At 45.4% G+C, this 142,591-nt stretch overlaps 3 protein-coding genes across 10 annotated transcripts; 1 reads left to right on the top strand and 2 right to left on the bottom strand.

Moving 5' to 3' along the window:
• The first annotated feature begins 13,811 nt into the window (after positions 1-13,811).
• On the top strand, positions 13,812-58,183 carry Kdm3a (lysine demethylase 3A). 5 transcript variants are annotated; one of them, XM_076833825.1, is made up of 26 exons: positions 13,812-13,897; positions 14,171-14,371; positions 21,520-21,675; positions 22,776-22,886; positions 26,534-26,636; positions 27,345-27,469; positions 27,847-27,919; positions 28,023-28,111; positions 34,846-35,009; positions 36,857-37,374; positions 40,535-40,739; positions 43,817-44,031; positions 46,369-46,521; positions 46,632-46,727; positions 46,966-47,093; positions 48,350-48,497; positions 49,948-50,120; positions 50,480-50,716; positions 51,962-52,133; positions 52,777-52,864; positions 53,425-53,555; positions 55,307-55,426; positions 55,509-55,648; positions 56,593-56,769; positions 56,846-56,980; positions 57,562-58,183. In XM_076833825.1, the coding sequence occupies exons 2-26, from the start codon at positions 14,195-14,197 to the stop codon at positions 57,640-57,642; spliced, it is 3,915 nt and encodes a 1,304-aa protein (XP_076689940.1). In that variant the 5' UTR covers positions 13,812-13,897; positions 14,171-14,194; the 3' UTR covers positions 57,643-58,183. The 5 variants fall into 5 exon arrangements, 3 of the variants coding, with proteins under 3 accessions (XP_076689940.1, XP_076689939.1, XP_076689941.1); XM_076833824.1 differs by having other exon boundaries at positions 48,302-48,497; XR_013088674.1 differs by lacking the exons at positions 55,509-55,648; positions 56,593-56,769; positions 56,846-56,980; positions 57,562-58,183 and adding an exon at positions 53,858-54,504 and having other exon boundaries at positions 48,302-48,497; positions 55,307-55,391.
• A 9,766-nt stretch (positions 58,184-67,949) lies between these two features.
• Chmp3 (charged multivesicular body protein 3) lies at positions 67,950-96,003 on the bottom strand. Its single transcript, XM_076833378.1, has 6 exons — positions 95,834-96,003; positions 88,377-88,437; positions 82,141-82,320; positions 74,289-74,410; positions 72,073-72,187; positions 67,950-68,542 (listed from the first exon to the last, which is right to left on the bottom strand). Exons 1-6 carry the CDS (start codon positions 95,876-95,878, stop codon positions 68,394-68,396), a joined length of 672 nt encoding a protein of 223 aa, XP_076689493.1. The 5' UTR covers positions 95,879-96,003; the 3' UTR covers positions 67,950-68,393.
• Positions 96,004-115,841: 19,838 nt separating this feature from the next.
• Rnf103 (ring finger protein 103) lies at positions 115,842-136,594 on the bottom strand. 4 transcript variants are annotated; one of them, XM_076833376.1, is made up of 5 exons: positions 136,088-136,449; positions 132,983-133,122; positions 124,975-125,090; positions 122,028-122,138; positions 117,682-117,758 (listed from the first exon to the last, which is right to left on the bottom strand). In XM_076833376.1, exons 1-4 carry the CDS (start codon positions 136,311-136,313, stop codon positions 122,051-122,053), a joined length of 570 nt encoding a protein of 189 aa, XP_076689491.1. In that variant the 5' UTR covers positions 136,314-136,449; the 3' UTR covers positions 117,682-117,758; positions 122,028-122,050. The 4 variants fall into 4 exon arrangements, with proteins under 4 accessions (XP_076689489.1, XP_076689490.1, XP_076689491.1 ...); XM_076833374.2 differs by lacking the exon at positions 122,028-122,138 and having other exon boundaries at positions 115,842-117,758; positions 136,088-136,594; XM_076833377.1 differs by lacking the exons at positions 117,682-117,758; positions 122,028-122,138 and adding an exon at positions 117,770-117,881.
• Between the last annotated feature and the right edge of the window lie 5,997 nt (positions 136,595-142,591).

Genomic DNA, 142,591 nt, shown 5'->3' with positions numbered 1-142,591 from the left:
AGGGAGCCCCACATAGGCTGCCTGCCTTCTGCCTCCACCCTTCTGATCTCCTCCCCAGCTGCAGGCTCAGCCTCCAGGGGCAGAGAAAGGAGAAGGTCAAGGGGGGGCAGGGCCGATACCAAGTAGTCTGGAAACCAGCTTCTGTGAAAACAGCTCAACCGCACAGTTAATCAGTAACTTTCCTGAGTTAAAAGAGGTTAAGTCCCAGGGCTGCTTCCTTGCCTTTTAAATTAGTCTGGGAAGTATTAGTGTGACTTCATGGAGCCCAGTTCATAAGGATTTGCAAGCTGTGTTGGAATTTGCCTTGAATCCTACTCAGAAGTCTGACCCAGGACTCATGCTTACTCACAGGCACACGACCCTCGGTCTCTGTCTCAGTGGGGTTGTTTACGTATTTGATAAGGACTGTGTTTACACCCTGCAACTATGTCCTTGATGTGGCTTATTAACTAGAAATTAATAAGTGATTAACTCCCCTTCCAATAACAACAGAACCAGAGCAAACTGTCTTTCTGGGCATGTGTTTATCTGAGGTTTCCAGCGAGAGGCTTTCCAGTAGCCTGTGAGCCCAGCATGCCGTACACCTGACATGTCCACGTTCAGCCGCAGCTGTCAGTTCTGAATGAAGTGGGAGCTGTGCACAGCTTGGGAATGGCTGACCTCAGCCAGACAGCTGGGGGTCCGAGGACCCCACGTGGGTCCATGGGCAGGCACTTAGGTGGGCGGACACTGGTGGAAGCTTATGTTGTGGTGTAAACTAATCACTAAAATCGTGAAGAGTGTCAGTTATAGGTTACAGTTGCGGACGGTTGTACTAACTTGATCATGTGGACATCAGGCTGATGGATCTCAGTAGTCAAATGATGCGAATGAGAGAACTCCAGGCACCAAATAAGTTTCCAGTACTGGGACAGCGGGAATGGGGTCACAGTGGCTGTACAGACATAGAGTGTGGCCGCAGGGCCCCCACCTCAGTGTTCTAGAGCCCTCCTAGTTCTCCTGTCACTGCTCCTGTGAAAGGGAGCTGCTTGACCCATTTCTGAGAAACAGAAACGAAAGCTGTCTTCTTTAAAAAAACTGCTTTCCTGTACTTTGTACCCCACAGAATGTACCCAGGTATGATGATGGTCGTGTGAGCTACACCCTGGGCTTAAGGACTATACAATAGATTATTGCCCCGCTCAGCTGGCACTCAGGATACGGTTGTCTAACACTTGCTGGGACTCATGACATGGTTAACTAAGTTGTAAACTAACTGCTTTTTTTAGCTTCTGTAACTTGCTTGCTTGCATGACGCTGAGGAAAGCCCCTAAGCTGTGGTTTTCATCCTTAAATTCCAAGATACAGGTCAGGAAAGGGCTGTTCTCCCACAGAGCTTCAGTTTCTGTGGGTGGGTGACAGTCTCTGGCCAGGTAAATAAAGCTCTCTTTTGTTTGAATTCGGACTTAGAGTGTTTTCTGAGGCGGCTCCCCATGACACAGGGGGCCATCCTGTGTCTCTCTGGCCTCTGAGGGGAGTTTGCCTAAACCACCAGGAAGCGTTCTCCTGGCAAAGATACCAATAAAACACGCTGTTGAACACGTAAAAAGATTCTAGCCTGCAGTATAAAGAAGTCAGACAAGCATCAGCTCCCTAACTGATCAATGCAAGAAGGTCACAGGCAACCGTGTTAGGAAAAGAGAAAGAACACTGAGCCTCAGTGGTGATCAACAAGATGCAGATTGGTAACACCACATATAAACTTGCTAGCACATCTGTAGCTCTTGACAGTAGAATGAATTGGAGCTGAACACACAACCAGGGACACTCCTCATGATATGACCACAGAATGGGAAGTTACGCTCCATGTGGGTATAAAATGCCCAAATCCAAGCTCCTGTCATCTAGACCTAAAAAGAACAAATAAAAAAATTTTGTTTTGGGGCTGGGGATGTGGCTCAAGCGGTAGCGCGCTTGCCTGGCATGCGTGCAGCCCGGGTTCGATCCTCAGCACCACATACAAAAACAAAGATGTTGCGTCTGCCAATAATTGAAAAAAAAATAAATATTAAAAAAATTTTGTTTTAAAAATCTGTAGCTGTTGCCCAGCACTCTCAAGGTGTGGGATACAGTGTGTGTGGCCGCCTGCTGGAGAGTGCTCTGGTGTGTGCACTGAGACCCCTTGGAGCGCTGCCCCCATCCCACAGAATTGTCTTCTGGGTGCCAGGCTTGCCTTCTCCTGGGTTTGCAGCCAGGCCGACGGCGGTCACCAAGACGCATACTTCTCCTCTCTGGAGTGTGAAGGTGGTTGGAGATGAAAAATAAAAAGGTAAATAAATCAACAATATAATTTCAGATAGTGATAAGTTCCAGAATAAAATAAATGTCTGGGGTGGTGCCAAGAGGATTGCTTTAGAAGGGCTTGTTGAGGATTTTGATTGAGACCTGTGTGAGGATGGGAGGCCGGTCCTGGGAAGACCTGGGTGAAGGGATTGGATGGCAGGGCCAGTGCTGTAAAGGTAAAATTTTTAAGCTGTTTCTAAGCCGCAGAGCCCGAGTTAAAGTGTAAAAGACCGGACATTGTGAAGTTTCTAACTGCAAGGCTTGGGTTAAAAAGTAAAAGATCAAGTATTGTTACAATTTCTCTGCTACCCCCAGAACCTGTAATCTCTGTAGCTGTTAGGACAATACCGGAACTGCCCAGTAAATATTCTCACTGACTCCTCTGGTTGTCTAATAACCTGGGGTTCTGTGAAGCTGGCACGTAGACATCAAAGGACCTAAAACCAATCAGTTTAAATGTGCACCCCGCTTAGAAGTGACCAATCACCCCTGTCCAATCTGTTCCCGCCAATGAATGTACTAATCAGGTCTCAGAGTTGTTGTTCAATTTTCCCGTGCCTCATGATGATTTGTTCTGATGTATGCAAAGCCCCCCCTCAAAAAAAAGTGTACTTAAGCTCTGCCTGACCTCTGCTCTGGGCTCTGGGCTGCTCTATCTTCCTGAGTGAGCCTGGAGCCTCAGCATGCTGAATCAATAAAAGCCCTTCTGCCAATTGCATGGAGCCGGTCTCTTGTGGTCTCTCCCTCCTAAGCTTTGCCGGACCCTTACAGTGCCACAGGCACCTCTCAAGACCCCTAGATTGGGGACCAGGCTTCTACACGCAGACTCTGGGGACACACTCACAGTGCGTCCTCTCCTCCAATGATCGGCCTGGGCCAGGCGCCCTCTCCCTTAGGGCGCAGTGCCTCCTGCGCCCTGGCACAGCCCCTGCGTTGGGACAGCCTGCATACAGTGGGACTCTTTCCTCCCGCCTCCTGCGCACAGTGGGACTCTCTCCTCCTGAGCTCCAGGAGGGCAAGAACCCTGTTCTGTCTTATGCCTATCATCACCAGTCCGAGCCCCAGGGCCCTGCCCAGCCAACCCTGCAGCCGAGAATAAAATAAAAAAAAAAAAAAAAAAAAAAAAACGGAAACCACAGCCACAGAAAGCCCCTCTCACCCCTGCCTCTGCTACTGCCACCCCCCCCCCCCCCCCCCGGGACCCCCAACTTCTGCTCCAGCCTCCTAACTGGACCCTGCCTCCACCGAGCCCGTGCCCCACCCCAAGCCTCTGTCCTGGCAGGGCCGCTGCCCTCACCCCGCCCCTCCCGTGCGTTCAGCCCCGCCCTGCAGTTGCGCCTCACTGGCCTCCAGACCCTCCACTTGGCTCCCCTGCCACTCGCCAGGGTCCGCCAGTCCCCTCCTCGCAACTAAGAAAACACCTGTTCCAGGGAAGTTCCGCACAGTTTCATCCTCAGGGTGCTCCAGGAGGCAGATCTGCTGAAGGCGCCTACAACCTTCCAATGGCTGCTCCGGGCCTCCCACGCCGTCGTCGTTCCTCAACGTGGTTTGAGATCCGTTTCCTCCGCAGCTTCCCTACGATGAAGGGCCTGGGGAGCACTAGCAAGGAAAGGCAAGAAGAGGGCAGGAAGGCAGCTGAACACAGAATCCAGCGCACCAAGGCCAGTCATTAGAAATCACCTAAGTGACAGACGGAGGGGCGGGGTGGGGGGTGGGGGGGCTTCGGAGTAAAAAATCAAGCAGCTTCATACCCACGAGCAGGTGGACCCACAAGAGAACAGATGCAGAGAGCATACAAGGGAGCAAGGGAGGGACGGTGGCCTAATGGTCTCGTTACATCGTATGCATGTACTAATATGTAACAACAAATCCACCTTATGTACAACTATAACGTACCAAGCAGACCATTTCAAAAAAGGAAAGAATGAATTAGAAAACATTTGAAGAGATAATGACTGAGAAATTTTCTGAAATTGAGACAGTAGCCCAGAAAGAGCTCAGAAAATCTACAGTAGGTTAAATATAGAGAAAACCACATCTAGGCATATCAGAATCACATCACTAAAAACCACCCCCCACCACAAAAGGACATATTACATGCCGGGGGATGATAATAGAATGGCATCTGACTTCACATCAAGACAGAGGCTCAAATGTAAGGTACTGAAATCTTCACAGGTGAAGGAGAAAAGGAACCCTGTCAATCTACTCATGCAAAAATGTCCTTCAGAAGTGAAGGTGAGCTGGGTGCAGTGGTACATGCTTGTAATCCCAGCTACTTCAAGGCTACAACAGGAGGATTGTGAATTTGAGGCCAGCCTCAGCAATTTAGCAAGACTCTGGGTGTAGCTCAGTAGTAGAGAACCCTTGGGTTCAATTCCCAGCACTGGGTGGGGCCGGGGGTGGGAGATGAAAATAAGACATTTTTGTTTTGAGGTTAGTCAAGTGAAGATGAAAATAAGACATTTTTGTTTTGAGGTTAGTCCTTGCTAAATTGCTGAGGTTGGTCTTGAACTTGCAGTCCTCCTGCCTCAGCCTCCTGAGTCACAGGGATTATAAACAAAATAAGACTTTTTACAAAGCCAAAAGAATTTATCTCCTGCCGAACTCAATTAGAAGATCTGCTAAAAGAAGTTCATTAGTATAAAAGAGGCAAACTTCAACTGAAAGCTACAAAAATTACTGATATCTCTATCTAAATATATAGATAGATATAGATAGATAATAAAAGGATTCAAACTTTTTCTAAAAGAATAAAACAAATATAAAAATATTTGATAACAAATATAAGATCTCATGTTCCAATTGGCCTGCCCATTAGTTCCTTCCAAATTAAGGGTTTTTTGGTTTTGTTTTTTTGGTACTGGGGACTGAACTTAGGGGCATTCAACCACTGAGCCACATCCCCAGCCCGCTATTGTGAGAGAACTCATTATGAGAAAAATATCAGTCATACTTTAAGATCTTACTTTGGAGCCTGTGGTTCAGTGGTTGAGTGCCCCTGAGTTCAATCCCTTATAAACTTTCCCCACCCCCAAAAAGAGCCTTCCTATCTGCATAGCTCTTCCTATTTGAGTGTTGTTTTCCCTTGCTCAGCTAAGTCCAAATACAAGTCAGCATTGGAGTTCATTTCCAGTACAGTGACATGTAGTGTTACTTATGAAAAGCATTGTTCATACAATTGTGCATTCACCTCAAAGTCAAGTTGATGGCTTTGATATACACTCTAAAGCACAGTGAATAACAAGGATTCATAAAATCCTCAGTTACGACTAACATTACTGCTAAATGTTACTTTGTCCTTTCCCTCTTAAGTTCTCTGCATTGCACTAACCAACCCCCAATATTATTGAGCTGCTCTTATTCAAAAAGGAAAAAAAAAAAACCCACAGCATTTTGTGTTTATTGTGTATATTTTTGTTGTTGATCAAATTGAGACCACCAGGCTGGCTCAGTTTGCAGGGCGAACAGAAGGCTAGGAGTCAAGCAGTCTTCCGGGCTACGGAGTTTAGACAGCCCCTGGAGGAGATAGGCTGGAAGGCAGTGCAACCTGCAAGACTCTGCAGTCAGCCGAGACCTTCAGCAGGCAGATGGGAGAGACCAGGTCATGAAAATCAAACTCACTGAGGCAGGACAACAGTCTGCCCTGTCCTGGAAAAAGCAGGGGGGCCTCTCCGAGGATGAGGGGCAGCTGCCAGAGGTGAGAGGCACACCCATGCTGGAACAGTCTTGTTGCCTTTTCTGCTAGCATGTTGCCTTTGCTGCTGGCATGGTAAAAATAACCACGGGTCGTGGCAGGTCGAGGAGACCTGAAGAGGCTTAGCCAGGAAGTGCCGGGTGCAGCTAGGACCCCCTCTGTATGGTGTGGCATTGGGAGACCTGGGCCCTGCCTACTCCTTGATGCCAGGAAGGCTGTGACCTGCGATTTCTGTACCCCACATGTTGCCTCCCTTGTTCTGGGGCACAAGAATGAAATCAGATTCTTCTGCTAGAGGGCACCAGAGCCCAGGGAGTCGCAACAGAATCACAGTGGATCCTGCACCCAGGGGAAGGCGGTCGAACTCGTCACTTAGTTTTACCTTGGGCAGAAATGCAAAGTGAGCAAATGGGTGCATTATTCCCTTTATTGGTCCTTCTGCCATATAAATTATGGGATAAATTATTGATTTATTTGGGAATCCAAGAGGCTGAAGGAAATTACATCTATAAAAATCTGGTTTTGTAGGAAGAGATGCAGAAAGAGTAAAAATAATGGAAAAAAGGCAGAGTAGGTCACGAAAACAAACCAAATACCGAGATAGTGGACGTACACCCAAACATATTCATAATAGTCAAGAACCAAACGGTCAGCTCTGTATTGATGGAGCTTGTTCAGACTACGGCACAGTCAGACAATGGGAACTACACAGTAATGAAAGACAACAACGCTCACAGATGTGGTCACATGGATGACTCTCAAAGCATGTGAGTAAAGGAAGCGGGACCAAAAAGAGCTCACACCCTGGGATTTCACCTAAGTCAAATTCAGGGGCTGGCGTAGCTCAGTGGTAGAGTTATGCCAAGTGTGCATGAGGCCCTGGTGTGATTCCCGTGTTGCAAAAGCAAGCAAACAAAACAAAACAATAAATTCCAGAACAGGCGAAGCTGATTAATGGTGATAGAAATCAAAACAAAGCTTACTCCGGCAGGTCTTGATTAGAATAAAGCAGAATATTCAGGAGGTTGGAAGTGTTCTGAATCTGGATTTGGCAAGTTTTTTCCTGAAAGGGGCCAAAGACCAAATATTTTAGATTTCAAGGATCATATAGGCTCTGAACTACTTACAATTACCTCTGTGGCATGAAATCAGTTGTAGATCAAACATAAATGGCTGTGTTCTAATAAAATTTTATTTGTAGACACTGAAATTAGAATTTTATATCATTAGCACAGGTCACCAAAATTATTCTTCTGGCTTTAAAAAACATTTAAAAAATGCAAAACTATGCTTCCCAGACTGTGGGAAACTAGGCAGAGGGTCATATTTGGCCTTGCTGGTTTGGCAACTCCCTTCTATATCTTAATTGGCATGTGGGTTATTTGAATATATGTATTCATAAAGCTGATAAAACTGTCTACTTAAAATCTATACTATCTGTGGATGTAAATGGTTTCTCAAAGGTTTTTGTAACAGCTGGGGGCAGGGAGCTCAGCGCTGGCTTTACTGCCAGGGGAAGGAACACTGCCGTGTCACCAGAAACAGCCTAAAGCCCTTTCATTTTCTCAGGGGACACCCTTCAGTCTCGTCCTAAGAAAAGCAGACTTAGGGCTGGGGTTGTGGCTCAGTGGTAGACCACTCGCTTCCTATGTGCAAGACCCTGGGTTTGATCCTCAGCACCACATAAAAATAAATAAGTGAAATAAAGGTGTTGTGTCCAACTACAACTAAAAAATAAAATATTAAAAAAAAAGAAAAGCAAACTTAGGCAAAAACATTGTCTATTTGTTTTGCAGTTGAAGAATCCAGGTCCAGCAGATTCAATGTTTCCCACTGTCCCTTTCCTACATGTGTGTGGAGGCTCCTGCCGTCCCTTAGAGAGAGAGTCCTCTGGCTGGTGAGCAGGGGGATGCGTGGCTGGACTTGGATGGTGACTTTTACTAACCAATAGAAGGGATTTCTGACCATAACTATACCCCAAGATACAGTTTCCGATAGTATCAATGTCCCCATCTTGACAGTGTCGCCTCCTCTGACCTCGATGAGCATCCAGGTTGAAATTCTTTCTGGTTTGTTTGCAGGATATTTTTCTCCTGGTTCTCGTCTTGCTTCTAAGATATTCCTGATTCCTTTCAAGGCCTATTGCTGGTCCCCGCCTGAATGCCCTCCTTAGCCTCCTTGATGACATTCCACACCAGGACACCCTTCCCCATGGAAATGCTCCCTGTTCGCCTGATGCTGTCCTTCCCTTGCATCAACAGCCTCTTCACCCTGTTGATGCACGGACACACCACACTGGCCGCCCCTTTGTGGCTGCCTTCACCACCCAGTGGCTCCAATATTCCATGCCGGCCAGCCTCTCTACGTGGAAATCCAACTTGTTCTGCCTGCCCATGGCCTGAGGATTGAAAGATTCAGGGAGAGGGAGGGAAAGAGAAAGAGGTGGGAGATTTTAAAGTATTTAGTTCTTTGCTCTACATGGAATTTATTTTTGTGAAAGCTGATAGAGGAATCTGGCTTTATTTCTTCCTAATGAATAACGGTTGAACCCCGATGCAAAGAGAAGACCACTGACTCCAATTTTAAATCAAATTAAAGCTTGTATTTGTGTACACAAAGAGAGCTAATCAGCGGCTGTCTCCCCTAATGTGGGCTAGAGACCAGCCTCCCAGATTTTCAGGAACAAGGTTTTATACACAAAAACTTGCCAAGTGGGGTGTCTTAAATACTTACAGATAACAGGATTTTGACAAACCTAATACATACGCAGATGGTTAATGATCTACATGGCTTAACATTTCAAGGGAGGGAGTAAATTCAGATAAGAATTTGAGGTGCCACTGAGGTTTCAGAGTGGACTGTTATCTGGTCAGGGGGAGTCAGGATTTATGAGGCACCACTAAGGTTTTAGAGAGGGTTGTTATCTGGTCAGGGAAAGCTGGGCAAGAATGAGTTCAAGGCACGGGCAGGAATTCCAAACAAGGTTAGAAATCACAGTAATTTATAGTAAAACAGAAATTAACTTATCATGACTTTTTGATGAGAAGCCTCCCAATCTTGTGATGAAATTAGGCGGGTTCATTGTAATCAAAACACCCCAAAGCATGTACTAAATAGTTTATTATTAGCACTTACTTGAAATGCTATGTTAATCATAGCATTAAATTTTAAGTTTTCACACATATATGGGTGTGTTTTTGTATATTCTTAACTCTATGTCTTCATCTTTTTTACTCCTTCCTTGTTAAATTTGGAGTGACATCTTTATCAAGTCATATAAGAAGATAACATTTTTAAGACTTTTATATGTTAGTAAAGTCTGACAATTTTGTTCACTTCATATGATGTTTATTTTTAGGTATTCTGTAGCTTGAATCATTAATCTTTTCTTTTTTTCTAACATATGCTAATTGTTAAAGAATAAAAATTCTTTTGACTTGTCTATTGATCTTTTATTGTACATCTTCTTGATTTTTGTATTAAAATTCTAACAATTATTTATAAATCATGTGGCTTTTTCTTCCATCCTAATGTTTATTTTATATTATTTTGTTGTCTTATTAGTGATTAACCTCTTTGCAACTTGACTGGAAGTGATAACACACAGAGCATTCTTATGGTGCTCCTGACTTTAGTGGGAATCCTCCTAAAATTTAAAAATCAAGTATGTTGTTTCAGTCTACTCCCAGCAGATTCTTTACCAAGCTATGGAAGTTTCTTCTATTCATTTTTATAAAAAAATGGAAGTGAATCTTTACCAAGCTATGGAAGTTTCTTCTATTCATTTTTATAAAAAATGGAAGTGAATCTTTATCAAATGGGTTTGTGCATTTACTGAGATAATTATATGTATTTTCTCTAACTTGCTAATGTAGTAGAGGACACTAATAAAAGTTAAAAATTAAATTTCAAAAAGTAAATGAACACATTAATCTTAAACAAATGAGAATAACAGGATGGGGAGAGATTGGTGAGCTATAGGTCAAAAGACACAAAAACTTCACGTGGATGGAGCAAGTCCAAGAGATTTACTGTAAATTATGGTGACTGCAATTAATAACAATAAATTATGTTTGAAAATTGCTAAGAGTATAAATAAATAAATAAAATAAAAGTATTGTGTCTAACTACCAAAAAAAAAAAAATTAAAAAAAATAAAAGGAGCTGAGGTTGTGGCTCAGCGGTAGAGCACTCACCTAGCATGTGCAAAGTGCTGGGTTCGATCCTTAGCACCACATAAAAATAAATAAGTAAAATGAAGGTATTGTGTCCAACTACAACTAAAAATTTTCTTTAAATTGCTAAAAGTAGATTTTAAGTTTCCTCACCAGAAAAAACAATAAGTATGGAGCCAAGCTCTAGCATTCCAATAAGTATCACATTCCTTATATTCATTTTATTTACTCATCCCAACTGAAGTACATTTAGATTATTTCCATTTTTTTCACAACCACAAACAATGCTGAGATGAGCAAGTTTGTAGATGTCTTCTAGATCATGTGTATGTGTGTGTTTGTGCATGTTTGTATGATAAATATCTTATACTCCTAGGTTTCTTTTTTTTTTTTTCTTAAGAGAGAGAGAGAGAGAGAATTTTTTAATATTTATTTTTCAGTTCTCAGCGGACACAACATCTTTGTTTGTATGTGGTGCTGAGGATCAAACCCGGGCCGCCGCATGCATGCCAGGCGAGCGCGCTACCGCTTGAGCCACATCTCCAGCCCCAACTCCTAGGTTTCTATGAAGTTAAAAAACTGTTTTAAGATCATGATTGAGTATTCATGTGTGTGCTTTTTACATTTCAGTTTTCTAGGTATTTTGAAGTGCTTTTCAGGTCATTTATAGGTGTTCAATGTGAGAACATGCCCTTTTTAGCATCTACTAAATGAGCATACCATTTTTCCTTTAGCCACTGCAGTGAATTATAGCTAATTTTTAAAAATCTTCAAGTAATTTTATATTCATCTGATACTCCCAAGCAATCATTGTGACTATGTAAAAGTATGCTAGGGATTGTTTATTCATATTTTATATAAGAAATTTTCATCCATGATCTCAAGTGTAGTTGAGCCATAGTTTTTCTTTCTTGTCTTCTACTTCAGATTTGGTAATGGTTTCTTGCAAGTTCTATTGAAAGCATTGAATAGCTTTCCATCTTTTATAAGCTCTGGAACCATGAATAAAACGTAGGAAATATGTTCCTTGAGGTTTGGTAGAACTCATTCCTTAGCAATTGTTTTTCAAATAGAGTTAATAATATAATCTAGGCCTTCCATACCATCACTTTTTTTTTTTTTATAATTTTTTTTTTTTTTTAAAGAGAGAGCGGGAGAGAGAGAGTGGGGGAAGGAGAGAGAGAGAGAATTTTTTAGTATCTATTTTTTAGTTATCAGCGGACACAACATCTTTGTTTGTATGTGGTGCTGAGGTTCGAACCCGGGCCGCACACATGCCAGGCGAGCACGCTACCGCTTGAGCCACACCCCCAGCCCCATCACTTCTTTTTAATGTATCTAAGATGCCTATAAGGGCTGAGGTTATAGCTCAGTCGTAGAGCACTTCCTAGCATGTGTGAGGCCCTGGGTTCTATCCTCAGCACCACATAAAAATAAATTAGTAAAATAAAGGCATTGCATCCAAGATGTCATTACAAACGGTTAAAATCTTCTCCTGGTACAACATTTTTTCATGCTGTTAGTTCAGGCTAGTCCATGTTTTCAGTCATTATAATTTCTGGAGTGCATGTTATCTTCATGGACTCCATCCTTTATTAAGACAACATCCTTTCTCTTTTGATACCTTTGCTGTATAATAGCATTACAGACAATGGTAGGTCATTTATGACCTTATCACTTGTGATATTGTAGTCATCTTAGCTTTTGTATGTACACTCTATGATGTTAGCATAATGATGAAATTAATTATGTATTTCTCAGAACTATCCCCTCATTAAGTGATTTGTGACTATATATAAATAGTATTACATTGCTTTTGTCTGATCACGTTTTGGGTTAAAAAACATTAGCCTAGCTGAGGTTGTTCTTCAGCGGTAGAGCACCTGTCTAGCACATGGAAGCACTGAATTTGATTCCCAGCACCACATAAAAATAAATCAATCAAATAAAGGTATTGTGTCCATTTACAACTAAACATGTGTGTGTGTGCATATACACACACACACATATATATCACACATAAAAATGTTAGCCTAATATATATATATATTTTTTTCAGTATCTTTATTTTACATTTTTGTGGTGCTGAGGATCGAACCCAGTGCCTCCTGCATGCTAGGTGAGTGCTCTACCACTGAGCCACAATCCAGGCCCCTTAGCCTAATATTTTCAAACTTCTTAGGTTTTAAGAATTTTCTTGTCAATTTATAGCTGGATTTTGTTCTTAATGAAAAATATCTTTTTAAATTTATGAGTAAAATTAACCCATTTATACTTATTGTACACACAGTTTAGATTTAAGGTTCTAATTTTATTTTATGTTAGCAGATTCTGGTTTCTTTTGCTTTTCTTGTTTCCATTTCTGCCTTGTTGATTGGACAGGTTTTCTTTGCTATATCCTCCCCCTTAATGGTCTACAAATTTTAAATCTCATTTAATTCTTCAGTTTTATCATTAACTTCAAAAACTCAAAAGTCACATATTTAGAACACATATATCCAAAACGAACTCGTGGAGTTAATTTGCATCTTTCAGTTCCTTAAAATAGTTCTGATTTTTTTCCTCCTGATTTCCCATTTTCACATTTGTAAAATTGGGAGCATGGATTCTTCAGTCATTATTTTAAGAATTAAGTGTGACTCCTCATCAAACATCAGCCATTATAAAGAAGTCTTCAGTTCTTCCATCCCATTTCTTCTTTAATTCGCCCAAACATCGGTGGTCCTTTCAACACAGGCATCTTTCATCTTCTTTGTCCTTCAAACCACCTTCTCTCCTGCATTTCTTCTTGCATCATCAAGGCCTTCATCTACTCTTTCAACTTCCTGGTCTCTCAACAACTTCCCAGCCCCGCCTTTATGTTAGAAAACCTCATTCCACGTTGCACTGGGCGGCCTCTCACGCTCCACAGACAAGGAACGTCCTACCCCGATGGCTCCATGCCTTTCTTCATCTCTCCTTCAAAATGGCGGACTTAGACGTTCACGATTCCACACCACGTGCGCCTGCGCCTCCCGCGGCCATTTCACCCAGCAGCCCCAGCGCCAGCGCCCGCTGCGAGGCGCCTGCGCACAAAGCGGCTCGGCAGCTCCGCCCCCGGCTGAGTACGCCTGAAACCGCACGTCCCTACCCCCGCCCCCCCGCCGGCTGTCCGCCCTCGCCCTTTCCTGTGAGATTCTTCCGCCAAGTGGAGGCCCATCTTTGGTCGACAACCTACGCACTTGTAGAACAATCCAATAGGCACTTGGAGACCCGGGTCTCCCCATTCAGTCTCATCTGTGCGCCAGGGCAGTTTCTTCTGGGGCCCCCGAAGTTGATAACGGATCTCGCGGGACTCTTTTGCGTAACGTGAGGTAACAAACGGAAAGAATGGGGCGCGGCGGAGGGATTTCGCTGGCGCGCGTCCGTCCCGAGTGGGGGTCGCCCGGGCTCCGGGAGGGGGAGGGGACGGGGAGGAGCCGCCGAGGGATTGTTGTTTTCCTCTGCCCCGCCTCCGCCGCGCCGGCCAGTGGCGACAGGCCGCTTCTCCGCGAGCCCCGCCCGCCGCCCGCGGTCTAGCCAATGAGCGGCGGCAGCGGCTCTGGGGGGCGGGCCCGGGGGCCGTGCGTGTCTTGTGAGAGCTCTTGAACCAAGTAGGAGCTGGAGTCGGCTGGGCGGCTGAGGACGGCTGCCGCCGCCGGTGACTCAGGGAGGCGGGAGGCGGGTGAGCGCGCCGCGGCCTCGGCTGCGGGAGAGGCGGGGGTTCGGGGGCGAGCCCGCGGGCCGCGCGTCGTGCAGGCCGGGCGTGGGGCTGGGGCGGGGGCGGGCCGGGCGGGTGGCCGCGGGACGGGCCTCTGCGCCGGGCCCTCTCCTTGCCGGGGCTGGGGGCGGGCGCTCAGAGTCCCCGGGCCGCCCCCGCGGCGAGCTGGCCGGGGCTCGGGAAAGCGAAACTTGGCGGGCGGGCCCGCGCCCCACACGCTCGCTTCCGTGTCTGCAGGAGGGAGCTGCCGCCGGCGGAGACATGGTGCTCACGCTCGGGGAGAGCTGGCCGGTGCTGGTGGGGAAGCGGTTCCTCAGTCTGTGCGCGGCGGACGGCGTCGACGACGGCTGGGACGTGCAGCGCGTGGCCGAGTGGCCCTGGCTGGCGGGCACGGTCCGCGCCGTGTCCCACCCCGACGTTTCCAGGAAGGACCTGAAGGTGAGCCGCCCCCGCGTTGCCGTGGGAACGCGCAGCCCCCCTGCGGGGCGGCCCCAAAGTTGGCGTCGGACCTGCGGGTGCTGCGGAGGCGACCTCGCGAATCTGCGGTGCCCGGTCGCCTGGAGTCGCCGGCCGCGGTCTGCGGGGGCTGCGCGCTGCACGGCCGGCGCCGGCACCCCTAGGGCGACGACTCCTCGGCGGGGAGGAGCGGTGCTAGTGTCAGGTTGGGCGAGCGGTGACGTCTGGAAGCGGTAGGAATGGGGCTGCTGCCTGGAGGTGCTTTCAGACTTGGGGTGGGGGGGTGTTCCTCTGGATTTGTTAACTTTTTTTGTTTTTAACTTAAGCACTGGTTAAAAATGAAGTGTGAGTGTAGAGGGAGGAGTTTAGTTCTGCTTGGCGTGTTAGGGTGGGTGTTTGTCCGTATATGGTGGGTCAGCAGGAATGGGTTCCTGGTTATCTGTGAGGAGTCTGTGGGTGGGTGTGGGATATGACCATATATGGAGCGCTGGGGGTGGAGCTGGCCCATATATGGTGCAGTGGAGGAATGGCTTCGAAATCTATATTGCACTTGGGTGTTTGGGGGCAGGGAGAGAAATGGGAGCAAGTGCAGTCAGTGATTTCTTAAACCAGAATGACACCGAGAACCTTTTTCAGTTAGATCTTTGGAAAGAGGGATGAATTCTAATTGTACTCTAATAAAAGTATTGCTGTGAAAAGATTGTCTGGGAACAACCAGTGAGGAAGCCATTATACCAACAAAGACTCCTTTGTGCAAAAATAGCTGAAAAAAGATCCCTAACAAAGACTGCAAAGTGGTGATAAGTTGGAGGAAGCTTGTCAGAACGGAAGAGATTTCCACTCTGAGTGATGTGTGTGTTTCAGGATCTTCACTTGGTCACCACTGCTTTTTCTTGAAACTCTGCTCAGGAAATAAAGGAAGCAAGTTTTAACATAAGCAATTGAATATATGTTGATTTCTGAAACACTGTTCAGTTTTGTACAGTTAATACAGTTGATAGTCTGTCCATTCCCAAACCAGTATGAGTCCACAGAGAGTGGAGGTAGGAGGATATTTGTACTTATGTGTTTTTAAAACTTCTACCAGGTCTTCATGTTGAGGCAGAGAAGTGAGCATTGAGCACTTAAGCACATGCCAAGCATTATGCTGACCTCTTACCAGCAATGATGCCCCCACTTTACCAGGTCTTTAAAAGATTGTCTTATTCAGGGGTCACATGACTGGCAACTTGCATAGCCAACTGGCATAATCTGTTCTGACCCAGGAAGTTCTACTCCAGGGCTGCCCTCTTCACCATCAGGCTGTGGAATTAAGAGCTGTGCCACAAAAATGCTCCAACCACACACTATGGGATTTGGTTTCTCTCCTCTGTTCCACTCATTCTTGTACCAAAGAGGTTTTCATGTTTATAGAGATAGTGTATTGTACAGGGATAGCCAGCCTATTTATTTTAGGCTAATAACCTTTTTACATAAAATGTAGAGCTTTGTGTATGAGATTTCATCAAGGTGGTTGTGTTTTATTTCATCTAGGTAAATTTTTCTGTAGAACTTGTGTTTTTAACTGACTTGAATAGAAGCAGTTTTTAAACTGTATAGTCTTTGGTGTTCCCTTGCCTTCCCTTCCATGGCAGTGATTGAGGATCTGTTGTAGGCAGACAATCTAGGAGGTTCTTAGTATGTATTTACTTTTATCTCTATATCCCTGCCACACCCAACTTTCAGGAGCAGTGATACCTTCATTTTCTGGATGAGGAAGGAAGTAGTTTGAGGAAAAGGACTCTTATCTAGACATGTGTAATTAGCTACTGTAAGTAAGGGAGTGAGGATTTGAATCCAGGTTGGGCAGTGTTTCTTCTCCACTGTACTAAGGTGCCTGACTGGAGACTACTGGGGATTTCAATTCAAGAGCAGTTTTGGTTAATTTGGACTTATGCCCTATCTGCAGACTTCACAACTCAGCCCTTTTTAAGATGCAAATCTATATTATTTCTTTATTCTAATCATTACTACTGCATTCCTCAGTAGCCATTGAAATAATTGGCTTAAGTATAAGAACCATGTTGTAGTTAATAAAAATGGATTTTGAAACACTGGAACCAAATAGTGCAGGTAGCACCAAGTAACTAAGACCATACTTACATCTGGGCTTAGGGACATTGAGCTTTTTTGAGTGGTGAGGTTGGGCGCTGAGGTGACTGAATAAGTAAACTTAGGTAGGTATTCTGTGATGATTTTTCTAAGTTTTAGCACACATACAAGTCAGTCTAGACTGGTAGGCTTAATTGTGAATGATATTAAAGGCCAAGGCTTATTAATTTTGTTTCAGTGCCAGAAAGACTTTGTAACAAAGTCACTTAGGTGACAAAAGCAATATATCTAGTAGTTGATTGCAGAGAAGTGGAAGACATAGTAACAGGCAATAATGATTGGTTATTATGTGGCAAGTAATAATCCTTACCAGTAGCCTGTTTGGTAAGATTTTGTGTGTGTGTTGGGGGGGGGCTGGGGAGGGTTACATTGAAGTTTAAAGAAATTACATAACTTGCCCAAGTTTGTCTACAGACTTGAAAAATTAGGCTTTCATATTCAGGTAGAATATGCACTCCTGTAATCCCAACAGGTTTGGGAGGCTGAGGCAGGAGGATTTCGAGTTCAAAGCCAGCCTCAGCAAAGACGAGGTGCTAAGCAACTCAGTGAGACCCTGTCTCTAAATAAAATACAGAATAGACCTGGGGATGTGGCTCAGTGGTCAAGTGCCCTTGAGTTCAATCCCCAGTACCTTAAAAAAAAAAAAAAAAAAAAAAAAATTGCTTCGAGCACTTTATTTTGCTAGCCTTTGAATCCTTCATACCTTGAACACTATGTTGTATGTACTTGTACTTAAATATCTGCGTGAATAAGCGAAGGAATCAAAATAATTACTATTAGGAAACAGTTTACAAATAACAGTTCAGAAATAACTGCTGGGGCAGTAGCCTTTTCTACCTCTAGAATAACAGAGATCTTAGTTAAATGTGGTTCCCAGGACTGACTTAATCTTTCATCCTTCTGCTTGAGTGTGAACTGTTTTCTTTTGTATTAGGTGTGCAGGGAATGTCCTCCTTCCCCAGCTTGCCTATCTAAGTCTTTATTTTTCTTTAACCCTATTTTTTTCTGTCTATCTATCTATCTATTTATTTATTTATGGTGCTGAGGATCGAACCCAGTTCCTCACACATGCTAGGCAAGCGCTCTACTGCTGAGCCACAATCCCACCCGTTTTTCATCTTTATGTATCTTTTCCTACTGTTGTCAGCAAATGAGTGGCCTGACCAATGCCTTTCATCCTTGTATACAGTTGGAACTTGAATATTGGTGGATTCTGCTGCCAGCCAGGCTATGTAAGATGAGAAACTCCTGGTGCAGTGTAATAGAGACTGTTTACCACTTATAATTGAATACTAGACTCGAGTTTTAGGTAAGCATTTTATTTTCATGTAAGAAGATGTAATGGAAGTGTAATGAATTAATTTCTTATTTTTTGGAATAGTGAAACTTGTATTCTGCATTGTAGAACTAGGCAGAGTCAATATATAGTCAAACATTTAACTACAAACCATGCTGTTCTGAGTATTTCTACCTTCACATTTGGTAACATTCTCCTTGGCAGTTCCCGTGGTTTTCATAATCATATGCTCAGGAGAGATGAGTTTTTGTTGAGATTAGCTATAACATTAATTCACGTATCATGTAAGATTTTCTTTTGGGAAAAATTAGCTTTGAAGTAATTGATTTGAAATATCTAACATTTGGTCAAAATATTTGATAGCCTAATCAGTTGCACATTTACAAAAGGCCCTATTACAAGGATAGTAAAATTAGAAGCTCAGGTAGGCAGTCATAACTGACCTTTGTTTGGCCTTTAGTGTCAGACAGCACAAGTAACCTCTTTGTGGGCCTAGAGAGCATGGGAAAAAGAACACAGCAGAAGCTCATTTCATTTGTCAGCCTGCATAAACTGGATGAGTCACCCTTAGTTCTTTCTGAATATGAACGTCTTCCGTCTGCCCCAAAGTATCTGCAAAAGAGACTTTAGGGGAGGTGTCCTTCAGTATTGAACCTCAAGCTTTAAGGAAAAAATGAAAGACAAACATGGGTTTTTGTTTTGTTTTGCTGCACAGGGAATGGAACTCAGTGCCTTGTGCAGGAGCTGAACTTAAAAGTACTTAAAAATTGAGATATTTGAGTTTTTTTTGTGTTATCTTAAGTTTTAAATAGTGGTCTGATAAAGATTGTTGTTTATATTTGGGAAAACCACTTAAAGTCCTAATCCTTCCTTTATTTTTTTTTTCAGTGTTGAGTAGATCTGGTTATGTTGAAGACTCTCTCCTTCACTCATAACTTCAGTGATATGGTGATATGATTTAGATTACCATGTAGGTCTTAAAACTACCTGGCTGCACTTTACATACCTTGTTGTAATGTGTGTTTTATGTTGATATGGTGTTTCATGCCTGTATTCTCAGTGATTTGGGAGGCCTAGGTAGAAGAATGCAAATTCAAGGCTAACCTGGGCAACTTGGCAAGACCCTGTCTTAAATAATAAAAAAGGCTGGGGATGTAGCTCAGTGGTAGAACACCCCTCTTTGAGTTCATTCCCCAGTACCGACCCCTCCCCCATCTACCTAACAGTTCAGTGAGAGGTAGAGGTTACTGCTTTCTTTTTGAAGTTAATAAAACCAGATTCAGAGATCTAGACTTCTAAGTAAGAATTCTCAACCTGGGATGCAGTTGGTTTCCTTTCTAATCACGTTTTGTTTTATGCAAGTAACATCAAGGAAAGTTTCAACATAGTGGGATTCAAGCCAAGGTCTCTCTGATTCTGAAATTTGTGTGCTTATTCCTTTTATATCATATATCTGAAAGATGGGAAAACTGGCATGGAAAGCTAAGTTGGGGTTGAAAGACTAAGTCTCTCTGTGGGATATGTCAGAAGACCTGGATCCTCTGGCAAGGAAGCCAGGAAAATGAGCAGTCTCAGTACACCTTGGTGTAAGGAGCATTGGTTGGTTGGTTGAAGTGGTAGAATAGATATAACCTGGGAGAAAGGCTTTGCCACATAGCTGTTCTCCATTTGCATTTATTCTGATTTGGAAAGTATAAGGTGGTTACTGCAAAAAATCCTTCCATACAAGAAGTTATGCAGCGTTCTAGCCAAATTGCCTGGGAAGTTAAGGATGTGTGTTTATTGTTGCTAGAAGGGTAGAGTGGGTCTTAATTTTATCTTTTTTTTAAAGATATCCTGTAGATTGGAAAAGGTTCAGGATTGGTTAACAGTGTATCAGCTGAAATTTACAGCTTTTTAGGTGAAATAAGAGAAATGGAATGTAGGAGCTCAGTTCAGAGAGAAATTCATTTATTTATGCTTAATAAGTCTTTGAGTAATGATAGGGACTGTATACCAGTGACAAGACAGTGAGCAAAAACAGACACAAACTTCGACCTATTTGATTCATGTGTCAGTTGACTAGCCATAAATTTAATGCCAACTGGTGGGTAAGTGCTAGGAGGGAAATGCATAGAGCTCTGAGGACAGTTAGCCAGGGGACCTCTCTCAGGAGGGGAAAGGCTCTTTTGGAAGGGGAGGCTTCTTTGAGGAAAGGATCTTAAGTTGGGTTCTGACCATGTAGTTAGTTTACTAAGACATCTGTGAAATCATAAGATTTGATAGAGATGGGTTCATTAATAATCCTTGAAACACCAAAAAAGAGGTCTCTTGTAAGATGAAGAATTTTAAATAAAAATAGTGATTTTCTCACTGAATATTAAGGGAGTTTATTCAAGTCTGCTAAAATATGTAAATATTAAAAAAAAAGTTTTAGAATAAATTACGGGGCAGCATATTCATAATAGCTAATGAAATTTGAGTGTTTTGACCAGTCACAGTGGCACATGCTTATAATCCCAGCAGCTCGGGAGGCTGAGTCAGAAGGATCTCAAGTTCAAAGCCAGTTTTAGCAACTTAGTAAGAACCTGTCTCAAAATAAAAAGGGCAGAGGCTGGGGATGTGGCTCAGTGGTACAGTGCTCTGGGTTCAATCCCAATACCAAAGAAATAAATTTGGGTGTTTTGGGTGCATCATATGACCTTTAAGGTTTTGTGAACAATTCCTACCTCTGAGCGTTGCCAGAGACAACTTTTGTCTGATTTTTACAAAAATGTCTTCGTAAATTTATGTAAGTTATAAGGATTATAGCCTTATGGTTAAAAGATATTTTGCCTATCTGAAGCCGAAAACATTACAGTTCCTTGGAAAATTATATTTCAAAGGTAGTATGACTTTTATATAAGCAACTAGACCAGCTGAGTGGGTCTTTCAGTGATTGGGTACTTGTCTATCATGAATGAGGTGCTCTGGTTTATCCCCAACAACAGGAATTAAAAAAAATTTTTTTTTTTTAGTTGTTAGACCTTTATTTATTTATATGCAGTGCTGAGAATAGAACCCAGTGCCTCACAAGTATGGCAAGTGTGCCAGGCAAGTATGCTACCTCTGATTCACAGCCCCAGCCCCCCAATACCAGGAATTAAAAAAAAAAAAAAAAGGTAGTTCTGGGGTCATTTATTATTTATTTCTTTCATTGTGTAAAATAGTTTTAGACTCCCAACCCTGAAGTAAATTTCTCCCTTTTCTCTATTGAAAGGTATATTGAAGGTGTGTCATGCATTAGGGCTTTTTGCTAAATAGTCTACCAGAGGAGTCTAAAAGCAGCTGGTGTCATGATGGGGTCTTCATAAGCCCACTGCAGTGTCAACAGAGAATTGAATTACAATGCACTTGGAAAAGTAGTAGTTCTGGGTTTCAGATTTGTCTCATCTAATTCCCAAAGTTCACACATCTAATTAACATGTAAATCCCTTCTAAGTGGGGCACTGATCCTGAAAGCCCTGAACTTTTGTATCCCAGGGTAGTTTGGGGATCAAGTTTGATACATGTGTGATTATTTTGCTGTGGCTATGAAGGAAAGGCAGGGAACTAGGAGGGAGTAACACATGCATGTGGGAGACTCAAGAATAATAATGACATGATTAAGCTTGTATGTTGATAATGTTTGTGACTTGAATCTGCTTTTCCAATTTTCATCCAGGTATGTGTCGAGTTTGATGGGGAATCTTGGAGGAAGAGAAGATGGATAGAAGTCTACAGCCTTCAGAGGAAAGCATTTTTGGTAGAACATAATTTGGTTTTGGCTGAACGAAAGTCACCTGAAATTTCTGAACGAACTATTCAGTGGCCTGCAATAGTGAGTAAAACTGAGGAAAAGAGAACATTTCATCTGTTTTGGGTAAAACAAGGAAAATATAAATGAAATGCCTGTGTTTGGCCCTTGTCACACACACGAAACGGTAGTTCATGTTTGTGACAAGGCAGAGGGTACAAAAGCACCTAGAATCTTCTGCCAGACCTTGTAGGAGCTCTGCAACTCTGGGCCTATCCCTGGGCTTTGAGGGTCTTATTTTCTTCACTTAAAAAATGGGGGAGGATGTAATGTGGGGAATGTCAAGGTCAGAGATTAGAAACTGGTAGTCATGCATACATATAGATAGATCTGTTTGGTTTGGCCCAAACAGTTAAGTGTTTTAAGAAAATTGAGTTAGCTACCTTTTTAAAAAAATGTGGAATGTGCATTTAGATTTCTAGTGTCTGTAAAATTGGTGAGACCAGCCAGCATTGGGCAGGTCTCTGTGGCAGCAGTCCATAAAAGAGGTTTCCATTCCTGGCCTCAGGGTCTCCAAGGTTCCTCCTGCTCGGGATTGTTTTTGGCTCTAAATATACTACAAGAAGGTCTGGGTTGTACCTACGTTGTAAATGTGGTGCAGTTTGAGGAAGAGAGTGACCACTGTATCTGGAGAGGACATCTGGAGCTTATGAGGAAGTCAGGTACAGGTAGTTGGAAAGGCCAGAATGGTGCTTGAAAGTTGGCCAGATCCTGGAGGGCCTCACCTGCTGCTGGCAAAGCCAGGGTTTTGCTCATGAGTGAGAAGAGCTGCTGGAGGTCACAGTTTTGGACTTTATATTTTTGTGTCCACCTGCTAAGAGTTTTCTGAAATCATAATCCAGTCTCCCCAGAAAAATGTGCATATACTTCTTTTGCATAAATTTTTGGGAAACGGAGGATCTGGGGACCTGTGTGTTAATGATTCCCAAATGCATATCTGGTTTAAATTACTGGGTTTGAATGAAAATTGTGTGATTTTTGTAGGTACCTCATTATTATGAGGTCCTTGCAGTAAACACAAGCTTACTGACTTTGTTACTTCCTGTGTGCCTAAAAATTGCCAGTTCCATTTTCAGAATAATGCTGATAGCAGTTATGATGCCAAACTTTTTTCTTCCCCCCAGGTGTACAAACCTTTGTTGGATAAAGCTGGTTTGGGATCCATAACTTCTGTTCGTTTCCTAGGAGATCAGCAAAGCGTATTTCTTTCCAAAGATCTTTTAAAGCCTATACAGGTAAATCATCCTTAAATCATTCTTAAAAACAGAGATTCAAGTTCTTTTAACATGAGAAGTAAGGTTGGTGTTGCTTGCCCATATTTAGATGCCTAATAAAGAGATGAACCCATCCCATCAAGAGTTAGTTGTGGGGGCTGGGGACACAGCTCAGTTGGTAGAGTGCTTGCCTTGTATGCACAAGGCCTGAGTTGAGTCCCCAGCACCACAAAAAAAAAAAAAAAAAAAAAGGGTTAGTTGTTGGGCCTGGGCCAGGCACGGTAGCATACGCTATGTGGCTCGGGAGGCTGAGGCAGGAGGTTCGTGAGTTCAAAGTCAGCCTCAGCAAAAAGTGAGGTGTTAAGCAACTCAGTGAGACCCTGTCTCTAAAATACAAAATAGGGTTGTGGATGTGGCTCAGTGGTCGAGTGCCTCTGGGTTCAATCCCTGATATTTCCCCCAAAAAAGGGTTGTTGGATTGCATCCTTCAGTTGTAGCCTATGGTCTGTACCATCCATTTGGTCTGAAAGGACAAGGGTATACAATTGATGGTATGTATGGTAACACCTAGGTGATATGGAAATAATGTTGGAAAGTTGACTATTGCAGTTGTGTGTATGTGCATGAGTACACACAGGCATACAATAATGCAGCTGATCCTGGTTACTCATGGATTCTATATTTGTGAATTTGCCTACCTACTAAAATATATTTGTAGCCCCTAAATCAGTACTTGTGGTGGCTTGCATTCATTCATCCATGTGCACAGAACACTTTGAGTTGCCTGATGCGGGTTCCCACTGAGGCCAGTTAAGGTGATGTTCCTTTGCCACCTTATTTCAGCTCTCCTGGTGTAAACAAGTATCTTTTTTGCAACTTATTTAGTTTCACTGTTTTGTGTTTTTGTTTTTGCTTTTTTTCTTGTTTTCCTTTTATGATTTTTTTTCTGTGTAAAGTGTCCCAGATGTAGTGCTGAAATGTTGTTTGGTGTTTATAAGTTCAAGAAAGCTGTGGTGGGGCTGGGGATGTGGCTCAAGCAGTAGTGTGCTCGCCTGGCATGCGTGCGGCCCAGGTTCAATCCTCAGCACTACATACAAACAAAGATGTTGTGTCTGCCGAAAACTAAAAAAAAGAGAAAAAAAAAAAAAGAAAGCTGTGGTGGGTCTGAAGTACATGTGTTAGAGGAGCTTTTGCCCAGCCGTCAGGTGGGGTGCTTGTGGACACGAGTTCAAGGGTGATGAATCTGCAATGTGTATTGCATAAGGTGTCTTTCACAGAAAAACATCCAGCAAGGTTATATATTGATCAGTCGATGAGAATGTGACCAGAGGTTCATAAGATCCCATGTTTCTCTTAAGACCCATGACTTGGTATTCACTAATTCTCCTTTTGGCAATCTGGTGGAACATAACTGAGGATTGGCTGTATACACATACATTCTTTTCAATTCGTTTGGAAAACTCTCACCTTTAAACATGTGGGCTTCTGGTTGTTTATATTAGTATTTGTTATGAAAATGTTAGAAGGGAGGAGATCACTGCCTTCAGAATACTATTGGTTTTGTAATGACATCTGTCTCCTTTACGCACTCTGTTTTGTGATTTCAGACCTGACTTGTTTCTGTAGTATGCATAACTGTTAAACCTGTGTGTTTGCTAATAGGCAGCCTGGGCCGGTGGCTGAGTTTCTGGGTCTGTACTGGAAAGCCACACACTGGCTTTTACAACAATTGGCTTTGCTTTTACTTCCATATCCTGGAAATGAGTGAAAACAAGGCCCATCATGTAGGCTTCATTTTATAATGTAGAAGTAGTTAGAATAAAGGAGGATGCTTCCACTTAAGTTCGCATGCAAGCTACCTTCATATGTTACTAGGCATCTTGATGGTTTTCCTGCCTTGAGAAGAATGATTTGTTTACAGGACCAGTGACACAGATGGGTGTTTGGCTCTTTTGCCTTACTGGGTGATAGAATAGTTTTTACTTGCCAGCATTGTTTCCTGAATTTACATCTTCCATATGTCCTAGTTTTTCAGTTAAGGTAGAAGTATTAGTTTTGTTTCTCGAAATTAAAAAAGGAAAAATCTAGGGCTGGGGTTGTAGCTCAGTGGTAGAGCACTTGCCTAGCTCATGTGAGGCACTGGGTTTGATCGTCAGTACCATATTATAGTTATATAGATAGATACATAGATAAATAAATAAAGGTATTAGCTATCTTCAACCAAAAAAATTTATAAAAAGGGAAAATCTAGATTAGTGTTTGTTCTCAGTGAGTTGTACCTTGGGTTCTCAGTGTGAAGATTGTTCTTAATGTAATACTAATATATAATTCATTGAGGGAAACTTCGGTGTGCATTCTTCGCTTTTACTCAGGACACTATTGTGTAGATATGGATGATCACATCAGGCTTCTGCTGTATGAATTTATAGGTTGCTTGCTCTAAATAATGCAGAGAGCACCTGAATGTCATTTGGCATATGCAGAAGTTGGTATTGAAACTTAAGGTGTGTGGTTAGATGGATTTGACTCAGTTACTTATGGGTAAGAAATAAGACAGGGTCTCTAGATGAACTATCTAGCACTTTAGATAGGCCCTAAAACTGTCCCAGGTAGACTAGAATCACTCTGCCTTTCCAGGGAGTCCCATGTGGCTCTCTATATCAATAGATTGCTTATCTTATAATAAGAATTGGAATTTTTTTTTGAAATTGTAGTACTAAATTATGAGGGGGAAAAAACCCAACCAATATATGACCCATTCTGGTAATTAGCTTTGAGCTGTTGTGGCTGCCCTGGTTTATGTAGCAATATCTGACTAAGAAAATGCACTATTCCAGCTCAGCCTTCTTCTCTAAGTGGGAGAAATGGGTGGGCTGCTCTTGCTGCTGTGGATGTATCTCACAGTAGCAGAGAAGTGGGAAGGCCCTGAGTTGTAAGGGCTGCTGTGTTTAGCACTGTTTTTCTTTGCCCTGCTAGAATTTTGGTTTGGCTGTTTGTTCCTATTGACGGTCTGTATACATTTGTCATAACTGGGTGTGCACACAAAGCCAGAGGGCGGACGAGTGCCAGGTGGGGCAGCTGCCAAGAACGGAGTGTTTCAGAACTGGTTCGCTCTGAAGCCCTGGGCTGTGCATTCAGGTTTTCTGTTTGTCATCCCCCACCACCAGCTTCCTTACCTTTTGTAAAGTAGAATGTATTTGGGATATAGTTAGGTTAAATGAATTTGTATGAAATGAGCTATTAAAACAGCAATTTTAGTGAATTGACAATGAGCATCTCTCCGGTGTGTCTTTGTTTCTTGGATTGGGCCTGGGATTTCCCAGTATTTGGTATATGGATTTGTTTTAAAGTTGGATCAACCAACTTGTTTATTCACTTATTATTTTCCCATAACCAAAGTTATGTCATGCTTAAAATCATGATTGAGTCACTTGGTATTTCTCACGCTCTTGGCATGGGTGACTTCCTCTCAGTTGGCCTTATGCCTGTGTTTGATAATTTCCAACTTCTTGACCTACTCAGTTCACTGGAGTTGAAATGGTTTGGTGCCATCAAATGGCTAGTTGACATTACCTGAACTGGTCTGGATGACCAGTTGAAATGGTCATTGGGATTTATAAATAATTCCTTTTTGTTTCCTTAAAGTGTAACAATCTTTGATTTTACAGGATGTAAACAATCTTCGGCTTTCCCTTACTGATAATCAGAGCATCAGTAAAGAATTTCAGGCTTTGATTGTGAAACATTTAGATGAAAGCCATCTTTTAAAAGGTATGTGGATGCTCTCTTATTGATAGTTCATAAGTTGACCAGTGATTGCTTTTAAGAAGCTATGGTTTAGCTCTTCTCCCTGATTCTGTCATTAAGATTTCTTATTTTTTTTCCATTGTAATTAATTTTAAAATTGAAAAATAAGAAGTTTTCCTGTGTAACATGATTGAGGAGTTTAATTTGTAAAGTTCAGAAATTATGTGAAATTATAAATGTAATGTAGGCATTTTAAAAGCTCAGTTATATTCTGACCTGGAATTTGATGTTTGGAATTTTAGTTGTATAAAATTCCTTAGTAATCCTTGCCTTCCCATTTAATGGTATTGAGTTTCTTAGTTTCACAGTCATGAAGAAAAAAAATTTTTTTTTTTTCTGAATTAAACTCACAGTTTTGTTGGCGTTCCTAAATTTGATTCCTCTAAAACTACACAGAACAGTGAGTTTCTGATGAATTGTCTGATACTTTTTGTTCTGATGGAATGTGTCAAAATAAATATATTATTCGAATTCAAATCTGTAAGAAAATGGAACATTAAAAAGCCTGCATTTTCTCTTAGCTTTGCTGAAATATCTGTTTTAAGTTTGTAGCAATTATTTTATCTTTATGTTTATAGAAATTAAAGATTTGGGGAAGAATGTCTTGGATAATGGTGCAATTGGAAGGTAGCGCAGATTCTCTAACTTTTTTTTCGTTTATTTTTTTTTAAGGTGACAAAAACTTAGTTGGTTCAGAAGTAAAAATTTATAGTTTGGACCCATCTACTCAGTGGTTTTCAGCAACTGTTGTGAATGGTAACCCAGCATCTAAAACTCTTCAAGTCAACTGTGAGGAGGTAAAGACCATGGTAACTGTGTGAAAGATGAGTTCCAGGGCCACATAACCACACAGAAAATCTGTGATCTTAAAGGACCTAATAATATTTTCTCATTTTATGAAGTGAGAATAAGAGATAGAAATTATTACAATCATTTTTAAAAGAAATTATTTCTAAGATACTCTGTTATTTTAATAGAGCCAATTTTCAATGTGTTCCTAAGCATTTAAAAAATTTTTAGTTTGTTTTTTTTTAATGGTTTTTAATTGTCAGTGTATCATTATTTTACTTATTTATATGCAGTGCTGAGAATTGAACCCAGTGCCTCACACCTGCTAGGCAAGCGCTCCACCACTGAGCTACAACCCCAGCCCCTCTTTGTTTTTGTTTTTAAGATTCCAGCATTGAAAATTGTCGATCCTTCACTGATTCATGTTGAAGTTGTACATGATAACTTCGTGACATATGGTAAGATACAGTACTATCTAATTAAAATCTTTCTTCTCCTTCCCCCTTTTCTCTGTTTTCTTTAAGTTATAAGAAACCAGCTTACCTATTTTTACAATTTTAGATAATTCTGCAAGAATTGGAGGTGTAAAACGGAAGTCTTCTGAGAATAATGGAAGCTTGGTTTCCAAACAAGCAAAATCTTGCTCTGAGGTAATCTTGGTTTGCTTTCGTCATTTGTGTAAAGTTTCTTTAGCTCTGCTGTTGCATGGCCAGACTCTGTAGTAGTTAGATAGATGTCTTTTCTGTTGGCTGTGTGCTGTCTTGTCCACTCTTTTGTGCAAGTTCCTGATCTTGGCCATGATTTCTACACTGCAGCAGATGGAGATAATATAAGTTTCTAGTTCACTATTTTTTGTGTTCAAAATAAATTTGGGGGCTGGGATTGTGGCTCAGTTGGCAGAGTGCTTGCCTGGCATAAGGAGGCACTGGGTTCGATCCTTGGCACCGCATAAAAACAAAATAAAGGCATTATATTCATCTACTATATATATGTAGTATATAGTAGATGGATATTATATATATATATATATATATATATATATATATATACACACACACACATACATATGTATGTATTTTAAGGTTTTGTTTTTGGGGATATTTGCTGGAAATTCTTAGCAGATGTGACAATTTTACCACATGCGGGAGTTTTTGAAGGTAAATTGAGTTGTATGTGTTACATTGGAAGGAGATGAGGGAAAGAATCTTAAAATTCTGAGTAGATTGGATGTTGATGAAATGGACCCCTTGATCTCTTGATAATAAGGAAGTTTCATTGGTCTTTCATGGTTGGGTATGGAAATGTACTGGTTTTTTCAAAGCAAGTACTTGATTCGCCATTATAATTCCTGCCAGAAAAGTTTTGGGCTTCCATGAATGCCATGTGGATTCAGGTGCCAAATTTAATTCTGTTCCCAAATAGTTGCTGTTTGGATCAAGAAATTTTGTTTCTCTCTAGGACCTGTTCCAGTACAAATGACTTTCTGAACTTTGGGATAAAAATGCATTTGTGTTGATGGATATTTCCTTTAGTATGATTATTTAAAATACTTCTGTGGGTGGGGACCGAAGCTCAGTAGTAGAGGGCTTGTTTAGCCTGTGTAAGACAAACCTGGGATATGCCCCCAGCACCACAAAAACAAGACACCTTTATGATGCTGTGCTCCAGGGTGAAGTTTAGATTTTTAAAACTGATCAGGATATTATTGTTAAGAGTATCCACAGGGGGCTTGTGGATCAGTGGTAGAGCATTTGCCTAGTATGTGTGAGGCCCTGGGTTCGATCCTTAGCACTATATAAAAATAAATAAATAAAATAAAGATTTTTTTTTAAAGTGTCCACAATATTTGGAAAGGAACCTTGAGGTCTCGGGAGCCAGGCAAGGAGCAACAGCATGGGTAATGGACCAGGGTCAGTGAGGGAATCAAGGTTCATGGTGGGGGCAGACTGGACCACAGTGTTGACTAGAACCAGAGCTAGCACTGTGCTGTAGCACACAGTAGTCTCTGTGGCTAGTGGCCAGAGGGCTTTCCTGATCCTACCTAGGAACTTCGATACCTCTCCAAAAGCTTTGTAAACCAAGGTATCTTGGGTGGATGCTCGGGTTGTTTAGGAAAGAAAGAAAAAGTCATTATAGAAATTAGTGTTAATTACCTTTTATTTTTGCCTTGGAGTTACAAAGTTGAACACTCACCACCGCTGGGTACTTGGTCCTAAAGACTGAAGTGTATTTGGAGTTCCTGCCTTAAAGAGCCTGTAGTCGAAGGGGGTGGGGGCATTCAGATTATAGTGTCCCACAAGCTTGGAGGGCATGCTCTGAGCAGGAGCTGTGCAGGTGCCTGCCTCACAGAGTAGTATAGGCAGACGTTCTCAGAGTGTGTCCCTTTGTTAGAGGGCATGTGGCTGGAGGAGCATAGAAGGAAGGGGAAAGGAGAGAGAGATACAGCAGACTCGTTTTATCTGGCAGTTAGGTATGAAGGGTGATTTAGGGTATTAGGGGTTTTAAGTTTTAGGTGATGGACAGCTTTACGGATGAGGGGTGAAGGAAGGGGGTTGGATAGAAACAAGGGCACAGGTGAAGTTAGTGGGATTATCGACCACAGAGGAGCATGAAGCCAGTCAGTGAACTGAGGCAATGGTGAGCTGCTTTGGAGGCAGCATTGACTTGGCCCATTGGAAGACTAGATGTGAGGACTGAGGACGAGGGTGTTTCCTAACAGTAGGTAGAAAACTGCTGAAGCTTAGAAAGTGCAAGGGACACAGTCGGTCATTCATGGGGTTGTGTGCTCCCCCAGTTTAGAAGGGCTGAGCTGGTGGGAGAAGGAAATAGAAGCAAGACTCTGGGTTGAGGACTGTGAAAGGGATGCCAAGCCAGCAAGTGAGTGTTGCATCTTAGAGTTAAACTCAGAGAGGTCATTGCCAATTAATCCCCCTGGTGAGAAGCTGGGTGGAGTTGTAGCCTGTCAGGTGTGACATTGGAATTATTAGCCATCTAGGGTAGAGACCAGTAAAGGCCAGTTTTCCAAGGCTACTGGGAGTAGGCAAGTGCTACCTGATGCAGTGGCTATCTGTGGGAACAGTCAAGGGGCATGGAAAGGAGGGTTGTGAGAGCACTAGGGGACATGGGGTAGAAATGGGAGACCTTATTTGGAGAGGAAGAATGGACAGAACTGAGGTTAGGGGCTTCCTGGGGAAAGGTGTCAGTTCTTCCAAGTGTCAGGTTTATCATCGACAGAAAGGGGGTGGAATAAATTTGTAACCTTCAAGGAGGTGCTTGTGAAATGTGGTAGTACGCACATGTGTGATGTGATCCTCTGCCCAACGCATGCTCTGGAAGGGCAGGGAGTGGGACTGTCCATATACCCAGGAGCAACAAGTGGATATATTGGGCACAACAGAAGCTGTTAAAAGTGTAAGCCTGAACTTCAGCCTGGGGATGAATTTCTTAACCTCTGCATCTGAAATGAGAAACAGAATTCCATGTTTTTAAAAAGCCTGTGTCAGCTCTTAAGCACTGAACAAGGCATCTTATTCTAATAGAAATTGGAGGTCTTAGGTGTTTGCCTGGAGTATTAGAAGTCTTAGAAGTCTGACATTGATTTTTAAAGTTATTTTAGAATTTTTGGTTTATTTAGAAAATGCAACAAAAAGAAGAAACCTCACTTGTCATTGTGCTTCTCAGAGACTCTTTGTTTTGGAATCCTTCCTTGCTCCTTTCCTTATCATATATCACGGAGGCCTGTTTTTCTTCTTTTTTTTTTTTTAATAAACTAAACACATACTTTTCTGTAGCCTCCTTGAGTATTTTTTCATATCACCGTTCTTTTTAATCCTGGGTGATTCTTAGAATGAGGCAAGTGTAGGAAACCCAGCTGGCCTCGACTCCAGGGGCTGAAGAGGTGAAGGAATGGAGGAGCTAATGTGTGGGGTGAGTGGAAGCACCGCACCACACAGCCCGGCTCTTCCTGCTCGTACCTCCCAGGTGCTCTGAGCCGTGAGGCTTGACTTGCAGGATTGTCGTGGGAAGCAGGAGTTTGGGATTAGGTAGGCACAATCCTGGGCTGCCCTGATATGAGTCCTTTTGGATGAGATAAGCCTGTGTGCCAGTGGCAGCTGGCTCCTTGAAGGTCTTCTCTGCCTAGCAGACTATTCCTCAGAGTTTGGATGCTGCCTGGTTAGTTGAGAGGTCTGCTGAGGAGTGAGCCAGCAGTGCCCTTATAAGAAACTGTCGTGCACTCAATTATATTATCTCCGTCTGCTGGCAGGGAGGAACTATTGCCATGACTGGTATAGAAGACCTTCAGGGAAGCTCTTCAGGTAAGGAGAAACTTTGACCTTTTCTGAGTCAGAGGCAGTGCAGAGGTGTACACAGGAGGAATGATGGGTTGGGAGGCAGTGTCCATCCCATGGAGCTTCACCTTAGGCAAGTCGCAGGGGTGTCCTTAAGCTGCTTCAAAGAAAGCACCCCAAGTTAAGTGAATTCTGTCACACAGTGATGCAGCTGAGAAAACTTCTGCAGAATTTTTCTGCATTAAGATAGTTGAACCCAAAATTGATTTTGCTGTGTGTCAAGCTGCTGTGGTAAAGCACAATCCTGTGAAGTATGCTTTGTTACTCTCACTGTGCGAGATTTGTGTGCCAGGAATTGTCAAGACTGAATTCAAACCAAGGTCTAACACCAGCATTCAGTGTTGGTCACTGCTGTGTTGTCCTCAGGCCTCTTAGATGCTGTCCTTGGTGAGACGGTCACCACCATCACAACAGATCTTCCTGCTCCTCTCCTTCCTGCTAACCCACCCAGCCTCCCTCCCACCTTCCTTCCTTCCAATAAACACTTTATGAATATTTGCTTATGAGAAACACTGACCATTATTACTGCCTCAGCTAACTCATAAGACTTACTTATTAAATATCTGTTTAAAAATACGAGGTGCTAATTGCATTTGTTCACTGGTACATCATTCTGTCAGTCTTGTTTTTATTGAGCATCTGCCGTATGTCTGGCTTTGAAGTGGTGTTAACAGACAGGGACAGGGCCTCTGCCCATAAGTAGTGTACATTCCCTTGTGAAACTGACAGTAACTAAGTAGAAGGTACTTTGACAGTGTGACAAATGATTGAGAAATATGTAAGCATGGTAGGAGTATGATAGTAGTAGGGTAGTGGCTCATGGGACCTATTTTGGAGTGAGTCATCGGGGATTCTGAGGAGGAGACATTTGAGCCAGTGAAGGGTGACTGCAGGAACTGGCCAGCCACTGAAGACTGCAGGCAGAGGGAGTAGCAAGGCTAGAAAGGCTTGAGCTGTTTGAAGATTGGGACCAGGGAGGAAGCCAGTGCAGCAGGAGGACGATGAGCAAGGGGGAGAGTGAAGTGGGATGGGCGATGGAGTTGACAGTCTGGAACACATGGGGTTCCTGCAGGCAGCAGAGTGCTGCCGTCTTATCGACTTCTATTTTAGAAAGATTCCTCAGTGGTAGAATAAATTTTGAGCAGGAAGCAGAAGATTAGCAGAGATGGAAGGAAGTCAGGCTAGCTACAAGATATGTAGTCCAGGGGGAGAGGTGTTGATAGCATGGCAGGGAAGGAAGTGGATAGATTGAATATTTTGGAAATAGAGGCAAGGTTTGAATCATTGATTGGATATGGGAAATGGGAGAGATGGAGAGATTTTTTGGCAGTTTGACAGACATTATAGTCAAAATTTATGCATAGATGTTTTGGTCTAGTCTTTCTAATTATGTTCTCAGTAGTGAATTCAAGCACAGGTGTGAGTGCATCAACTCTGAACATATTCAGAGTAAGATGGTAGCTATGAGGAAAGGTAAGAGTGAGCCTGAAATGAGTGTTGGTAAAGACTGGGCAATTTGGGCTGGGGATATAGCTCAGTTGGTAGGCACAAGGTCCTGGGTTCAATCCCCAGCACATAAACACACAAAGATTGGGCAATTAAACTTTGGGAGGCTGGCCTTTTAATAGGTGATTACCAGAGAATTATAAAATAATACTCAAAAGAGACTTTAGAAATACACAGCTCATTTCTTCATTTAAAAGATTAGGAAACCAGTCCAGAGAGGTATAGTTGACTATCCCAAGCTTGTACTCCACCCCTATTCCCTTAAGTCCAAGAGCAAACATGTATCTTCTGGAGAACACTAGGTTCATGTTTAAGGAGAGGAAAGTTGAACATGCAATGAGAAATAGTAGAACACACAATGAGATCACTCAGCAATTAAGTAGCTTGAAGCTCTGCCAAAACTTTGTTAGTGGTTAAGTTCTTTTCAGGTGTTTCTGTGTTGTTTTTGAGATAGTCTTGCTCTGTTGCCCAAACAGGTGTGGAACTCCTGAGCTCAAGTGATTGCTCTGCCTCAGCCTTCCAGGTAGCTGAGATTATAGGTTTATGCCACCATGCCTGGAGTATTTTCCAGGCTGCCAGAATAAATGAGGAAAAGACTCGTGTACATGACATCTAAATATATTTGGAATTGTCAGGGCTCAAGTTCTACATCAGATTTTAGAAGCTAATGACTAGAGGAAGAAACTTTGAAGGTTTGGGTTGGGTGGAAGGAGAGAGAAAGGGCACCACGACACCCACAGAGGTGATGGAGAGGTGTGACTTACACCTGGGGCCTGGGGAGCCTGTGCTACCTGGTGCAGCCATGGTAACTGTCCTGCATGCACCTCTTCCTTCTTGTGTCAGGGTGGGAAGTTTATTTTTGTGGATGAGAAACTGGAGAGAGGTGTTTCCAATGTGTTCATTTGGTGAAGGTGTAATCATCTGAGAGGGAAGGGGAGGGTGTCCTCCTGTCTTTGTCCGTAGGCCTGTCATGACTTAATATTTTTTGCAGCTTGGAATGACGTTTGTGACTTGATGAGCCACTTAAGAGCAAGAGTCGTGTCTTCAGCCACTATTGCATTGCACAGGCTTATGTTGTACCCAGTAGGCCTATAGGAGTCCTACGAGGTCAGGTCTCCCGCCAGTCTACGCAGTAAGTGCCTGGTAGGCACTCGTCATGTTGAAACAAATGCATGTGACATTGCCACCACTGAGACTGTCACCAAAAGTTCACTTCTGTGCATTGCATTTTTAAACAGTTGCTATATAACTGTGTTTTCCTGGCATACGATTGAGGTCTGAAAAAGATCAGCTTGTGATCTTTTGTAGGAATACTGAAGGTTTTTGGAAATCTGAAGTGATTTATTTACAGCCTTTAGATGTGAGTCTTTGATTTTGTGACTTATCACCTGTTTACTGTGCTGGCCTTTTATTTGGTGATGGTATTGTGCTCGTTTATTATTAAACCAAGCAAATCTTGAATTTTGCTAGCAATTCATATTTCTAGCTAGGGACTTCCCTTTTAATGTCTTTGGTTTGATATCTTTTAGGCTTCTCCCAGTATGTGTCCTGTACAGTCTGTTCCCACAACAGCTTTTAAGGAGATCCTGCTTGGCTGTACCGCAGCAACCCCTCCTAGTAAAGACCCAAGACAGCAAAGTACTCCTCAGACTGCCAACTCTCCACCCAACCTTGGAGCAAAGATTCCTCAAGGGTGAGTAGTGCTGTGTTAAAGATACTTAATCACAACCAGTTATTTTGGTCATGGTTCACTGTTGTCCATGGAAGTTTTTCATAAGTTTCTGAGAGGAGAGGTTACTCAGATTCCTTCAGTGGTGAAAAGTGTAGACAGCACACAGGACAACAGGAAGTAGTGTGGAAGGGCAGGAGTGGGCTCTGTGATGGTGTGGGGGACCTGTTGGAGTGTTGCTGACGGGTAGAGCTCGGAAGGAGAAAAGAACGGATTGGTTGAATGTGGAAGATGGAGGTCAGTGGGTATTAGGGAGGAGATGTGGGTTCAATGAGGGGCCACCTAGACGTGAGTCAACCCCAGGTACAGGTAAGAATCATTTCTCAGCCTTGTCACTGAGGTCAAGTGTAGAGATGTGGCAGAGGGGACTGAAACACAAGGGAGCAGTGAGTGATGGTGTCACTGACAGGTGGAGGTACTGAATAAGAGATGTCAAGTGTGACGAGGGTTCAAGTGAGCATGGTGCAGAGAGAGGGAAGGCCGTCTTCTGGGAGGTGTTGGCGACTTATGATCAAGACAAGATGTGGTCATTAGAGTCTGTGGTGTGGAGAGGCGGGTTGGGAAGACTGTCCCCAAACGTGGGAGAGTGGCTGAGTGCGTTGCTTGCTGGGGGAAAGACAAAGGACAAGTTCCTATGCCGATACCTGGAGAGTGGTAAGGCAGTACTCAGGCGCAAGGAAAGCAGTCTCACAACAGAGGACATCAGAAAATTATTGATGGCCAGACTGAGATTTCTACTATAAATGCTATGAATACTATGGGGTGCTCATTGCTCAGTGTTGAACACGGTCTGGCTTATGTGAAGCCCTGGGTTCAATTCCTAGTACCACCCCAAACAGAAGATTGATAGGAATGCTTGTTTATGAGAAATTGTTCTTCAGGAACGAATCCTCTGTTAGAGGCAGGAAAAATAAAGTACAAATAAAGCTGTATTATTTGATGGGGCAAGAATTCTAGAATGAATCTTGAAGAAATGAAGTCCTTCAAGGATATCTTGAGTAAGATGGGGTGGTGCAGAGTGAGTCTGTGAATCAGTCAGTCATCGCCCGCTGTAGTGTCTGCTGTGGTCCTAACCACCTCGGCTGGGTTGGGGCCGAACAGGATTTGTTCTGTTGCTGGTTAAATATTGGATGACTACCTTTTAAGGGATTTCTAGTATTTCTTTTAAAATATTTTTTTAGTTATAGATAAACACGCAGTATCTTTATTTTTATGTGGTGCTGATGATCAAACCCATTGTGAGTGCCTCACACATGTGAGGCAGGCACCTTACAACTGAGCTGCAGCCCCAGCCTGATACCTAGTATTTCTAAAACACATATTTTAAAAGTTTTTATCTTCACACATTTGCCTGCCATGAGATTGAATTTCCAAGTCTTGCCTAGCAATAAGAATACTAGTTATATCTTTAAAATTTAAATATAATCTTCATTATATAAGAAAGTTCAGAAGTTTCTCTAATATTAAAAAAAAAACTTTGATAATGGGCCCTGCAGAGACTAATTTTGACATTTTGAAAACCACTGAGATTAACTGCTGAATATAATTTTTGGTTCCATTTAAGCTTGTTTTGAGGGAAAGCTAAGGTTCACTGTGTTGTAAGTAGCACTTGTGTTTTTCTGGTTTAAGATACTTCTGTGAGTTGTTGACTGATGACTTTTAGCTTTGGCTCACAGAAACCGGTCCTGAGTTCTCTATGGAATCAGCCTTCTCATCCATGCTGGTTGCTGAAGGGAACATATAATTGGTTTTGGAATTGAGAGAGCTGAAAGAGGCCTTAATGTGCTGCTTTGCCATCCTGTGTTTTCCAGGTGTCCTAAGCAGAGTTTACCAGAAGAGCTTTCTTCCTGTCTAAACACAAAGCCTGAAGGACTGAGAACAAAACCAGATGTCTGCAGAGCAGGGCTTCCCTCCTCCCAGCCTGCTCAGGTTGGGCCTGGAGACCTGAAGATTCTAAGTGAGCGCAGAGTTGGCTGTGACCAACCCAAGACGGACACTGAGCAGGAAGGCCGACTGCAGCCTGCTCCACAGCCACCCCTTGGCCTTCTTAAGGAGGGCTCACCTACAGAAGCTTCTCCCAGGGCAGAAGCGGAAACTCTCAGTACCCCCGAGCTGCAGAAGCACCCAGAACATGCACCTTCCACCTCTGATGTCTTTTCAGAGAAGCCAGACGTGAAAGCAGGTGTTAATTGTGATAGTTTTCATAGTTGTGCAGGAAAAATGGTCGAACCTTCAGCTTTAGGTTGCCAGTCTCAGAGTGTAAAGGAGACTTCTGGAAAAGTAGACAATGAAAGCTGTTGTACAAGAAGCAACAATAAAATCCAGAACGGTGAGTTTCTAAAGTCTTCATTGCTAGAGGGTAGAGGTGGTGTCTCTTTTGTTCTCTGTGATAGAATACATGGAAGTGACTCTGTAGAGGAAGTTCAGGTGAGCCTGTGTTGAATGGATGGGTTCGTGCTGTGATTGAGGGCTGGTGTCTGTTAACCTCGCCAAGTGGAGGCATTCCATCATAGCCTTCACCATGACGTCACTGGTTCTCTCAGGTGAGAATTATCCCGACTTTTCATTTAAGAAAGTATTTTAAAAATGAAACCTAAAGTGATTTGCTAATTACTGTCTCTTCAACTCTTGCTGCGATTTTCCTGTCATGTCCAGGTTAGAGGGGAAGAGTTGATACTTCATCCTTAACACACAAGCTCAGATCTGAATTTTTAAGAACAGATTACAGAATTGCATCCTCACTCTGGAAAAGGGAGTGTTGGTTAAAGATGTTGAAAGACAGGCTGAACTGCTGTGCCACTTTACTTAGTGGAGGAACTGCACACTCACCAGTTCAAACTAAAAGGTCTTTCTGTAGGGAAAGTAGTACTGTGCTTCATACTGCAGGTTGAGCATTTCTAGTTCAAATATCGTAAATCCAAAATGTTCCAATATCTAAAACTCTTTGCATGTCAGTGTTACACTGCAGGTGGGAAATTCTTGTGTGATGTTCCCAATCAGAGGGCAGGCACCCTGAAAGTAGTGGATCTGATTACCTTCAGGGCTGTGTCTGTACAGTATATGTGGAATTGTGTGTTTAGACTTGGGTCCCATCTCAATGTCTCACTACACATACATAAATACTCTAGATTTTAAAAAAAGAGCCAGAAATCTGCAGTGCTTCTGGCCCTAAGCCTTTTGGATAAGGGGTACTGGTAGGTTTGAGGTGCATTTCAGTAATGAAGGTCATCTGACTATGTTGCTAGGATTAGAAGAATGAAGTGGCTTCAGCATGGTAAAGGTGCAGAGCCTTTATACTTTAAAGGTGCCTTAAATGATGGTCAGAATTATCACAATTTTGGTAATTATCAGAATTGGGAAAATCAGTGTAGAGTAGTTATTAAAACTTAAACCCTGTTCATTTGAGTCAGTAGAAAATCAATCTGCCCACACTATTTTTTTTAAAATTTACTGCAGGTCTCTGAAATTAGAGGGCAAAGTGGTGAGATTTGGCCTTTTATAGTATACATTTGGAGGAAGAGAAAGAACTTTCCTGGCCTAGGGGGATTCTTGTACCCCATCTTTTTCATTCTTGAGGTTTAGGTTAATATAGATGCTAATTTGCATAAGATCATACTGTTCCTCAGGAGTTATGTAACTCCCAAAATGAAGTGAATATTCGTAAGCATGTATCTGTTCTATATTCTTTTTGAGTCATCAGCCCTCAGGCAACTAGCTTTAAGCACATGATGGGTTCACAAGTGAGTGGAGTCCAGCTGTGTCTCACTTAATATGCTGTGCAGCTGTCCCCCATCTAGCATGATTGTAAGGAAAGGAAAACCCAGTCACACCTCCTGGACTAGCACGTCCTGCCGTCTGTAGCTGAGGAGTGAGCATGTTTTGGGAAACCCGCCAGGATCTCCGAGCTGTGTCCATGAGTGCGGCTGTGGCTGTTGGAAAGCTGGACAACACAGGAGTCTGCTCCCTGGCTCCATGCAGAGCGAAGAGCTGCCTTTTTCCTGTTGAGGTGCATGGGTGGCTACTTGGAACAGGGCATTGTCCTGTTCTCTTGGCTCTGTTCTGAGCGAGCATGGAAGGCGCTGACAGTTGCTCTCTTCACTGAGGGGTAGATGTAGGCAGTTCACCTTGCGTAGCTCTAGATGTTTCCTCTTTTCAGCCAGGGCAGAACAGATGAGGGAACCTGGTCCAACTTGAAGGGTGATGTCATTTGAGTAATGAAAACTCTATCCTTGAACTATTAATCTCCTTTATTTTCTCATTTTTTTACTTTTTCTTTCACTGTAACCCAGTGAGAGTGTTTAAGGGTCAAGGACCATCAGTACCAGCATTATTCAGCATGTCATGGGGTGATCAGGCCTGCTGTACGAGAGAGGCAACAGATCACCTCTAAGGGAATTATTGAGAACACTTACTTTACTTAAAACCCTCTTTGGTTTGGGGTCTGTCTTCCAGTTTTCTCCCAGCCTGGTCTCTCACCTGATTCCCTAGAAGTTGTTTTTATTTGCCCAAGAACCTACTTCCTTCCCTCTTCTCTGTACACTGCGTTCTCTGAGGAGAAGGGGCTTTTCTGTCTTGGGCTCACTGTGGATTCTCTTCTGTTGCTGGGCAGACAGTGATTGCCCTGTCCTGTGGTGGCTTCGCCTCTGCTCTCCTCTTCTGTAAGGACCTTGTTAATGTCTCTTCTCCAGTTCCTACCCATCACAGGTTAGAACTCACCTGAGCGAGCTTACCCACAGTCCTGTCTGTTGAGGGGAGCATGTGTGTGCAGGGAATTGAAGACATGTCAGGAGTTAAGTGACATCTTTAGATGTCCTCAGAAAATAGCCCTTACTTTGTAGGCCAAGGATCTATGTAGGAAAGTGATTGGTTCACTTTTGTTAAAAGAGTGCTGTAAAAAACTCATCTTAAAACTAGACTCTCTTTATTTGTCGGGGGGCTGGTACCAGGAATTGAACTCAGGGGCACTCACCCACTGAGCCACATTCCCAGCCCTATTGTATTTTATGTAGAAACAGGGTCTCACTGAGTTGCTTAGTGCCTTGCTTTTGCTGAGGCTGGCTTTGATCTCACGATCCTCCTGCCTCAGCCCCTGGGATTACAAACAGTTTGCCACTGCACCCGCCTAAAACCAGCCTCTCTTGAGTGTGAAAGGGGCAGAGTGACCTTGACTTCAGTCTTCTGGAGAGGTGTGCCCACCTGTACTGCTAGTACTCCAGTGAGCTTGCTTGAGGCCTCTGTCTCGCAGTGCTGCTCTGGCATTCCCGCTGACTAGGTTGTGAAAGGAGAGTGTGCCGACCTGGAGAGAAGAGCACCTTCCAGTTGTTCTCTGGTGTTTGCTGTCAGCCGTGTTCCTGACATTACCTCTGAACCAGGAGTGGAGAAGGAGTCCTTTCTTTGGAATATTGGCTTAATGAGTAGAATTTAACCAAATATTAATGTGATATCCAAAAACTTGAGATTCTGTTTCCTTGATTTTTTTTCTTTCCTAGTACCAGCCCGGAAGTCAGTTTTGACAGACCCTGCTAAACTCAAGAAGTTGCAGCAGAGCGGTGAGGCCTTTGTGCAGGACGACTCCTGTGTGAACATCGTGGCTCAGCTGCCCAAGTGCCGGGAGTGTCGTCTGGACAGCCTGCGTAAGGACAAAGAGCAGCAGAAGGACTCACCTGTGTTCTGCCGCTTCTTCCACTTCAGGAGGTGAGGCCTGGGAGAGAGTGCATGGCATCTGGGCCCACTTGTGCACTTTTCTTCTGTCCGTAGCAGAGCTAAAACTAAGAAGGTAGTGGTTGCATTTCTAATCTATGAGCATTAATCTAGAGCTTTCTGCATATTATTTTGTTTCTTTTTGTTTGTTTTTTTTTAGGCAGGGACTCTCATTAAATTGCCCAGGCTAGCCCCAAATTTGTGATCTACCCGCCATAGCCTTCCCAGTAGCTGGGATTATAGGCGTGCACCACCACACCTTATTTTTCAAATGAAGCTGAGAAGCTTAGAAGTACACGTTTTTATTTCTAAAAATACTGTCATCGTAGAAAAATGCTGAAGGTTCTGAAAATCCATCACAAACAAGGAATGTGCACTGGCAGTGTTCAGGCCTATCCAGTTAGTATATTGCATGGACTGTTTTGGATTTATTTTCCAATGCCCAGGAGGAACCTCTTGTTCACATTCATCTTTTTCTACAAATACTTATACATTTCTGCATAAGAACCCATTATAGCAATGCTTGATATCCCATCTCAGCAACTCCTTTAATGATATATTAAGATGATTTTTCATTTTTTGCCACTAGAAATAACATGGAGCTGATATCTTCTTGTCCGTGTCTCTGGCTATACTTTGCAATATTGTAGGAAGTGGCATTGCTAGGTTAGAGGTGTGTGTGCAATGCCTTGGCATTTGTCCTGCCAGGTTGCCCTCCTGGAACCGTCAGCTGTGTCTTTGCCCACTGGTGGGATTCAGGCCTGCTTGTTGTTTCCTTTACCAGCAGGGAGAAGGCATGTCTTATCTCAATTTAATAGACAAAGCTTTCATGTTTATATTGTATTTTTTCATGAGTCAAATTCCTTTTCTGTAAATTCTTCTGCCTGTGTGAAGCAAAGGACATCCTTCTTTTTTCTTTCATTGAGACACAAATGGTGTCTCAGTGTCTGGGTACTGATGAACTTTGGATATAATCCAGTTTTTCATAATTTAGATATTTTCAGGTCCAACAGTTATAATTGCAAACAAGTGTTGATTTTTAATTTCTTCTTTTTCTCCTGTTCTTTCATTCAAAGTTAAAATCTAACTTAAAATCTTAAGTTAAAAAGGTGGTTGATAAGCTGAATGAAGTGCACGAGTAATTTCAGTATTTAAGGATCGTGTGATTCAAAGCAGCACATGCAAGACACCAGTGAGGCGAGCTGCCAGTGCTCTCAGGTTCAGGCTGTTGTAATGAAATCCAGTTCCTGGCTACTGGCTTGCCCTTCACTGCTGAGTGAGTCACAAGTGCAGACGGTGGAGTGTGTCGCAGTGCTGTGGTGCGGACACAGGCATCCTGCATGGTGTCTGGCCCAGGCTGTTCCTAGTCAGGTCAGCTTTGTTCCACTTCCTCTCAGGAGACTTTCTGTGTACAGTAGAGGTGCTTGTGCATTTGCACTTGTGTATATTTTGGAGAAACCGCAGAATGATTGTGCTTCCTCCAGGTCTTTGTTAGCACTTTGGTGGCTCTTGCTATGAAAAGTGTAACTGGAGCAAGGGAGAGGGAAGTTGCCAAGGCTTTTTAGGGAAGGGATCACTTTGTTGTTCTATGTAATATTATCAGAGCTTTCTTTCTTTAAAAATCACTGTTCTTGAACCATCTAAAAATCATTGATGCTGTGATTTAGCTGTTTTCCTTTTTTTTAATTTAAGGGTGAGGTGCCTTTGCTTAGTGTTCTAATAAAGCCACTCTAGTTGAAACTAGAACACAGTCACTCTTTTTGTAAAAGAATGTCATAATTAACTTTCCCCTGTTGCTTGGAGAAGAGTAGATTAAAGCTGTCCTTGGCCACCTCCTTGAATATTTCCTATTCGGTTTTTCTACAGATCAAACAGAAGTAGAGGCTGGGTCTCAGTTATAAGGCTTAGTTGCCAAGTCCCGTTGTCACTACCTCCCCCCTTTGAAATGGCTTTCATACTTGTTTTAGTGTCATGACTCTCCAGTTTGGGCTGTTTTAAGTAAACCTTGCAACTCTTCTTTGGATTGCTTGAAGCAAGTTTATCTGTTATGCAGCTCCTATTGTCTTGTCCTGCTCATCCTGCACTCTTTTGGACAGGTGGTTTTTCTAGAACACACTTTATGTGTCTCCCAGGCTCAAGGAGTCTTGCTAGGTCCCCAGTGCCTAGTGGAGGAGGTCTGGGTCCCCAGCAGCATGCTTAAGGCCTGCAGTAGTTGACCCAGCATTCCTCTCTGGATTCTCGGGAGTAAACTCTGGTTTAATCTTATTGGTCTCTTGTCACCCAATTCACCTGCTTTTCTTCTTGTATGAAGCACTGTTTCCTGAACATAACCTTCTCTTACCTACTATCTACATTTTGTGGCAAGTCTAGCTCAGTTACTATTTCTATGAGGCAGGCGGCTTCACCATGAGCCCCACAGAACTCTTAGCACTTAGTGACTGTCACGACATCTATCACATCTGGTGTGTATTTTGGGTCAGTTTCTTATGTCTCCAAATAAAAAGATCAAAACTAACACATAGCTCATGAAAAAGCCAAGTATGATAGGAAATTGAGTGAGTTCTGGGCAAGTTTTCTGCCTTTTCCCTACTTCTCTGGAGCACCTGAGGCCCTCTCATGCTTCCTCTCACAACAGAGATACACAACAGGGGCTCTGGTGGGTGCGCAACCCCTCCCAGGTCCATGTGGCCTTGCTTCAGCAACTGAGTAGCCTTTTCTTGCTGAGCTGGGCATTATTCTGAAAACAGTGGAGGTATTCAAATCTGATCAGATTATCATCTTCTGGTGACTGGTGACTGTCCTTACTGTGAAGTCCTATGCCCAGCAGGCTGAGCTGCCTCTGTGGAGGGAGTGTGTCTCTGTTTTGGTTTGAATGCAGAATGCACCTCTCCCAGTCCTCTCAGGCTTTCCTTGTGGAAGAAAAAATACAAGTGTTTTATCTTTCTGTTGGCATTCACAAATAATTGGCTGTAATTAATCATGGAAATTACAGAAAACCTTGAAGGATTTTATTGATTTAAATTGTAATTACAAGTTGTGAATCAGTTTTGTGTGTTTTCTACTTTCCGTAGGTTGCAATTCAACAAACATGGTGTGTTGCGGGTAGAAGGCTTCTTAACACCAAACAAATATGACAGTGAAGCAATTGGCTTGTGGCTACCTCTGACCAGAAATGTCGTTGGGACGGATTTGGACACAGCCAAGTACATCCTGGCCAACATTGGAGACCACTTCTGTCAAATGGTGATTTCTGAAAAGGAAGCTATGTCAACTATTGAGCCACACAGTAAGAGCATCTCTTAGGGGGTAGGATTTTGAGTCCAACTTGATTTTTGTTTCTGAGGTAACACCAAAGTCTCAGTGCATGGTTTCATTTTCACTGAGAGGGTTAGGTGGCCTTTTTGCTTCCATGGCTAGCTTCTTCAGAGTCAGCCTCCTGTTCGTGCAGTGGCACTCCTGTGTGCTAGTACGACAGGTGATGGTGGGGCGGTGTCACTTGCACAGCCTCCCTAGGAGTGCAGGCTCACCAAGGGTGAGGAGGCCTCAGATGGCTATGTAATCAGGAAAAATGGACAGGCAATTCTCTAACCCTCCTGAGGACCAGGGTGAGCTGGTTCCATGCCTGAGAATGGGAACAAGCTGGGGTTAGAAGTGATTGTCAGAGCAGAATTTGGAGGGGACACTTGAAGGTTAGTGCTGGACATAACCCACCAAGCCCCAGGGGCCAGGGTGGGTGACCCAGTAGAGCCAGACCTCCTTGGTGACATCTCAAGGTAGGATGTCTAGGAGGAGAGCACACCTAGCCCTGCCCTTGTTCCTCTGTAGAAGCACCAGGGCGTCCCGTCCGTCTCGTCAGGCTATGTTATGTCTTCCACATTTTCTTTGCCGCACAGTTGAAAGTTAACAGGGAAGCCTTCCCACTCACATAACCAAGCGTGTTTGAATACAGGCATCCGCAGAAGTTAACCACCACCAAAGTTCTTAACTACTAGACGTTAACAAAGGTAGCTTAAGCACAGAAATGTTATTAGGAAATGCAGATTATTTCTCTGGAGTCCAAGGAATAGAAACCAGCAGTCAGAATCTGAAAGTGGGTGGGTCAGGGGTCTGAGCCACTGCGGAACTGGACCACACTGATGAAGAGTGGCTTTAACATCATGCCATTTTATTGGGTAGTGGAGAATCAGAAATCAAGATCTCATTCCCTGTGATGTCTTTAGGACAAGTGATTAAAACAAAAAAACCTCTTCCCTTTTCAGAAAATTTTGCTTAATACATTGGGGTAAAAGTAGTTGATTTAAAGAAATTCCTTTAGCAGCTGTGCGCAGTGGTGCAGAGACTGCAAGGAGCAGCCGTCCTTGGCACAGGCAGCCGCTTCCCTTCTCTGGCCGCAGGGCTGTTGGAGGCAGTGCTGGTTTTCTTTTCTGAGGGTGTTTTGTTGCGCACACATCTGCCTTGTATGTAAGGGCTCTTCCCCTCCGGAGGAGCCTCTCCTCCTTGCCTGTGATGGTCCTGTCTTCTTCCCTCCTCTGTGATGGGCTGGTCGATGGGAGGGGCCGCCTCCCTGAGAGGTGCTGAAAGCTGCTGCTTTAGCTGAGGGCCGTCACCGTCCTGACACGAGGAGCACATTTCCACTGTCAGACGGGAGCTCTTCTAGTTACGTCGTTTCAGTGACAGATAACCATGGGACAGGTGGCAGAGTTTTAAGAATAGTTTGTAATAAAGCAGTCTAATCCAAGTGACCAAAGTGCAGTTCAGAGATCGCATTTGTGAAGTGCTTAGAGCTCTTGCGTGGGTGAAACAGTAGAGGTTTACTCAGCAGTTGGGGTCATTTGGGCTGTGCAGTCATTCTGGAAGAAATAATGCATCCACCATAGACTGGATCAGGAAGATGTCCTCTCCACAGAAGGAGAGTGCAGCCGCGTCAGCCCAGGGCTGCTTGGGGAGGGGGCAGGCTGGTTGAGTCAGTCAGGGTAGTGGACTTTCCTGTGACTCGGAATAATGCCTGCTTTGCCTCCTACTCCTTTAGCTTTCTGTTAGTGTCAGGCTGGGCAAGCAGCCCATGCCCAGACCTAGAAGGACCCTCCTTCTGATTACCAGGGGATAGCCTCTTTGTAGGTTCCTGGGTTGCCTCCAGCTGCTAGGCATGTGGTTAGTGTGAGTTAGTCCTGGGCCTGTATCACTGACAGGACTGAGTCAAGGACCTGACCGTGGACCTAGGCCTGTTCCTTGGAGGCCCTTAGACACACTGGAGCATTTAATGGGCAGTGAGTGGATTGAAGGCAGCTGTGAGTACCCCGAGGGTTGGGTGTGTGTCTCAGCAGGTTGCTTTTCCCCTGGAGGAAGCTTGTTCCATGATGCCTCCATACAGGAGCTTGCGAACAGAAAGCTTAGGCACAGCTGCGGAGGGCACCAGTGCTGCGCTGTGGCTGGTGGAGCAGCTGCTGCTCAGCCTGGGCAGGGTTTCTGTGGAGTGCAGCTTGGCCTCAGAGGCAGAGCTGCGGTGTAGGATGCCGAGGCTTGCTGGAGCCCGCAGGGAGGACTACTGATGGCCCTTCTTGGCACTCATTGATTTCGGAACCCCTCTCCCCCACAGGACTGACTGATCTCTTGATCCTTGCAGGGCAGGTTGCCTGGAAGCGAGCCGTCAAAGGAGTCCGGGAAATGTGTGACGTGTGTGACACCACCATCTTCAATTTGCACTGGGTGTGCCCTCGCTGTGGGTTCGGGGTGTGTGTGGACTGCTACCGCATGAAAAGGAAGAACTGCCAGCAGGGTGAGAGCTGACCCGACACCCCCGCCTTGAGGAACCTTCTGCTGATGGCGCTGGGGACCCTGGGGCCTGAGGCCATGCAGACGGTCACCATAGTGCGGTATTATTTGCAGGTGCTGCCTACAAGACGTTCTCTTGGCTAAGATGTGTGAAGAGTCAGATACATGAGCCTGAGAACCTGATGCCCACGCAGATCATTCCTGGAAAAGGTACTGTGCGGTGCAGGGGCTCTTCCCCTGGGTCTTGGCTGGTGAGGGACCGGTGGTTGGTTTACTCTGTGGGCAGCGCTGCCCTGTCTGTGAATAGTTTCATAGAGGAAGACAGAGGTGCTTGGAGTTGTTGGGAGAAGGAGGGGTACTTGTGCACACTGGGTCTCTGTGCTGCTGGGTGGGCTCGAAGGCACTGGCACCCTGTTGAGATGTCACCTCTGACCTTGTGTTTTCTTAGCACTCTACGATGTTGGTGACATTGTGCATTCTGTAAGAGCCAAATGGGGGATAAAGGCAAACTGCCCCTGTTCAAACAGGCAGTTCAAACTCTTCTCAAAGCCAGCCTCAAAGGAAGACCTAAAACAGGTATTACTGCTTCTGCTAGATTCATCGTCCTTGTAATTGTTGATGGTCTATTTTCAAATAAGCCAAGCATTCCTGGCAGTGCATTTGACAGGAACACGGGCCTGCGGCTGTTCAGAGACCCACCCTTCCCATTCTTCCTGTTGCTCTTAGTCACCAGGTGGCTCTTAGTAGATTTTAGTTTTTTTCTTTTTTTTTTGAAAAAGGAAAAATTTGTGCTGTAGTCTACCCAACAAATTGCTGTCAGATTTGTTTGGGTTTCTAAAAGGTGTTCATGTTCTGCAGACTCAGATAGACTTCATGGAGTGTTAAATTACCAACTGTATTTTACCTCTGATGTAACTGAACAGTGCAAGGAGTGGTGCCCCTTCCTGCAGGCTTCCCTCGTCCGTCACTCTGTCTCTGGCTCTCCTTTCTCGCCTCGTCATCCATGTTCTTTAGGAATCCAAAATTCTTTTATACTCTCAGTTGGAGGAGTTGGGATCTTTGCCGTTTCCGCTGCTTTTACGTTGTTACATTTTTGCCCACACGGTGATTGCTCGCTAGGGTGTCAGAAATGACAACCAGTAGCAGTCACTGGGCATTGCCAGCGTGTCTCGTGTGCAGGGAGGGTGGACCAGCACAGGAACTTCTCTCCTCTCTGGGGCCAACCAGATGGTTTCTTAGGTCCCAGAGGAGTAAGTGGTAACGTCTTTGCAGCTGGCTCCTCCTCTTGATAGTCATGTGATGTTTCTCAAGAGCTGCTCATCTCCTCACCTCTTACAGCTAAACCAGAAGAGCACATTCCCTCTCAGACTCTCGTTTTCCTTTCCTGCCTACCTCACTTATTTACCCAATAGCCGTGTTTCGAGTGCCACGTCTGGCTGGATTCTCAGGGAGACAGGCACAGACCATCCTGTCAAAGCCACATGGTGCATGGGGTGGTGGAGACATGGGCGAGCCCGGCTGGATTGGAGGGTGGCGGGGAAACGCCTGTGTGTGGGGTGGTCATGAGGTCTTCCTTCCCACTGCTAGTCCTCAGAAGCTCTGCGTGCAGTCCTGCTCCTTGTTCTGTTGTGGCAGGGTTGCTGAAGCCCTAGGATAGCTGGGGCAACTCATTAGGTAGCTTTGTTCTGGAAACTTCTCTTACTAATGTCTACTGGGGAGAGGGAGAAGAAGAGGGAATTACCATTCTTCAGCCTAAACAAAACTCTCCTTTTGTACTCATACAGACTTCCTTAGTTGGCGAAAAACTGACTCTGGGTGCTATGCTCCCGCAGAGCCCCTCAGTGTTGGAGCCGGTGGCTGCAAGTGGAGAAGCAGCTTCCAGGCCAGCCTGCAGCGTGAGGCCTGCCTGTCCAGCCAGCACGGCTCCACTCAACTGGCTGGCAGACCTGACCAGCGGGAACGTCAACAAGGAGAACAAGGGTGAGTGTTCCTGAGGACTGAGTCACTCGTGGAGGGCTCTGCAGTCTCACTGAGGGGAGACAGTGGTTGGAAGTCTCATGGGAGGGGACGTGTTCCTACAACCGTCCTGAAGGTGTGTTTGCAGTCAGCTCCCAAGGCTTGGGGGTAGGGTCGGGGGCGCGAGGGGCGCAAGGTGCTGAGACTGTAGTACAGTGACAACCTGCCCCCAGCTCTTCTCCTCACCACATGGTGCTTGGTTTCTGTTGTATCTCACTGGAATATGCCATCTTCAGTTCCATTTTTGTCACCAGTGTTTCAGGATGCTGATGAAAATAAAAAGAATGTGGACATTGGGGTAAGGTAGGCTTAGGTTAGAATCTAGGTGATTCTGTCTCTGGCTAATTTCTTTAATGTTAAACATCCTTGAAAAAATGTGGTGACTCAAGTTTGACACCATAAATAAAGGGACTTGATGATATTATCATCTCTAAGCAGGGTCTTCCAGAAATACAAGGTGTGATTTAACATCCTAACATATAAGAGGAAAATTGTGTGATGAGACACAGAAAAACTCTGTGTAAAGCTTAAATCTAATTATAAATTTTTTAAAAAACATCCTTAATATTGAATTTTTTTTTTTTTTAAATGAGAGATGGGGTCTCCGCTGTGGAGCCCAGCTGGCATCAAGAGCCTGGGTATAAGTGATTCTTCTTGCCTCAGCCTCCTGAGTAGCTGGAACCACAGGCCCACACCACCATGCCTGGCTTAAATTTCAAAAAAATTGTTTTGATAGTTTCCTTTGTTTAGGGATGAGACAAAGGTGTCAGTTGTCAGTAACTTTGTTAATCAGGAAACCCTGGCCAGTGCACTAAGGCCCGAATAAGAGAAATTAAGAAAATATGAAAGGAATCAATAAACAGTCAATATTTGTTAACAGTTCATGTGAAAAGTTCAAAAGAATCTACATTTGCAATACACGTTAACGTTGCTGAATAACAGGGTGAATTAACAACAGTACATTTTATTTGCATAACAGAAACAGAAGTCAAAGTTTAAAAAATGCCATTTTCCTTAGTTTAGCCTGGGTACTAGATATTGTTTTAATATTTATTGGGAAATCTTTAATATCATTGGTATTTATCCCCTTAAATTTTTCTTGGTTCTAGAAAATGAAAACCAAGATTTTTGTTGGTTTGTGTGTTTTGGTACTGGGGACTTAACCAGGGGTGCTTTTTACCACTGAACCGTGGCATCCCCAGCCTTTTCTATTTTAAGGCAGGGCCTTGTTAAGCGGTTGAGGCTGGCCTTGAACTTATTATCCTCCTGCCTCAGCTTCCTGAGTTGCTGGGATTACAGGTGTACACCACCATACCCCTCAAAAACCCAAGTTTTAAAATAATTGTTACTAGAAGATTACTAAGAGTTGCCTTTCAGAATGCTGTTAAATCTGGATTTTTTGGTTTGGTTTTAGAAAAACAACCTACAATGCCAATTTTAAAGAATGAAATCAAATGCCTTCCACCCCTCCCACCTCTGAGCAAATCCAGCACAGTCCTTCACACCTTTAACAGCACCATCTTGACACCTGTAAGCAACAACAATTCTGGTTTCCTCCGAAATCTCCTGAATTCCTCCTCAGGAAAGGTATATGTCTGCTTTATTGTGTGCATCTGCTTTATAGAGTTGCATGGAGACAGACAGGAAGATATTGAGGGAAACCAAGTGGGTAGAAATAGAAGGACATAAATCACATACTTAACCTTTTTGGGGGACAGGAGGCTGGGTCTTTGGCAGATGGACTTCACAGGGCAGGACCACTTTCTCTGATAACATATACTTTCTCCTGTACCCAGGTGGCAACAGGGGACTTGCTTCTTTACCTGGGGGTCCTGGCTCAGGCTCTGAGCATACACTGATAGGTGCTCATCCTATCTTTAGAAAGGGAACTTTTTGATGATGGGGAATGGCACACTTAAAAGACTTGTGTTCTTTCCTAAATTCAGACAGAAAATGGACTCAAGAATACACCAAAAATCCTTGATGACATCTTTGCCTCTTTGGTGCAAAACAAGACTTCCTCTGACTTATCTAAGAGGCCTCAAGGACTGACGATCAAGCCCAGCATTCTGGGCTTTGACACTCCCCACTATTGGCTCTGCGACAACCGCTTGCTGTGCCTGCAGGACCCCAACAACAAGAGCAACTGGAACGTGTTCAGGGAGTGCTGGAAGCAAGGGCAGGTAACACCAACCAGTCACAGCCCCTCTCCTTGGCTCCCTTGGCTTTGGGGATTGAACCCAGGGGTACTTGAACATTGAGCCACATCCCCAGCACCCACCTTTAAAAAAAAAAATTTAGTTGTTGATGGGCCTTTATTTATTTGCATATAGTGGTGAGAATCAAACCCAGTGCCTCTCTCAAGCTAGGTAAGCGCTCTATCACTGAGCCACAACTCCAGTCCCCCAGCCCTTTTTTATATTTTATTTAGAGACAGGGTCTCTCTCAGTTGCTGAGGCTGGCTTGGAACCTGTGATCCTCCTGCCTCAGCTTCTGGAGCCGAGGGGAAGGCAGGCGTTTGTCACCACACCCGGCCCCATTGTTGGGTTTTGATGAGAGCAGCCAGGCCTTGTGAGCCTCAGCAAGGGAAGGTGGGCTGTCAAGTTTGGAGGAGTGACAGGACAGGACAGCATAAAACTGAGCCACCTCTTCCACGGAGGGAAGCTGACGGCTGTCCTAGGGTGGGCGCCTAGCATCAGCAGCAGTAGCAACAGCATCTTATCCCTGGTGCGAGTCCCCCCAGGTGTGGTTGCTGGATCTGCAGCTGGAGTGTGCAGGTGGTGCCTGGCCTTGGGCCCAGGCTGTGCTTACGTCATTTTGGTTCCATTTTCTGTATCTTTGGCTTTTCTTTTGGGCCAAACTGGAGTGTTCACCAAAGGAACATTTGCTCTTGGGCAAGAATTTGTGGGAAATGCCAAGTACCAAAATGTGGCTTGCCCAGTCTCACAGTGCTTTTCCACCCTGTGTGTCCCACCTCCCAGGTCTGCTCACTCATCCGCCCAGAGGCTGGGGGTGGCAGGCAGGTGCCGTAGGCAGCGGCAGGTTTTGTTTGGCTTATATATATGCGTCATGGTTTTACATTAACATCAGGACTGCACAGAAAGCTCAGGATTCTGGCTTGTCTCCAAAAACCAGGACTTGGCAGCCTCAGGTCTGTGTCCAGTTTGGTGAGGACAGGCTAGAGCCTAGGCTGGCGCCCACAGGCTTTATCTCCTTCACATCCCATGCTGCCCCCGGCCTTGGCATGGGGTGTTCTCGGAGTGCGAGGGGGCCCTTTCTCCTGGAGCTTCCTGTTGTGGTTGGAAGGCAGGGCTGTCACTTAGGAGCTGCTGTGGCTTCCCCGAGACCAGGACCAGCAGCAGCGGGGGAGAGACTGCTGTGGGCTGGGGACAGCTGGGGGGTGCGCTAAACCTCCTCCCTCTCCGTAGCCGGTGATGGTCTCGGGAGTGCACCACAGACTGAACGCCGAACTCTGGAAACCCGAGTCCTTCAGGAAAGAGTTTGGGGAGCAGGAAGTGGATCTCGTGAACTGCAGGACCAACGAAATCATCACGGGAGCCACAGTAGGAGACTTCTGGGACGGCTTTGAGGATGTCCCAAGTACGTACTAAAGGCACGTCAGGGATGTGGAAGGAGACAGGAGCAGCAGGGAGTCGAGGACTGAGCCTCTTGTCCTCCTCCCTTTCTCCTCCCAGCGGGCCCTAGTTGTATTACAGGGACTAGTGTGATACACTTTGTCACCCAGAAGATGATGGAGGATGGCCGGCTGGTCCTGGTCCATGCAGAGCAGGATGGCCTCAGTCTCCTCAGCAGAGCTGGTCATTTCTGTGTGATGCTGGCCTCGGAAACCAAGCTTGCCAGTCACCTGTGGTTGAGCAGCAGATGGGGTCCCTGAGGGCCACTGTAGAAACACGTTTCATTCCACACGTCGTGGGCATGAGGAGTGGCTGGATTTCAAAGAATGAGCAGCATCAAAAGACGGGACCTAATACAAATTAACTACTGATCTTTATTTTGCTGCCCTGAGAGTACAAATGGATTTTTTGACCATTTAGAAACGACTGGCAACTGGCAGGCGGGGACATGAGAGAAAAGCAGCGTGTGTGTTCTAAATGGAGCTGGTTGTGAAGCGTCTACCGAGTTGAAACTGTATTATTTGTATTGTTGAAGCATAAAATATGAACTTGTCATTGATTTTGGTCTGAATCATGAATAGTGGCTCCCTTATTCTGGTTCCTTACAGATCGTTTGAAAAACGAAAAAGAACCGATGGTTTTGAAGCTTAAGGACTGGCCACCAGGAGAAGATTTCAGGGACATGATGCCGTCCAGGTACGTTCATGGCGGCAGGCAGAGGGCTGCCTCCTGGACTTGGTGGGATGAGTTCTTGAGGTGACGAGGAGTGGGTTTAGGGAAACGTGGAATTCGTGGCTTTCTTGGTGCTGGCTGTTGTCCTGGCTAGACCCTTTGGAGAGGAAGTGTTTTTAAGTGAGATGAAGTCGAGGTGCCTAGGACTGGTGCACACGCCCAGTGCCATGCCAGAGATGAGGCCCATGAGGTGCACAGGCTGCGCTGCGTGGTCACGGGTGCTGCTGTGCCAGGGCTCAGAGTCGAATGGGACGTTCTCCTGAGTGCAGCCTGGAGAGGAGCCTCCCCTGTGGCTGTCAATTCTCCCTACTCAGTTCTCCCTGAAACGCTCCAGGTTGTTGACACATCCTGTGGTGGGAGAGGAAGGCCTCTTTATTTATGACTGCTACAGTGCTGACCTTAAGTCTCCATGACCACTCTCCCCAGCCTCAGGGTCACCCACACACCTTTGTTCTGTTCACGTTGCACAGCGTGCGACAAACATGGCAGGCTTGTTTTTCGAATTCCTGGCTTTCTTGTCCTAGGTTCGATGACCTGATGGCCAACATTCCGCTGCCCGAGTACACCAGGCGAGACGGCAAATTGAACTTGGCCTCCAGATTGCCAAACTACTTTGTTCGGCCTGATCTGGGTCCCAAGATGTATAATGCTTATGGTAAGGAGGAGACGCTAACTCACAAGTTAAGACAGACCGAATCCAAAACCTTGAGGCTGCTTTTCAGGCGGGGAGGACACCACCCTTAGCACAGCAGCGCCTGACCCTCGGGCTTCCCCTCTCTCCTTGTTCCTGTCCTGTGTGATTCACTGTCACAGCCAAGGCGTGAGGTGGCTACCTTTTCAGAATACACCTGCTTGGTTTAAATAGCACGGCTGTGGGTCTTTTCCTCCTAGTCACTGATTGTTGGCAGTGTCACTCTGTCAGAGCTCTTCCCTGACACGGTTGTATCCCCCCTAAAGCAGGCAGCAGGCGCTGAAAGAAGGCAGACGTGTCTCTCCTCACTCCTGATACCTGGCCATCAACATTGGTATACAGCTGTCATCGTCCACGGGTTAGGCCATGGCTGCTCAAAGGAGAGAAAACAGGCTCTCTCTAGCTGCAAGACCCCCAATTTTCCAAGTGGGGACAAGGATTTTGGAACAGTAGAAGGGACAATGACCTCAGAATCTCAGAAGCGATTGGCGAGTCAGAGACTAGAACTTGGGCTCATGAAAGTTCTTTGTGTGTTTTTTTGGTATCAATCTTTAGTTGTTCTGGGAGTCCTTTCCCTGTGACCGTTAGTTTTTATAATCTCAGTTGAGAGTCTGGCGTTGTTACTGTGGTTGCAGTCTTGGGGCCAGTGGCTGGGCAGGTCTCACTTTACCCAGTGTGGCCCTGAACAGGCCAGCGAGCAGCCCTGCTGGGACTGACTGGCTCTAGCTCACTCTCCTGCCCCAGGTCCTAGCCACTGTCCAGGAGCCTGTGCTGGTGGTTCCTGGTGTCCCAGGTGCACTGCCTGTGTGTCATCTTCCTGAACGCTGCTCCTTGACTTTTCAAACAGCAAGTAGAGAATCAGACTTTGTGGCACTGGCTCGTGCCGTCAGATGGGACCTTCATTTCATTTCTAGTAGGTTAATGGCTCTTAAAATTGACAGTTTTTACTTTTTATTCTGGAAATATTTTCCAAATACATTGAGAACATGAGAGTCCAGAATAGTGGTTCCCTTGATATTTTCCCTTTGCCATTTTAAAGTGAATTCCTGTGTCTTCTGAGTTCCCCCTTACACTCAGCACTTCCTCTGTGCCTGGGGCTGATGCAAGTTGCACAGGCAGCAGGGCACGCCAGGGCTCTGGCCCCAGATGGGCATTTGGAGTCATGCCCACAAGTCCAACCCCAGGCAAGCCAGGGGTCAAGGCCTCCAGGCCACACAGGCTGTTGGGGCAGCCCGCAGCCTTTGCTCCGGAAGCACTGGACACAGGAGGGGGCCGCTCTGGCCCAGTGAGTGTGCCAGGCAGTGTCTTCCCTTGGATTCAGCAGTATGTGGGAGCTGGCAGCTTCCAGCAGGCGCCATGAAAAGTGTGCTGGCTCTTGGTCCCAGGCCACATAGCACCCGGAGCTCCAGCTGCCCTGGCCTGGGAGTCGGCTTTGCCACTCAGCTTGTGCCGTCTAGGTTGGGTCCTGGGTACCCCCTTTAGGCCCGCATTTTTTTTCCTTAATTTCATCTCAAGCATGAAGCTCTTATCAGGGACCTCCTTTGCTTGTCACTGGAAACAAGTCTTAGGATTTGTGGATGTATGATCTTGTAATTAAATATCTGATAAGAGAGTCCTTTCTAAAGGAGAGGACAGCTCCGTCCCTTGAGTGTTGTTACTTTTGAGGATGAGAGAGGCATCTCCCAGCATTTGTCCTCAGTGTCTTCTTTCTGCAGGATTAATCACTCCAGAAGATCGGAAATACGGAACAACAAACCTGCACCTGGATGTTTCTGACGCTGCTAACGTCATGGTCTATGTGGGCATCCCCAAAGGGCAGTGCGAGCAAGAAGAAGGTAGGGCTGCACACGGGGTAGGGCTAACTGTCCCAGTCCTAGCCGGGTCTGTGGTCTGATCACCTACTTTCCTTTGCTCCAGAAGTCCTCAGGACCATCCAAGATGGAGACTCCGATGAACTCACTATAAAGCGGTTTATTGAAGGAAAAGAGAAGCCAGGAGCCCTCTGGCACATCTACGCTGCGAAGGACACAGAGAAAATAAGAGAATTCCTTAAAAAGGTGTGTGAGGAGAGGCTCACGTGTGGCCTTGTTGGAAGTCCTTGTGTGGTGAGCTGACCCGGCTGGCAGGGTTGTGGCGAGGGGGCCTGTCTTTCTGTGTTTAATGATAGCGCTTGGAGAGCTCTGTTCTCTGCTCACCTCTGGGCATCCATTTATTTCCATTGTGTTGTGATCTGAGCACTGGGTAGAGACCGTGGCCCCTAGCTTCCTTGTTCTGAGTGCATTACTAAGGTCCCTGTTGATTTGTCCATTGTCACTTGGTGCAGGGCCCTACTTGTGTTCATTAGCCAGGGACTGTGGGGTCCTGGAAGGCTCCAGGCTTCTGGAGTTTCTGTGTCTTTTAGGCAGCGCTCTGTGTGGAAGTTGGAAAGTTGGGGCTTACTTGGTTTTAAACTTGCTGGCACTGAGGTTACTGGTTGTGACCCAGGTGTCCTTGGCTGGTGGTCTCCCTCGTCCATGAGGCCACTGGGCCTACTGCCTGACACCAGGCAGGCCATGAGCTGTTCCTGGACAAGGACCGTTTGGCTTTTCTAAACATGCTGGTCACCTTATTGTTCCCCGTAGCGTCACTCTGTGTGTACTTTTCCAGATACTGGGTCTAGAATAAATTGGATGTGTGGTCATCTTCAGGACTGTGTGATAACTCTCAGATTGTTAAATAAAGGTAGGTCTTTAATGACAGTAAAACAAGTTTCTATCTAAGGAATTTGAACCTACTTACCTTTAAAAGTTCTAAGCCAAAAAATGTCTAAATATAGTGGGTCCAAAAACATGTTATGAGACTGCCAGTACCAGGAAGCAGCAGCCATGTGCAGTCTTTCTTTTGTTGGTTCATTCCAGGTCTGATTTACTGCTCCTTTTTCCGCAGTAGGGCACTTAGGCTGAAGAACGCCTGAGGCTCACTCACTTTGGGTCTTAGCATGTCACTCATGTTCTTATTCTAGGTATCAGAAGAGCAAGGTCAAGAGAACCCAGCAGACCATGATCCTATTCATGACCAGAGCTGGTATCTGGACCGATCGTTAAGAAAGCGCCTGCATCAGGAGTATGGGGTACAGGGCTGGGCTATCGTCCAGTTCCTCGGGGATGTGGTGTTCATCCCAGCAGGAGCTCCGCACCAGGCAAGCACTCTGCTTCTCTTTCTGCTCTCTCTGCTGGGGACTTGAATGTGCACTAACGTGGCTCGGTGTCTTCCAGGTTCACAACTTGTACAGCTGCATCAAGGTGGCCGAGGACTTCGTGTCTCCAGAGCACGTGAAGCACTGCTTCTGGCTCACTCAGGAATTCCGTTATCTGTCGCAGACTCATACTAACCACGAAGACAAATTACAGGTAAAAACAGACCTGGCTTCTGGCATTCGTGGGCGCTGGTTTCTTAGCCTGTTAGTAACTTTACAGAGAGTCCGCACTGGGCTGGCTCTACGTCTGCAGTGGAGTGGGAGCAGCCCAGAGGAGACCTCATTTGCTGTGTTGCAGCGTAGACTCTGGGAGGGACTGTGCCCGTGACAAGGCTGCTTGTATACTTCTGGCTGCGGCCCAGCTGCCAGCCAGGGCTCTCGCGAGACCTGGTGCAATAGAGGTGGACCTCTGGCTGACGGTGGCCGCTGCAGCAGTGCTGCAGGTCTGGGAAGCTGGGGGAGTGTATCTGGTTCTGTAGGAATAAGGAAGGGAGAAGTCAAGGCAGAGCTGTCCTTGGAACCTGCCTCGCACTGCCTGGCCTGCGGGAAGAGGGAGTGGGCTCCAGGTTCTCCAGAGGCGGTGGGCGCAGCTCTGAAGGAGCCCAGGCCTTTCCTGGTGCTGGCATTTCACATGAACGTTGGTATTTGGTGATACTGCTGGGGGCGGCTATAGATGCATAGTGAGGGATCGTGGCCTGAGTGGTGGAGTGACCCACTTTGCTTCCGCTGTTGCAGGTGAAGAATGTCATCTACCATGCGGTGAAAGATGCGGTGGCTATGCTGAAGGCCAGCGAGTCGAGCTTCAGCAGACCTTAGTCCCTGCACGTTGGCAATGAACTACTGGCAGCTGTTCAAACTCTTCAGGCAGGACTCCTGTGGACTTTGAGATTTCATGTTACCTCATCTTCTTTTTTAAACTATACCCGACTTGTGAGGGTACTCTGTCTAATGTATATTTCTAGTGTTTACAGACACTAAGTGTGTATATGTAGTACTATTTACAGACGTGCATCCTGATACTGTGACTCCTCTCCTAGTGCAGGACTCTCAACAAGCTGTACAAACAGAGCCTCCTGTCAACTCTGCAACGGTCATTTCCAGCTGGGTCTGGAGGGTGCAGACAGGTCCATGAGCTTAGGATTGCTATGGGCTTACTGGTCAGCTTTGTGTCTGTCTGGCCACCCTCCCACCTGGTCAGGGTCCGGGATGCAGGAGGAAGCCACAGCTAAAGGAGCAGTCCTCTGTGTGGCATAGGACTGGCGTTATAGAGCAGAAGCCAACTACTGTACGACTCTGGGCTAACCATCTGTAGTTACATGGAATTTTAATTTAAATGAAGCTTTGCTAATTTTAAGTGTTAAGCATTTTGCATTAAAATATTCATATAATATTTTGGTATTGCCATTATCTTCTCGTTGTGGATTCAGCACATCTTTTTATCAAATGTGGGTTTGAGAGATGGCTGCTACTCTTCTTCAAAGCACAGTGGGGGCTGTAGTCATTTCATAGTGAGTGTCACAGTGCTATCACAGAATTTCAAGGGAAAACCGTCACACTTGCAAAGGAAGACCACTTAGCCTGGCTAAGTGGCTCTATAAGTAACGAGGGGAGATGGGGCGTGTGGTCTCTCTCCTGGTCCTTTGTCATGGGAGGGTTTACAAAGGAAGGTGACACAGGTTTCAGAACGTGGACCTAACAGCAGAGCATCAGGTAGAAGAAGCCCAACTAGAGCACTTCGATCATCTGTGTAGGCGGTGATGGCACAAGGAAGCGGCTGCCTGCCTGCAGTGCAGGTTTATTAGAACCAAAGGACAAAACCACCATAGGAAAGAGTCAGAGGAACTTCCAGTTGTGTCATTAGACTTGCGAGGCTTGCAGATTCTGAAATGAGCCGATGCTTCTTCTTAAATATCTAATAGGTTTAAAGGGGTAAGAGCCTGGGAAACATGCACAAGGGATTGCCAGACATGACCAGGAAGAAAGATCTGGAAAAAAAGCAAAGTAGAACTTACCTGAAATGAAGTGTGATGGGTCAAGTTAGGAATTCAGCATGTGAGAAAGTCCCATGGAGTACAGCGTCCAACAACAGCCAGAAAGGGAACACAATAGGCTCAGGGACAGCTGAAGGAAGGCAGGGAGCTTGACAGCAGAGACATCAGCTTGAAGAAAACCAAGGACAGTTCAAAAACCCACGGGGTGGACTTGTGTGAGTAGTAAGTCTAGATGCCAAAAGCAGCTCCCCACTTCAGCTGGTCCACCTTGGGACTTTTCAGCTCTGGGATGGTGTTTGCAAAAGGACACCTGTGCAGTAGAAACTACTTCGGGCTTGGGGTTTTTTTGACTACTCCTGGACTGATGGTGCCAGGCTGCCTTGCCAGCACGAGGGGAACCGGCAGCATCTGGCTGAGGTGCATCAGGACCAGTCCCGAGTTAGAGGCATTCGTAAGTTATTAAAAGCAGTCAAGGCAGGCTGGAGCCACTGGTGGGTAGAGGAAGCAAGCACTGTTTTATAAGTTTTAAAGCTCCCCACTCCCAAAATGATAGCTTCAGACCTTGTTGAAGATGAATAACTAATAAAAATAACCTTAGAAAATTCTTTTCTTTTTTGGAACCGAGGGACACTTGCCCACTGAGTTGCATCCCCAGCCCTATTTTGTATTTTATTTAGAGAGAGAGTCTCACAGCTATGTGAACTCACTATCAAGCCTCCCAGCCTCTGGGATTACAGAGAAGGATATTATTCCACATTATGCAAGGAGAAATGGTGTATAAGGAAAACCCTAAACAAAGGAGTACAAAGCTGTTTTCAGAAGTGGGAAGCTTTAGAAATGGTTGGTCACGGTTTCAGAACAGAATGTGCTTAGTGCCACTGAACTCTTCACTTGCAGGAATTAAAATGGTAAATGTATATTTTCCCACAATAAAAAAAAACCTCCCAAGTAGGGAAACCTTTGGAATTGAATGAAAATAATTACATTTTTTAAATTATTTAGGCAGGAGAGAAGGAACAAAGAACAAAAATATTCCAATTACAAGAAGAAATCATCTGAGTAAGTAAAAGACCTGCTCGTAAGAGTTTGACTACAGGAAGAAAGTGAAAACAGGAAAATCACACTGTGTAGATAAGAGTCTGCCAGAGGAAAGGTGATGTTTCTACATCTACTACAGCTTCCAACAGGAGGGAGTTTGGGTAAAGGATGAGATTCTCAAGGTGACTGTCAGGTACCTTTCTGGAATAGGTGTGTAAGCAGACATTAAGGACACTTGAGCAGTGAAATGGACTTCGATCAATGACCAGAATACACATTCCTTTCATGGGCATTGCTGTTCACTCAAAGACCACAGACTGGACCAAAATGCCACCGGCATTTATAAAGACTACAGAGTTGAAATCCTGTTCGGTGGTAATGGAATTTAAATAAAAATTGACCAATGTTGAGTAATTAAGCAACATGCAAAGTGGAATGGAAATTAGATATTTAGAACTGAGCAATAAAAATTCGACACATCAAAAATGATGGGATCTGGTTACAAAAATACTTCGGAAGCGACAGGTAGCCTTAAACGTAGAAGAAAAGGTGGAGGGCTGAGGTGGGGCCCAGTGGTAGAGCATTCGAATGCCCAGTGAGGTGTCCTGGGTTCCATCCCCAGCACCAAAAAAGAAAAGTCAAGTCTAAATTTACATTTCCAGACCCAAGAAGAGGAGGGAGGGATCAGAGCAGTAATCAACATATTAAATGAAAAAACAAAAAGGCCAAAAAATATTTTTGTGAAAAGATTAAAATTGTTAAATCTTTCAGGTTAATGGAAAAAAAACAAGGCTACTACCTATTGTGTGGACATTCAAAGGATCATAAGGGAGTGCTGAGGATGATCTCTTGTCAATGAGTTTGATGACCTGGAGACATCCCTCAAAAACAACTTACTGAAAATGGCATTTTAAAAAGTACGGGGAAGGGCTGGGGCTCAGGAGTAGAGCACCTGCCTCACCCGTGTGAGGCCTTGGGTTCGATCCTCAGCACCACATACAGATAAAATAAAAAAGAACTGTCATCTACAACTAAAAGAAAAAAGTACAGAGAACATTCTGACATTTTAGTTAATAACCACACCTGACCAGTAGGACATTAAGGAAATTGCAGACCCACAGCCTTGGTTAGCAATGATGTGAAAATCCTCCAAAGGACAACAGAACATGCAAAACAGCCTTCCTGTCTGAAGATCAAGTCCAGGCCTTCCACGGCACTCACGGGACCAACGGGAAACTTTAAGAGATGCAGAAAAGGCCTCAGACAAGATCCAGCAGCCATACGCGACCAAGTCTAAGGTAAGGAAGTGCGTTTTTGAAAAGTACTCAAAACAACACAAAAGTAGAATTTTTAAATGCTATCAGTGAAAAATTTAAAATGAAATTTTAAAAGACACCACTGAAGTAGCAAACCGTCAGGCTCTTAGGAACATGGTTATTGACAGTCACGAGACTTAATGAAAACTACAAGAGGAGCTGGACTAGTGAAGGAGGAGGGCACATGCCTGCTGTCCAGGTGTGTGTGGGGACACCGTGCGGGTGGACACACTCCCTGCTGGCCAGGTGTGTGTGTGGGACACTGTGCGGGTGGGTGTGCAGCTGCTGGGAATTTCGTTTGGGACTGGCTTCTCAAGAGCTGAGCCTGGACAGCCTGAGGAGCAGCCGAGCCCTCTGCAGAGCTGACTGCCTGCTGAGCAGTCTCCCTCTGCAACACCCCCAGCAGGACCTCCCTCCGTCTGTGGCTATGGCAGTGTCTCTGGCCCTGCTCCCTGCACTCAGCAGGAAGTGTGGGCCCTGGAACTGGTACAGAATGCCAGATGCAGCACTAAGTAACACACTGTCCCTGGACCCAGGAGCCGGAGGCCCCCAGACTGCACAGAAACATGGTGGGCCAGCTTGCTGCCTTGTAATGGGTATGAGGGGGACATGAAATATGATCATTAAAATAAAGAACAGATGATGAGCAAAGTCCAAAGCCAAGTATAGTCCATTTTAAAAAAATGTTTTGGCTGCGGATGGACACTGTATCTTTGTTTATCCCTGTATTTTTACGTAGTGCTGAGGATGGAACCCAGGGCCTTGCATGTGCCAGGCCAGCTGCTCACCACTGAGCCCCAGCCCAGCCCCACGTACGTGTCCGATTTCTGCTGCTGCTGCTGCTGCTGCTGCTGCCACATAGGAGAGGCCTGAGGCAGCCCCTCTTAGGAAGAGGTGCACCTGGCTCACAGCTTGAGGCTGAGAGCCCAAGACTGGGCAGCCCATCTGGTTGTCATGAGGACTGGCATCACACCGGCAGGCAAGGGTGCCACAGGGAGAGGTCACGTGGTGAGACTGAGGCCAGAGTTGGGGTCACTCATCCTCAGCAGCACCCCTCTGCAAGAGCAGCATGCCCGTCCTCCCAGGGTAAGCTATGTGAACCAGGTTCCCTGCTCCAGGATCTGCCCCTCTGGTTCCACAGCTCCCAGTGCCACTGCAGTGGGGACCATCACATGTACAGAGCAGAAAAATCCAACCCAACCACAGCAATGACTGGAAAAAATAATAAAATAGGCAGACTTCTGGCAAAACATGAAGGGAAAAAGGCACAGACGGAGGGACATTAAGAATGGGAATTAAGGGCTGGGTGGGGCTCAGGGTGAGCACCTGCTGGCCGGTGTGAGGCCCTGGGTTCCATCCTCAGCACACATCCAAATACACAAAAGATCCATTTACAACTAAGAATATTTTTTTAAATGGAAATTTTAAGTACAGATATAATAAGGATTTTAAATAAGTAGAATCCAGCAGTGTGATATTAATATACCCTAAATTAAATGGACAACTATAGGAGACAGTTCTCAACAAATTTAAAATACTATTAAAGGGGTTGGGGCTGGGGCTCAGCGGTAGAGTGCGTGCTCGCCTAGCATGTTTGAGGCCCTGGGTTTGAGCCTCAGCACCACATAAAAAAAATAAATAAAGATACTGTATCCAGGGGCTGGGGATGTGGCTCAAGTGGTAGCACGCTCGCCTGGCAAGCGTGCGGCCCGGGTTCGATCCTCAGCACCACATACAAAGATGTTGTGTCCGCCAAGTACTAAAAAAATAAATGTTAAAAAAAAATTCTCTTTCTCTCTCCCTCTCTCTCTCACTCTTTCTTAAAAAAAAAAAAGATATTGTATCCAACTAAAAAATAAGTATTAAAAAATACTATTAAAGGAATTGAATTGTTAGTAATCTCTATAGCATAATCCTCAAAAGGCACCAGGCACAGGGAAAGTTTTACAAATGATTTTGTACATTTAGAAAAAACATAATCCATTTAGAAACATGGAAAATAGCCAAGAGGATAGAAAAGAAAAAAGAAAAAAAAAAAGCTTTTTCTCCCTTTCTTATGGTCCTAGGGACTGAACTCGGGCACTCTACCCCTGAGCTTCATCCCCAGTCCCTTTCTATATTTTGAGACCGGGTTTCACTAAATTGCTGAGGCTGGCTTTGAGTTTGGGACGCATCACCTCAGCTCTGAGTAGCTGGGACTGTGACATGGGCCACCGCCCCACTCTCTTCCTTCTCGCCTTCACTTGTCCCTGTCAGTCACACAGGAGAGCAGAGTGTGTCTGACATTACACACTGGTAGAGTGTGACTTCCCCTTGTGGTTTTGCAAGACGTCCTCATCCATTCCTGAAGGACAACTGGCCACCACTATTCATTCAAGGCTGCTCTGCTCTCTTCCAGCACCTCAGTGGACACAGCTCTCCAGCCTCTCGGTCTGAGATGGGAAGCGGGCTCACCTGACGAGGCTCCTCCTTCTCTGTGGCTTCCCGTGTGCCATCACGTGAGGGCTCATCTGTCCTGGGAGGGGGCTCGTCTGTCCTGGGAGGGGTCTGCACAGCTCCTTGCACAAGCCTTTTCAGCTTTCTTCAGATTGTCCTGTCCCCATCTGTCTGCCGTGACGGCACCTGGGCTCCACTGACGTCCTCCTCCACCCCTTCTGCTTCCCCAACTGGTGGTCCATCACTGTTTGCAAGGTTGCTGGTCACTTCTGCTGCCTGCTCAGGCACGGCGGACACCTCCAGCACGGCTGCAGCTCCACTCAGGGATCTGGGTGGCTCCATTTGACACTCAGCCTCTTGGCAAAAGTTCCATTTGGCTCAGGGTTTGCCTGGTATCTTGCCATTGGGCACGCATGGCTGTCATTTGCCCAGCCTTCCTCCTGGGTTTCAGAACAGTCCCTGTGTTTCAGCGTCATCTTGGACTGTGATGGCCTCGCCTGTGTTTGAAGCAACACCTATCTTGCCCAACAGGTTCTGCGGTGGCTTCTTGTGTTAGGACAGATACAGTGATTTCCAAATGAGGCCCAGTCTGCCCCTCCAGAATCAGAGACCATGACCCACACTGAGAGTGGTCTTCAAGGGGCTGAGCTGGGGAGGGAGCAGGAAAGGGCAAATAAAGTGTCACAAAATGCTTCTTCCATTTTAAAATCTCCTTGTCCTTAGTTCAGCCACTGTGTGCGCTGCGCACCTCTGCTTCCTGCGCTTCCGACAAACTGGACTCTGGTTTTTAACAGGTTTCTTGGAGGGGTAGGAGATCATTTTTTACCATTATTAATGCTGTCACTCTATAATGTGTTTTTGAAACTATAATTTCATCAGAAGGCAACTTATTTTGAAAATCCTTTTTAGTGGTCAATGCACCTTTATTTATATGTGGTGCTGAGAATTGAACCTAGTGCCTCGCATGTGCTAGGGAAGTGCTCCACCACTGAGCCCCAGCCCAGCCTTAAAAAAAAAAAAAAAAAAAAAAAAAAAAAAGGAAAAAGAAACTGTTTCATCTCTGTTGCTCAGACCTGCATTGCTCAAGGGACTCAGCAACTGGGCTCATTAATTCCGATATCGCAAAAGAAAACCATCTCCCACAGGAGGCTGAGGCCGAAGACCACAACTTCACAACTGGCCGTCCTTGTGAAACACTGTCCCCCGCCCCACAGAAACAGGGCTAGGGATGTAGCTCAGTGGCAGAGTCCCCTGGGATTGTATCGAGAAAAGAAAAAACCAAAAACAGAAAAATTGAGAAGAAACTTGTTCATCTGAATCAGACATTTCCTAAGTTTTTCACTGTACGACGAATAGGCATTTGCAGAGTACCTGCCACTAAATTAAAATAAGAAAAATGGCTGCTGTTCTTCAGAACCTGGAAAGCGGTGTGGCGTCCTGACTGTTCCCATAACTGGCTGTGGGGTTGGTCAGGAGTGGGCACCCTCTTCTCCACAGCAGCTCACGGCAACCCCCTGGGAATGTGCAAGGTGGATGAGCTGTGGTCGGCAGCACCCAAGAGGGCCTCGGGCAGGAGAGAGGGGTCTATGGAACTGCCCACAGCAAACTGCCAGACAACCACCATAAGCTGGAGATAGCTGTTCAGAAGTGATGGACAGGTTGGTGGCGTGGGATGAGTGAGGGTGCGTGGGACAAGTGAGGGCTGAGTGAGGGCCCAGTGAGGATGGATGGGACCTGTCCCAGTGCCTGCGGGTGGAAGAACATCTCACTACAAGTGGCACTGTCGGGACACGCCTTCCAGACCCAACCCTAGGGGCCAAGACAGCGCCCGGCCTTCTCCAGCAATGCCCCCACAAGAAGCAGGAGGGGAGACACAATACATGGAGCAGGATGCACCCACTCTTGGGGAACAGAAAAAGACACGTTTAAAAATTAACCCCAGCAGATGTGGTGGTGCACACCTATGATCCCAGCAGTGGTGGGTGAGGGGGTTGGGTGAGGGGGTTGGGGGAGGGGGTGAGGCAGGAAGAGCTCCAGTTCAAGGCCAGCCTCAACAATTTAGTCCCCAAATGAGCCGGGGAAGCAGCTCAGTGGATGAGTGCCCTGGATTCCATGCCTAGAGAAAATGCACGAGAACTAACCGCCTCGCCTGAGGGGCTGGAGAGGCTGCCACCTGCCCAGCCAGTTAGTCAGATTATCTGCAAGAACAAACAGGTCCCAGACCTAGGCTGCCCTGTGCTTCCAATAGCATGATGCACCCTATGGTCATTTTCAGCATGTCAGCCCCGCCCAGCTGGATCAAAGACCCCAGCAGCATCAGTGAGAATCAGAGCCAGCTCCTCTGAGGATCTAGATGAGGTGCACAGCCGGCACGGTGACAGAGAGGACCAAGCCAGCAGATGGATGGATACCCCTCAGCTCCAACAGTCACCATGAAGCTCCAACCATCGTGTGTCATAAGGGGAGGGGGCAGCGCACAGCCCAGAGACAGGCCCCAGCACGGCAGCTGATCTGGGCCAGCCAGGGCAATACAGCATAGAGCAATACAGCAGAGAGCAGCAGCCTTGACAGGTGGCACCTGACAGCCACGTGCACAAAGCAGTCCACAAGCCACCTCCAGTGCCCTAGTGCATGGAGACGACGAAGTTGGCCTGGCGCGAGGCCCCCAGAGACACACAGACCCTCAGGGGTGGTGGTGACTTTCAGATACAGCATACCAGAGGTACGATGCAGGCAAGAAGACCAGCTCTGAGTACAGAGCGAGTGGGAAGGCACACAGACTGGGACATAGGACATCGCTAATAACCGCAGTGTCACCTAAATTAAAAAAGACGATAACCTAAAAACCAAACCACTTGCTTCAGCAGATGAACACAGACCTAGACAGCTGGCCAAGGCCACAGGCAGCTGCAAGCAGAGACGCACAGCATCCAGCGTCACGAGGACACAGCAAATCAAAACAGTGAGGTGACGGCTCGCTTCTGCACGGCAAGACTCAGGCCATTTAGAGCACCGAAGGCTGAGTCTGTGGAGAGGCACTGTCGCTGTCCCGCTGGAGCCCAGCCGTGAGCTCTCGGGAAGTCCACCCGGCCAGCCCCTTCTGTGTATGCAGGCCACCCGGGGACTTATGAAGACTCATATCCCACAGGGGAGTGTCTGGACGATGCTAGAAAGCCAAGAGCTGTCAAACTGTGAGGACAGAGGGGACTTAAAGGCACAGCACTAAGTGAAAAAAGCCAGGGTGGAAAAGCTGGGAACAGAAGGACCCCGACCTTCGGGGAAAGGCAGGACCAGAGCAGCGCTGGCGGGTGGGAGAGAAGGGCATGGACAGAGCACGGAACACGGATGGCTGGAGAGATGATCCCCTGATGAAATCATGATAGTGGGTCCCTGTGTCACACACCTGGGCAGACCCACAGGACACCCAGCATCCCATGTACCGTCCACTACCTGGCAAGGGAGGCCAGGTCAACCACGGCATGGCGGCTGTGCACGGAGAAAGGCAGGGATGTAGGAGGCGCTGCACCTTCCCCTCAGTTCTGCTGTGAGCTTGGGATGCTCTGAAAATCGTCATTAAAATAAACGTGACGATACTCTCAAGGTGAAGAGTGGCCGGAGGGTCCTGTGGGTCCAAGACTATTCTGTACGGCAGTCTGGAAGTACCCACGGCAGCAACACCAGACAGCAGAATCTCTGTGCAGTCCACGACAGCCACCCTGCCGCTGGTGGCCAGCCTTCCTCCTGCTACCTGGCTGCCTCAGCAGGCCACAGAGCCTCAGGGCTGGCTGGCCATCTGGACCCAGGTCAGCCATTTCCTGATGGTGTTCCACACCTGGGCTAGCAGCTCATTTCCTCAAGGAAACCTCACAGCAGGAAGCCTTGGGAGCAGTGCTGCAGACTCACCTGAGACCCCCCCTGGGGTGTGTCACAGGACTGCTGGTGGGGTGGGACGCCAGCACACCTGGCCTCACTGGCCAGCTGCCAGCCTTGAGAAGGGACTGCTGCTGCGGAGCCTCGTGGCGTCCCATGCACAGGACAACCAGCTCAACAGTGGGCATGGCAGGGGAGGCGGGAGGCCCTTCCCACAGCAGCCAGTTCTGCAGGTGACTTATAGAAGAGAAAAGGGGGGACACAGAGGAGCTGCACGGCGCTCCAGCAGCCTTTTGGTTAAATGTCAGCTGCAGAAGGGCATCTCCCACCCATGTCTGCAGGCTGGGCAGCAGCACCCACCAAGCAGAAGCCCTGTGCGCCTGCTGGGGCACCTGCTCTTCCCAGGCCCACACAGACGACAGCCTGGAGCCTCACCCGAGAGCTCGTCCCCCGTGACAATCTACAGTGGGGCCAAGTGTTAAAGCAGAATTTATTAAAATCCATTTACACAGTGCTTCTCTCTCTTTCTCTCTCTCTCTCTCTCACACACACACATATACACACTCTCTTCTCTCTCTCTCTCACACACACACACACACACACACTCACTCTCTCACAATCACTCACACAGAGTACAGAGCCCTCAACATCTGGGCAACCAATTCTGTTCTGAGACTTGCATCATGAGGAAGTGGACCTTGGCCCTCCCACATAAGACACGTCGGCCCCTCCTTCTGAAGATGGGGTGTCCACTGCACCTTCAAGAGCCCAGAGCCTCCGTGGAGTGCAGGGATGCAAGCACAGAACCTTCTCCAAATGTAACGCTCACGATGGCTGGAGTGCAAGAGATGCAAGGATGGGGCTCTCCCGAGTCGGCGCCCGTGGGACCACAGAGAGGCCAGGGCCAGGCAGAGGCCTAGCTGCGGAGGGTGGCCAGCCGGGACTGCATGGCCTCCAGAGCCTCTTCCTCCTCTTCGTCCTCCGAGGCCGCTGTGGCTCCCTCAAGCTCAGGCTCAGGCTCAGGCAGGGCATCTGTCACTTTACTGGGTGCTTTGCCCAGGGCCCCTGAAAAGGAAGAACACGAGCAGATGAGCACTCGGGCTCAAGTACTGACCCACTCCTGGACCAACCGGATGAGGACAGATGAGTGCAGGGAACAAGTGGCACAAGGCCACACAGCACTTCATCTTGACACCAGGAACAATTTTTTTTTTTTCAGACAGTGACTTGCCAAGTTGGGAAGTGTGGCCGGGAACTCCTGGGCTCAAGGGATCCTCCTGCCTCAGCTTCCTAAGTGGTTGAGGTCACAGGCATGTGCCACCAGCCCAACGCAAAGTCATGATGACTAAATGGATTCTGATCTCGAGAACCTTGGTTCAGCCAGGCATGGTGGGCTGTGCCCGTAGCTCCAGTTGCAGGAGGCAGAGCCAGGAGAAGCCTCAGACTCAGAACTGCAGGTCTGACTCCATGTCCTGAGACAGAGCCATGGACAGGCCCCGGAGCCCCGAGACCCTAATATTACTGAGTCCTCAGACAGAACCACAGACAGGCCCCGGAGCCCCTAGATGCTAATACTACTGAGTCCCCAGAGAGAACCACAGACAGGCCCTGGAACCCTAGACCCTAATAGTACTGAGTGCTCAGACAGAACCACAGACAGGCCCTGGAGCCCCGAGAACCTAATAGTACTGAGTGCTCAGACAGAGCCACAGACAGGCCCTAGAGCCCCTAGACCCTAATACTACTGAGTGCTCAGACAGAACCACAGACAGACCCTGGAGTCCCTAGATCCTAATACTACTGAGTCCTCAGACAGAACCACAGACAGGCCCTGGAGCCCCGAGAACCTAATACTACTGAGTCTTCAGACAGAGCCACAGACAGGCCCTGGAGCCCCTAGATGCTAATACTACTGAGTCCTCAGACAGAACCACAGACAGGCCCTGGAACTCCTAGATCCTAAAATTGTAGACTTCTGAAAAAAATTTCTAAATCATCACAGGTTATATATATATATATTTGGAATAAATATTCTTTGTATCCACACTTAAATGAATACACAGAAGCTCCAGGCAGGCCCTGTGTTCCACATCTATAATTCCATCAACTCAGGAGTCTGAGGCTGGAGGATCGCAAAGGTTAAAGGCAGCCTGGCCAGCTTAGCGAAAGCCTGTCTGAAAAAGAACCTGGAATGTAGCTCAATGGTAGCACACCCATTGGTGCAGTCCCTAGTACCTCCAAAGAAATAAACAGACAAATAAATAATAACAGAAATAAACCCCACCAGTTTTAGTAACAGTAAAACCTAAAAACCCAAAATGCACAAGTCCATACAATATCCTTAAAAAAAAAAAATCTTAGGAATAAACCTAACCAAGGAGGTGAAAGTCCTCTATAATAAAAACCTTGAACACTAAGAAGGCAAAGAACTTGGAAGATACGAAGACCGCCCCCTGTTCAGTGTCAGGCAGAACGAACACTGCCCAATGGCCACACTACCCAGAGCACCACACAGATCCGAGCAGTCCCTGCCCAAACCTCAATGACGTTCTTCTCAGAATAGAAAAACAGCCCAAAATTCATTTGGAAAAATGGAAGACAAAGAAGTGCCAAAGCAATTCTCAACCACCAGCCTGATGCTGGAGTCACCATACCTGACCTCACATCACACTCCAGAGCCACAGGAACAGGTGTTGCACGGTCCTGGCACAAAACGGTCGGCAGGACCAGGGGACAGAGCAGCAGACAGACACAGTCACCCATCCTTGACGAAGCAGCCAAAAGCATACACTGGAGCAGAGACAGCCTCCTGAACAGGGACAAGTGGTTACCCACGTGTCAGGATGAGACCAGACCCTATCTCCCAACGCCAACTCCCATGGGACCAGGCACCTCAGAATCACACCAGGAAGCTAGCGATGCCTAGGAAAAGAACACAGATCAACATTCCAGCTCATCAGCACAGGCAACACATTTCTCAATGAGACCCCTGAAGCTGCAGAAATAATGCTACCATATCTCCAGAGGTGCCAGTCCTGGGTATTATCCTGAAGAACCGAGGTCACCACATTGCAGTGACACTGGCAGCCCATGTTTACAGCAGTATCTTTCATAACCAGCCTCGGCCGGCATCCATCAGCAGATGAGTGGATAAAGGAAAACGTGGCCTGTGTACACAGTGGAGTTTTACTTAGTCGTAAAGAAAAATGGCACTGTGTCATTTGCAGGAAATGGATAGAATTTGAGAACATTACATTAAGCAAAATAAGCCAAACTCAGAAGGTGGTTCAGGGTCGTACATTCTCTCACCTGTGGAAGCTGGAGAGGAAAAAGGAAAAAGGGGAAGGGGTGTCTCATGAGAATGGAGAGAGATCAGTAGAGGAAAGGGACCAGGGCAGGCGGAAGAGAGGGACAGGACAAGTGCTAGGAAATAACACTGGCCAGACTGTACTGTCGTACTGTGTGCATGTGACAACAAATCCCATCTTTACCTACAACTATACTGCACCAATACAAACATGGAAATAAAACCTCAGAAAACCTAGAAGTAGGGGCTGGGGCTGGGGCTCGGGCTCAATGAGAGCGCACCTACCTAGCACGTATGAGGCACTGGGTTCGATTCTCAGCATTACATATAAATGAATAAAGGTCCATCGACAACCAAAAAATATATTGAGGAAAAAAAAAATCTCCAAGTAAAAATAAAGTTCAAAAACTCATTAACTGGGGCTGGCTGGGATGCGGCTCAGCGGTAGAGAGCACTCGTGAGGCACTGGGTTCGATTCTCAGCACCACATAAAAATAAAAGTAAAGGTTATGGTGTCCACCTACAACTAAAAACCAAATATTAAAAAAAAAAAACTCATTAACCATCATCACTTAGCAAATAACTACAATTTGTAATCACCCCTCTTCCAGATCTTTCCTATGTGTATGTTTTTACATTGACCCCCACTTGGACTCAATGACACAAATCTAGCGAGTGTCCTGTTCTGCCCACTCTCAGATCCCTTTCTCCCAACCACCACAAGCAAATTCACCTTCAGGGCCACCCAGAGGACACAGCCTCATGGCCTAGCTCAGTGGAAGTCACCTCGGTGCTCAGGGCTATGTCAGAGAGTCTCATTGCACGCCTGTCATCTGGTCTAAAGATCCTGACCACACCATGAAGGACCAAGTGGTCATCCACGCCTCTCTCCAAGTTGCCCTAACCAACTTGGCAAGACCCTGCCTCTAAATAAAAACTAAAAGGGGCTGAGGATGTGGCTCAGTGGTTGAGTGCCCCTGGGTTCAATCCCTGGTACCATTAAAAAGGAAAAGGAAGTGGAAGTCTGCACCGACTTCCTTCCCAGCAAAGGTATACAAAAGGAACCTCTCCCTCTCACCATTATGCAAGTTTTACAAATTTAAAAAATTCCTCATTTTAAAAAGGTGATTATATCATGTTTATTTTTTCAAGAACTCACTCAGATATTCTAAAATAAAAAATATAAAAGTAGGGGAGTCACAGCTACAGAATGAAGCCATTTGCTAACTCAGTGACAGGGAGAAGGGCCATCTGAAGAGGGCAAGGAAGGGGAATCTCAAGGTCGTACCTGCTGTGATTTCAAAGAGAATCCTGTCAATTTCCATTTCGGCTTCTTCTTCCATTTCTTCTTGGTCATCCATGCTTTCAAAAGTGTCCTCCAGCATCTCTTCTATGATCCCAGCCTGAAGAAATGGAACACGTCACTCCCGGCACTGCCACATCAGCTTCCACCATTCCCCTGATGCCACCCAGACAAAGCTCCTGTCTCCCCAAGCCCAGGTCACCCTCACCAGGGCTAACACCCTGATGGTGGCCAGGGGAAACACTGGACACGGAGCTCTTCAGAAAGGCCAAGGCCCAAGGGCATGGGCCTCCACCTCAGTGCCAAGGCTGGGACCCTCTTAGTGGCCCCCCCGGTGGCCCTCGCAGCTGTCCTCCTGTAGCCTGCCTGCAGTGATGGCACTTGGGAGCAACCTGCTGGGCAGGAGAGGCAAGAGGCGCCCAGTGGCCATGGGAGGTGGGCAGAGGAGGGGTGATGGGAGGGCTTCTGAGAAGGAGAACCTGAGGGCCCTGCAGCCTCCAGAACAGAGCTCTGTGCTCCAGGCCTTGATGCTCTGGCCATGCACCATGCAGACGGTCATACAGGGCGGCCCTGGCTCCTGGGAGCATGACTCTTGCTGACTCTGCTGACACGATCAGATTTAAAGCAGCCCCTCTACCCTGCCTGTCTGCTCCCTGACCCCCAGAGGGACTCAATGACACAAATCTAGCAAGTGTCCTGTTCTGCCCACTCTCAGATCCCTTTCTCCCAATACCACAAGCAAATTCACCTTCAGGGCCACCCAGAGGACAGAGCCTCATGGCCTAGCTCAGTGGAAGTCACCTCAGTGCTCAGGGCTATGTCAAAGTGTCTCACTGCACGCCTGTCATCTGGTCCAAAGATCCTGTCAGGATCCTAACCACACAATGGAGGCCTAGGTGGTCATCCATGCCTCTCTCCATTCCATCAGCAGACACCCCTCCAATGCTGCCCTACGCCACCAGGCCAGTGCTGGGGACACAGAATGCAATCACACCCACTGGCCCACGGAGGCTGGTGTGTCCCTGGGGATGCGTCATCACATGTGCATTTGATGAACATTTATTATCCACCATACACGAGACTTCTCCCACACTCCTCAGTATCCAGAGACAATTGTGAAAAAGGTCTCCGATTCTAAGGAAGCGTTCCTTCAGATCTTGGGGCCACCAGAGTTGAGCCACGCAGGCCTGAAGCTACTCCGAGAACCACCTGGCCCCCAGCTCTAAGTGGGTGATAACTGCTAACCTGGTGCATGCCAATTTAAAGCATGCGCCCTGCTGACCGCATCCCTTCCTACAGGCTCTGCCCAAGGACTCCTCGCTGCAGATCACCCTCAGCATTTTCTGTGGCTTTTCCTTCCTATCAATTTTCTTCTCTGGCCCCTCTCGCCCAGAGTCCACGCCCTATGTATCTCTCCAGCCCACAGAAGTCCCCTGCGAGGGAGGAGGAGGACTTTCCTGTGTGAGAACCTGTGGTGAGCTCTCCTAGCTGTCAGGATGCTGGTCTGAAGTGGGAACAAGGGACCTCAGGCCACCCCAGTGACAACTCGGTGGCGAGGTCCAACACAGGGCCCCAGCAGCTCAGAGATTCAGTTTCCTGCTGAAGGAACAGGGGTGGCTGGCAGTGCCTCCTCACCCTGGTCCTGTCTGAAGGCCATTAATGAAGGTCCCTGCCAGGTCCAGCTCCTGAGGTGGCAGGTGTGTCTGTGCTTTCTGTTTGGTCCCCTCTCCCCTCTGCTTGGCAAACAGCTGTCCACCGGCCATCCCTGTAACTAAAGCTCTTCTGGAACAGCTGTGCCTGTTGGTCTAATGCTGTCCCCAGCTGGCCCCATACTGTAGGCAGGCACATGGACACCACCTCGTCACCCTGCACTTCTCAGGACAGGCTCGGCCATCCAGGCCCCAATGACCCAACAGCTCGACCAGCTTCTGGACGCTGCTCTGGGTTCCTGCTAAAGTTGGAGCCTGCAAACCTTCTCCTTGAACCCCAGCAGCTGCTCCCGGACCCCCAGCTCTGGGTATGCTTCTAAGGAGCACCTGCCAACCTGACCCAACTGCAGCTTAGGTGGCTTCAGCAGTGCCCACAGCTCTCCTCTCAAAGCTACCTGGAGAGCAGCCGCAGTCTCTCTGCTCCCACCCATCCAGCCCAGCCCCTGCCACTTGCTGAAAGGGACTCTCAAGGGGACAGTAGGGTTCAATCACCTTCATCATCTCTTTGGACAGCTCCCTCATGGTCGCCTGGATTTCTGGGATCTTCACAAGACTCTGCATGGCCTTCATGACTTCTGTGCTCTTCTGCAAGGAACCAGCCACTCGCAGGACGGCTGAGAAGGAGACACTCGTCAGGAGGGACAAAGCCCAGTCAGGATCCTTCAATAAAACCAGACTTGCCGCTGTGCCCACAGCAGGCGTTACTGAGATGGACCCCCTCCTATGCTACTGGGCCAGGGACGTGTGCATCACTGAGCACCAAGGCAGTGGGCCCTCCTGGGGAGCGAGCTTTAGGGAGAGAGCCCTTACCAAACACGGAGACCACCACCATGGGGGGAACTGCTCTAAGCTGTGTAGAGGCCATAGACTACAGGGCTTCAGGTGCCCAGGCAGAGTCCATGCACCAGCCCACACAGGCAGCCTCTGCCGCTGGTCCCCAGGTGCGACAAGCAGGATGAGGCACAGCAAGGGTCAGTGTGGGGCTATGTGGTCTCTGATCTGAGATCACACATGTGCCATGGCCCTCTTTAGGAGAAATGGTCATAGCGGGTGACCAGGACTCACTTGATGCTGCCCCTAGCACCTGCCTCCAGGGTCCAGCGCTGCTAGCACCTGCAGCCAGACCCCAGGGAGTGTGCCCACCTCATAGGAGACAAGCAGACAGGGAGATCCCTAGCTGGGGTGCCAGTGCCCCTTGTTCTCGCCACACTGGAGTGGGGAAGAGTCTCTAAGGTCAGCGTATTGCAGAGGGAGCGACCAGTGGCTGAGGTAAGCAAGAAATGACACACGCCATGCGGTGACACCAAAAGCCAGACATGCCAAAGTGCTAAAGTCACCACAGGGCAAGAGGGGTGCAGAGCAAGCATGCCCACACAGCTCTGGGCTGCCTGCCCTTTCTGGAGGAGCAAGCACCCATAGGGACTTCGGCCAGCATGGCGCTGTGTCCCCAGAGGTCCTGATCTGGAGGCTGGGACTGCAGGGGGGCAAGAGGTGGGGCCTTCCAAGAGCTGGCATCTAGACACTCCGGGTCACAGGCACCGCAGGTGCGTAGCTCACCAGGGGAGCTGGTTACAAAACTAGCCTGGCCCCGGCTCCAGCCTGCTGTCTCACCACGAGATCTCCCACACCTGCCCCTGCCCCTGCGATGCCACCTCCAGGAGGCCCTCCCCAGAGCCCAGAAGATGATGCCACCCCATCCTGGGCTTCCAGCCACCAGGACGTGGGCTCCTTTCTCCTCCGAGCCTTTGCCTCAGGGTCGGCTCTCACAACAGCAAACAGACTGAGGCCCAGGGAGCCTGGGTTAGGAGGAGTGTGAAGCTCACCCAGAATGGTCACTTCAGAGTTCACTGTGCAGGTTTTGTATGGTACTGGGGACTGAACCTGGGGGTGCTCCACCCCTGAGCTACGTTCTCAGCCCTTTTACCTTCTGAGTTGCCCAGGGTGACCTCAAACCAACCTGTGATCCTCCTGCTCAGCCGCCCAAGCTAAAGGCACCGCACTGCCCCCAGCTCAATCGGTTTTATATTGTGAAAAGGTTACACACATTTCTAATTATAAGGAGGGACAAGAAAAGGAAACAGGCCAAACAGTGGGAAAAAATAAAAAATGAACTTAGGAATAAAACATTACAAACAAAAATATAAGAATAAAAAACTTATTATAGTCATTTATCTTGATAATCAGTCAATGCTGATTGGAAAGTAAATTTTTAAGAGGCTGAACTAAATGTGTTTTGCACCTGAAATCCAAAAGGAAGGAACTATGGTGTGAATGTATGCTCCCCAAAATTAGGGGCTAGGGATACAGGTCAGTTGGCAGAGTGCTTGCCTCACATACACAAGGCCCTGGGTTCCATCCCCAGCGCGTGCATGCACACGCATGCACACACACACACATATACACACAGACACATACAAAAACCCACAAACAAAGCAAAAAATTCATGTTGCCAGTGTGACAGGAGTTAAGAGATGTGGCCTTTCTGAGTATAAGAACCTCGGGCTCCTCCCTGGTGAGTATGAATAGGGGGCCTGTCTTTCCTGTCTGGGCAGGCATGGCATTCTGGACCTCCATTCTGGACCACCGAGCTGCCCGGCCTCCATCCTGTACCCCTGGCCTACAGCCCGGGAGAAACGCCCTATTCCCTGGGGATCACGGGGCATCTGTTACAGAAGCACAAATTAAGTCAGAGGGGACTGGAGTACAACGTGTTTTCTGCAAGCAAAAAAGGCCAAAAACACTCAAGTGCTTTTGGGGCTGGGTGTGGCTCAGCGGCACAACACTGGCCTAGCACTTGTGAGGCGCTGGGTTTGACCCTCAGCACCACATAAAAGTAAATAAATAGAGGTCTTGTGTCCAACCAGAACTAACAAAAATAAAAAGAACAAAAAAGGGAAGGCGGCGGCTTGGCAGAGAAAAACCACTTCAAAATCAAAAGTCACCACTCCAAGGGAATGAGAGTCACAGGCCACGAGCTTCAAGAAAATACTTGCAAAAGACCTACCCAAAAAAGTGTTGCATCCAGAACACACAGGGACTCCTGAGACTCAGCACGAGCCACAGCCTGACTGAAAGGGGCCTGGAGGGGCTGGGTGGGCTCAGGGGTCAGCCAGGAGCGCCCGCCTAGCATGTGTGAGGTAGTGGGGTCCACCCTCAGCACCACATGAAGAAATAAAGATACTATGTCCTTCTACAGCTAACAATAAAGGGGGGAGGTGAAGACCAGTGGACCACTGCAGTAAGAAGACATGCAGAGGGCAGTGAGTGTGTGAAAGCTGATCAGCACTGTGCTCTTAAGGGGCCTCCAACTCAAACCAGGGGCTGCCATCCAGGACTGCCGAGAGTGTGGGCAGGGTGAGCCGCTCACTGGCTAGCTCTGGCTCTGAGGAAATGCTGATGGTGACGTCCCACGGCGTCCACACACAGGACAGCCAGCTCAGTGCAGGCGCAGGCAGGGCAGGTAAAGAGCCCTCCACACAGCTCCGCTGCAGGCAAAGAGCCCTCCACACAGCTCTGCGGCAGAGCTTCATGTATGCTTAACATACACCTAACGCAACAAAGAAAGCAAAGGTGCCACCCACCACATTTCATGGACTGCAGGTACCAGAGACTCCAGAGCTGACGCAAAGCCCTCCCCGCAGGCTACTCTTTTATCAAGTGCTACGTGAAATACCAGCAACGTCCCAGATGGACCACCAAGCCCTTCATGCCATAGCGGACCCCAAGCCAACAGGCACGGTGGACAGCCGCCAAAACCCTGCACCCAACACTCGAGTACATACATGTACACGCTGGGACGCACGTGCCACCAGCAGTGACTGTGTGCCACTATGTTAGCAATTTGCCGGGGACACAGAATGTAATTAGTAAATACTTGCTTATCGAACAAATCAATCATCACTTTACAAAAAATTAATGACAGAAAGCCCTAGAAAGCACCTGTTAGACTGAAACAAGTTTCTAAAATCTTCAGAAACCAAAGAACTCAAAGTATTGTCTTATATTTAATCCAAATAGCACCAAACTGTACACTGAAAAGTGGTTAAGGGCTGCGGATGTGGCTCAAGCGGTAGCATGCTCGCCTGGCATGCACATAGCCCTGGGTTTGATCCTCAGCACCACGTACAAATAAAGATGTTTGTTGTGCCGCTGAAAACTAAAAGAATAAATATTTAAAAATTTTAAAAAAAAAGTGGTTAAAATAGTAAATTTTATGTTAAATGTCTTTTATTGTTGTGCTAGCTTTTCCTCACTGACAAAATACTGAGAATCAACCTCAGGAAGGTTTCACGTAGTCACTGGTCTTGCAGCCTTGGGCCTGTGTAGCACGGTACACAGATGTGGGATCGCTGGGTGGAGGGCGCTTGATTCCAACCAGCTGTGCCGGGGAGCAACAGCAACCCCAGGAGTCTGCCCACCCTAACCCTCCACCACACACACTCTGGGAGTGACAGTCCTGGAGGTGGAGCAGGTTAGAGGCGCCAGAGATGAAGGCCAGTGGAGGGCAGGAAGTGGCAATGCTATAGACGGGCAGCAGGAGGGGTGCCCGCACTGATGGACCTGCCCTAGACGGCCTCAAGGCTAGTGCCCTGGTTATGCCACAGTGCTCTGATGTGCCACTGAGGGAACAGAACACGTGTGCACATCAGAATGTCCCTTACAACCGTAGGCACTTGAATCTATGACTTTTTCTAATTAAAAACCTTAACTGTGAAAGATCCGGAGGAAAGAGCACAAAGAACCAAAGCACCATCAGACCCCAAGCCTGCCAGAGAACCAGTGGGCAGGGAAGGAATCGTAGAAAATAAGAACGATTATTATACTTTGTTATAGTAACAATGACTATAGACGGGAAAATGAACTTTATGGTTTCATCATCAGTAGACAAACTAATAAAGATACTCTGAAAAGAATGTGGACACCAGCCTGAAAGCTATGAGGACAGACTGCTCTCAGCTGGGCGGGGCTCACGGAGAGTACGTGGGTAGCATGCACCAGGCCCTGGGTTCCACCCTCAGCACTACATAAAAATAATAAAAATAAAAGTATTGTGTCCATCTACAATTAAAAAATATTTTTAAAAAAACGGAATGCCCTCTACCTATCACAGCTCTTATAGGAATTACAGTTAAATAACCAGAAATTAATGTACTGAAAACAGCTCACTGGTAACAAAGGCCCAGCATAGTGACAGTCACAAACCAGACTGACTATGTTTTCTGGGATTTTGTATGAGGATTCAACTCAGGGACACTGGACCATGGAGCCACATCCCCAGCCCTGTTTTATATTTTATTTAGATACAGGGTCTCATGGAGTTGCTTAGATGCCAGGATGCTGTGCAGGCGGGCTATGACCTTGTGATCTTCCTGCCTCGGCCTCCTGAGCCCTAGGCATGCACCACCACACCCAGACTGACGGAGGCAGTTACAAACAGAATGAATAGGAGTCTAAGAAAAGATGGAGGGCTGGGGCTGGGCTCGTGGTACAGCGCTTGCCTCATGTGTGAGAGGCTCTGGGTTCGCTCCTCAGCACCACATATAAATAAATAAATAAATAAATAAATAAATAGTGTCCATTCATAACTAAAAGATATTTTTAAAAAAGAAAACATGGAATTTTATGACATTTCACATTTAGGACAGATGAAAGCTCAGAGAAGCAACATCAAAAACATTTAAGCCTCAAAATCAAAATCCTTTTAAGAGAATTGGATAATTTCTTCCTTGTAACAAGGTTAAAAGAAATTTAAAAATATAGTTAAAAGATTAATTATGGGGTTGGGGCCGTGGCTCAGTGGCAGAGTGCTAGCCTAGCATGTGTGAGGCACTGGGTCCAAGAGCAGGGCAAGGCCCAGGGAGGCTGCCAAGCTCAGGGAGGACGCCAAGTGCACTCACCCCTGGCAAAGTGAGTCCCGGGTCCCAAGGAAATCCATAAACCAGGTGAGGACAGGAGCCAAAAAAACACACACCCCATCAAGAGCTGACAAGCGCTGGGCTGAGTGACAGACACCTGAGGGCCATCACACTGCTCCCTGTACTCCTGTGCATGCTCACAATGCACCAGAGAGAAACTGAAACCCCAGGACCATTGTTCTAGCAGCACAGAAGGGCTTGTTGGCACAGCGGGGGAGCCCACTCTCCTGCCACCCAGCTGCTTTCCTCAGAGGGGCCTGCGCAAGCCTCTGGTCTGCGTGACTCTCCAGCCTTCCACCCAAGCTCTTTACCACACATGCACACACGCTTGTCCCCATCCAGGTACTAGGCTCTGCCACCCGACTGGTCCCCAACTGCACCACCACCTTCTTCCTCTGCTCAGTCCACTGATCCGCTCCTCTGAGGAAAAAGGAAACGCTGGCCACGTCCCTGCCAACAGCTTTCCACTGCTGGCTTTAATCATCTTAACTTTACTAATTGGATAAAAATTCCTGATGCTTATGAATCTGTAAAATTACAAAATTGAAGCAGAAATAAAATTAAACATAAAAAAATTAAAAATTTTACATTAATGACATAAGCTTCTCCTGATACTTTGCTAACATTAGAATACCACTTTAAGCAAAAGACCAGGTGAGGGTCAGGTATCCCAGATAGAGCCTAAAACAAGTCTCTCCATCTTATGATCAAGGGCCAGGGAGGAAGGGGAGGACTGGGAGTGGAGGAAAGTGTCTTCAAAGCTCCCTCCTCACCTATAAGGAGGTCCTAGCAGAGGAATCTGGGAAGGCTGCTGCCAATCCCCATTCCCACCCCATCCCTCAAGAGGAACCCTCCAAAAGGACACATCTGAGCTAGGAATGCAGAACTAATTAGGAGCATTCAGGGTGGCCTGAATCCTTCACAGAGACTCTTTTTAAGGACTGCAACGCAGCCATGTGTAGTAGCACAAACCTGTAATCCCAGGGACTCGGAGGCTGAGGCAGAGGATCACAAGTTCCAGGTCAGCCTCCCAATTCAAAGTGACTCTATCTCAAAATTAAAAAAAAAACCCAGGGCTGAGCATGGAGCTCAGAGGGACAGGACCCCTGAGTTCAATCCGCAGGATCCAAGAAACAAGGAAGATTGCCATACCCTGTTGTGCCCCAGGACTTGAGTGGCAGCCTGTTTTCCGAGGTCTGCCAGGTAAGGCCTTGTCACAGCACTTTTGCCAGGCCTGAGAGGTCACATACAGGTTCTCAGCCACAAGCGGGACTCCTCCTTGAACAATCAGCCTCTAGATAATCAACACTAACAACCAAGTAAGTTACAATTCTAAAATCCATGACTTGGATGACTTGATCATTCCAATTGGTCAACAAGTTAACAAGTGCTCTCGAGCAAAATGTTATTTGTCTTCCATTTTCTAAAATCAAAAACGATGACATAAAAACCTGATAGACACATCTGTAAAAAACTCTTCCGCCTCTCCTCTTCACATCACAATATGCTTTGTGTGGTGTGTACGTATACTGATACACACATATGAGAACGTGCTGAGGGCAAAACATGGAAAGTGACCATCAACTGCTGCTACAGAAATAAAAGTACAGTCTTGGTATTAATGTGGAATCTGGCGGTCCTCTGAAAACTGTTAAGCCAGGCAAGGAGAAATTGGTAAAGTAAATTACACAACTTTCTGCTACTCAGTATCCTAAAAGACACGTGCTCGACATCGGCATTTAGCAGAATAACTTGTACTGCTTCACTGAGGTCCTTCAGCGCAGCCGACTCTTCCCTCAGAATGTGGCACGTGGCAGTGCAGAGCAGGGTGACTCCTGGGTGGCGTGGGTGCCACTACCTGGACTGGTGCACAGCAGTTTGCCCACCTTTGCTTTTACACGTCAGATGCCAATGTGGTGACAAAGGCAAAAAGTATCTCAGTTCAACCCCATGGATGGCCCTGAAGGGTCTGGGGGCTCTCAGTTGCCCAAGGATCACATGCTAGAAATCACTTGCTCCAGGTAAAACACATGCCTAGTGAGGGTGACCGTAGAGGTGGGAGCCACGATCACAGAGGTGTATTCAAGACGGCACTCCCCTGGCAAACGCAGGGACAAGGCACAGACAAGGCTCAGTGCTGCTGCGGAGCCTACAAGCCAGCAGCACGGCTCAAGGGGTAATTAGGAATGGCAGAATTCCTTCTTTAAATGACTCTGCCCCAGTGTGTTAATGTGAAGGATGTTACCAGGAAGAAAGCACCTCAGCTGAATGCTGGCGCCAGCAGATGTATTTTCCCATAAACAGGACTGAGCCCAGCACTGCCTCTGTAGCTAGAGACATGTTCCTGGGCGAGACTGACAAGGTGCCTGATTACCTGACAAGGTCACTTCAGAAGTTTGTAAGAGCTAGTGAGGGGGATGGCACCTTACCGAGCTGGTTCTTCATCCCCATGAGCACAGAGTTCATGTGAGCTTTGGACGCGTACAGCTTGCTCACGGCCTTCCTGGACCTGACCATCTCCTTGGCCAGGACCACACACACGTCCTTCTGGCCCTTCTTGGCAGCATCTTTCACCGATCTCTTCACTTTCTCCTCTTCTCTTTGGATATCTAAATTTAAAACATGACATCAAGGGCAAATCAGACTAGTCAGCACTCAAATCTGTTTTAACTGTGATCTAAATATGTCTACCAAAAAGGAAAACATATGAAAGGATACAAATGAAGTTAAAATAATTATTATTGGAGGCATTCATTACTTGTACAAACAACATTAATATAAAGAGTAAAAAGAAAGCATAATCCTATTGTAATTGACAAAATTTCAGAACATTCAATAAATTTTTGTAGTTGTAGATGGACAGAATGCCTTTATTTATTTTTATGTGGTGCTAAGGAACACATGCTAGGCAAGCACTCTGCCCACTGAGCCATAGTCCCCACCGAGGCCAGTCTAGTGTGCATAGGTGCTGTACTAGTAGCCTGAAAAACACTGCAGAGCTTGCTCCAATACAGCAGCCCTCCCAACCAGTGCCGCAGCCTCCTCAGGAGTGCTCCACAGAAACCTGCAGTACAGGGAGGCCCAGCCCTGAGGAGTGCTCACCAGCACCGACCAGGAGTGACAGGTCTGTGTGCTGTAGGATCAGTAGGATATCTTTTAAAGCTGTTTTTGTACATAGCATTAGCACAGAAGGGCCAACTTCATATTTGGGGGAGGACCACAGAAGAATGAATAGTTAGAGGGGAGAGAGAAAAGAGAGCAGCCCCTATTCTAGGCTCTATTCAGTGAAGCTTCAGAAAGACTCTAAGAAAATGCAAGTTGTCTTGTACGCTGTTCTGGGTGGAAGCGAAGAAGGGAGGTGTGAAGGCCTACACCCCCACCTCACTCAGACCATGTCCTGCAGCGTGGGGCGAACCCCCCTTCACTCCGACTTCCTGGGATTGGTGGTCACACAGTGAAACAGGGCAACAAGCAGGAATCTTGGGGTGGAGCCCCAGCACACTGGCCGTCACTAGGAACTGCACCTCTGCAGCCATCTGAGCTGCTCAGCTTGGCTGCAGTGCTGCCAGAGCACAAGCTCCCAATGTCACTCTTCCTGATGAGTTCCGGTTTCTCCAGCACCGTCTGTGTAAACATTGTCCTTTCCCCACTAAATGGCATCAGCACTTTGTGGAAAACCTCAACTTATTATCAGACTCATGGTCTTACTTCTGGGCTCTCCACTCTATTCCTAATTTGTCTATTTCTGTCTTTATGGCAGTACTACAGGATTTTCTCTCTGTAGCTTTCTAATGAGTTTTGAAATCAAGAAATGACTCTTCCAATTTTATCCTTTCTGGTTTTTGGAGAGGTTTTGTTTGTTATTCGGGGTCTCTTAAGATTCCAGATGAATTTTAAGATGATTTTTTCTATTTCTACAAACAAAAAGCCACAGGGATTTTCACAAGGACCGCACTAACTCAGGGAGTACTGACATCTTAGCATTGTCTTCCAACACACATTTCCACTTATTTATGTGGGTACTGTCCACAAAGTTTTGTGATTTTCATTATACAAGTCTTTCACCTTCTTGGTTAAGTACTTCCTAAGTTTATTCTTTGTCTTATCACTTTAAATGGAATTTTCAAAAATCTCTTTTTCAGAATGTTCACTGTTAGCACAGAGAAAAGCAATTGTGTTGACTTTACATCCTGCTATTTTTCCATATTAGTTCTAATAGATTTCTGTGGCATCTTTAGGGTTTTACACATATATGGTGATATCATCTGCAGGACCATCTCCCTTCTTGCTTTCCAGCTGGATGCCTTTCACTTTTCTTTCCGGGCTGCTCTGGCTAGCATCCAGTCCCCCTCAGCTGGCAAAGGCAGGTCTCCCTGAAGAGTTTCTGACTTTAGAGGAAATTCTTCCAGTGCCTATGGTCTTTGCATGCACGACTCTGAAGTACACTTAGGTCATTTCTTTCTACTCCTACATTGAATGCTTTTGTCCTGCAAGAGTGTTAAGATCTTGCCAAACACTTGTGCATCAACAGAGAGGGCCTGGGCCCGCCTAGGCAAGTGCTCCGATACCTCTCCCTTCTTCCCCTCCTTGTGGCCCAGCATGCTGGTCCATGTTTGTATGCTCAATCATTCTAAGATAAATCTCACTGGCCATGGTGTGTGATCCTTTTAGTAATATGTTGCTGGATTTGCTTTGCCAGTATGTTGCTGCATTTCCACATCAATGATCACAAGGGATATCCCTTGGTAGTTTTCTTGAGTGTCTTTGCCTGGCTTTGAGTCAAAACAATGCTGGAATATAGATTAAGTTCTCTGTATTTTTTTTGTGGGGGGAGGAGGTCGGAGTTCAAGGACTGGTATTAACTTTCTTTAAATGTTTGGTAGAATTCATCTGTGAGGCCACCAGGTCCAGGGTATGGGGTTTTTTTCCAGGCGGCAGGTACCTGGGATTGGACCCAGGGGCACTTGACCACTAAGCCACATCCCCAGCCCTATATTGTATTTTACTTAGAGACAGGGTCTCACTGAGTTGCTTAGCCCCTCACTTTTGCTGAGGCTGGCTTTGAACTCGCAATCCTCCTGCCTCAGCCTCCTGGGTCACTGGGATCACAGGCATGTGTCACCTCCCTGGCTTTTTTTTTTTTTTTTTTTTGGTAAGGGAGTTTTTGTTTATTGATTCAGTCTCCTTACAAGACACAGGTCTACAAAGATTCTTTTCTTCATATTTCCATCTTAATGGGTTTGTTGTTTCTAGGAATTTGTCCATTTTATCTAGGATGCCCAATTTGTTGTTGTACAATTGCACAAAATACTCTCCTAAAATTTTTAATTTCTACAGAATTACTGGTAGTGTCTCCATCTTTATTTGACTATTTTATAATGTGAATTTTCTCTCTCCTCTGAATCAAGCTAAAGGTTTGTCAAATTTTGTTGATCTCTGCCAAGAATAACTTTTGGTTTGATTTCCTACATGGCTTTGTTTATCTCTACTCTTGTATTTACCGTTGTCTTTATTCTGCTAGACTTGGGATGAGTTTGTTTTTCTATTTCCTTAAGATGTGAAGTTATGCTGAAGATTTGTGACCTTTCTTCATTTTAATATGAGCATATACAACTATAATTCCCCTTCTGATCTTGGTTTGTGCTGCATACCCTATGTTTTCTTATGTTGTACTTTGATTTTTACTCTTTTCTAAGTATTTTCTAGCTTCCAAAGTGAAGAGTTCTTTCACAAGTTGAGTAGAAGTGTGTTGTTTCATTTCCATTCGTGAATTTTCCAGTGTCCCTTTAGTTATGGATTTTTAACTTCATTTTGTTATAAGACTTGATTTTGTGGCATAACACATCATGGAGAACTTCTCTCATGTGCTTGATAATCATCGCCTATTCTACTCTTGCACATGTGTCTACTAGACCCAGCTGGTTTCTCTCCTTGCTTAACCACTTTAGAGAATGGAGTATTGAAGTCTTGAGCTATTACTGTAGAATTATTTCTCCTTTTGATTCTATTTTTGCTTTATATATTTTAACAGCCTGTTATTTGGTGGATAAAAGTATATAAATGTTATATATTTTCCTTTACAGAATGAATGCACCTCACATGACTCTACAGCTATACAATTAAGAACTACATTACTTTGTCTAATGTTCTACACAGTTGTCATTCAACTGAAGGTTGAGCATAAATTAAGTCTGGTGGAGGCTGAGTGAAATGGCCACTGTAACAATGTTACTGATTTCACAAAATAACTCATCTGGCTGAGTCATACTGCAGAACTAAACACCCTTAGGCCTATCACAACTGTGTGGCACCAGTAGGAGCCCCTGACCTACAGTCCCTTTCCTGAAACTGCACCAGGTTCTGAGTGGCACCCATACTGTGACCTCAGGAAGGAAGCTGGGTTCACCGTGGGGAGTCTTTTCAGAGACTAGATAAGAAGCAGAGCTGGCACACAGGCTGGGAAGTGAGGCAGCACCAGCCCCTCTCAGGGCACAGTCTCCTGAGGTGCCCCTTGCAGCAGATGTCTGCCCTGCCCACAGGGCGCACAAGGCAGATCTAAGTCAGGCCCAAAACTACTTGGGCTTTCTGCAGTTTTAGGACTGGTTTTCCTCCTCCTGACTTCACAGAGTCTCCAGGAGACTCCAACTTCTTGATGTCTGTTGTAACCAAGTCCCTTTGCCAGCAGCCTGTGGCCTGGGATGTTTTTTGGACAGACAGCATAAGGAGCACCTGGCTCTGTAAAGACACGTCAACCTTCTTGACCCCAATCAAACGCAATGATGGCCAATCCAGTGCATTCGGAAACACGTTTCTGTTGTCTTTAGAGGTGGGATTTGTTAATCCCTTTTGCCTTCCTGTCTGTTTTGGCTTGGATGTGAGGTCTCCCCCGAAAGCTCACATGGGAGACAATGTGAGCAGGTCTGGAGGAGAAATGATGGGGTTAAAGCCTTAGCCTCACCAGTGAGCTGATCCTGATGGGACTAACTGAAGTGGGGGTGTGGCTGGAGGTGGGAACTGGGGCGTGGCTTTGGACACATTGAATCTGGAGAGTGGAGTCCATTTCCTGTTCACCATCACATGAGCTGCTTTCCTCCGTTGCCATCTCTGGCCACGATGTTGAGACTCACCTGGAGCTCTGAGGAATCCTTCAGTCACAGCAGCGGAAAGCTGCCTCAACAGTCTCGAGTGATCTTTTCTGACAGGAAGCCTGCGTTGTCTAGTATCCCTCCCCGCAGTCTGTGACTCTGGCTCTGAAGGGAGTGAGTCTCTTGTAGGCAGCATGTAGTTAGATCATGAAGACTGAAGAGTTTGACTCATTTAAAGTAACTACTGGGGCTGGAAGTGTGGCTCAGCAGTGCAGCACTTCCAGTTGTGCATGAGGCCATAGGTTCAATCCCCAGCAAGATGGAAAAAAATAGTAACTACTAAAAAGGGAGTTTTTCCTGCATTTTACCACTTGTTTTCTGTATGCATTATAGCTTTTTTGTCCCTCATATCTGATTTCTTTTAACTGTTTTTTTTTTTTTTTGTTGTTGTTGTTGTTGTTGTTGTAGATAGACACGATACCTTTATTTTATTTGTTAATGTGGTGCCAGGATCTATCCCAGGGCCTCACATGTGCACGGCAAGTGCCCTGCCAGTAAGCCACACCCCAGCCCTGACACTATCTTCTGAGTGCTCACTGGATTTTTTGGTAGTAAAACGTCTTGATTCCTCTCTCATCTCCTTCGTGCATATGCTGCAGTTACTTTCCTGAACCAATCATCTCCTCCAACTTACAAGCTGGCTGGTTAATAAACTGCTATTGATGACAAATAACAGGAGACGGCGGGTTCTCCTGCCATGGAGGTGAGGAGCACCAGGCCAAGCTGCAGAAGAGGCACGAGCAGGCGCGAGACACCGAGGACTCACAGGTCTCCAGAGGTGACACAGACACCTGTTTGTCAGATACTTCTACATGTGCTTAAACAGGCCATTTTTTATTTTATTACTTAGAATTTATATTTATTTACATATTTTTGCCATTTCCAGAATGCCCCATTCCTTACATAAAAGTTTGTATTTGGTGCAATTTTCTGTCAACCTTTAACATTTCTTATACTGACAACAAATTCAGCTTTTGCTTGAAAATATAACTTCATCTTTTGAATGCCCTTTCCACGGAAGTCTAGTATAATTTTTCTCCCCACCATGTTGTGACTTACAATGTTGCTGAAAGGACTTTCTGTTCCTGTCTCCTAGGCTGACTTATTTTGGGGTGCTGGGCTGGACCCAAGGGCATGCCTGTGTCACTCTAGTATGAGAACTTATTTAATTCTTTAGGATAAATAACGAGGAGGGACACAGCTAGATCATACCGTGATTCCACGCCTAGTCTTTTGAGGACCCTCCATACTGATTTTCAGAGTAATGCACTAATCCACAGTCCCACCAGTGGTATGAAAGGGTTAACCTCCCCACACCTTTCCAACATTTATTATTGTCTGTATTCTTGATGGCTGTTAATTAGATTTTTTATACTGACCACAAAATTAACAAAATAATCTGGATATCTGTACTTAATTAGTATGGAAATAAACTGTCTTACACACATGTAGTTTATTTTTATGAGCTGAAGCAAAACTATGCAGAGAGGGTATAAACAGAAAATATAATAAGAATTTACCTCTTATTTGCCTGTCAACAACTCTCATTTCCTTTCTTATCTTCAATGACCACTCATTAACCTGGAAGAAATTTTAGATAAGGAACTGTTAAGAAAGTCAACACTCAATGCAACTTACTTTAAAGTATGTTGTATTAATTTCACTTATTCCGGCCACAAAAATAAAGTCATTTTCCAAAAAAAAAAAAAAAAAGAAAAGAAAAAAAAAGAAAAGAAAAAGAAAGAAAGAAAAACCTTGAGGGCCAAATCCCCGTGCCTCACTTTTTATCCATAGTGCACAGAAGTTCCAAGCTGCCAAAGGTTCTGAGCTGAAGGCAAAGTACTTTATATCAACCTCAGAGGGGTACGGTACCCTGCAGGCACATCAGGCAGTCAAGAGGGGAACAGCAAAGACAGTTTTAGAGGCTTAAGACTTGTCATCTTGTACATGTTAAATGTTTCAAAAACTACTCAGCCTGTGTCATGAGAATTCCGCCTGGCCCGACCCTTCTCCTCTTTAACAATGCCTTCCTGCTTTACAAAGGACACTCCCATAACTCACCCTATTACCATGGAACACTTCTTGTCAGGAGAAAACCTGGGACACACTAAACACAGGGTCCACCAGAAATAATGGAGAAAGTAGAAAATAACTAATGATTTCCCAATTCTTATGCAAGTGAACTGTTTTCCAGTTCTCCACTTTTTAAAAACATTAAAGGAAAACCTAAGTTGTCAGCTGATTAACTGTTGAAAGTTAAGTTTTATATCATCACAGGGTGCTTTCTGACACCTGATTAAGAAGAAGCAAAGAACTGAGTGACAATACAGTAACAAAACTCCCACCCTATGTTAAAGAGGCTTCTCAACACTTAGCCTAAAAAAACAAAAACAAGCAGGGGGTGGCAGAGAACACCTGTAATCCCCTGGCTCAAGAGTTCTGAGGTGGAAGGATCCTGAGTTCAAAGCCAGTCCTGTAACAGGCATCTGGGTTTTTTTTTTTTTTTTTTTTGCTGCTGTTGTTTTTTTTTTTGGGGGGGGGCGGGGGGGGCGGGGCGGGGAGAATCGATGGAAAGGGGAAAAGTGATTGAACTCGGAGGCACTTGACCACTGAACCATATCCCCAGCCCTATTTTGTATTTTACTTAGACACAGGGTCTCACTGAGTTGCTAAGCACCTCACCATTGCTGAGGCTGGCTTTGAACTCATGATCCTCTAGCCTCAGCCTCCTGGGTTGCTGGGATTACAGGCAAGCACCACTGTCCCCGGCTGTAACAAGCATCCATGGAGACATGAACTAAAGGGCATTAAAAAAATCCTATCCCTGGAAGATGTATTTCCAGTAGATGTTTATCTCTATTTACTCATTCATTCATTCACTCATACTGGGGACAGAACCAGGGTGCTTAAGCACTGAGCCACATCCCTAGCCCTTTTTATTTTTCGAGATAGGGTCTCACCAAGTTGCCAAGGCTGGCCTTAGACTTGGAATCCTCCTGCCTCAGCTTGAATTGCTGTAATTACAAGCATGTGACATAATGCTCATTTTACTTTTAATGTTTAATTATTTATTTAACAAATTGTGTAAAATATTTATTACATAGCAATGACTGTACTCAAAGGAATATTTAAGCACTTAAAACTGTATTATGGTCCCACAATTTTTTTAATATGTATTGTTTTAGTTGTAGGTAGACACAATACCTTTATTTTATCTTTATGTGGTGCTGATGATTGAACCCAGCCAGTGCCTCACACATGCCAGGTGAGCACTCTACCACTCAGCCCCAGCCCTCGTTTGTTTTTGTGTTTTTTTTTGTGTGTGTATGTGTGTGTGTGTGTGTGTGTGTGTGTGTGTTGGGGATCAAACCCAGGGCCTTGTACATGCAAGGCAAGCACTCTACCAACTGAGATGTGTGTGTGTGTGTGTGTGTGTGTGTGTGTGTGTGTGTGTTGGGGATCAAACCCAGGGCCTTGTACATGCAAGGCAAGCACTCTATCAACTGAGATGTATCCCCAGCCTGCTCTATAATTTTTAAAAATGTTAATGGGGTTAGGTTTATGCACTTTTAAAGTAAAACCCATTACACAATTGACCACTTGAAAGCGTGCAATTCAGTGGCATTCAGTGCGTTTATAAGGATACACAACCACCAACTGTCTCTAGGTGGATCCGTTGTGATACCTCAGAAGAACTCACCACACCTTGATCTACTCCTCTGCCCCCTCCCCAATTCCCTGGCAACCACTAATTTGCTGTCTGCTGAATGTTTCATACAAAAGAACTTGTACAGGGCTTGACTTCTGGCTCCTGGCTTCTCCACTTAGCATGTCCCACGGTCTGTCCCTGGTGCAGTATGCATGAGTACTCCTGTCCTTGTTATGGCTCAAGATTCTTCCATTACGTGTATTATTCATCCACTCATCTACTGTTTCCACTTTTTGGCTACTGTGATTAGTGCCACTATGAATATTTATGTTCCAATATTTGCCTGAGAACCTGTTTCAATTCTTTCATGTATACACCTAGCAGCTCAATTGCTGGGTCAGATGATAATTCTATATTTATATAGATAATGCTGTATATCTGAGGATGTGTCAAACTTTTTCCCAATGGCTTCACCATTTTACAAGTTCATCACCAATGTGCCATGTGTATCTCCACACCTCACCTCTATTCTCTGCTTTCCAGATCTGTTTACTACAGGTAATCTGCTGGGCATGTGGTAGCTGGATTGTCTTTTTGTTATCAAGTCATATGAGTTCTTTATGTATTGATAGTACATCCTTATCAGACACGTAATGATGCAAATATCTTCATTCTATAGGCTCTTTTCATTGATAATGTCCTTTCATGTATAAAAACTTTTAATTTTGATAAAGTCCAATTTATTTAAAGAACACATTTTCTGAACTTGTTCTTCTTTTGTATGTTTTTGCTACTGAAGATTGAACCCAAGGGCAGTTAATCACTGGGCCACATCCTCAGTCCTTTTGTTTGTTATTCTGAGACCAGGTCTTCTAAGTTGCTGAGAGTACAGGCATGTGCCACACACTCAGCCAATGATTATTATTTTTTTTTAAATATAGCTCCTAGAGTTCTGGTCAACTGGAAGGCCTAGAGTGGGGGATATTTCAATAGCAAGAAACATTATGAGCACCCCAATTCTGGTTTCTAAATAGCATCGCCACTAATTAAGAGACCCATGCTCTTTGGAGAAGTGGCCAATTGTTGGCTTCCAACACTGAAATAACTCTACTGACCAAATTTACCAATATTTCAGCCTCAAACAGAATGGTCAGAAATGACTGTGACTAAATATATAAAAATCCATGAGTCAAAATGGTGCTTTCAAGGAAGGGTAGGCAGAGAAGTATCTGACATCACTGTAGGTTGATGATTAAAGAAAAAGCAACTAAGCACTCATCCTGCCTTTTCATAGAAACTCCACATCTGATCACCAAACAGCTCTAGCCAATGAGGAACAGATATTTACAGGACACTGATGTCAACAAATGAGGAAAAAACAGAAAAACTGACATTCAGAAAACCTTAAACAAGTAGATTCAAGAAAGGGACACCAACAGATGCTCAAGTGTTGAAGAAGAAGGTTAACAAAGAATGGCACATTCATATGACGCCAAACTATGGCTCTCAGATTATATTTTCTAGCTGTGTTAAAAGGCAAATTACTTAGATGAATTAAAATTTAGTTGCATTTATTGGAGCAAAGCAAAACAGACCCCAACGTGACTCGGGCAGCTTCCAGAACCAGAGCAAGTTCTGAGAACTCTGACCAGCAGGTGATCATATGACACTTATGGGGAAATGGAGGAGTCACAAAACACTTCAAGGAGCCACTGGGTAGCTGACCATTCAGCTGTTCACAGTTTACACAGTTGGTTGGCTCCAGGCCTCCTGCAACCAACCAACACTCAGTTCCTATGATTAAACCACACAGGTATCGGCTGTGGTCCAGGGCAGGTGCTTGACCCAAAACTGAGCTCCCTGGCTCCTCCACTACTTTCACTCCACCTCAGATCTGCTCTCCGAATGCTCCCTGTTGCACCTCGGACACTGCTTTTCAGTTAAACAGAAACCTAAGAGTCATCTCAGCTCATATGCAAGAGATCAGCAAACTGAGTAGCTGAAATGTTTCTAAAACTCACCCTCTGCATTCCCAATCTTAGTTAAGACCCATACCATCTCTTACCTGGGCCCCTACCTGGCCTCTCTACCTGTTCCTCTTCCCTCAGAGACACACTCCCAGTCACTGCTCTGGAAGCTCCCCTCCTCAGCAGGCAGGGCACACGGGCACTGGTTCAGCTGCCCACTACCTATCTCTAATCTTACATCTAACCACTATCACAACCCCTCATGCACCACTCAGAGAGCACTTCATAGCCCACCCTTCAGAATGTTCTCCTGGCTCCTCTAATTTATGTTCCACGCTAACACCTTGTACCTAAAGTTCACTCCCATTGGAACGCCTCCTCTAGCCTAACTCATACCCCAGCTGGCTATTACCTCTAGTGACAAGACTTGGAAGCTTCCTTCTAAACTTTTACAGATAATCACACCCTCCACTGTGATGTCTCATACTGTTGATCTTACCTACTCCAGTATTTGCTCAAGGTCAGTTCCCCCCAATAACTTTGTACTCGTTGAGATCAGCATCTAATGTCTTAGTTTTATAAACCTAGTTCCAACCCAATGTACCCTTATACCACAATACAAATATGTAATACATTATACCTCAAGTATGTGTTGTATGCACTAAGTGAAGTTTGAGCTTTTCTTCATCTCCTCACAGTGTTTCCATTTTCTGAGAGTATCCCACAGTCATGACTCAGTCTATGGAAATCAGTCAGCTGGAATTTGAAAAGCTGAACCCTCCTATCCAAAGGCCGGATGAGTGAAGTCACCAAGACCTGGGGAAGGCATACCATAAATTCATGCCAATTCAAGAGTGTCCAGCTGAGATTAGAACATGTACTCAATTTTGTCTCTTTCTAATCCCTCTTCCCTCTGTGGGAATATTCTTATTTTTCTTTTTTCTTGGTGGGGGAGGGGGGTAATTGGGGGTTGAACCCAGGGCATTTCACCAGTGAGTTACATCTCCAGCCCTTTTTATATTTATTATTTTGAAACAGTCTCACTAAAATGCTGAGGCTGGCCTTGAACTTGCAATCCTCCTGCCTCAGCCTCCCAAGTCATTGGGATAACAGGCGTGTGTTACCAGGCCCAGCTATATTATTTTTGAAATGTCCCTTATTTAGCTTCTTTCATGAAGTAAAACATTCTCTCCCTCCCTCTTAGCCAAACAAGCATTACTTGTCTTCTAATTCACCTATGGCTCCAATACTTTGTAAGCCAGTAGGTCTACAGAAACCATCCCATCTCTGTCCTACTGGCACTTTCTTGAATTACAAATTCAATGATAAATAACTGTGGCAGGGGACAAAACACTCTCTGGTCACAAGTCAGACAGTATGAAAGCCTACTGCTCGCTAGCAGCTGACTCTAAAGCTAGGAAACTTTCAACAAACCCCAGATTTAATTACAACTGAAAGGAAGCCTTGGAGTACAAAGGAGGAACCTGAGGAAAATCTTGGATAACGACAGTACTGAGTCAGATCCTTTCTGATCACCCCAACCTAGGTGTGACCACTCTAACCTCTGAACTCCTTCCTATAACCGTATGTGTGGTATCCACTCCAGACTTGTTTTTTTTTTTTAGGTACCAGAATTGAACCCAATGGTACTTAACCACTGAGCCACATCTCCAGTGCCTTTTATCTTTAATTTTGAGTCAGGGTCTTGCTAACTTGCTGAGGCTAGCTTTGAACTCACTATCCTCCTGCTTCAGCCTCTGGAGTCATGGGGATTACAGGCGTGCACTACCACATCCGGCTTAAACTTGTTCTTTTTTAAAAATATATTTATTTATTTTTAGTTGTAGTTGGACACAATTTATTTGTTTTTATGTGGTGCTGAGGATCAAACCCAGGGCCACAGGCTTGCTAGGGGAGCGTGCTACCACTGAGCCACAAGGCCAGCCCTCAAACTTGTTCTTGAAGGGACTATTACTGGCCAGCTATTAGTATCTCTGGCTTATTTCATCTTCACAACTCTCCTTTGGGAAGCAGCGCGGACAGCATGACAGATAAACTTACTAGAAGATGCCTGGTGCAGTGCTTTGAGCTGGTACTGCAGGGAGGGCGGATTCTTCATCTGTGCTACAGCCCTGCTACTCAAAACAGCCCTGAGGTCAGCATCACCTGGACTATGGTTAGACCTGCTGAGTCAACCGTGAACTCTGATCCCTACTGACTAGCATCCATGCCAGTGTTTGAGAAGCACCATCTACATCACCCAGACTTGTCCATGATGCAAAGGCCCTGAAATTCATATTGTCTTTGAGACAGGATCCTCACTATGTTGCACAGGCTAGCCTCCAACTCACCAGCTGGAGCAAACCCTTTGGCATCAGCTTCCTGAGTAGCTGGGACTCCTGGCTGCCATCACCACACTGAGCTTCAAATTCTTTATTTTATAAATGACCTTACCTAGTCAATTTTGCTCCCTGGTCAAATAAAATCAGAGGAACATAAATGAAACCAAAGTGGAGTTGGGGTTGTGGCTCAGTGGGAGAGCGCTTGCCTAGCGTATGTGAGGCACTGGGTTCGACTCTCAGCACCACATACAAGCAAATAAAATAAAAAGTTTCATCAACAACTAATAAAATATTTAAAGAAATAAAATAAATGAAACCAAAGTGTGTAAAACTACTTCACAAACTGGAAGACACAGTGCAGACAAACACTTTGTGCTGCGCTCATACTGGGATCTCGCTGCAGCGGTGTGTTTCCGACGGCAGGGAGGGACCGTCACCTGCAGAGTGTGGCCTCAGCTCGGCCATTCACGAACGAAGGTGCGAGCTGGGGAAACGGTCGCCCCGCTGCACGGACAACTCGTCCGACCCCGGCTGTCACACGGCAGTTCTCGCGGCTGGGACCCTGTGCCCGCGGTCTCCCTACGGGGAAGCTGAGCCACCCGGAACGCCAGGCGGGGCGCGAAGTCGCCGCACCTGCCGGGGCTGCGCAGGTGACACCACCTTCTCCAGGGCTGGGGTCTCCCCATCACCGGGAAGGCTGGCGTCGTGCGGCGGTGCCTCGCAAACGGCGGCGCGGACACCAAGCAGCGGGGCCGCTGGCGGAGAGCGCCGCGGGACGGCCGCGCGACGCGTCGGGCGGCCCCGAGGGGCGGACGGCTCCAAGCCCGCGTCCTCTGACCTCGCAGCGCGGCGCAGGGCCGCCCGGCGGGCCCTCCGCGGGCCCCGCCGCCGCCGCCCGACGCGCCGGGCAGGCCCGGGGACGCCGACCCCCAGCCCCGCGGCGAGCAATGCCCGCGGGGTTTCCGACCCCCACGCCCACGCGCGCACGCCCACTCGCCGGTCGCCGCCGCAGCGCTCACCAGCTCTTTGGGCGGCTTCTCCTGGGTTTTTCCAAACAGCCCCATGGCGAACTGAACTCCTCTTGCCCCTTCCGGCTTTCCGTTCCCTGCGCCCAGGCAGGTCCGGGCAGCCGCCTGGGCGGGGCCGCCGAGAGGACAGGAATCCCGACGCCGGGGGAAGGCGCGACAGCGGTGGGGTGCGCACGCGCAGCACGCCCAAAGGAGGGGCGCGATGGCGCGAGTGGTGCGCACGCGTCGTACGCATGGAGGAGCGCGCGGCGGCGGCGGCGGCGGCTGCGGCGGCGACAGCTGCGCACGCCCGGAGGAGGGCAGGGCCGTCTAGAGAGAGCAAGACTGACATCACTGCGCGCGTGCCCGGGAGATTGTGAAGTGTGGAGTGACCTTTGATGACGCCAACCTGCGTGTGCGCCGGAAGTCCGCCCTCCCAGATAAGAGTATTTACGACCGCTTCCCGGGGCCGGTGGCTTCCGGGGCAAGCGGGACCCCCTGTCTGGCGGGCCCCGCTCTCCCGCGCGGTAGCTAGAGCCAGAAACCCCGGGGGGACCGCTGGGCCCCTGGGCGCGCTCGGGGGGGGGGGGGAGACCAGCGCGGTGCCGCTGCTTTCGCCGCCTCCTAGCGCGCACCCGCCTCGCCTCTGCTCGGACCCGCGGAGTGGGAGGAGGACTGCCTGAGGGCTAAGGCCAAGGCCCCGCCTGCCAGCCGCCCCCCTGTCACCCTGCAGGCCACGGCGGGACGCGGCTCACGGACGCCCCAGGAGGAGGGGCGAAGGCTGGGACCTCGTCGGCAGCGCGGGTCGTCCCGGCAGCCACCGTCAGTGCGGTTGCCCCAGGACTGGCTCTGCGGAGGTCAGCAGTACTCGAGGGGCAGTTTGGTTCCTTGGTGAGATGATGCTCCTGCCTAGGGGAGCCCTCTTTTCCCCCAGGAGGCGACTGCCGCCACTTAAGAGGGCATCCGTCCTCTTAAGCATGCTGCCGCTTGGGGTGGTTTCAGTCCCTTGTCAAAGATGCTGACCAACCAGGTCAGTAGTTCCTGGAGTCCAAGGTAACTGAAGAAGGTGGCTCAGAAGAGAGAGAAAAGGCAAATGGAGTTGGTTAGGTCAGTAACTGGACCCTCTACACTCTGGAGAGATTTGAGCAGTTTCTTAAAGTGCTGAACATAGACCTCTCCTGTAACCTAGCCATTCCACACCTGCTCTTTGCCCAACAGGAAAGAGTATGTGCCCTTAAAAAGAGCTGTGCTAATGGCCCAAACTGGAAATGATCCACATGTCCATCAATAGGTCAGTCAGAAAACCAATCGTGATAGATCCATGGAATGAAATATCTCCCAGGGATAAAAAAGCGCAAGTTTGATATATCCAACAGCACGAATAAATCCCATGAACATGCTAAGTGGAAGGTATCAGTATAGAAAATACAAACGATATGACAGAAAGTATATGACCAGTGGTTGCTGGGGAATGGATGGGTCTGGGAGGGAAGGAAGGGTTACAAAGAGACACAGGAAATTTTGCAGGGGTTTGGATATTATCTTGATTGAGGTGATGATTTCACTTGTATCTACATTGTCAAGTTTGTCAAATTAGATGAACTTGTAATTACTCTTATGTCAATCATATGTCAATGTAAAGTTCTTTAAAACTTCCATTTTTACTTCCTTAGGGGAAAGATCTCAAGACAATTCTAAGTTCGAATCCTTCAAAACTTTCCCCTAGAGAATGTATATCTGTATGTAATAGGAATTACATGATACATGTTGTTAAATATATATACATATTGTTCTGCATCTCCTTTAAAATTCTTTTATGTAAATTTTCATCAGTGTCAATATTTACAGGTATAGGATTCTGTAGAAGGAATGTACCATAATTTAATCATTTATCTGCTTCACAACATTTAAGTTAAATGCTGCACATTCACATTTGGAATTTTTAAACATAATACCAATATACTCCATGCAGGTTGTACTATTTTAATTTCTCTGAGCATCTTTTAATATTTTTTTTATTTTTTAGTTGTAGATGGACACAATACCTTTTTTTAATTTATTTTTAATGTGGTGCTGAGTATCGAACCCAGAACCTCACACATGCTAGGCGAGCGCTGTACCACTGAGCCACAACCCCAGCCCTCTGAGCATCTTTTTATTTATTAGCCACTTGGATTTCTGTAAATTGCCTCTTAATATCATTTGCCCATTTCCCATTGAGTTATCTTCCTTTCTTCCTTCCCTTCTTATTTCTCGTATAAGAAGGTCTTCAAAATATGAGATATCTAGGTCTGAGGACATTTTTGTCCTTTAGAGAATAAACTACAATTTTTCAAGTAGAAGGATACTGGTCTGCCAATAAGTGAACAATACTTGATCAAATGCCTCCTGTGTGCCAGGCTTTGGGAAGATGACAGTGGACAGAAAAGAACCTCATATAATCTGGTGAGGACAGTCATTAAACAACGGTGATGAATAGAATTGAATGAATTAATCTTGTGATAATCAGCTTTCTATTACTGTGACAAAATACCTGAGAAAAACAAGGATTTACTTTGGCTCATGGTTTCATAGGTTTTGGTTCATGATCACTTCATCCATTGTTTCTCGGCCTGTGTTGAGACAGAACATCATATAGGGAAGGCATGCTCACCTCATGGTAGCCAGAATCAGAGCGTAAGGGGCAAGATATACCCTGTTTCCTCCACAAGGCCCAACCTCCTGAAGTCTCCACTGCTTCCCCAATAGCACCTCTGTCCAAGCCTCTAAAAGGTGAGCCTTGGGGACGTTCCAGATCCAAACTGCAGCGACCAAGAAGGTGCAGAGTTCTGAGTCCCCACCAGCCTTCTGACTAGAGACCTGGTGATGAGTGGCCTTCCTGTGAGCAGATGGTGTGTCTGCTGAGAGAGACTTGATGTGTGAACTGGTAGAGAGATGAAGACTATCTGTAGCAAGGAATCAACACGCGCCAAAAAGTCTTTCCAGCGTCATATCCTAAAGCCGTGCTTGTTCAAATGCTGGACATCAAGGCGGGAGTGTAAATGAAAAAATGTTGGATTTGGCACTGGCCCCCTCAGTGGGCTGTGGAGCCACAAATGCTGAGAGCAAGGAAGGAGACTGCCTCTTTCCTCCCTCATATTTTTCAGGTCACCCTCAGCATCATATGCTCCACTCGTGTCCCGAGGTTGCCTTGGCACTGGACAAGGCACTGTCTCCCTTGCTGTGCCTGCAGTTTGTCTTTCCTAGGTGCCCCAGGGAGAGGGTGGACCCTCCCACCTTCTGAGTCTCACATCTGAGGGGTGGGAAGAGCTAAGTGAGCATTGCCACTCTGCGCCTGCCAAAGTCGGCATGCGATTAGCAGGATCACACTCCCTGCCATATGTTCCTGCACACTGGTAAAGGTTTCATGTGCATTCTCTTCTGATCCCTGAAACACATTAAATAGAAACATCCTTGACTTAAATCCTCTCAATTTGGAATGAAAATAGAAGTGAGAATGAGAACTGGTCTTCCTCACCTCCTAGTTCGACCTTGCTCACTTCCCTAGGATGTCCAGTACAGGGAAGCTTCCCAGCTCAGCTGTTCCCATGGGCCAGAATGTCAAAAGAAAAGCTTTGGGCAAGAAAGCCACAGCCCAATTCTGGCAGGAATTTTTGGCTAATAAAACCAAGATACATCCTATTGTGTAAACTGGTGAGTGCTGTAGAAAATGTCAGCTGTACACCAGCCTTTGAAAATGGAATTCATCTCGGTGACAATAACTTTGACCTTCGGGTTCAAGGAGCTTCCAATCCATAGCTCATGACTTGAAACCTTGAGTCATCTCTTGCCTGTTTCCAGTCTTCCTTTACCACCCTTCCAATGAGCCTTGGCTGTGGGTGGAATGTGGATTGTTCCCCTCAACCTCATGCTGGGGGTTAGTGCCATTGTGAACTATTTAGAGATGTTTAGATGTAGCACTTTGGGGGAAAGAGTAGGATCCCACAAAGTCATTAGGGTGGAGAACTGAATGCTGAATGCTGGTGACCCTAAGAAGGAGACCTGAGAGACACCAAGATGCATGCACTACTTGTCTCCCAACTCGTGGTGCCCTGTGCCCCTCAGGACTCACCAGGAGACTATCACAGATGTAGCCCCTTCACCCTTGACCAGAACTGTGAGCCAAAGCAAACCTCGTTTCTTTAAAACTCACCCAGTCTGTGGCATTAATAGCAAAAAAAAAAAAAAAAAAAAAAGGACTAACACATCTGTGTATTAGACCCTTAGGATTGCTGTAACAAAGTACCAGAACTGGGTGGCTTAGAACTTATGAAAATGTCGGCAGGACCCACACTCCCTTTGAGACTCTGAATAGTCTCTTTCTATTCCTGCTCCTGGCTTCTGGCGACAGCTGCCATCATCAGCATTGCTCAGCTCACAGCTGTGTCACTGCAGTCTTCCTCTTTCTCCCTTACATGAGGTGGATTAAGAGCCCCTCCTAAATCCTGGATGACATCTTAGCTATTTACATACGCAATGACTCCACTTCCAAATAAGGTCACATACTGAGGTACTGGATGTTAGGATAGAATTTTTTTTAAATTTCTAAGCATTTGTATGAGTACATAGTCTATAGAATAATGAGTTTCATTGTGGCAAATTCATACATGCATAAAATATACTCTAACCAAAGTATGGTCAAAGTAGTATCTTTTTAAATTTTTTAAATTTATTCTAATTTGTTCTATATGACTTCAGAATGCATTTCAATTCATAGTACACATAGAGCACAATTTTTCATGTCTCTGGTTGTACCCAAAGTAGAGTTGCACCATTTGAGCCTTCATACATGTACCTAGGGTAATGATGTCCATCTTATTCCACCATCTTTCCTACCCTCATGCCCCTTCCCTTCTCTTCCTTCCCCTTTGCCCTATCTAAAGTTCCTCCATTCCTCCTGTGCTCCTGCCCCCATCCCCATTATGAATCAGCATCCTCATATCAGAGAAAACATTTGCCATTTGGTTTTGGGGGATTGGCTTACTTCACTTAGCATTATATTCTACAACTCCATCCATTTCCCTGCAAATGCCATGATTTTATTCTTTTAATGCTGAGTAATATTCCACTATGTATAATATATACCACATTTTTTTAATCCATTCATCTACTGAAGGGCATCTAGGTTGGTTCCATAGTTTAGCTATTGTGAATTGTGCTGCTGCATCCCTATAATATGTTGTTTTAAAATCCTTTGGGTATAAACCAAGAAGTGGGATAGCTGGGTCACATGCTGGTTTTATACCCAGTTTTCAAAGGACTCTCCATACTTCTTTCCAGATTGGTTGCACCAATTTGTAGTCCCACCAGCAAGGTATGAGTGTGCCTTTTTCCCCACAACCTCATGAACATTTATTGTTTGTATTCTTTTTTTTTTTTTAAGAGAGAGGGAGGGAGGGAATTTTTTTTAATATTTATTTTTTAGTTATCGGCAGACACAGCATCTTTGTTTGTATGTGGTGGTGAGGATCGAACCCGGGCCGCACGCATGCCAGGCGAGGGCGCTACCGCTTGAGCCACATCCCCAGCCCCTATTGTTTGTATTCTTAATAGCTGCCCTTCTGATGGGGTGAGATGAAATCTTAGAGTAGTTTTGATTTGAATTTCTCTAATTGCTAGAGATGTTGAGCTTTTTTTATATTTATTGATCAATTGTATATCCTCTTCTGAGAAGTGTCTGTTCAGTTCCTTGGCCCATTTATTGATTGGGTTATTGTTTTTTAGTGTTAAGATTTTTGAATTCTTTATATCCTAAAGATGAGTGCTCTATCTGATATGTGTGTTGGTAAAAATTTGTTCCCATTCTATAGACTCACTCTTTACCTCACTATTTCTTTTGCTGAGAAACAGCTTTTTTGTTGTTGTTAATATTTATTTTTTAGTTGTAGTTGGACAAAATACCTTTATTTATTTTTATGTGGTGTTGAGGATTGAACCCAGGGCCTCACATGTGCTAGGCAAGCACTTTACCACTGAGCCACAACCCCAGCCCCTGAGAAGAAGCTTTTTAGTTTGAATCCATCCCATTTATTGATTCTTGATTTTAATTCTTGTGCTTTAGGAGTCTTATTAAAGAAGTTGGGGCCTAATCTGACATGATGGAGGTTAGGGCTAATTTCTCTTCTATTAGGTGCAGGGTCACTGGTTTAATTCCTAGGTCCTTGATCTACTTTGAGTTGAGTTTTGTGCATGGTGAGAGATGGGGGTTTAATTTCTTTTTTTTTTTTTTTTTTTTTTTGCTTATGGATTTCCACTTTTCCCAGCACCATTTGTTGAGGGAGGCTATCTTTCCTCCAATGTATGTTTTTAGCAGCTTTGTCTGATATAAGATTGTGGGGAGCTGCTCTGAATGACCGCGCCTTCTAGTCCTGAAGCATGAAGCTCTGACCAATCACTACAATTTGTGGTGACTTGGGGGTTGTCCCAGCTGGAATAGCAAGGCATAGCTCCAAGTGTAGGTGTCACCCGCAGGGTTGAGCTACACTTATTTCTCTTAATCCTACCCCTTGCCTCATTTGAATGGCTTCCTCCCAATAAAAGGGTATAGCACGTGCTCTTATCTCTCTTTCCACAGACCCTTGAGGTCAGAGGAGCCGTCAAAGGACTCAAAAAAAAAAAAAAAAAAAAAAGTATTTCTCTGTCTCTGTCTCTGTGATTATTTCGTGCCAGCCCAGTTCACCAGGAATGACCTTGAGTGTTTAGTCATGGATCACAAAATAAGATAACTGTAATTTTGTGGGTTAGTGTCAGTGTCCTCTATTCTGTACTATCGCTGTATGTGTCTATTTTAGTGGCAATACCATGCTATTCTTGTTACTATTGCTCTGTAGTATAGTTTAAGGTCTGGTTTGGTGATGCCTCCTGCTTCACTCTTCTTGCTAAGGATTGCTTTGGCTATTCTGGGTCTCATATTTTTCCAGATTAATTTCATGACTTCTTTTTATATTTCTATGAGGAATGTCACTGGAATTTTGATTGGGATTGCATTAAATCTGTATAGTACTTTTGGTAGTATGGTCATTTTGACAATATTAACTCTGTCTATCCAAGAGCAAAAGAGATCTTTACATCTTCTAAGGTCTTCTTTTAATTTCTTTCTTTAGTGTTCTGTAATTTTTATTGTATAGGTCTTTCACCTCTTTCGTTGAGTCCCAAGTATTTTATTATTTTGGAGGCTATTGTACTGGGGTAGTTTTTCTCATTTCTCTTTTAGAGAATTTGTCACTGATGTACAGAAATGCTTTTGATTTATGGCATTGATTTTATATTCTGCTACTTTGATGAATTCATTTATTAGTTTTAGAAGTTTTCTGGTGGAATTTTTTGGGTTTTGTAGGTATAGAATCGTATCTTTGGCAAATAGTGATAATTTGAGTTCTTCCTTTCCTATCTGCATCCCTTTGATTTCTTTTATTTGGCTAGAGTTTCAAGACCTTATTCAATAGAAATGGTGAAAGAGGGCATCACTGTCTTGTTCCAGTTTTTAGAGGGAATACTTTCAATTTTTCTCCATTTAGAATGATGCTGGCCTGGGGCTTAGCATAGATAGCTTTTACAAAGTTGAGATATGTTCCTGTTATCCTAGTTTTTCTAGTGTTTTGAACATGAAGGGATGCTGAATTTTGTCAAATGCTTTTTCTGCATCTATCAAGATGATCAGGGCTGGGGATGTGGCTCAAGCGGTAGCGCCCTCGCCTGGCATGCGTGCGGCCCGGGTTCGATCCTCAGCACCACATACAAACAAAAATGTTGTGTCCGCCGAAAACTAAAAATAAATAAATTAAAAAAAGATGATCATATGGCTCTTATCTTTAAGTCTGTTGATATGATGAATTACATTTATTGATTTCCCTATGTTGAACCAATCTTGCATCCTGGGATCTTTTGAGGGCAAAAATTTAACCTAGAATACCCTCATATATACCCAAGTGCCTCTCTTTAAAGAAGGAAGGTTAGGGACTTGTGGTGCACACCTGTAATCCCAGGTACTTGGGAGACTGAAGCAGGAGGATTGCAAATTCACCGTCATCCTGGGCAGCTTAGTGAGACCTTGGAAGGAGGAGAAGGAAGTAAAGAATAAGGAGAAGAAAAGGACAGACGGTGGGGGAAGAATGGTTAAAAATCCAGCAGGAATATTTCAACAAGTCTACCAAAGTTTCCAAAAGCAGTATTTAAATTAGAAGAGGAGCATGCAGCTTACATACTCAACAGTATGATAGTCTGAGTATCCTGGAAAAGCCACTGTAAACAGAATCATGATTAAAATACAACCAGAACTATTGTATTGTATTTCAAAATAAATTAATTTTTATCTCAAAAAAATCAGGAATACCTGCTAATAAACTGGAACCTAGAACCTTGTTTGTGTACTTTTAAAAAAATTGATAGTCTGGGCTGGGGTTGTGGCTTAGCAGTAGAGCGCTCGTCTCACGGGTGCAAAGCCCTGGGTTTGATCCTCAGCACTACATAAAAAATAAATATAAATAAAAATTTGATAGTCTATAGACAATAAAGTGTACCAATCTTAAGTGAACAGCATGATGAATTTTACCTATATATATGCCTGTAAAATGCTATGTAGATCAATATTTAAAACATACTCAAAATCTCAAAAGGCTGTCTTGTGCCTGTTCTCAGTTGAATCTCTCAAAAGGTAGACATTTCTCTAACTCCTACTTCCACAGGTTAGTTCTTCCTGTTTGTGAATTTTACGAAAGTGGAATAAAGTAGTGTGTTAGTTATCTTTCCACCACTGTGACGAAATAACCTGAGGTAATCAACTTAGGAGGAGGAAAGGCTTATCTGGCTCATGGTTTCAGAGGTCCAATGCATGATTGGATGGCTGTGCTATCTTGGGCCTGTGGCAAGGCAGAGAGAACATGTGGTGGGTCAACCTAGTCACCTCTGGCAGCTGGGAAGTGAGAGGTAGGAAGGGGTCAGGGTCCGAATGTAGCCTTCAAGGGCACACACCTTCCCTCCCAGTGATCTAATATCTCAGCCCCTAAGCCCCACCTCCTCAAGGCTCCACCACCTGAGACTGCAATCAGACCTTTCAAAAAAGAGCCTTGGGAAACATTCAGGATCCAAACCATGACAAGTGGTGTGCTTGGTTTCAATGGTGGGACGGTGGACAGGAGGCAGATGATGTGGCTGGGCAAAGGGATGAGACACACACCCTGCAAGCGATGGCTAAGAGTAAATTCCTGGAGCATCATAGGGCAGGGGCTGTAGCTTAGTAGCAGAGGGCCTCACATGTCCAAGCCTCAGCACCACAAAAATAAAATAAAGGCAACATATATACTTCAGAGCACTTCAGATATTAAAATTTTCAAATACAGAGTGTAAAATGTTATTCTTAAAATGTTCACAGAAGGTTTCAAGATGGCCAAATAGAGAAGGTTGCTTTCCTAGCTGCTCTGTGGCATGAAATCTCGAAAACTGATAGGCAGCTTTGCAGCAAAGGGACTGAACAAAGAAAAGGTGAACATTCAAGTACTGAACATTCAAAGCAGATTGGGGACCCACGAGGTTGGATATAATAACATAAGGACGAAGTCCCCAGTGACCAGAGGCAGCAGCCAGAGCGGTCTCTCCAGGAGCCAAGTGCAGGGGCAAGGGGATTCAAGGGACCTGCATTTTAGGAGGCGGAGGTATGTCTGGGTACAGAGTTCAGAGATCCAAGAACTGCCCCACTAACCAGAAGGGCTGCACAATATCCTTGTACAGGAAAGAAGCCCTATTGAGCCATTCATTAAAAGGAGTCACCAAATAAATAACCTAACCTCAACTCTTAAAGCCCTAGAAAAATAACAAATCCATACTAAAAGAGTAGAAGACAGGAAATAATTAAAATCAGAGCTGAAATCAATGAAATTAAAACAAAAAAATTGACAAAACAAAAAGTTTGCTTCTTTGAAAAATTAAATAAAATTGATAAACCCTTAGCCAAGCTAATAGAGAGAATACTCAAATTATTAAAATTTGTGATGAAAAAGGAAATATCATGAGAGACATGAAATACAGACAATAATTAGAAAGTTTGAAAATTTATACTCTAATAAAATAGAAAACCTTGAAGACATCAACAAATTTCTAGAGACATATGACCTACCCAAATTGAATCAGGAGGACATAGAAAATTTAAACAGATCAGTTTCAAGCAATGAAATTGAAGACACCATCAAAAGTCTACCAAAAAAGAAAAGCCCAAGTCAGACAGATTCTCAGCCAACTTCTACCAGACCTTCAAAGAAGAACTAACACAAATCCTCCTCAAATTATGCCTTGAAATAGAAAAGCAGGTAACCCTTCCAAACTAATTCTATAAAGCTATTATCACCCTGTTACCAAAACTAGACAAAGACACATCGAGGAAAGAAAACTTCAGAACAATATCCTTGATGAACATAGATGCAAAAATTCTTAATAAAATATTGGGCAAATCACATACAAAAATATTAAAAAGATAGGGCACCATGATTGAGTAGTCAATAAATGCAGTTTCTCACATCAGTAGGTTAAAAGCCAAGAATCACAGGATTATCTCAATAGAAATAGAAGAGGCATTTGACAAAATACAGCATCCATTTATGTTTAAAACACTAGGAAAAACTAGGAATAGTAGGAATACACCTCAACACTGTAAAAACTATATATGTTAAACCCAAGGCCAACATCATTCTAAATGGAGAAAAATTGAAAGGATTCCCTCTAAAAGCTGGAACAAGATAGGGATGCCCTCTTTCACCACTTCTGTTCAACATAGTCCTGAAAACTCTAGCCAGAGAAATTAGAAGAAAGAAACTAAAGGGATACAAATAGGAAAAGAAGAGCTCAAACTAGGGCTAGGGATGTGGCTCAAGTGGTAACACGCTCGCCTGGCACGCGCGGGGCACTGGGTTCAATCCTCAGCACCACATAAAAATAAAGATTTTGTGTCTACCGAAAACTGAAAAATATTTTTTAAAATTCTCTCTCTCAAAAAAAAAAAAAAAAAAAAGAAGAGCTCAAACTATCCCTATTGGCCAATGACATGATTCTATTTAGAAGACCCCAAAACTCTAAGAAACTTCTAAAACTCATAAATTAATTCAGCAAAGTAGCAGGACCTAAAATTAACACCCATAAATCAATTGTGCTCCTATATATCAATGATTAAACAACTGAAAGAGAAATTAGGAAAACTATCCATTCACAATTACCTCAAAAAAATTTTTTGGTAATCAATTTAACAAAAGAGGGGAAAGACCTCTACAATGAAAACTACAGAACACTAAAGAAAGAAAATGAAGAAGACCTTAGAAGATGGGAAGATCTCCCTTGTTTTTGAATAGGCATAATTAATATTATCAAAGTGGCTGTACTACCAAAAGGTGCTATTCAGATTTAATGCAATTCCAATTAAAATTCCAATGATGTTCTTCACAGAAATAGAAAAAGCAGTCGTGAAATTCATTTGGAAAAATAAGAGGCCCAGAATAGCTAAAGTAATTATTAGTGAGAAAAGTGAACCAAGAGGCCTCACTATACCCACCTAAATTATACTACAGAGCTTCAGTAACAAAAACAGCATGGACATGAAGACCAATGGAACAGAATAGAGGACACAGAGACAAACCTACATAAATACAGTTATCTCATAATAGACAAAGATGCCAGAAACATACACTGGAGAGAGAGAGCCTCTTCCACAAATGGTGCTGGAAAATGGAAATCCATATGTAGTAAAATGAAATTAAACCCCTATCTCTCACCATGCACAAAACTCAAAGTGGATCAAGGACCTAGGCATTAGACCAGAGAAGGAAGAGTAGGCCCAAATCTCCATCATGTCAGCTTAGAAACTGACTTCCTCAACACGATTTATAAAGCACAAGAAGTAAAATCAAGAATCAGTAAATGGGATGGAATCAAACTAAAAAGCTTCTTCACAGTAAAGGAAACAAGCATGAATGTGAAAAGAGAGCCTACAGAATTGGAGGAAATCTTTGCCACCTGCACCTCAGATGGAACATTAATCTCCAGAATACATAAAGAACTCAAAAAACTTAACACCAAAAAAACCAATAACCCAATCAATAAATGGGCAAAGGAACTGAACAGATACTATACAGAAGGAGAAATACAATAAAAAAAATACGAAAAACTGTTCAACATCTCTAGCAATTAGAGAAATGCAAATTAAAGCTACACTCCAGTTAGAATGGCAATTATCAAGAATACAAGTAACAATAAATAGTGGTGAGGATATGGGGAAAGGGTCACTCATACATTGCTGGTGAGACTGCAAATTGGTGTAACCACTGTGGAAAGCAGTAAGCATATTCTCGGAAAACCTAGAATGAAACTACCATTGACCCTATAATCCCACTCCTCAGCACATACCCAAAAGACTTAAAATCAGCATACTATGATGATGTGGACACAACAATGTTTATAGCAGCTCAGTTCACAGTACGTAAGCTATGGAACCAAGCTAGGTACCCTTCAATAGATGTATAGATAAAGAAAATGTACATATATACCATGGAATATTACTCAGCCATAAAGAAGAATGAGATTATGGCATTTGCTGGAACTGAAGACTATGATGCTAAGTGGAATAAGCCAATCCCCAAAATCCAAAGGCCAAATGTTCTCTCTGATATGTGGATGCTAACACACAATAAGCAGGGGGGACAGAAGTTCACTGGATCAGACAAAGGGGAATGAAAGGAAGGGAGTGAGGATGGGAATGGGAAAGACTGGAATGAACCAGACAAGGTTTTCCTATGTTCACAAATGAATACACAACCAGTGAAACTCCACATCATGGACCACTACAGAAGGGGAAGTTATACTCCATGTATGTATAATATGTCAGAATATATTCTATTGTCATGTGTAACTAAAAAGTACAAATAAGATTTTTTTAAAAAGAGATAACAGACCATAGTCACATGAGCAATACATTCAATTAATGAAAAAATAATTTAAAACTCTCCAAAAAGAAATCTCCAGACCTACCTTATGGTCATCTGTAATACAGAGAATTCTACCTGAGGTTTAAAGAAAAATTATTATCAACCATACAAAAATCTCTTCCAGAAAATAAAAGAGAATTAAATACTTCCCAATTCATTTTATGAAGTTATTATTACCCTGATACCAAAACAGATGAAAATAGTGTAAAATATGAAAACTGTGGACTAAGAAAGATCTCTATGAATGTACACACAAAATTCTTTTAACAAAATATAGCAAATTATAGAATTTAGCAATATAGAGAATTATACCCCCAGGAATGCAAAACAGCTCAAAATAATTTTTTTTGGACTAGAGATTGAACCCAGGGCACTTTGCTCTATAAGCTACATCTGTAGCCCTCTTTACTTCTTAATTTTTTCTGTTTTGTTTTTGGTTTTTTGAGATAGGGACTTACTCAGTTGGTTAGGCCTCACTAAATTGCTGAGGCTGGCCTTGAACTTGCAATCCTCCTGCCTCAGACTCCTAAACTGCTGGGATTACTGGCATGTGGCACCATTCCCACCTACAGCTCAGTAGTTTTTTAAAAATTAGTGTAGGGCTGGGGATGTGGCTCAAGCGGCAGCTCGCTCACCTGGCATGCGTGCGGCCCGGGTTCGATCCTCAGCACCACATACAAACAAAGATGTTGTGTCTGCCAAAAACTAAAAAAATAAATATGAAAATTCCTTCTCTCTCTCTCTCTCTTAAAAAAATTAGTGTAATCAGGATATTTGCTGGATAAAGGAGAAAAATTACATGGCCATATTAATCAGTACAGAAAAAGCATTTGGCAAAATTAAATGCCCCTTCATAATTAAAACAAAGCAAATTAAAGAAACCTCTCAGAAAAAAAAAAATAGGAACTTCCTTAGTAAAGCTCAACTTTGAAAAAACCTGCAGCTAACATCAGACTTGGTGGTGAAGCCTGGACATTCCCCATGAGCCTGGGTGCCTACGCCCCATGCAGCATGATGCCTGAGGTACAGGGCTCTGTGGCAGGTCAGCAAGGAAGAAATCAAACTTGCCACTTAAAGGTGGCAGGACCTCTATACCAAAATCCTGAGAAATCTTGTCAAAAACTCCCAGAGTGAAAAGCTAGTTCACTAAATAAAGATAAATTTGCAAAATGGTTTTATGTATGTATATATTCCATATAAAGCAATGAACACATAGACACCAAAATTAAACATATGATACTATTGATATCACTCAATAATGAAATACTCAGGTATAAATTTAAAACAAAGCTTATAGGGTTTGCATGCTGGAGATGACCCTGCACTGACAAAAGAAATTAAAGATCTTTAATTGTAGTCACAGATTTGAAAACACAACACAGTAAAGATGTCAGGGCCCCCAAATTGATGAAAGATGTAGCACAGTCCCTATCACCAAAGGCCAGTGAGTAAAAACACTGTTTTCCTGTGTGTAAGCAGCAACTAGAAAACAATTCTCAATGAAGTCCAATTCAACATTTTTTTCTTATAGCTAATTAAAATTTGATTAACTTTTTGTTAACTTATGTTTTGTTTCAGTCTTCAGTCCATCTTGGGTTAACTTTTATGTGTGGTATTGGGTAGAGATTATAAAATCCTATTTTTTTCTTATGGACATAAAAATTGACCTGGCTAAATTTAATGGGAAGGACATAATTTCCCCCACTGAATCACAGTGCATTGTCACAGTGAGGTGACAATGTTTGTGTGTGTTTCTGCTACTGGGTTCTGTGCTCTGTTTCTTTGGTCCCTCCAAGAACACAACACCAATACCACAATATTTTCATTATTAGAATTTTATAATATAGTTGATATCAGGTAACCTAAATCCACCCACTGTCATGTAAAAACTTCAAACAAAAATTGCAAATTAGTTTATCAAAATCTACCACCAAAAATCCTCTGGAGGTTGGGTGTATTTTTGTTGTTGTTGTTTTTTGTTTTTGGTACTAGGGATTGAACTCGGCCTCTGAGTGACATCCCAGCCCTATTTTGTATTTTATTTAGAGACAGGGTCTCACTGAGTTTCTCAGTGCCTCACTTTTGCTGAGGCTGACTTTGAACTCGTGATCCTCCTGCCTCAGCCTCCTGAGCTACTGGGATTACAGGCATGTGCCACTGCGCCTGGCCCTTCTGGAGTTTTAATTGGGATCATAGTAAGTCTACAGATCACTTTTTGGGGAGAATTGATATATTTATAATATTAAGTCTTCCAGTCCATGAATATGGTGTCTCTCTTTCCCCCACCTCCTTCCCCCTTCTACTTTCCCCTTCAGATCTTCAGATCTTATCACCTGTGCTTTGTGGTTGCCTATAAAAGGGTCTTGTACCTCTTTCTTTCAGATTATTCTTGGGTGTTGCTTTTCTCATGCTATTGTAATGATAGTGTTTTACAAATTTTATTTTCTAGTTGCTGCTTACACACAGGAATACAATGTCTTTACTCACTGGCCTTTGGTGATAGGGGCTGTGCTACATCTGTTCATCAATTTGGGGTCCTGACATCTTTACTGTGTTGAGTTCTCAAATCTGTGATTATAATGTGTCCCTGTCATATTTAGATCTTTAATTTCTTTTGTCAGTGCAGGGTCATCTACAGCATGCAAACCCTATAAGCTTTGTATTCATCAAAAGATGCCATTAAGAAAGTAAAAATCACAGACTCTTACATGTTTCCAACAAACCACTCATATCCAGCATATATAAAGGACACCTATAAGTTCATGGCATTTTTGGATTGAGTAAAAAGTTTGGATAGGCACTTCACAAAAGAGGGCATTCAATGCTAATGAGGGTATGAGAGGAAGGGGACCTGAGTTTCATGGGGATGAACCTGGAAGCTCAGGGAAACACTCCACATTCCTGCAGAAGAGCCCGCAGGGGGAAGGGCCAGTAGCACCACGCAGCATGCACCCAGGACGAGGATGACCCGGAGCGAGGGGCGAGGGGCATGTGCTACCTGTCACAGCCCTGCCAGTGGGGAAGGGCCCTGAGCAGCAGCTGCTAGAGCTGCTTATGTCCGTTACACACTTATCATCCCAGTTACACACTTTCCATCCCCGTTACACACTTTCCATCCCATTATAAACTTACCCTCAGTGAGTCCTTACGGTGCTGCGGACGGACCCAGGGACTCGGGCACGCCAGGCGCACCCTCCACTGGCCGCAATCCCAGCCCTCAGATGCTCCCATTTCCGGCCTGTTGAAAACAGGCGTGGACACTGGACACAGGACACCCAAATGAACGCAGAGCGCCCGAATGAGCTGTGACCTGGCTTCCCGTCTAGAGTACAGGAGCTACACACTAGCTGCGGAGTGGGGAAGGGGCTGGCCATAGCCAAGGCCGGCCAGTATCCTAAGAAAGAAAGAGAGCCGGAGAACCTGACCTGGCACCTCGCCCTCGTGCCACGCAGGTGTCTCCTGACAGCACCAGCCCTAACCGAGGGTCAGAGGGCGAGACTCATACCCAGACCAGCCTGATAGTGAGATTAATTACTAACCTTGAGAGGGGAGTCACTAATCTTGACAAAGGGGAAATTTCCTATTTTCTGGAAAACTCATTTTGGGAGTTGAGAAGCACAGACATCCTTCCTTGACTTCCTTAATTTTTTCCTCCAGTACTGGGGACTGAAGCCAGGGGCCATTTATCATAAGCTGCACCCCAGCACTTTGTCTTTTGAGAGCGGCCCCTGCTACTTACCCAGCTGGCCTTGAACCTGTGCTCCTCCTGCCTCAGCCTCCTGAGTCACTAGGGTTACAGTGCACCACCAGGCCCAGCTCCCTGATTCCCTGTAGAAGTTAATGCCCAATGCACCTCACCAGCTTTGTGGTCAGTTGTACAATATAAAAGTGACCTTTGTGTGGGCACGTTTAGTCAGTGTCACTGCTGGTACACATTCCATGAGCTCTTCAGTTGGGGATGTATTGTGAGCATGTGTTTGCTGGAAAGCAGGTTCTGGTAACATATTTCTGGGGTAACTTATTTGGAGTTTTGTGAAGTCCTTTCACAAAGACAAAATCGTAGAGTTCAGAGAACAAAAAGGAAGTTAGAACTGATTCCCAGGGAGGCTTTTGTTTTCAAACCTCCTTTTCAAACAGTTTAGAGACTGTCAACCTTCAGTACCCTGAAGGTTGAGAAAAATCTGACAAAAGTTCCCACGATCTGTATCCATTTCATAACCGACACCATGGCAACCAGCACACAGGATACCTGATGTGTTCCTTTAGTCTGAAGCTGGCTTTCCCTTGCACTCTCCTGGCCCAGCCCTGAACCAGCCCCTCCTGACCTCTGATGTTCACATGTGTGTGTGAACGTGCACACAGGAGGACCGGGCGTGGCAAGAGTGGAAAGCTGTATTACCAACCGGCATCTGGAGGGAGCTGTCCAGCAGAGGGGTGAATACAAAACTGGACGCTGGGAGGGCCTCTGCTGACCACTGGGGTGCCGTCTGCTGTGGCCCAAGGCAGCACCCTGGGAAACACCACGTATAACTGCTGGAACTTACTACAGATGGATCCTGACAGGTTGACCTTCAATATTTTGACTTTACAATGGTGCCACAGATATGCTTTGGCAGGACAGGAGATGCACTCTAATTCTTCTCTCCTCCCAGGCTGGTGACACACAGCATGATATCCTGGCAATGCTGAGCATCCACAGTGAGCTGGAACTACCAGCCACAGGAGCCCCAGGGAGAGCCACCGACAGTCCACAGGTGCCATGTAGCCATGGCGTCTGCCACATACAGTATTTTCATTTTATGATGGGGTTGGTGATTGGGACATTATTCCATTGAAAGTCGAGGGGCATCTGTTTTTCCCTTTGTATTTGAAGATAAAGCCCAATGTATCATGCAAGAAGAAAATGTTAGTATCCTAGAGGCAATTCAGAATGAGATTTTATTTTCTTACCATTTTGGGCAGCAGTCAATTAAGGATCCAAAAGCCAACCATAAGACTCTGGTTCTTTGAAGAAAAGAGCCAGAAAAATACAAAGTGAGTCTGAGACATCTGAAGTAAAAAGCCAGGAAGTACTTCAAGACCGAAGGGAACCTATCAAATGGACTAAGACCAGAGTGGAAGCCGCTGTAGCCAAGTGTGGTATCACTAGAGTATCAAAAAGAATAATGAGTCCTAACACAGAATATAAAAAGAATTGGGTAAGTCCACAATATTCAACGTATAGAAGAACAATGAAAAGCTCTTCACAAAAGAATACTAGATCGTGTGCATAGTGACGGATGGATTAGAAAATCCCCATCGTGATGCCTAACAACTGATTATCACCAGTGGGTGTTAAAGCCACTAGACAGAGAGCAGGATGTTCAAGTGGCCGTGCGTTCCTTCTCAGAAGACACATCTCATGTGGAAAGAGGAGGCGGATGTCACTTTAACTACCTCAGCACCAGCAGTGGAACCAAATAATGTCATGAGCATTCTGGTATTATGCACATGGGAAGTACACATCACCCAGACAGCACTCCTTGATCCACATCACATTGTGACAGAAACAAACAAAACCAGAATGCAGAGCATTCCGTCACTGCCTTTACACACTCCAAAAAGAGTGGTATTAGGAAAGGATGACCGGGGTTGTGGCTCGGTATGAGTGTTTGCCTAGACTGCATGAGGTCCTGGACTCCACCCAAGTCCTGTTAAAATAGAAGGGCACATTCTCGGACTATTCCCTGAAGACCTTAAAAGAGCGTAGTATAGGGATACTGCTACATTGATGTTCATAGCAACACAATTCACAATAGCTAGACTGTGGAACCAACTTAGATGCCCTTCAATAGATGAATAGATTTAAAAAATGTGGCATTTATACACAATGGAGTATTACTCAGCACTAAAAAATGACAAAATCATGGAATTTGCAGGGAAATGGATGGCATTAGAGCAGATTATGCTAAGTGAAGCTAGCCAATCCCTAAAAAACAAATGCCAAATGTCTTCTTTGATATAAGGAGAGCAACTAAAAACAGAGCAGGGAGGAAGAGCATGAGAAAAAGATTAACATTAAACAGGGTCGAGAGGTGGGAGGGAAAGGGAGAAAGAAGGGAAATTGCATGGGAATGGAAGGAGACCCTCATTGTTATACAAAATTACATAAAAGAGGATGTGAGGGGAAAGGGAAAAAAATCAAGGGAGAGAAATGAATTACAGTAGATGGGGTAGAGAGAAGATGGGAGGGGAGGGGAGGGGGGATAGTAGAGGATAGGAAAGATAGCAGAATACAACAGTCACTAGTATGGCAATATGTAAAAACGTGGATGTGTAACCGATGTGATTCTGCAATCTGTATATCTGCAATCTGTATACGGAGTAAAAATGGGAGTTCATAACCCACTTGAATCAAATGTATGAAATATGATATGTCAAGAGCTTTGTAATGTTTTGAACAACCAAATGTAAAAAAAAAAAAAAAAATAGAAGGGCACAGAGGATGGGACGAAAGGAGAATGTCAACCTCCAAGTTCACAACAAAAACAAAGCAAGAATTCTATGTAAAAACCTCCGGGAGCAGCTGGGGTGTGTGGATCATACACTAGGTATCCTGCAGGGGTGCCAGGAATGCCCTTGCTCAGGAGGTAGGTGGTAAGCATTTAGGAGTGAGGCATCATGATGACTCACATTTATTTCTAAAAGGACCAGCAGACAAGCAAAAATGATATAAAAAATATTCACCTATACATTGATGAAGCAAATGTAAGAAATGTGAACTGGTGAATTAGAAAAAGAGAAATGGATGCTTATCGTACAATGATTTCAACTTTACTCTTAATCCTTATAAAGCAGCCCTCCATAAAATGAAGCCCCTTCCCTCCACAGCTAACCAAGCTAAAGGGGGGCTGACACCCACTCTGGCCAGTGTCAGCAACACAATTTCTACCTTTTTCCCCACGGAGTCACGTTTGACAAAATACCTACAGAAACCGGCCACCTCATCAAAATAACTTAACATTGGGAAACCTGCAATCTTCTGGTTTTAAAATAATTTATTTTGTAGGTCTGTTTTAATTTCATGTCTCAGAGCATTCATTATTTAACCAAGAGGTGTGGACAGAGATTGTAAAAAGAGAGGAAATATTAGGAAAGAAACCGGCTCGATTCCATTAGAACTGACCCTACCTGATATCTTGCTAGAATAAATTTCTATCATATTCTTTTGTGCTTACAAAAAAAAAAAAAAAAAAAAAAAAAAAAAAACCACGAACTTCTGAGTTTCCAAGGTTGTAAGTAAGTCTTTACAATTAAGTATGCATTCAACTGACACGCAAGGCAACCAAGCAAACTGTCATCGAGGGCGGCGTTGCAGGATACCAGACTGCACCAAGCCACAGGGACCAGCAGATCGCGGGGGCGGCTAGGCTGGGGCCGAGTCGGGTGCGGGCGGGCGAGGCGCGCGGGGCGGCTTCTTCTTGTAGGAGGGCCAGCGACACACGGGGCAGCAGTGCCTACCGCCGGCCAGCCACATCAGGATGCAGCCCTGATGGAAGGCGTGGCCGCAGGGCAGCCCTGCCAGCAGACAGCCGCGCTGGAAGTTCTCCAGGCAGACCACGCACTCGGTGCTGCGGAGCACAGCGGCCGGCCAGGCGCCCCAGTCCGGCTGCACGTCCTCGGGCTGTGAGTCCTCAGCGCCCGGCGCACGAGGGCTGGTCCCACAGGCCTCGCAGGCCCCTGCGCAGGCCCCGCCGTGGTGGTTGCTCTGTGCGCCGCCCAGGGTTCCCTGCTCAGGGCTCCCCGAGTCCGCGCCCTCGCTGTCAGAGTCGTTCTCCGTGTCCTGGGACCCCTCCGACAGGTCCTCCTCGGAGCGCGCCCCGAGGCAGGTAAACCGCCACATGGGCAAGCTCTTGATGTAGTCGGTGGGAATCAGAGGGTGCAGCCAGAGGTCGGGGAAGGCCAGCCGCTCCAGGAACAGGTCGGGGTCCTCATCCCAGTCCGAGTCCACGGGGAAGTGCTGCAAAGAGGCGATGGGGTGGAAGAGGCAGCTGGTGTACCAGTCCCACAGGCTGGACAACCACTCCAAGTTGTTGGCGTTGACCTCGTCTGCGTTGCTTCGTCTCCTCTTCTTCTCGAAGTAGTCGATGAGCAAGCCATGTCCAAGGTAGGTGCCGAGGAAGAGCGCCGGGTGCGAGGAGTAGAAGATCCAGTCGGCCCTCACCCACGAGGCCAGCGTGGTGGTGTTGGAGTACCTCAGCAACTTGAGGCTGTACTCGTAAAAACTGTCCAAGTAGGGCAGCTGCAGGAAGCCTAGCACAGGCAGCCAGGAGATGATCAGCAGCGAGTTGTATGTCCCCAGCGTGCTTATGAGAACCACAAACCGTTTTATAGTAGCTCCTTGTGTAATGAACAAATCCATCCAAGCCATAAGATTGACGAGAACCAAGCTCAGAACAAACAGATCATTTACTTCTGGCTGCAATGAGCGCAAAAATGAGTCCATGGCCTGAAGGGATATAAATTCACCTGTGTGGTTTCCATACCTGTAAATTCCTTCGGGAGTTCTAAGTATGTATGATGGCATGTTATATACACCAATATCTGTCATGTAACTCTTGTTGTCCCAATTTTCCACATTCACAAAAATAAACTCAACTCTCCCTGTAAATTTTATACTCAGTGCAGAGAAGAAGGCTGGCGGCTGGTCAAGGTTTGCAAACAGATATATCTTTACCCAATACTGATCACTTTTATTCCATTCTTCTTTCAAATGGTCAGCATTATAAATGGTTTTGATCCGAGAAGCTGCATGGGCAGTGATCCATTTAAATATGTGCTCTACTTCAATCTTGCGGCCACTGTACTCCTTGAGCATGACTTTCCCTTTAGAAGTACTGGTTTGAGGGACAGACATGATGAGAGTGGACCGCACCCAGCCTCTTCTCCTGCAGTATCTGTAAGAGAGAACCAGGAGTCAATGGCTGAGCTGCTTTCCCTTGGTAGGTTTCTTCAGCTTCTGAAAGACTCCTCTCCCCCAAACCAAGTGACTCCCAAATCATCTCGAAGCAGGAAGGATGCTGGGAAGTTGTGCAAGAAAAAGCAAGCTTTAGCAGGACATGGTGACCACACCTGTGCTCCTAGTGACTCTGGAGGCTAAGGCAGGATGATCATACATTTTAGGCCAGTCTGGGCAATTTAGCAAGACCCTGACTCAGAATTTTTAAAAAAGGACTGGGGGATGTAGCTCAGTGATAGAGTACCTCTGGGTTCAATCCTTTGTCCCAGAAAAGGAAAGAAAATCAAGCTCTTTTTCTATAGTTTTCTGTTTCTGTCTTTAAATTTATAATTTAAAAAAGTATCTCTTGAAAAGCCCTAAAGTCAAAGGAATCAGATCACTCACACACTGAGCCGGGATTTGGTTGTGGGAGGCAGGAGCCCCGCCTCACCAGCTACCAGCTACCCAGTGCGGATGCTGGGTGTGCACAGCACATAGTGACCCCAGAAAAAACACTGCCCCAAGCCCCCTGTTTACTAGGGTCTCTTCCCTCTTCTGTGAAGACCATGATGAGGGTCATTTAACAGAGGAAACAGAGTCCTGAAGTATTGAGACTGAGATTCAGTCCAAGAATGATCCTCACTTTTTCAGCACAGTAAATGTGGAAGAATTTAAAATTGAGTCACTTGTTTAGCTTGTATTCCTTTCCAAGAATCATGTGGATTTTGATATATATAATTTCTAATATATTTTGTAAAAAAAAAAAAGTCTACCATACAGATATTTTTTTACAGATTTGTAAATGAATAGTAATGTTTCTTATTTTGCTACTCAGAATACTGATGTAAAAATCCTGGGTGTTATGCTTAACTTAGAAAGCAAGGATTTTATTTTATTAAATAAATTAGCATATTACACATTCATATAATTAGACTGAGAAAATCTTGATGTGTGGCATATGGTTTTATGGCAATATGGCTTTAAAAATTTTTTTTAGTTGTAAATGGACACAATATCTTTTTATGTATTTATTTTTAATGTGCTGCTGAGGTTTGAACCCAGTGCATTCCACATGTGAGGCAAACACTTACCACTGAGTTGCAGCCCCAGCCCAATACAACTAACTTTAATTTTGTGATACAATTTAAGATAAATGAAGACAACATGTCACATCTTAAAAGCATCCTTAGCAATGTTGACTCCAAGAAACTCTGGCATGACCAAATGACTTTTCAGTATTGTTTTAAGTGAAATGATTTGAAAAGTATCTATTACCAAAAATAAAGTATCTTCAATCACTTACCACTCACTGTATTTGTTCAATGCAAAGTAATAACTCATTGACACAAATTCTATTTTTACCCTTGCCAAAAAAAGCAGTAAGTCAAATGCACATTCATGATGGTTTTCTTTTTTTAATATTTAATTTTTTAGATGTAGTTGGACAAGATACATTTATTTTATTTTTGTGTGGTGCTGAGGGTCGAACCCAGGGCCTCGAATGTGCTAGGTGAGCGCTCTACCACTGAGCCACAACCTCAGTCCCAATGATGGCTTTCTTTACCTCTGAAATATCATGAAGCAGCTTTAACATCTAACTGCAAGTGACCCTCGTGAAGGCACGAGTCCACTCCTGGCCACTCTTTTCCTCTTCCTATGATGACGTGGTTCTAACTGTGTCATAAGTTAAGTGACAGTGTCTATGACAGAAAGCCTCACTCTGTAGAACAAGCAAAATAATCAGTGCACATGTTTCTTCATATAAAAAAGCAAAAAAAAAAAAAAAAAAAGAGGTGAAAGATCTATATAAGGAAAATTACAGAACCCTAAAGAAAGAAATCAAAGAAGACCTTAGAAGATGGAAAGATCTACCTTGCTCATGGATAGGCAGAATTAATATTACCAAAATGACCATACTTCCAAAAGCACTCTACAGATTTAATGCAATTCCAATCAAAATTCCAATGACATTCTTCATTGAAATAGAAAAAGCAATCATGAAATTCATCTGGAAAAATAAGAGACCCAGAGTAGCTATAGCAATCCTTAGCAGGAAGAGTGAAGCAGGTGGTATCGCTATATAAGACCTTAAACTATACTATAGAGAAATAGTAACAAAAACCAGCATGGTATTGGTACCAAAACAGACTGGTAGACCAACAGTACAGAACAGAGGACACAGAGACTCACCCATGAAATTACAATTATCTTATATTAGATAAAGGTGCCAAGAATATGCATTAGAGAAAAGATGGCCTCTTCAACAAATGGTGCTGGGTAAACTGGAAAGCCATATGCAACAAAATGAAATTAAATCCCTTTCTCTCACCATACACAAAACTCAACTCAAAATGGATCAAGGACTTAGGAATAAAACCAGAGACCCTTCATCTAATAGAAGAAAAAATAGGCCCTAATCTTCATCATGTGGGATCAGGCCCAAACTTCCTTAATAAGATTCCTATGGCACAAGAATTAAAATCAAGAATCAATAAATGGGGGCTGGGGATATGGCTCAAGCGGTAGCGCCTTGCCTGGCATGCGTGTGGCCCGGGTTCGATCCTCAGCACCACATACAAACAAAGATGTTGTGTCCGCTGGAAATTAAAAAATAAATATTAAAATTAAAAAAAAAAGAATCAATAAATGGGATGGACTCAAACTAAAAAGTTTCTTCTCAGCAAAAGAAACAATCTGTGAGGTGAATAGAGAGCCTACATCTTGGGAGCAAATCTTTACCCCTCACACATCACATAGAGCACTAATCTCTAGGGTATATAAAGAACTCAAAAAGCTAAGCACTAGGGCTGGGGATGTGGCTCAAGCGGTAGCGCGATCGCCTGGCATGCGTGCGGCCCGGGTTCGATCCTCAGTACCACATACAAACAAAGATGTTGTGTCCGCCGAAAAATAAAAAATAAATATTAAAAAAAAATTCTCTCTCTCTCTAAAAAAAAAAAAAAAAAAGCTAAGCACTAAAAAAACAAATAACCCAATCAACAATGGACCAAGGACCTGAACAGACACTTCTCAGAAGAGGATATACAATCAATCAACAAATACATGAAAAAATGTTCATCATCACTAGCAACTAGAGAAATGCAAATCAAAACCACTCTAAGATATCAACTCATTCCAGTCAGAATGGCAGCCATTATGAAGACAACAATAAGTGTTGGTGAGGATGTGGAGTAAAGGTACACTCATATATTGCTGGTGGGACTGCAAATTGGTGCAGCCAATATGGAAACCAGTATGGAGATTTCTTGGAAAATTGGGAATAAAACCACCATTTGACCCAGCTATCCCTCTCCTCGGTCTATACCCAAAGAACTTAAAAACAGCGTACTACAGGGACTCAGCCACATCAATGTTTATAGCAGCACAATTCACAATAGTTAAACTATGGAGCCAAAATAGGTGTCCTTCAGTGGATAAATGGATTAAAAAAATGTGGCATATATACACAATGAAATATTACTCAGCAATAAAAGAGAATAAAATCGTGGCATTTGCAGGTAAATGAATGGAGTTAGAGAAGATAATGCTAAGTGAAGTTAGCCAATCCCAAAAAACAAATACCAAATGTTATCTTTGATATAAGGAGGCTGATTCATAGTAGGATGGGGAGGAGAGCATGGGAGGAATAGATGAATTCTAGATAGGGCAGAGGGGTTGGAGGGGAAGGGAGGGGGCATGGGGTTATTAATGATGGTGGAATGTGATGATCATTACTATCCAAAGAACAGGTATGAAGACACAAATTGGTGTGAATATATTTTGTATACAACCAGAGATATGAAAAATTGTGCTCTATGTGTGTAATAAGAATTGTAATGCATTCCACTGTTATATATAAGTAAAAAATAAATTAATTTAAAAAATTAAAATAAATGAAAGGAAAAAAAAAGAAAGTATTCTGTGTACGTCCTTTTCCATTCAGAGTAAATGATAGTTTAAGTCTATTCTAGACAGAATCTGAGATTATTTGAGGAAAGAAAATTCCATATGTTATCATGTATCTTTCAAATTAAATCTTATTTTCCAGACTTGGGGGAAAAAAATCTCTACAAATGCCAGGCTACTAATGTATATTTATCTAAAATTAGTCTAAAGAGATCCAAAACACCAATGATCTTAAAACTCTCCTGCTAACAAAAATGCAAACTAAATGAATATTTGTCTTTTTAAGGATGTTGTATTACCTTATATCAAAATAAATACTTACTGCCCAATTTAAGTAAGAGCTTTTTAAAGGTCAGAATAAATCCAATGACCACACTGTGAAAACAAAATTCTTCCGTGCTCTGAGAGACCTTTTGAGATGTCCTGGGGAACACTGAGACAAGAAATGACAGGAAACATGGCCGGTGAGTCGGGTCCGGTCTCTGGTATGGCAGGCTAGTTTTCAAGAGAGGCACTGGTGTTTCTGTCAACGTCAGATCATCTCTTCAGGCCAGGCCCCTGGCCCCGGCTTTCCTGGCTCCTCTTCCCTCCCCTTTCCTGCTTGACCCACGGTCCTGCTTCCTGTCACTATGGCCCTGAGCCTGCTGCCCTGCCTCCCACTCAGCCCCTGCAGCGCCCAGGCTCTTCACCGCCCGTAGTCCCTCCCAAGCGGGCAGAGGCACACAAGCACCAGGTCACCTCCTGCTGTCTCCACAACAGGACCTGGCAGGACAGGCCTCAAGTACATCTCCTGGTTGGGAAAAAGAGGAGTTAGAACCAGACAAGGCCACCCTGCTGAGTGTCTGGGGAAAGAAACTACAGCTGCTTTAACTGGACAGGGTCAGAGGCTGTGTGGAGGGGTGGCCCTGAGCATTCTCAGGGGAGCTGGATAGGTCTGGAAGGTGCAGCTGTACAAGAAGATAGCACGTTAGAGAAGCCTGCCCCAGGACACTCCAGAGAAGACTAGTCCCAGACAGCAGAGGCAGGGGTCTGGCTCTTACAAACCTCAGAGCAAACTGACGACTCAACTATTCAAATAAATGATCAAAATGCTCCTTAAGTAACCCACAGGTGCAGCCCTTAGGGAGACTCTCAGCACCCTGTCCGCTATCTCTGCATTTTGTTCTTCTGTATCCTCATAGTCACTAAAATAAGAAAAAATGACCCTAAGCGTGTACGGCAAGAACAGTTCTTCCTCCAGGTGGAAGCCCTTCCACAGATGAGACGTTAACACAGCGGTACTGAAACTGACACACGTCACTGTCCCTCAGAACCGCTTCTGTTCCAGGCATGGTGGCCACGCCCATACTCCCAGTAGCTCAGGAGGCTAAGGCAGGAGGATCACAGGTTTAAGGCCAGCCTCAGGAATTCAGGGAGACTTAAGCAACCTAGTGAGATCCTGTATCAAAAAAAGCAAAAAACAAAAAACAGGGCTGGGGATATGGCTCAGGTTAAGCATCCCTGAGTTGAATCCTGGTACCAAAAAATAAAACAAAACAAAACAAAACAAAAACATAGGGGGAAAAAAAAATAAAAAAGGAAAGTCAGGAAAATTTGTACTAATATCTCTTGGATGACTTATGACACTTCTGATACCCTCTGCTTTATAAAAATACACTTAAAAAAAGAAAAAACTATTTCACTTTTTCGTATTTAATAAAGTATCTTCATTTTATATTGTTGGAGATTTTGAATTCTGTATTGTTACCTAAGAATCATATTAAATTGTAATGTGTTTAACCTTCATATTTAAAAAAAATTTATTTGACATTTTCAAATCCATTTATAAACTACAATATTTGAAATGTATTGTTTAGTTTTACTTATTAGGCAACAGGGGAGACTGAACCCAGGAGCACTCCAGCACTGTGCCCGAGTGCGTTTTCATCTTTTACTTTGAGACAGGGTGTTGCCAAGTTGTGAGGCTGGCCTGAAACTTGTCACCCCTGCCTCAGCCTCCCCAGTAGCTGAGCTTACAGAAGTGCACCACTGTGCCTGATTAGTTTCGTTCATTGCTGTTTTTTTTTTTTTTTTTTTTAATGAAGTCTGTATACTTTCCAGTAAAAGAGTGGTATTCACACTAACTTCTGGCGTTACTGGAAAGATTAAACTCATCAGCACTGTCCTTTATCCCGGCACTGTTCGGAGAAACAGTCTTTCATGAAGACTCCCCGGGAGGACAATGGAATCCAACCCAATGCGAGGTGAAGGAAAGGCAGGATGCAGGCTGATCTCCTCTTCACAACAACGTTAGGACTAGGTTCTGGGCTGTCCTGAGCCTTCCAACAAAAGCCACTGGACAGGAGCGAGCTCCTGCAGTGAGGTGGAACTTCCCTCCTATCCCTCTCTCAGGGGAGCTACTCCACAGCTCCACCCTCCACGGCCAGCAGGCTGGACCATGGGAAGAGCAAACCTGGGGCTGAAGGGAAGGAGTCAGCCACGGCTCAGGAGGGCGTCTACCGCCAGGGGTCATCCATTGCGGCCCTGCCACCCCTGTGCTGGCCACAGTGACGCAGGGTGAGCTGCGGTAGGGGCTTCCTTGGATCTGGGGACAGAAGGAAGCTCTGTCTCTCCCAGCTCAGGTTCTGGCCAGCGCATCACCTGCACTAGAAACCACCAACCCCGGGCTCCTGTGTGCACATCCCTGCCTCCTCTGCATGGAAGGAAATGTGTGGGACGTGGACTTTTTATCAAGTAGTCCTCAAATGGATAATGAAATGAAGGAGTGTACGTTATGATTTGGTAGCACTAGAAATGGAAATAAAAGAGCATTTCAAAGAAATAATAATAAAAAGTGAAACAAACAGTGTGACAGACGGAGTTCTGGAGACGATGACAAGGCAGTGGGCACCTTTGAAGCTCCCCTCCGAGGAAATGGAGCAGGACGAGGCCAAGGGCAGGAACAGTGGCCGGATCCCACTGTGACCCTAGGACTAGGGACAGTTGTAAAGCAGACAAAAATAACCAAGAAGTGCAAATGAGAGGCCAGGAGATGGGAGAGCACCTCAACAGAACAGCTTCCCTCAGGAATACAAAAAGGACCAAGGACACTCAAAAGAGGCACCCGAGGGAAGGACTCAGCAGAGGGGCAGAGAGCAGCAGATGCCAGACCACCAAGAAGGCTGGTGATGCCCACAGCCCACAGGGTGCCAGCCTCACAGCTGTGCCCGCAGGCTCCAACCGCACTGCCTGTGTCAGGACTCCCACCCAGCCCCGCCCAGCCCACTCACCTGGGGTCACTGGAGCAGTTAAAAGTGCCTGTGCGTATTCCAAATCGCGACACCTTTTTCACCATTTTCTCCCAGTGGATTTTACCGACCAAAGGACTTCTGTCATTTGCTATGACCTATTCCCAAAAAAGAAAAAATAAGACTTTAATTATTTAAAATAGATCAAACCATTGATATCTACAGTATGATTCTATGTTTTTGAAAGAGATATTGTGTTCCTCGTTCTTGTTTAGTGCACCATATGGTCATATTATCATTGTAATTCTCACTGAAGGCACTACCCACCAATCAGAAAAGTCTCAAAACACGGAACGCGGTACACCACACTCCCACATTCTGTCAGTCAGACAGAGGAGTCAACCCCTATGAAACAGCTGGCCACACTCTCTACCCGCGTCTCTTCTCCAGAATAAAGTTACACAGGAAGTAGGCGGCCTCTTTCTCTTTGCTCTGAAAAGAAAGTTAAACCAAATACAGCCAACTGGCAATTATCACATGAGAGTTCAACAAGTTCAAATTTCACTTTTTCAGAACATCACTGTGGATCCAGAGTGGGACATCTGCTTTTCATCACCCTATGCTCTGCCCAAGTCAATACTGCACCTTCTATGATCTCTCAATAGCAACCATAAAGATCCAACAAATAAAAAGAACAACTTCAGTTAATTTACATTCCTGAACTCTGACTTCAAATCTGCAAACTGCCTGCACACACAATTATGACTGAGAGAAGAAACAAACTTAAAAAAAAAAAAGAAATTCTAAATGGTCTTTCATAATACCTAACAACTGCTCTTGTTTATGGATGTCAGAAGTTAGTTCTCCTCCCTTTTTGACAGAAAAATCTTAATGAATATACCAGTGAAAAGAAAAAGATGCTAAATCAAAAACATAGAAATAAACAGAATTTAAAGGAAAGCCCAAAACATCTACAGACATCATGAAATAACTGACTCAAGGGTGTCCAGGCCAAGGTCACTGTCCTCAGTAGCACACTGCAGACACTGTTCAACTCAGAGTGACAGCATCATGCTTTGGGGTTCCTCCAGAGGACAGTAGGCCTCCAGGAAGTAGAGTCCAGTGGGTTCAGGGAATGATGGTACTCCTGTCCCTGGCGGGCAAGAGGCGGACATCTGCTTCACTGTGGCCTCTCAGCTGGGAAGTCTGACCAGTGTCAGTCGGCAGCAGGAGCAGAGAAAGGGCACCAGCAGGGTGAGGGACTTGAGGTCCACCTGTGTGCCAGCATGGCATTGTCCAGACACTAGCTTCCTCGCACTGAGAGACACACATGCAGGCCAACACCTGTAACCTGGGGTGGCACTCACAGGTGCAGTCTCAGGGTATGACTGCAGTGAACACATGAGCTCTTATTCAAGTACCAGAACACTTCCGCAGGTAACCAGGAAGAGGGCAACTCAAGGACATGTACTTAGTAAGTTGTTTCAATCACAGCTATTTTGCTGCAGTGACTAAAAGACCCAATAAGGATAATTTTAGAGGAGGAAAAGTTTATTTGGGTGTCAGAGTCTCATTCCATAGAGGATGGCTCCATTTCTTTAGGGCCTGAGGTGAGGCAGAACTTCATGGCAGAAGTGTGTGGCACACCAGGAAGTGGGGGGCTTCTCTTCCCAAAAACAAAACATATACCCCAAAGGTGCACCCCAGTGACCCCCTCCCCAGGCCACACCCTCCCTGCCTATAGTCACACCTGGCTAATGCAGTCAATGCACTAATCAGGTTAAGGCTCTCGTAACTGATCATCTCACTATAAAACTTCTTGCATTGTCGCACACATGAGCTTTCGAGGGCACCTCACACCTAAACCATGTCCTGGGCAAAAGTTCTTTTGGAGCAGGTTCACAAGGGCTACAGTACCCCCAGGGCCTAAGCTTTTGCCCCTTCCTTGGCCCAAGCGCAACTTACAGGTCTACTGGAGTCCCAGGAGACTGCACAAGGCAGCCTTTGTTTTCTTTTTCTGCTACCACTCAAGAGTTCATATGGTAACTCTTCCTTTGGTCACATAACCATGAAAATCCTGAACTTATTTTTCTGATTCTTCAAGACATTGAGAAGTCTCTATGCCTTAACATCACCATACTCCCTGCTTTTTAAAATTTTATTTAATTTTTTAAACTTTTCTTTTCAGACATTTCCTATTTCTTGATCAAGGCAGCAAACAATCCAGACATTTTGGGTCTGTGTTTATTAGGACAAGGCTTTGAGGAGTTGAGAGGGTGCTTCTGCCAGTACAGCATAGCCCTAGGTGCTGGAAACCTTTTGGTGAAATGCCTACTTTCCACACAGGTACCTTGGGGTCAGAGCTCAGTGTCAGGAGGCGGAGAAAGAACAAGAGGGCTGCTCCAGCAGATAGCAGAAGACAGGGAAGAGATGTGGCTTCGCTGGGGTGGGCACATGACTGCTCAGCAAAGGGCCTCCTTTACTCAGCATCTGTTCTACCACCTGCTTTTGAGGAGTTCGGGATCCCAGACTGAGCATGGCACTAAGGCAACTACCAGCGCGGCACCGCAGCACCCCACAGCCCTCTGCAGCGCGTTGGAGCCCGCGTCGGCTCCCCACCCTCATGTCACGCACCTGCTGGCTGAGCACAGACTCCTTCTGGGGGCGCTGAGTGAGATGGCCACTCTAACAACCTCATGGCTGCTGGGGTGGCAGCCCTGCAATCCCAGTCACTCGGAAGGCTGAGGCAGCAGGGTGCCACAGTCAAGGCTGGCATGGGCAGCTTTACTTTGTAAAGGACTGGGTTGGGCTGGGGTTGTGGCTCAGTGGTAGAGCACCTTCCTTGCATGTGTGAAGCCCTGGGTTTGATCCTCAGCACTGCATAAAAATTAAAAAATAAGATAAAGATATTGTATCCATCTACAACTAAAAAATATTAAAAAAAAAAATAAAGGACTAGGATGTAGCTCAGTGGTAGAGCACTACTGGGTTCAATCCCCAGGACCAAAATAAATGAGTAAATACACAAATAAAAAATTTTAAAATATTACTGTTTTCACAAAATAACTTATCTGGCTGAGTCACACCGCAGAACTAAACACCCTTAGACCTACCACAACTGTGTGGCACCAGTAGGAGCCTCTGACATACAGTCCCTGTCCTGAAACTGCACCAGGTTCTGAGTGGCATCCACACTGGGACCTTGGGAAGGAGGCTGGGTTGCCAGTGGGGAGTCTTTTCAGAGACTAGAGAAGAACTGGGTAAGAGTATGGCTTGCACCCCAAGCCGGGAGCAGGGCTGGCACACAGGCTGCAAGTGAGGCAGTGCCAGCCCCTCTCAGGGCAACGTCTCCAGAGACGCCCCTTGCAGCAGATGTCTGCCCCGCCCACAGGGCGCACAATGCAGATCTAAGTCAGGCCCAAAACTACTTGAGCTTTCTACAGTTTTAGACTGGTTTTCCTCCTCCTGACTTCACAGTCTCCAGGAGACTCCAACTTCTTGACCTCTGTTGTAACCAAGTCCCTTCGCCAGCAGCCTGTGGCCTGGGATGTTTTTTGGACAGACAGCACAAGGAGCCCCTGGCTCTGCAAAGACATGCTAACCTTCTTGACCTGGGTTCAATCCTCAAAACCGCAAAAAAATAAAATAAGGGTACTGTGTTCACCTACAACTGAAAAATAAATGTTTAAAAAAATTATGGACTAACCTAAGTATATATACAAAAACTATATAAAATCGTTAAAATTGACTGGCAAAGACAAGATTTCAGTGGCATTTTAATTGTGCTTGTCAGTGTCCTCACGATCTGGCTTTACAACTAAGCACCAGTGCAAGGATGAAGTGGCTTGCCACGCACATTGCTCCCAGAATGCACTGGGGAATAAGGGAGTTACACGTTCCCTGCATAAAACAGGTTTAGAACCAATCACTTACAGTTCTAGCTAAACAGGAACTACATTAAATATTGACCAAAGTGTCCCAGCACTTGGAGTCACACAGTGCTTTTCACTGCTGCTCAACCCCAGTGACTTTAAACCCCCCGTCATGTAACACAGCCAGCAGGGAACAAGTATGTCCTTTGTTTACTATGACAAGAATCAAACAGAGGACTAGAATGTGAGAGGACAAATCCACAAACCCCACCAACCATGCCAACTTCTCCACTTCAGACACCTACCCGTCCTGCCATCTGCCTCTCTGACTAGGTCTCCTCAAAGGAAAGTGATTGTCATCTTTTATTTGTGATGCCAAGAAGATGTGGTAGCAGAATCAAAGAATCCACAAAACTGGAAAATAAACAGCTAATCAAAGATATAAGCTTAGGTTAGGAATAAAGCAGGAAAACTCAAAATGTTAGAAAGAGCTGTTAGAAAAAAATAAGGAGGACCTGCTTCCTTGTGGAATACACAGGTACTATTGAAACAAGTCACATGTATTTTGCTACCTTGAAAACCAAAATTAATTGCGTTCACTTCACACTGTGAAGAATATAAGCGAGACAAGGAAAGTTTTGACATTTTCCAAGAGGACTGATCTGGCCAAAACAAATGCATTTAAAAAAAAAAATTTTTAGTTGTATATGGGCACAATATCTTTATTATTTATTTTTACGTGGAGCTGAAGATCAAACCCAGGGTCCACACCTGTGAGGCAAGCACTCTACCACTGAGCTACAGCCCCAGTCCCAAACAAATGCATCTTTAATTATGAAAATACTACTTATAGACTTCAAAAAATTAAAAAACAAATTAGTTTCTTTAAGAATAGACATAGGGGCTGGGGATGTGGCTCAAGCGGTGGCGCGCTCGCCTGGCATGCGTGCGGCCCGGGTTCGATCCTCAGCACCACATGCAAACAAAGATGTTGTGTCCGCCGATAACTAAAATAAATGAATATTAAAAAATTCTCTCTCTCTCTCTCTCTCTCTCATCTCTCTCTCTCATCTCTCTCTTAAAAAAAAAAAAAAAAAAAAGAATAGACATAGCCTGGCATGATAGTGCACACCTATAATCCCAGTAGCTGGGGAGGAGGATCATGACTTCAAAGCAAGCCTCAGCAAAAGCGAAGTGCTCAGCAACTCAGTGAGACCCTTCTCTAAACATACAAGATAGGGCTGGGGATGTGGCTCAGTAGCCAAGTGCCCCTGAGTTCAATCCCTACTTACCTGCCCCCCAAAAAAAGAATAAATATAAAAGAATCTTAACTAAAATTCAGTTAAAAACTAAATTCTTGAAAGTTATCCTTTCTAAGAAGCTGGATTAGCATGATCTGAGCTCAAAGAATGACAAGGGACTGAGAAGATATTTCTCTTCTGCTTTTAGCACATATTTTCAATTTTATATAGAGTGTTTTTTAAAAATAAAACAAAAGCAACTGGAGAGCTGAGCCCAAGGGGTCTGTGCTGATGAGCTGCTAGCCAGCTCCTGCCACCAAGGGTGCACTGTCACTCTTCTCAGCTGTCCTGCAAACCTGCTCTAGACCAAGCCTGCCATCTGACAGGTCCCAAGGAACGCACGCCCAGCAGTGGCCAAGCGTGTGACCGCGAGCGTCCCTGGGAAGATCAAGCTGTCTCCACTGCCTCTCTCCCACAGACAGACGACCACACAAACACCTTCCACTCTTCTTAGGAGGTTTTTTTTTTTTACATAGGTATCTTTTCTTAGTTGTCAATGGACCTTTGATGCTAACACTCACGATCATTATGTGTTCCTCACTTCATTCAAGTGTCCCCTTGTGCAACAGTTCTTTGCCATTCTATCTCCTTAGCCTGCTCCCTGCTCTTCGCAGCACTTTCCACTAACGGATGTCCTATGGAGTGTTCCTTCATCTGGCGTCAGCGTCTCCCCATGGGCCTGAACTGTGAGCCACCTGATAGCAAGGACTTGGCCTGGTGTGTGCTCCTGGCACCTGGGCCTGGCATACCTGTATCTGCTGGATAAACTGAATGAATAATTTCGTCACATACTAATATCTTTAACAGGACATCAAAAAATAGCAGATTGGGGCTGGGGATGTGGCTCAAGCAGTAGCGCACTTGCCTGGCATGCGCAGGGCGCTGGGTTCGATCCTCAGCACCACATAAAAATAAAAAATGAAGATGTTGTGTCCACCAAAAACTAAAAAATAAATATTAAAAATTCTCTCTCTCTTAAAAAAAAAAATAGCCGATCATTTGCTTTGTTTGTTGAGAACAGTCTTATGAAGCTGCCCAGGCTGGTTTTGAATTTGTGATCCTCCTGCCTCCGCTCCCAGAGATCTGGGATTACAGGTGTGTGCCACCCCACTTGGTCACTGGCCATTATTTATAAAGGAGAACATAAGGCCTACTAGTGAGTCAGGATGTGTGTGTTGGCTATTGGCCGCCTTTGCTGCACCAAAACAATGTCTGTGCTTTTGATGTGGCTCTTCCAAGTTTCCAAGGTGCTCAGCATCTTCACCATTGGTTTTCATGGGACCAGCCAATGTGATGACAAGCATTTAGACCTTTCACACCATGAACACAGAGCTGTGGGACTCAACTCATGCTCAGTAATAAAGCCAACATCATCAAAACCAGCACATTTTCTTTGACCAACTATCAGAAATGAATACCAGGGGAAAGAAATGGAATAACAATTACTTATAAAACTTTAAAGAAGCTACAGATTATTTTTCAATTCCAATTAATGAACTCAAAAATAAACTAGAATTTGAAAGGATAACAGACTGCACCCATCCCTCTCAGGTTCACCCTCTGCTGAACATTAGACTGTCTGCAGGGTAAAAGGTCAAATGCGACAGCAAGGTTATTGTGAAGGAAAGGCTGCAGATATCCAGCGCAACCCTCAGAAGAAAGCACGAGCCCTGGCCTGCAGCACGGGGGACACAGGGTTACTACGTCTTTCTCAGATGTGTACCATGAGAAGCCAGGAGCACTGAAAAATCTACTTGCTCACACACTGAAAGTTGGTGACAGGACCAGGTCTGCAATGAAGTCCCCTCAACTCTGGTTCTCTCCCTCTCCCCCAAGCCATCTTCTGCAGTCTTTGCCTCAGAACATGAAGAAGCTATTTTAATACCCCGCCCCCAAATTAAACTCTACCACCCCAGTGAGGTGACAGGACCAGTGACAGGAGACCGGGACCTGGGATGAGTCCTGGGTCAGCCCTCTGATGGACGGCCCCACCGCCCAGGGCAAGCCACTGAGCCTTGGAGCAGGTTTGGCTGAGGTGGCTTCCAGGTCTCTGCCATTCACACCTTTCACATTTTAGCCATGTTCACGCTCTTTATTTACTCGACATGTTACTTTAAGTGAGCCCACGTCTTAAAAATTTGTGACTTTAGCTTTATCTTAAGCAATATTCATGAAATTGCACATTCAATATAACCTAGGTAATTCCCATTTACATTAAAATATAATAATGATAATGCTGCCTACTCAGTTACCATATGCCGTACTTTGGGAAGCATAAGAAATGATTTTTAAAGGCCTTTGAGCTCTGGAATTCAAATATGCTAATTAAACCTCCCAATTCGGACATGGTCAAGACTACAGATAAACATCAGAACCTCCCGTCCTCAGCAGAACAAGAGCACTGCCCACAGCCCTCCGCACCTCCCTGCAGACACACGCCAGCTTGTCCCCATGGAAGGCCCCTTTGCTCTCACATCAGTACCCTCTCCCTTAGACACAGTGTTTGGATTGGTGAACTCCAAACTACAAACATAATAAAACTTGAGAGAAACACTGCCTATCACTAAATAAAAGGAACACATGCACATGTTTATCACCCCAAGGAAGATATGACAACTAAAATGGGGTTTCTCCTGCTGATTCTGACAAAAAGTCAACCCCCTCCCCAACTTTCCCTTTTCTATTCTTCAATTTTCATTTTCTTGTTCCGAAAAACCTCTTTAAATGGACACTGTAGCCTCCCTAGGAGAACTGAGCTCTGCCTAAGACATGACACAAGGAAACAGAAGCTTCACTGGCTGCATGAGCCATTTTGCTAGACTAATTCCCCTTTAATAAAGTCCTTGAGTCATAGGGATTTGTCACCATCTGTGATACCTGAACCAGCCAGATGCCATCCTTTGTGTCTTCCACTAGCTCGTAGAAGTGCATCTCACCACTGAAATTGGTACTGGAAACAGATTCAGAGGCCTCCTCTTCCTTGAGAGCAGAATAGAGCTCACCCTCCATCAAGTCGCCTAAAGAAAAGAACAACAATGGTGAGATTCCTCAGTCCCACGTCCTGACTCAATGGTCAATTCCACTGTATACAGTGAAGAACCATGTATTGTACTAGTATTGTACTCTACAGAAAGAACAACAGAACCTGAATACACCCCTTTAAGAGCCATATAGTCAATAAACACCTAAGACCTTACTATAGATCAAAATGAATGAAACAGATACAAATCCACCTCTCAGAGAATAGAATTTATCAGGCAAGATGGTGCACAACCATAATCCTAGCAACTCAGGAGCCCAAGGCAGGAGGATTACAACTCAAGGCCAGCCTCAACAACTTGATGAGACTGTCTCAAGATAAAAAAAAAAAAAAAAAAAAAAGCTTGGGGGTATAGTTCAGTAGTAGAGTGCTTGCCTACCAAGCTTGAGGCCCTGGGTTCCATCCTTAGGACTGGGGGAGAAAGAAGAGTCTGGCCTGTATTCTAGTGGAGTCATCACTAATTTATTCATAAATAACTGAATTTGTACCACTCCAAAATGCCATCCCAATAAAGTATGAGGTCCACATGTCTAGATTTCATATAATTTTCAAACAATATGGTTTACATGCTCTGACTTAGCAGAGTGAGAAAAGACTTCAGAGAATTTGCCATTAGCCCTGCTTAAAATAACAGCATGGTTATAAACCATGACTTGGAGGTTAAAACTTTATCTTTCAGAACAAACTCCACACTCATACACTAATTTAAAAGTAAATTTAGAGTTTGTATCATCAAATGAAAAGGAAAGGAAAATACTTTTGCCACATTACTTTAACATTTGCCTTAAATATTAAGCAGTAAGTATAGCAGCAAAATCATTCAAAACAACTACTTAAGTTTGATAGTTAAGTTACTATGCCCAAGAAATTTTTGCTGAAAAAATGTGTGATCTGAGGGGCTAGGGATGTGATTCAGCGGTAGAGCGCTCACCTAGCACATGCGAGGTCCTGGATTCGATCCTCAGCACCACATAAAAATAAATAAATAAAGATATTGTGTCCAACAACAACAACAAAAATATTTTAAAAAAAGATATTGTGTCCACCTAAAACTAAATAAATAAATATTTTTTTTAAACTTTTTTTTTTGTAGTTGTAGGTGGACAGAATGCCTTTGTTTGTTTATTTTATGTGGTGCTGAGGATTGAACCCAGTGCCTCATGCATAATAGACAAGCGCTCTGCCACTGAGCCAAGCCCCAGCCCCATAAATAAATATTTTTTAAAAATGTGTGATCTGAGTTGTATTTTTGTGGGTTGTATATACTCTTTATAGACATATAAATTATATGTGAATACCTTGTATACTCAATGTGACAAGAGTTTCAGGCCCAAAGGAAGGCCTGAAACCATAAATGTCATAAATGTCAAAAGAAAAAAATGTGTGATCAAATTATTTTACTATGAAAACTGATTCAGCTTTCACAGATAAGGCACTTCTCATTTCCACATCAAGACACTATATTCATCAGACTCCATTTCCTCCTTGTAGTAGAAATAAGTTACCAGAAACCAGCCAGCAAACAAGGGACAGGAATAATAATACCCCACTGCATATGTTCTCTAAAGAAAACAGTATCGCCATTGCAGAAAGGGTTTCCTTCCTGTGTCCCAGTGCAGAGAAGTGAGTTTCCTGACCGTAAGCTATAGGTATGCACGCAATAGGCTGCTCTGCAGTTTGTGTCTTGGCTGTCACACTACATGGCTACACAAGTACTAACCCAGGGGAAAGTGGTCTGTAAAAGACACTGCTGACAGATGGCTTGAAACAACCAGGGAGAGCCACAGTTCCAAGACTCCTGACCCCTCTCTGACCACATTCCTCTCAGGAGTGTGCCTCAGCAAAATATATTTTATCCAGCAGTAAAATAAATTAATCATATTTCTCACCCAACCCTACCCCAAACCAATAGTTACTGGAAACACATTATTTAAGGTGTTAAATATTCTCTTAGCACTATTTCAAGTCCATTCCTCAATCCACTAAGAGGCAAGGGTGCCTGTGACACTCAATGAAAAGTTGATATTCAACAGTTTTTAATCCAGAGAGAAATATAAATAACCTCAAGACAGACAAAGTAGGTTTCACACAGAAACTTCATCTCATTTTTACTGAATTCCAAGTATGAAAAGCCAGGACTCTATAGTATCCACTATAGCAATGTTCAAACCTATGTTGAAATCTTAGGATTAAATGCCTCTTTGATGTTTTCCCCTCCAGGTAGCTTGTTATTGCTAAAGTGACAAACATTTGCAGACTTTGGATTTTTTTCTTTTCCTATATTTTTGTGAATTTCAACTGATAATGCTTTTAACTGACATTTTTGAGAAAAATCACTCAATTAACAAACAATGCTAGAAAGCTAGTTTTAAACTGTCATTTTATAATTACCTCAAAAAGACATAACAGCACACCTAACACATAATTTCAGCCCTTCTCAAAACTAGGATTCGCATATATTATTGTAGAAAGCTGGGCAGCTCTCCCAGCTGTCGCTGTGCCAGGTACAGTGGGTACAGGCCACCTCCTCCCAGGTAGAGGGGGAGTAACTCGGTACAGGAGGAACAGGACGCCCTTTCCCAGGAGGAGGGAGATAACCAAGTACCAGAGGTGCGGGACGCCCCTTCCCAGCTAGGGGTAAACAGGTACAGGAGGTGCAGGCCGCCCCTTCCCAGGTGGATGAGGGATGACCAGGTACTGGAGGTTCGGGTGTCCCTTCCCAGGTGGGGGAGAGGTCACCAGGTACTGGAGGTGCGGTCACCCCTTCCCAGGTGGAGGAGGGGTGACCAGGTACTGGAGGTGCGGATGCCCTTGTCCAGGTGGAGGAGGGGTGACCAGGTAATGGAGGTGCGGGTGTCCCTTCCCAGGTGGATGAGGGGGGACCAGGTACTGGAGGTGCGGTGGCTGCCCAGGTGAGGGGACCCCGGGAGCCCGGCACTCGCCTGACTTCTCCACCAGCTCGCGGACATCCTTCTTCTCGGGCAGTCCCGAATAGCCCAGCCCGCGGCACTCCAGGATGGTCTTGAGCTTCCTGAAGCTCAGCGCCACCGGGTCCACCAGCTGGGTGGCGAAGATGCCTGTCTCGTACCACACAATGGCTTCGAAAAAACGGGCCAAGACGAACAGGACCAGGAAGTAGAGCAGCAGGAAGAAAAGCTTCAGCCACATCTTGCCCGGCGCCTGCTCCCGCTCACGAGCGGGCTGCGGGGACGGGGTCCGGCGGCGGCCGCGCCCGGGCTGCGGAGGAGGCCGAGCCTCGCGCGGCCTCGTAGTCCAGAGGCCGGAGCCCGGCGCTCGGAGACCCGGCCCCCGGCGGCCGCGCGGCGCAGAGCCGGGCCGTTCCCGTGGACGGCCCCCGACAGCTCGGTCCCAGGAGGCCGGGCCGCCGGGAGCAGCCGCCCCGGGCAGGGCCCAGGCCCCGTGGCCGCCGGGGCGCGGCGGAAGCGCAGCGGCTCAGGCGTCGGGCGGGCCCAGGCGGCGCCGCGGTCTCCGCAGAGAGAGGTGGGAGCGCGGGCGACGGTCCTGCAGCAGGCACGGAACAGGCCTGAGACCGCCCCGGGCGGCGACCCGGCTGCCTCCTGGCCACGCAGCGCCCGTCGCGCTCGGATGCGCGGCGCAGGTCGCTGCCCGCGTCCCCACACCCCGCCGCCTCCACCGGCCGCGGCCGGCGCCCGGAGCAATGGACCCGCTGCGGCCGCCGCGGAGTCGAGACACAACAGCTGACGTCGGCGTCGGGGCGGGGCCCAGGCCGGGCGGGGGCGGGGCCTCGGAATCACCGGCCGCGGTGGGCGGGGCGAGCCGCGGGAAAGCCTCTTGTGGGCGGGGCTTTGTTCCCTGGATGGGCGGGGTCAAGCGCTGGGCCCGCAGGGGAGGGGCGGGGCCTGGCCTGCGGGGCAGGGCGTCGGGGGCGCCAGCTGGTTGAGGAAGCGAGCTGGAGCAGCGGGCCACCGCAGACTCCGCAGGGCTTCCCGGCGCCTCCCGAAGTTCCTTCTCCAGTGTCTTCTCTCTATCCCCAATTGTCCTGCAGTTGTTTGTAATGGACTTTATCTGAGGGTTGGATTTCGGACTGTGGCACTCTATTTTTTTTTTAAATGGCACAGTTAATTATTTGTTATAAACCAGTAAAATTAAAAGTGTACAGTTATACGATTCCTGGTGAATTGAGAAAGTTTGGGCACTGTTGGTGCAAGGTCGTAGAAGGCGAAACCCAGAGAACAGAAGTTTTTCCACTTTAACATGAGTATAGTTTGTGCACTTAGATGTTAGGACAGGTCGGATCCAAAGGGGAGTTAGAACTAGGTCCAGTCCTCACTCCCTTAACGTCTTTTTCTGTTTTCAGTCTCAGGGGTGTTGAAAGCCAGGCGTGGAAGCCTTTAAGCTTTCAGGACGCAGGCTGTAGAGTATGGTGTGTCCAGGTGCAAAGTTCCGTGTGTTTTAGCATGCTGGCAGCAAGAAAGAGGACTTTGTATAAAATAAGAAATGTGCACAAGCTGCTTCTGTATTTGTTTAAACCCAATTGCACATATTCTTTGTCAGTCTCTGAGCCAGTCTGATGGGAGAGGGCTTTGGATTCCTGATCTGAGCAAAGTTGGTTTCTATCAGCCTCCTTTATCAAGAAGGGACAGACCTAGGAAATGCAAGGGAAATGCTAGCCATTGTGCAAAACTGCCAACTACCCTAAACCAGGGGTGAGAGCTTAGGAAGAAAGTGCATGATCCTCAGTCTTGGAGCAAATGAGGAATAAAGCAAAGAATGGACCATGAGAGTGTAGCCTCAGAATAGTACCCCTTAGGATGAGACTAACAAAGGCATTTCAACTCAGCTAGTGGAGCAGGAACCAGGAGGCAGGGCCAAAAACAAGAAGAAAGAATCAGAGGAAGAGCTCTTGGACTCTGTTCCTGTTTTCACTAGCTTCTGTGTGGCTTTGTTTCTGAGACTGGCAGATCAGTGGATTCAACACCTCATTCTAGCAAGCTTGATTCTGAAGTTTCATAGAACTTAGGCACATAGCAGAGACCCTGTTATTGGGTGATATTGCTGACTAAACCACACGTGAGTTGAAGATGTCTTTCATCCCAAAAGAATGTGTTCTAGTAAGGAGGGGTTGACCCAAAGTCAAATACTGCAAAGGGAGGACAGCAGGAAAAGCTGGGGTGTGAGTTGCGGATGGAATCTCCAGGGCTGGAGTTCCAAAGTAGAAATGTCTCCTAATGTGGCAGGGACCAGAAAGAAGGGACTGAAGCACTCCACATTTCTTGTTTGTTTCCAATGCCTCCCTTGCCAACCCCCTTGCCTTGTTCCCTTAGTGGTTTAACCCTTGGGAAACTGTAAGCTCTGATCAAAGTGCACAGCTTGGCAGAATATGAGAGTGTGGTGTTTGCATTCTCTCTTGGTGTATGGGGGGATAAACTTTGAGGAGGGCAATTTAGGAGGGAAGGTGGAGGCTCCCCTAGAAACACATTCTGGCATAGTAATCTCCCCTCCAGAAGCTTATCTTGGGGAAATAATTGGATGTGGACACAAGATGTGTGTGCAGTTTTATTGTCACAGCAAGTTAATCAGAGAAAGGAAGGGAAGAAGGAAAACAAAGAACCAAATAACTAGCAATAGAGAACGGATCACATGCGGTAATCCAAATGATGAACCATTAGGCACTGAAAAGAAAATGTAGACATATGGTTTTGGACATGAAGCCATGTCCAAGATACAGTGTTTGGTGAAAACAGGCAGAGTACTGATTTTCGTATTAGGAAAAAGCAGAGATGTATACACTAAAATGTCAACTGTATTAATCTGTGTGATGAAATTTAGATGAGTTAAATTTTTTCTTTTGTGCTTTCTTTGTTGTTATTATTGTTGTTTTTAAGATAATCTTGTTTTACTTTTGAAATTTCAAAATGTGTTTTGAAAAATAAAAGAGCAGTTTCATTAGTCTGGAGATTTAGCAGGAACAATTCATCTGGGACTCCAAGGAATAGGGGTTGGAGGAGTGGGCTATCCTCCCATGAGGTCATTTTAATTCCACTAAATGCATTTTATGCAGGAATAGCAGAATATCACAGTCTAGGTAATTTATAATGAATGGAAGTTTATTTGGCTTATGGTTCTGGCGGCTGGGAAATCCAAGAGCAGAACAGGATGCCCATATCTGGAATAAGCCTCCTAGCTGTCATCCCCTGATGGAAGGCAGATGCCAGAGGGGGAGGGAGGGAAGGAGGGAGCCTGTGACAGCCCAGGACTCTCCTGTATAACAAGCCCACTCTAGAGAGCATAGATCCTCCCACCACAGCAACATGCATCCATTCAGGAGTCCTCCTGACCTGCTCACTTCTTGATGGTTACACCTGTCCCCACAGTGACATTGGGGATGGTTCTCAACACATGTTTAACCCATAGCCACATGCAGAGTTCTGAACTGGCCATCATCTCCCTGCAGGATGATCCTGGATCTTGCTGTAGGGACTCAGATGCCACCCTTGCCTGCCTTGCAGGCAGTACATGTCCTGTCCACAGGTCCTCGGGTCTCCTTTCATCCTTGGCCTTCTGGGTTCCTGATGCACCCTGGTGCCCGTTTCTTCCCATGGTTGTGCTGAGAGCATTCCCGTGGTGCAACCCATGACCCTTTGTTCTTGGGAATTCTCCCACGATTCCCTTGTCTGTTTCCTTGCCAGTCTTAAACTACCAATGAGATATCAGAACTCCTAAATTGCATTTGTAATTTTATTCTCTTTTCTCCAATTTTCTTCTCTTTACCTTTGATTCTATTTTCTGGGAGATGTTGTCAACTTTATTTTCCATTCCCCCTGAATTCCTCACTTCCTGTCTCCTGCCTTTTTAATTTTCAGAGCTCTTTCTGGTCCCAGGGATGTGCTTTTTCCATAGCATCCTGTATGTTTGCAATATGCTCTCATAGCTCTCTGAAGATTAATTATAGTGGGTTCCACCGAAGTTTCTTTTGCTCTTTGTCCTGCGTCTTTGACCTGAGTTCATTTTCTACTTGTTTATTTTGGACTTTATCTTTCCCATTAGAGACTCCCTTTGATAGCTAGGCGATTCCTGGCTCTCTGTTCCTGGGTTCATACAGGGGAGCTATTGCAGAGTTCACTGGACATTCTGAGAGGGTGTGGGACTCACTGTAGGGTGAGGGGCAGAGCAAAGCTGCTTCCCTGGGAGGCCCTGGGAGCCCTTTCTTAGAAGAGGACTTGTGCCTAGGAAGTTTGAGTGTGCTTCCAACATGTGAGAGAAGAGGTGTTAGGCCTGTGTCTTGACTGACAGCAGGGTGTCTCAACCCACTTCCTTGATCTTGAGCTGGCCTGGTGTTCCCAGATCCATAGCCAATCTGTTCACTCCAAAGGCTGACGCTCCACTGTCCCTCTGGGGTGGAGGAGGGCGGCTGCACAGAGCTTGCTTTATGAGGCGCTGAGCAAACCCTCTAGTGTTCTACCCCACTGTCCGCCTGGGCTTCCCAGTGTGGTGCTCCCCAGTTCTCTGCTGCTCCTGGCTGTGTGGTACCCCTGAAAGCATGCAGAGGTGGTGCCATGTGTCTACCATTCTTTCCTCTTCCCAGGGGCCAGGACAGACCACGGCTTTGTCTTTCTTTGCAGTTAGGTTGGGCAGGTAACTGACTTGTGACGAGGGGAGGCAGGTGACAGTGAAATGTGCCCCTTCAGGTCCCCCAGGAACAGCCTCTAGACCTCAAAGGGGCAACCCAGAGAACCACCCTAAAGCTCTGCTCTGTAGCAGGCTCCTCAAACGGGGCGGGGAAAGGGTCTGTCGGGGGGCTGGGATTTGTTCTTGTCTGCTGTTTTTTTTTTTTTTTTTTTTTAACTATAGAGTCAGTCATCTGCAGCTTAGACACCAATTCCAGGCAGCCATGGGAGCAAGGGAGGGCTGGTAGGAAGCTGAGAATGTAGGCAGGTGAACTAAAAACGCAATCCCAACATTCGCTCCTTTGTCCCCTAGTGGGGCCCAGGAGAGCGGCAGATAAGGACAAAGAGAAGATCTCACTTTTCTTCTCTTTGTTTTCCAACTCCATTATGAAGAACACATTTTGATTTTTAAAAAATGATAAAAGTAGTTAGAAATGATTTAAAAATGGGGGGGGCTGGGGCTGGGGCTCAGTGGTAGAGCGCTCGCCTAGCACGTGCGAGGCCCTGGGTTCGATCCTCAGCGTCACATAAAAATAAGTAAACAAAATAAAGGTATGTGTCCAACTACAACTAAGAAATAAATATAAAAAATGGGTATCAATCTCTGTCCTGCTTGGGGGGTCTGGTATTGATCTTTTGTCTGGCTGATGCATACCTCTAAGCACAGATTGGAGGCAGGTAAGGGGGCACTTTAAAATTTGCCTCCTGCATAGAAGCAGAGTTGGTATTTCCTGTTTCTGGGACATAAATGTTAATTTCATTGGTAACTAATAGGAAAAAGGATGATGGGGTGCCAGGGGGAACCTATATACCCATCCCTGTAACCTACAGCACCCCAAATTCTCCTCCCACCCCTGTGCCAGCCCACTCTCCAGGGGAACCTCCCAAACCATGAAGTAAAGTTAAATGGAAATTGGTGAAATTGACTTATTTCCTGATTGGTTCACATTTTGAAAGCTTACTCCTGGGCAGTGTATAATTATAAGCTAGAGTTGATTTGATGATGACAGGTACGGTCATTAAAAAAGGAATCACAACATGAGCCTCACGCACACGGCTGTGCACACAGTTGCTGTGGGAAGTCCTGCGGGCCTGGTACCTCCTCCAGGGACGCACTCTCTGTGACTGTGGAACCGGCTGTCCTGCCTTGCTCTGGGAGGACCTGTGGGCCAGCTGCCCTGCTCAGGGCCTGGAGAAGCAAGGCTTCCATGCTGTGTCAGAGGCGATTGGCCCTCCTGCTGTGTCTCACAAGAAGACTGGCCTTTGTCAGAAAGGCATGCAAAAAGTGGCTTCAAGATGGTTGAAAGGAGTGTACCTGGGGCCATCCATCTGACAACAGCCCTTCTCTGGACAGCCAGTCAGCTTTCTGTGTGACTCCCCCAGGATGACAGGAACATATGGTGTCAAAATAGAAAGCTATGAATGGCAAGGCGGGAGGCAACGGTTAGCCCACTATGTAATTACCTAGAATATGAAGGTCTTGTTCCCCCCATTCTGCACACCACCCGTCCCATGCACAGTCCAGAAACCACATGAGGGGTGGGAAGCTCATCTCTCCCGCTGAATCACAGTGTTGGTTTCTTACCACCAGAACAAAGGCAGCAGGCTCCCTGAATCAATGCCTCCAAGCCAAAGATCAACAAGGGCGGAATAAGCAAATAGAAGTCCCTTTTCCTCCAGGTACAAGCTGTTCCCTCTTCCCATGGCCTGAAGCTGCATGACACTGGTTGGACTGTGGGACAGCACCCCTGGCTACAGAAATGGAAAGAAGGGCCCATAAAGGCATGGAAATAGAAA

Source organism: Callospermophilus lateralis, chromosome 14, assembly GCF_048772815.1.
Source record: "Callospermophilus lateralis isolate mCalLat2 chromosome 14, mCalLat2.hap1, whole genome shotgun sequence".
NCBI lineage: Eukaryota > Metazoa > Chordata > Mammalia > Rodentia > Sciuridae > Callospermophilus > Callospermophilus lateralis.
The sequence above is the reverse complement of the archived record's forward strand: the minus strand, read 5'-3'. Positions and strand labels throughout refer to the sequence as shown.

What these genes read in the sequence shown, in the direction of transcription:
- Kdm3a (XM_076833824.1), top strand. Translation starts at nt 14,195, where the DNA reads ATGGTGCTCACGCTCGGGGAGAGCTGGCCGGTGCTGGTGGGGAAGCGG. An exon ending in TGAATTCCTCCTCAGGAAAG is followed by an intron (nt 50,121 to 50,479) that starts GTATATGTCTGC and finishes TCCTAAATTCAG; the next exon opens with ACAGAAAATGGACTCAAGAA. An exon ending in TAAGAGAATTCCTTAAAAAG is followed by an intron (nt 55,649 to 56,592) that starts GTGTGTGAGGAG and finishes TTCTTATTCTAG; the next exon opens with GTATCAGAAGAGCAAGGTCA.
- Chmp3 (XM_076833378.1), bottom strand. Translation starts at nt 95,878, where the DNA reads ATGGGGCTGTTTGGAAAAACCCAGGAGAAGCCGCCCAAAGAGCTG. An exon ending in TGTTGACAGGCAAATAAGAG is followed by an intron (nt 82,321 to 88,376) that starts GTAAATTCTTAT and finishes TTTTAAATTTAG; the next exon opens with ATATCCAAAGAGAAGAGGAG. An exon ending in TCTCTTTGAAATCACAGCAG is followed by an intron (nt 68,543 to 72,072) that starts GTACGACCTTGA and finishes CTTCCTTTTCAG; the next exon opens with GGGCCCTGGGCAAAGCACCC.
- Rnf103 (XM_076833374.2), bottom strand. Translation starts at nt 136,313, where the DNA reads ATGTGGCTGAAGCTTTTCTTCCTGCTGCTCTACTTCCTGGTCCTGTTC. An exon ending in CGAGCTGGTGGAGAAGTCAG is followed by an intron (nt 133,123 to 136,087) that starts GCGAGTGCCGGG and finishes TCTTTTCTTTAG; the next exon opens with GCGACTTGATGGAGGGTGAG. An exon ending in ATGGCATCTGGCTGGTTCAG is followed by an intron (nt 125,091 to 132,982) that starts GTATCACAGATG and finishes TTTTGGGAATAG; the next exon opens with GTCATAGCAAATGACAGAAG.